The sequence below is a fragment of the Corapipo altera genome, unplaced genomic scaffold, assembly GCF_003945725.1.
Source record: "Corapipo altera isolate COAL_440 unplaced genomic scaffold, ASM394572v1 48b, whole genome shotgun sequence".
Lineage (NCBI taxonomy): Eukaryota > Metazoa > Chordata > Aves > Passeriformes > Pipridae > Corapipo > Corapipo altera.
In genome coordinates, this window is record NW_020884884.1 from 10,661,041 (window position 1) to 10,782,936 (window position 121,896).

The 121,896-nt window shown below is 42.4% G+C and overlaps 2 protein-coding genes across 2 annotated transcripts; both read right to left on the bottom strand.

Moving 5' to 3' along the window:
- Positions 1 to 5,182: 5,182 nt before the first annotated feature.
- PLB1 (phospholipase B1) lies at positions 5,183 to 98,657 on the bottom strand. The gene is made up of 59 exons (XM_027641702.1): positions 98,571 to 98,657; positions 90,921 to 91,095; positions 80,682 to 80,719; positions 79,521 to 79,584; positions 78,969 to 79,027; positions 77,529 to 77,560; positions 76,605 to 76,648; positions 75,550 to 75,634; positions 74,947 to 74,998; positions 73,691 to 73,777; positions 73,157 to 73,219; positions 71,747 to 71,829; positions 69,210 to 69,288; positions 68,457 to 68,561; positions 66,915 to 67,004; positions 61,671 to 61,739; positions 60,777 to 60,857; positions 59,296 to 59,362; positions 58,520 to 58,578; positions 57,211 to 57,284; positions 55,675 to 55,718; positions 54,736 to 54,844; positions 53,774 to 53,825; positions 51,766 to 51,846; positions 50,167 to 50,232; positions 49,342 to 49,442; positions 46,551 to 46,632; positions 45,801 to 45,905; positions 45,079 to 45,174; positions 44,542 to 44,613; positions 43,823 to 43,882; positions 43,346 to 43,406; positions 42,564 to 42,622; positions 40,733 to 40,800; positions 39,664 to 39,707; positions 38,303 to 38,411; positions 34,683 to 34,734; positions 34,459 to 34,539; positions 33,305 to 33,370; positions 32,834 to 32,934; positions 31,891 to 31,972; positions 31,350 to 31,454; positions 29,521 to 29,616; positions 28,348 to 28,419; positions 26,686 to 26,757; positions 24,143 to 24,203; positions 23,421 to 23,479; positions 20,937 to 20,995; positions 20,016 to 20,059; positions 18,680 to 18,779; positions 17,223 to 17,274; positions 15,274 to 15,354; positions 14,208 to 14,273; positions 13,565 to 13,659; positions 12,321 to 12,402; positions 10,887 to 10,991; positions 9,721 to 9,816; positions 6,121 to 6,195; positions 5,183 to 5,645 (listed from the first exon to the last, which is right to left on the bottom strand). Exons 1-59 carry the CDS (start codon positions 98,655 to 98,657, stop codon positions 5,424 to 5,426), a joined length of 4,626 nt encoding a protein of 1,541 aa, XP_027497503.1. The 3' UTR covers positions 5,183 to 5,423.
- Positions 98,658 to 103,686: 5,029 nt separating this feature from the next.
- On the bottom strand, positions 103,687 to 121,533 carry FOSL2 (FOS like 2, AP-1 transcription factor subunit). Its single transcript, XM_027641598.1, has 5 exons — positions 121,373 to 121,533; positions 120,750 to 121,012; positions 114,575 to 114,829; positions 110,872 to 110,979; positions 103,687 to 109,360 (listed from the first exon to the last, which is right to left on the bottom strand). The coding sequence occupies exons 2-5, from the start codon at positions 120,846 to 120,848 to the stop codon at positions 108,851 to 108,853; spliced, it is 972 nt and encodes a 323-aa protein (XP_027497399.1). The 5' UTR covers positions 120,849 to 121,012; positions 121,373 to 121,533; the 3' UTR covers positions 103,687 to 108,850.
- Between the last annotated feature and the right edge of the window lie 363 nt (positions 121,534 to 121,896).

Sequence of the window (121,896 nt, forward strand, 5' to 3'; positions counted from 1 at the left end):
CAGGCCCCTTTTCTTAACAGTCATAATCATTTTACACCAATGAGAAAGCACTCTTAGAGGTTTGGAAATTGGTTTCTCCAGCTGAAATAACTCACTCCAGGATCAGCCCATGGATCAGTGGCAGAAATTCCTGACTGCCTCTCAGTGAGCCTCATCCCTGCAGCACCACTAGTCCAAAGGGACTATTAAATCCTTGTAAGGAAGCAGAAGGCCTGGAAACTATAAACACCCTACCTCAGAAACACATTCACGGATCTCATACTTCATCCGAAGGACATTTGCACATTTCCATACCCAACTTCTAAAAATCTTGCTGAAGGCCTGCAATAAGGGAAACCCCAGACAGTTCAGCAAATGAAATTTTCTCAGTAAAATCCATGTAACTTAATGTAGTTATAAACTTGTCATGAATGACAGTTACAGAGAAATGGAAAGACAGGGAAATTTCCTCCAACTTTTAGCCAGTGAGTAGTTCCAACCACCCCTTAAATAAGCTCATCTGTGTTTTATTTGATTTGTTTTCTAAAACTGCTCAAGCTCTGGGCTTTTTCTGTCTTTTCCCTTGGCCTACTGTTCTCTCCAATAGTGAAACCCAGACAATTTTTGCTTTGTGCTAGGAGTATCATGAAAAGCAGCTAAAGTTAATAATCTCAGTCAGGTGTGTGTTTAAGTGTTGAGTTTCAAAATGCAAAAGGGAAATCTACTGATCTCAGAAAGATGGAGGAACTTCTGGTGTCCACCAAAGAAAAGTGATGGCAAGTACAGTTACAAGGAAGATACTGAGAATATTCTAGGTTAATATGTGCCAGCCTTTTTCCCTTCTTCCACTATCCCTTTTTTTGTTACAAACTCCTAGTGCTAGAGATGCTTCTCAGGTCCCTGGCTCAGCAAACTTAAGACAGAATTAGTTTTAACACAATGGTTCATAGGAGCATCCCTTCCTGTCATGCTCAAAGATCTATAATACCCCAAAAACTTGTTTCATTTAAGTAATTTATGAAGTACTTTATGGATAGATTTTTGTCTTGCTTGTCCCAAAATCCCAGATACCTTCCTTCTAAAAAAAGGGAGGGGAAAGAGCAAACATTGCAAACCTATGATGCTCCAATAGCAAATTTTTTAAATACCTCGGAATATGAATCACACAAATGTAGAACGGTAAAAATCCAGAGCTTTTCCATACCCCTCTTTTCAGGTGGGGTTGTTTCACCTCAATATTTTAGCCAAATACCTCTTAAAGTAACAAAATTCTTGCCCAGATGTCCCAGGAAATTACATACTGTCTAGCTGTTAAAATGACGTCATTTGTCGTTAGCACATCTCACCATCTAGAAGGTGGTTGGAAGAAATATTTAACAATCTCCAAAGCCACACAAAATTCTCACAGATTTCTGAATTTTTCAACTTTTCCTTAAGTTCTCTAAACTGGATTTTGAGGCAAACTGACCCTAGACCTTACAAAGCAAAACGCAGACACTCTACCATGACAAGAGGAAAGTCCATCAGCAGCAAAAAAGGCAGCCAGAACTTAAGCTCCAGAACTGCTGAAGCTGCAGGCAAATGTTTGCCAACACTTGTCAGGCTCTATCACTTCCCTGTTTGAAGAACAGATTATTTCTTAAGACCAGGGAACAGCACAAAATTTACCCGCAGCATCCTTTGTGACAACCTGAGCTGGATAGCAAGGCCAGAACCCCCAAAGGTCCTTTAGACAGTGACCACTCATGCAGGCTGAGCTGTGGCTTTTCTCCAGAGGAAGCATTCACAAAGCTTGTTCTCTCAGAATGTTAGGAAATCTCTTTACACAGAAGAGGTGCTTCTCAGTGATGGCCAAGACCACTACTGGCCAAAGCAAATTCCTAAGATGGCATCTGTTTCATGCATTTTTCCCTACAAACTTGAAGTTCCTTCTAAGCCTCTCTTCTTTTGTGCATCAGTAGGCAATCTGGCCTATGCAGCAGTCCACTGAGGCAAAATGCCATAAGGGCATTTGAAATCAAGGACAAAAAAAGGTGGAATGGACAACTGACAGATAAGATGTAGAGATTACTTCCTGATTTAATGTGATACTGAATGCAGTCAAAGATCCAGACCTAATCATTTGTCATTCACTCCAGGTTAATGTTACCTGTGCTTAATAAGCATGGAGGGAATGCTCAGCAGGAACATCTTCAGGGAAATATTTTTGCTCGTGGAGAAGCTGCAAACTGCGTGATTCTTGATTTTTTTTTTCTTAAGTGTCAGTGCAGTTCATCACATACTTCAGTCTACAGAAGGAAGATGCCAGAAGATACTTCCATAGACTAAATCATAGCCCGTCAGTTCCTGCTCCAGCTCCTGCTGTACCTCTGCATTAAAGCTACCCCACAGCTAGAGAAACTAGGGGAAAAGTATCCTGTTACATTAGTAGAACAGAGTCAATATAATTTAAGTTTGATGGCTTCTCAGTTCCCAAAAGCATCAGTAAAAGCAGCATTCCTTACAGGGCTACATACTACAGGGAACTAAGTATATACAGTCCAAAGCAGAATCACCCAGGCTTCTGCACAAGAATTATTTCCACCCTAGAATCCTTCAGAATAGTGACTAAGCTAAGAGCCATCTTTCCTCTCACTTCTCAACTGACTGCACTTATGTTTTAGCTTTTAGAAGCTCAGAACAAAATTTAGCTTTCTAAGTGAGGAAAGGGTATGTTTAGTTACTCTAGCAGGGGGCACCACCTGAAACCCAGGATGCACTTGTACCCATCTCTGGGCAGGACAAACCTGATGTGAGAGACTGCAGTAGCTCTAACTCATGCTCCAGGACCCCTACCCCACTTCCTGCATACACACATGATTTAAAAGGTCAATCAGCACTGAACTACTGTTTAGAGTTTCCTTTGAAACATCTAGTAGTGGTGAAAGGTTCTGCAGAGAACTATTATCTTTTTACTTCTTCCCAAGCCAAGAGCGGTACAAGCAGTGGCTATCCAAGCTCCTGGTAGGGAAGAGGAGTTACAAGAACAACATTTAAGGATGAGAGGAGATTGTAGCCTTCTTGATCCACTGGATATTTGCTCAGGTTCCTCACTTGTGAGGCTTTTATTTTCCAACGTGTCTGAGGCATAGATGCTGTAGAACGGACTGGAATACAGTAAATCTTGTCTCCTGCAAGTTGGAGGCTGTGTTTGTTTTCATTTACTGAGCAAAATAAATATCATCAGTTGGGAGATCAGGGAGATAGTTAATGACCCACAGTGAAGACAGGGACAGGAAGAGCAGCGTGTGCTGCACTGGAAAAAGATGCAAAGTGGTTCTATTTTGCATTTTTGGCTGCACATAGATCTCCCAGGCACACATCTGTGGATAAGACTTAGGTAAATAAAAGTCCTACTATTAATAGCCCAACCTTTGAGAGCAGATCAAAGAAGAGGTGCATGGAGCTGCAGCTGCTGAAACCTGACTATATAACTTGTACTCTACCCACGTCTTTTTATCTTAGCAAGGACAATGACAGGAGTGAAATGGAAAAAGAGGAGTCTAAATACCTTCTGTATGCAAAATGAGTAGATTTAGGAACCCCAGAACACTTTCTTCTTGGAAACATTTTAAATTTCTGCTCATTTGTATTTTTGGAGTGGAAATGTATTGCACTTCACAAAAAAACTGCATCAGTGCAAACCACACTTTGGCTTCAATAAAAGCAAAAACTAAAGTATTTGACACAGAAAATAAGAAAGATATTGGAAAACAAGATCACATGGAACTTGTGAAGCATCTTTTGTATTAACAGATTATATTAATTGCCCTGCAGATATAAAACAAAGAAAATCTAATTTCCAGGAAAGATGATCTCTGAACTCCTGATCAGAATTTAAAAAACAAAAACAAAAACAAAAAAACCCCCAAAACAAAACAAACAACAACAACAACAACAAAAGCCCAAACAAAAAAACCCAAACAAACAAACCAACCAACTTTGCAAGTTCTTCCTTGGAGAACAGCCATGGAATCTCCCACCTAGGAGACCTGAGCAGAACACAAATGCTAAGCGAGGCTAGCTAAGCAGGTATCTCATTTTTTGCTTAGACCCTGTACTGCATGCCAGTGAAGAAATTCCTTTATCATAGGAAGAGTCATTATGGAACCAGCTGCCATACAGTGGTGGGCAGCAAGGTACAGGACTGCCCCTGGGCTGTTTACCCCAGCGATGGGCATGGCCCAGTTTCACACCCAGTCCCAGACGGATGGAGCCTGGAGTCCAAGGCAGGGGAGAGGGTGCAGTTATTTTATCTGTGCTGCCCAGCACTGCACCAGGGATGCCATGTGGATGATCCAAGTTGCTCAGAAGCTGGCTTAAAGATGTTTCAAAGGCATTACACTTGCCCCTGTAGAATCACCTCAGCATCTTCAGCTCAATGGTCTTTCTGGAATCTAATGTGAAATTGCAGCTGCTATTTATCTCACATCTTGCTGTTGGGGAATATCAGGTTGCAATCATGGAGTTGTATCTAACATGTTAAATATAGTTTCAAAAGACAAAAGGACAGATGCATAATTAAGGTGCCAAGGTGCATTAACAAGTTTTCTTGCTTTGTGCAAGCGATTGACATCCTGAGTAATATTCACAAAACAGAGAATTGCACCCCAGAATGAAAAAGCTTTAAGACTTTGTCCTGGTTTCAGCTGGGGTAGAGTTAATAATCTTTTTAGCAGCTGGTTCAGTGCTGCATCTTGGATTTAGTACAAGAATAATGTTGATAACACACCGATATTTTAGTTGTTGCTAAGTAGTGCTCACTCTAAATCAAGGACTTTCCAATTTCCCATGCTCTGCCAGCACAAGAAGCTGGGAGGGAACCAGGCTAGGACAGCTGACCTGAACTGGCCAAATTAATATTCCATACCATAATTCATCATGCTTATTATCAACCTGGGGAAGAAGGGCAGGAGGAGCCGATGACTGATCGGGGATGGGATGGGCATCGGTCAGCGAGTGATGACAATTGTATTGTGCATCACTTGTTTTTCTTGGGTTTTATTCTCCTCCCTCTTTTTTGTTATTTCCCGTTTCACTACAGTTATTATTATTATATTTCACTTTATTTTGGTTATTAAACTGTTCTTATCTCAACCCGTGTGTTGAGATAACCCTTTTTCCAGTTCTCCTCTTCATCCTGCTGAGAGGGAGTGGAGGGAGTGAGCAAGCAGCTGTGTGGTACTTATTTGCCAGCTGGGGTTAAACCACAATGTACTTAGAACTTCATCCTCCACCTGACTGATCTGCAGAAGCTAACTCTATAGTACATTTCTTACTAAGATTATTTGGCCCGAAAATCCCTGGGCAACCAAGAAGCTTCATTCATATCCAACAGGTTTTTTATTCTGCTACTCTGTGTCACACCAACAAGCAGCCAGAAAAAGACGTTTGTTCGACTTGTGTTATAGAGGGGTTGTTTTAATGTTCTTTTCTATGTCAGTCTTACGTTGGGGCTTCTTGGTTCTTCTTTGTGACACAGTGCAGACGAGTAAAGAACCCAACAGAACTCCGGCTATTGCAGCCACAATGACAGCCCAGTAGGGGACTGAAGGTTCAGATTTCTCCAAGCTGAAGTCTGAATTTCCAAATCCACTATTTCTCCGTGTGGAAAGAAAAGGTTTCTCCTAAAAAGGGAGAGTAAAGGTTTTATTGACCACAGATCACTCAACAGGCAGCATTCCAACAATATGCCACTACCCCTTCCCAGAAAGGAGTTGTTGATCTTTAGACAATCAGCCTTCTCTCTATCTTAGACCAAACTCTTTCCTGCTTTATTGTCTGAAAGTTCCTAGAACTAAAAGATAAGGAGCCATCTCAGAATCAGGAGTGATGGCATCATTTCCTAATTTGCTTGTTGCAGACAACCAAATGGAAATACATAGACTCATTAGAACTGACTTAAATGAGAGGATTTCCACTGCAATGAGGATAATTTTTTGGTCTTAAATCCTAAGTAGATTTCTCTGTCTCTAACAAAATAGGAGTATATTTCAGCTATTTAAAGCCTTCACAAACATACTGTCTAAAGAGCTTTACTAAAGAGAAGAAAGGAGAAAAGTAGAAGTAATTAATGGAGAGGACACCTTGGCCTTTACTTACTGGGTTTGGACACTTGAGTTTTGATCTGTCATAGGTAAAGTTGTTGTAAGTCTGCTTTTCACCAACTGGCTCCAACTGAAGAAGAGAAAAGCAACAGTAAACAACAATGAATTTTTTTCCTTCTCAGACTCTCTTGACTTAGGCAGTTACAACTTCTTATCCAATCTTTTGGTGCTTGCAGTAATGAAAAAATGTGGTAGAAGGTGCATGGGAATGTTCACAAACATTTTAACCCTCATGAACTGGAGACATTGAGAATCTGATGTACTGGCTGCAGAAAAACTCCCTTGGAAGCAAGGAATAGCAGAAACCTTTCCTCCTTTTGCATCACTCTGAATACCACATGAATATTCTGCTAAACAAAGTGGTTTACTATATATCTGGTTCTCTCATGTGCACATCTCAAATGGCAGTATAAACCACAATGAAAAAAACCCACATGATAGATGTTAGACATGTTACTTAGCACATTACTTAAAGAAAGATGCCTAGGTGTCATGGCGACGTGAGTGACTTCAGAAATGACGTAGCGTTGCAGAGACAGAACAAGATGGTGCCAACCTTTGCAGTCTTCACTCAGACAAGAAATTCCCTGGGAGTTATAGCTGAGGCTGGGTTCACAAGATTGCAAGAAGTGAGTTAAATAGAGCCTTTTGTATTATCTGTTGTCAGCTAAGTTGCAATAGCTGACCATAGGCTCACCTCAAGTCCATTTCAAACTCAACATAAAATATGTCCAGGCTAATAGCAGAGCAGTTGTGGTTGGCTAGGAGTGCACATACCACCAGTTGCCATAGTTAAACTAATGAGTACAGGCTTGCTCAGTCATGCTAACTGAAGTGTTTACAATTGTTGTATGGACAGGCCTGAAGTAATGACTTCAAGACTGGCCCATAGGAAACTGCAGAGTTGTCATCCAGCACTTCAGGGAATATAGCACAGAGGACTGCTGTTGGTTCTGCTTTTGTCCATACAGGCATTTACTGTCCTCAAGGGATTAAAGTGTCAGCTGTATGCTGAAAAGAAACAATACTGCAACAAGCCCAACACAACATGGAAAAAACCAATTTCTATCCATAGGATTCCCATATGGAAATACTGGGAATAACTCCTCTCTAGTTCAGTTAAAAAAAAAAAGGGGAAAAGAAAAAGAAAGTAGTACAGACTGAAAAATAAAAAGAGATGAACCATATTAAAATATGACTAGGGAAGGGAAGAAAGCTAACTGGTGAAGAGAAGATGAGAAGCAAAACAGAATGCCAGATTTTGCTGGTGGTTGTGAGTTCCTGCTGGACTCTTACATCACTTGTCTAGTGATGTAAGGGAGTCCTAATCCCTTGGCCAGCCCACCAGCTAAGGTGGTGAAGACTGAAACTGCTAGTTTTGTTGCACCTTAAAGGGAACAGCTCAGATTCTGATGTGGTTGTTGGGAAGATGTGTGGCTCATGTCTTGTAGCATTCTGCCTGCAGTGAGACTGGTTATTTGTAGATAATTGTAACACTTCCCTTGCCAGGGCACTTGGTAAGGATTCTGGCACGGAGCCCAGATGAAAGATGATAAAGTGCAAAATTCTGCAACCATCCATGCTTACTTCATCTCTATGCAATCTGTTCTTAAGGAGCAGTAGCTTCTGAGCTTTGAAGATGACCGTAACCCCAAGTCCACGAGCAGACAGGACAACTTCTAGAAGAAACACACAGCTCCTCAAGAGCACGTGCCAAGCATGGAGGCAGAACACAAGCTAAACACACAGAGTCCATGTGCTCTTCACCTGGGCCAGAGAACTGAAGAGGTGGATGTGGGACCAGTGGAAGCCCCTTAGGACTAGAGAGTTCTCTGACTTCAGAGAGCAGGAGCACGCTTGGTTTTGCACAAAGCAAAAGGGGCAAAGAACATCATGGTGGGGGATAAACTCCTTAAGCCATCCCGATCCCTGTATACCCACACGGTGGCCAGGCACAGTTTGGCCCTTTATGTGTACTAACAAGAATCCATGTCATCTGGCCATAAGGCTACAGCCTGCCAAGCTTTTCAGGGAACAGGGAAACAATACAGCCTTACAGTAAGCTTGCACAGCCTTTCCGTACATGGACTGCAAGTGAAAAGCAGGGATGTGTTACAAGAACCAGATTTAAATAGTAAACAGTAATATCTTCAGTTGGCATACACCAACAGATCCCTGCGGGAGGGAATAGTTATGCTTCACATCAGTAGGACACTGATCCCTCCTGCAGTAGAAAGCCTTCTGTCAATATCCTTACATGCGTAGGAATTGAGTGACAGTCTGGACAGAATAAAACTCCGATGGTATAGAGAAAAAAAGACTGATGGTGATTCAGGAATGAGTAATGGCCAATAGGAATACCACATGGCAACAGAAACCCAATTTAAGGCTACCATATGTCCAGATATCATCTTTTTTCTTCTTGAAACCTTCAGCCATACTCAATTTGAATTTTTTTCTACATTTGCCTGGGGTTTCTGGGCCACCATTTGCCCTGTTTAAGCTATGAAACACAGTGAAGCCTACCACCCTGCTGTCATCTGGAGTCCCGTACAGGGAAGGCTGATGGAAAACAGGCAGATTTGCTGCATGTGCACAAATCAATTATTCCGAGTGCATGTGTGCATTGTATGTCCACTGCTTTCTATAACCCTGAACCTATAGCTCTTATGCCATACTGGGCAACTGCAAGATTTCTGCCCTGTGTTTCCCAGTCCTTATGCTCCAGCTTATTCTGGGGTATCCTGTAAGTTTCTTATCTTGCTAAAACTTTTACTTCAATGGAAAAAAATTCCTCTTCATTTATGGTTGTTTCTTGTACAAACCAGAATACAGGATTTCTGCTTGCACGATGTATTTGGGTACTGGTGTTTATGAGACAAGAGGAGTAAATGTTGCTGTGGCATGAAAACGCTGTAGTCTTCCTTCCAGCATGGGGAAACATCATGTTTCTGAAAGCAACTGTGATCTTGGAGTTATCAAGTCTAGCATGTGCCTCTTACACACTCTTCCAATGCTGTTAAAAAGCTATCATTTTCCCCAAAATGACAGAAAGAGTGTGACTAAGAGCAGAGGCATCATAGTTTTGATGAGCCCCCCGTTAGTTTCAGTGACTCTACTAGAGTTATCTCAGATACTAGAGTGGGTGGTACAACATGTCCACACTATTAATGGCAGCAAAAATTCAGTCACATATATGTTTTCCTGTTAAATGTTACAGAATTCACTGAAGAAGGGCAAGCTCATTGAACAGACATTTTCAGAAAACCTACAGGACCGAATGTTTAACTAGGCTGATTTTTTGCTTTAATGCAAGTTATTTACTAAATCACAAAGGAATTTTTTCTTACTTTAAGACTCTCAGGATTTCTCATTTTGAATGAGCAAAGACCTACACTGTTTCATGCAACATGATCACTTTGGATTGTGTTCCTAAGCAATGCAGACTGAAAAGAGTCTTAAAATTGAGTAGCCCCTCCCTTGTTAGGATATCAGTTTTATGTCTTCCTTGCTCTTTCGTTTCAGACACCTTTAGCATGATCTTTGTAGGGACTGCTACCACAATCACATAGGGAACTGGGTTGTAGCCTCTTACCATATTATTCCAGAGAGCCATGGCCATCTCAGCATAGCCTCTTACGCTGAAATAAAAGCAGTCTGCAGCAAAGAAACTCAGATCTGGCCTGCTGGTCTGTAATAAAAGCAAAAATGTATTTCTCAGCACATTTCCATCTTTGAGATGTGCCACATTATATCTCATATTGTACTGTACTTGGTATGCCCGCTTCACAATTTTGGTTATCTTCCTAAAGGCAGTATGTTCATATTTTGACACTGCAAATCAACTTAGGTAGTCCTAACTGAGGGATGATTACTGCACCTTGAGACCTCCTGTGTAACACAGCTTGCTCAATTTCACACAGCAATTTTCATAACAAAACTAAACTTCTCTTTAAACAATAGTCACAGCTGTTACACTGCCATTGACCCACACTCCACTTTGTACAGAACTGATAGAAAACTGCTTATTATGGCTTTTTAAAGTTCCATAACTCAGACTTACAACCTTTCAGGTGTTGAAATTTCTGCTGAATTTCAGGCAACAATAAAAACGGTGGTCTTATCCAGCTGTGGCAAATGTATGTCTTAGGAGGAATTTGCCTCACCTCATCACTACCTCTATGGTGACCATTGCTCAGACTTGAAGGCTGACAGAAAAAAATGGGGATGGTATGACAAAAAGATCAGTATTATACAAAACTGGGTGGTTTTGACCAGGATTCATGCTGAATATTTTTATCCTTAACTACTCAGCATACATAATACTAAGGCTGGAGAAAAGAAGGAGAATCAGTGTTTGGTTTCAAAGGTTGTTTCCTGTTTCCAGGTTGGAATGAGTCAGGCATTCAAGTGCTGGTCTCAATTTGGAGAAATCCTGAACATATTCCATAACCTAGATGAGAAGAAAATTGAGTGCCAATCAACCCCCTCAATAGGAGAAGCAACATGCAGTTTAGAGGGAGACAGAGTGCCTAGGTTTAATGTGTACACAACTATGAATGTTTCCTAAAGCTATTTTGATTCACAGGCAGCACAGTCTTTCCTTGTCTTCTCCCCGTCACCTCTTATCACAGGTTTCACCCTGTGCTGCTAGACTGTGCAAAAAGAAGAAAACACAGTCCTTGTGGCATGGATCTTACTGACTTAAAAGAAATCAAGACACTGGCCCTTACATAATGGGAAAGAAAAAACAGGACTCACACTATCCAGGGGCAACAAGGTGTTTCGGAAAAACGGCTGTGTGACAACGGCAAAGTCCTCACGGTTTTCATACCGACCACTGTTGATCAGCTGCAAGGCTTCAGCCTGTACAAAGTGTAATTATTGGAAACAGAAAAGTTACTTGCAAGGCTCATCTAGCATTTGTCAGCCATCAAAAACATGCATACTACACTTCTTTCAGTGTAGGAAGCCGTGAATTATTAGTATAAATCCAGTTAAATGTTATAAAGCAGTCGAGAAAATGGCTAAGAAAACAATTTGGTTTATTAAGAGATTTTCATGAGGAAAATGCACAGAAGCTGAGTTAATTCAAATAAATATAAAAATAAAAAAATTAATAAAGCTGCTTAATTAAAAGAAAAAATAAAGGAAAAAAAGCTATTCAATCCTTACTCATAGAAACCAAGGTTATACAATTGCAATGAGATTAAATTTACAAAGTATTATAAAAAAGGAATAAGACCAAAATTTTTAGAAGTGACGAATGAGTTCAGAATGCCAACTTGAGGCTGAAGTGCATTTGATTTTCCAGAAACGTGTGCTTGAATTAAAATAAAACTTAAACATTGAAGAATTACCTGCCACTTTCAAAAACTGTGGTCACAGACATTAAGATGGACAAAAAAACCCATCTCATTATTACTTGCCATCTTATAGGTACAAACTGTAATGCTCCTGATCATATCTCAAAACATTCCTGATCCCACTTCCATAGCTAAGGAAAAAGACCCCTCTAGTAGGCTTATACTAGCACTATCCATTTTTTTGAATTTTTTGAGCTTTGTCAGATTTACTGGACAACATCTGCTGCCAGAGCCAGAATGGAGGACTGGATAACTCAATGTGATCTGATACAGTGATTCCTGTATTCATAGAACATCAATGGAAAAAGCTTCTGCTCCAATAGCTATTTATAGCCTCTTAATTTTGAGTCAATCTTATGCCTGAGGCTGTGAACAGTTACTCTCAGATAGCAAGCTGACCCATGGTTGGTTTAGTTATTTTTTTCTGCTAAAGGTAACCACAAAGCAACTGATGCAGGGTAATTTGTCACTCTTACAATGACATGTTAATTCATGTGAGCTATTCATTGGGTTCATAACAGGCAAACACATATCAGCAAAGCAGCCATCATCACTAACTCCTTCTCAGCTGTTGAATCAGCAGCTGGAAACATAAATGGTCTTGATCTGCATCCAGCTCAGAACCAAGGACAAATCATTAGGAAACGTGGAAAGACTTGGACTGCTACTATCTGGTTATCTGGGTAGAGTTTTGATTAGGCTGTATCCAAGCTATTTCCAGGTTACTCCTCTCTATCCTGCTGAGGATATACATGAGAGGAAGGGTAGTGAGAGAAGCAATATAAAGAGACACAAGTGAAGATGACCAGTTACAGAATCAAAGTATTACCTGAAAATCTCTGTTAACTCTTTTAATTTCTTGTAGTTCAGGAGAATTTTCCTCAGGGTTTAAGAAACATGGACAAATTTTCCTTCAATGAAAGAAATACTTGAATTAAAAGCCAATCTTGAATAACTTATTTGCAGATCTTCAGCGATGTGTGCTTCACATCAAGAAGCTCAGGATGGGTGCTCAAAGCTCACATGCAGAGGGAGAACCACCTCATTGGCTTAGAAATGGACAGATGTTTCAGAAAAAATCCCTACTGACTGTTCAAAATGAACACCTCTCACAACTGGTAAAAGCTGTGAGATCCACAATTCTTGAGTCAAACACAAAAGTGTGTAGTATGCCACATATTAGCAGGAAATCACATGTGTTAGGATATTAAAAAAAACACACCCTACAAATAAGCTTACAGCAGATCTTCAGATGTCAGAGTTTAAAGTTGAAAAAGACAAATTGTTCATGTAGTGTGAGTCCTTGCATCACTGTGTTTTATTTGTTACTCCTATATTAAGAGGTAATAACTTGTGCTTCACTGAAATGCATCCTCTAAGAATGTGCTTGGAATGAATATGAATACATCAAGCAAGACAGTCAACTTGTTATTTTCCCTTCTAGTGTGTTCCAGTAGTTAATCACTTGTATTATTAAAAATCTGTGCCTAACTTCATCTGAATTCATTCGGCATCAGCTTCCAACTACTGGCCTTTGTTATACCTTTCTCTACTAGACTAAAGAGCCTTTTCATGTCCGTTCTGGCTCCTGTAAAGGCACTGCTGCTTTCCAAAATGAGACCCTCAGCCTTCTTTGAGGTAGGATTTTGGTATCCTCCATTAGGTGTGAAAAGCTGTTCCCTGTTGTGCACTCTGCTGTGTGCAGCCCAGCCTGCACCACAGGTAACGCAGCACTGGGTACAAGGAGAGGCACCAGGGATGTCAGCCTATGCTGCTGACCAGAGAATGGCTGGGCAAAAAAGGCTTTGAAATTCAGTGGTACAACAGTTATATGTTGAGTTGTGCTGTGACATGCTGCCTTAGAGCTGAGAAGTGATAACTCCACTATCTACAGGTGCATGCCTTTTAGGTGAGGTATTGGAAAAAGTCATAGAAGTTGATGGGAACTAGTGCATCAGGTAAAGGCTGCAATGCAAGTAGCTTGGAAAGTTCAGTGTGGATACCTACTGTAGAAATTGAGATTGAGCCAAAAAATTATCACTTTAAAGGCAAAGACCTATTTTGCTCACTTACTTTGCTGCCAAAGCACACTCTGAAGAGCTTGCTGTGACCTGACGCAGTCCAGAAAACTCTAGCATCTCCACCATGTTGATAAAGACTCTTGGGAGCTGCAAGGATTATAATAACCAGACATACCAAATAACAGAACATGATACCACTACAAAGAGAGCAAGAAGTGCCATCCGTAGGTCAGGGAGTCAGTGCAAACTGCACCGACTGCAGCCAATGGCATGTGCAAGGATGATGTATAAAGAGAAGGGGAGGGACACATACAGTGGATGTCAGCCAAAAAGAATTCCAGCAGTTAGTACAAACTAGCTGAAATGCTGCTTCACTCCCTGGGACGTTTAAATTTGCTCTAAGGTAGATGAAACTGTGTAAGGATTGGTTTAGTCACCAAAACTGGCAGTAGGATCATGTGCGTTTTGTTCACAGAATAAGTACTGTGAAACACACTTTTCCTGAAACTACAGCCTGCTTTCTCAGGGCATTAGCTAATACAGTTGTTGAAATGCAGCACTGAGGAGCAGTCTGACTCTAGCTATTTGAAAGATGACCTTGTATGAAACATAATCACTGACAGTCTACCAGAGGTGGAAAAAACGTCAGTGTGCTTGCCAGGAACATAGCTTGCTAGGATATCTTAAAAGCTTACCTCCTCATAGAAAATATCCAGAGTGTCCTGAAGGTGCTTTACATACTTTTGCACTGAATTGGCTTCCTATGTTAAAAAGAAAGAAAAAAAAATTGGATCAGTCTTTTTTCAGGAACCAAGGAGGTGGTCCATGAGAAGATATACCAACTGAATGTTCCTTTTTCCTTTTTTGGCAAATGTATTTTCAGATCAGGAAATTTATTGCCACATGTACAGAGGTTATATAGTGCTTGTGTTTCTATGTCACTAATATATTCCCCTAATCCCTGCAGAAAATCTTAAGTTACCTTGGCAGAATCTTTCCCTGATGAATGACTATATAGATCACATCTTTGGATTTTGTGTTGTCTTTTATGTGGCCCAGAACAGATTTGGTTGCCTTATGAATAGAATGATACCTTTTTTCCCAAACTGCCAATCTGGGGAAATTGAGATGAAGGCAGTCAGGCCCCACAAAACCCATAAGCAAAACAACTTTGTAACTATAGTTATAGAGGTGAAGTTGAGGGGACAAAGGCTTCAGGCAGCAGCCTGTAAAGGAAAAAGAGCAAAACAGAGAACAGTGCCTGGTCATTTCAATAACGTGGGGTCCAGACCTCCAGTCTGCCACATAGACTGTTTCAGAGGGGATGACCACAGATGTCTAGAGAAAAGACATCTTTTTCTCTATAAACTGATGTTATTTCTTTTAGTGTCACACTGAAGCATCCTCAGTAATTATTGTGTGGAGATGCTTTCCAGAAAGCTTCATTTGTGTCCCATAAAAACATTCCTAAGACATCACATTGATTGCTTTGTCCAGTTAAGCAGGGAGTTTATTCTTGGTATTTTGTTGGATATAGGGCAGGTTCCTATTTTTAAATAATGCATTTCTCCAGAGCTGCAGTGCCCCAGTACTAAAAGCTGTGCACTTGTTTCTGATACAATACAAATGAAAGGAGCTGGACATTAAGTGCTTTTTAAACAAACAGGAACTTTTACTCCCTGAGAGAGAGAAAGGCTATATTTCCACGGCTGGTCATCTGCCAAATACCTGGATAAGCATGCCTAATTCAGAGATACAAACCTTGTCCAAGCAGTACTGGCACAGGTCGCTGCCTCCAACAAGGACAGTGATCAGCTTCCAGTCTTCCTTGAAGTTAATTTTCTAGTGGCACATAAAACAAACAGATTGTAGCATCCATTGCTTAGGCATACAGAGGTAACATTCACAGATAGGGCTAAATGGGGCGCAGACAGTAGGGTAAAAAAAAAGGAGGTATGCTGAGTTAAGTGGGCAAAAGAAAAGCATCTCTCCAGGGGAAAAGAGTGAACTGTTTGCTAGCCTACTGCAATTCACCTTGGCTTTTCTGAGAAAATTCCCTCCAGCAGACAAGATCTGTCAGTGTAACCAAGCATGGAAATGTGTCTGTGACAGCAAGTGTCGCTAAATGAAAGTTACCTTCAGGACAGGGATGGACAGGAGAGATTTGCCAGCCATGGCTGAACACTGCAGGCAGCGTGGGGATAAAGCAGTGTGGGAGTGGAGGCTGGAGTGACTCATGAAGCTGTGGAACTGGAGCTGCTGGGGATCCCTGCCAGCTGGGCAAGTATTACCCCATGGCCAGGAGGGGCGAGGGGTGCCCCGGGGAATAGACAGCTGTATTAAAATAGAAGAGTCCAGGAGGCTGGTGACTTCACTGAGCTCATATAAGGGCAGCTGCAGCATCCACGTCACTACAAGCTAACAATAGGCACTGCTGAGAGCTGGATCTCATCAAAACATTTTGTAACGTTCAGTACAAAGAAAAGAATCAAAGGCAACTATTTTTAGTGTGGTGCATTTACATAACAAACATCTGCGAAAGGATCCCACAAATAGAGGGAGGGCCTGGGAATCACCCACAGGTCTGAATTCTCTTCTTGAAACAAGCACTTTGCTTGGAAAGCCTTTCGTGAAGAGGCAGTGGGGCAGGGACACGCCCCCTCCCCCCTTTTTTTTAATGCATAAAAAGCTGTGAATAAAACAAAGTTCTAGATCCTCTTCTATTTTATTGAAGACCTACGCCAGCTCCCTTCACTCTGCCAAACAATTGGTAGTGCAGAGTAACTGACAGTGGGGTGAGCATGCAGCATCCATCAAGAATGCTGGCATGGAGAAACACATGCTTTGACAAACCCTGCTTATTCAGTACCTTCCTTTCCCATTCAGTCTGAGCCAAGGAGCACCAGGCACTCCTATTCTCTTAGAAGGAATGCTCTCCCTGAACCAAGAGCTCACACCCAGACAGTCATCCATGCAAATTCAGCCAACACTTGGCGCAGGGCAACCTTGGGTTTTTCACAGATTTCTTCCCCCCACCCCACACTGCAGCAGCAGCCACTGAATTAAAGCAAGTCACTCTTTTGGTGCCCTTTGTAGCCCTCAATGGAGTTGGCACAGGAGAGTGGTCCACAATACTAGATCCCCTACTAATTCCCTAAAAGATTGAGATTGTGATGTCATAGGGATTCATCCAACTCTGAGGTTTCTGGTCACTGATTAATTATTCACCTACTCAAAACCAGAGTTTCAGATGGCTTATTCTCCCGCAAAGACTTCAGTAGTCCCTCTTCCCAGTATTGTGAATAGTGTGATTCATATTGGTCTGCAGGTACCTGCTCCACCAATTTCACATTCAGACTTTATGACCTCCACTTTGAATGTTGCTACTCAACTAAGCAGTCCTGTGATCTCACCAGAACCTTCAGACTTCTCTTCCTCACTACCATCCTTACATCTTCTGGTTGCACTGCACCCTACATTAGTCTCTGCCTTGTGTATTTGCATCTTATCTGCATGGATTTGTATAGGTAAATTATAATCTACTAAAGGCTAATTCATCTGGCACATTCACCTTGGAAAGCACAGCAGAGACAAGGACACTGACTTTTCTTTCATCAGTAAAGCACTCTTCATGACTCAAGCATCCCACCAATTAAAATCATTTCCCAGAGACCACAGAACCACTGAAGGTTTGCCCAAATTCCACTTACCGAGCTGCTTCTCATTAGCTCCACTAATTCACGTGCTTGGGCTGGCATATTGCTAGAGAGAGGACAGAAGATTTTATATCTGTGCTCCAAACCCACATCATCTTCTTGATCTCCCACTCCCCATTTCAGGGAATTTTAGGATCAGTAGAAGTCAGTATGAGGAAAGTGATGCCTCAAAAGGATGAGCAAACATTGAAGGACCAAGCTGCATAAGTGAATAATCTGATCTGAAAGGACTTCAGCTGGGATGGCTGCCAAATGGCAGGCAACTGGTATGAGTTCTTCCCATCTCAGAGTTGGCTTAAGTGCATTTTGTTTGGAAAAAAGCACTAACACTCAGATGCACAGAGACATTTAGTTTAGTCCCTTCAAAACCTGGTAGGGGAGTTTGGTGCTTACACAGAAGCTGGGCATGTAACCAGACTTTCTGATCTGGCCTTAAATTCCTATGTCTTGTTTAATGACTGGAAGATATTGCTTTTATTGTGGGACTGCCAGGCTGGAGAGTCCCAGTCCAGCTCTGGGCAGGATGCAACGTCCACAGGCCAAAGTACAAACCATGCTGAGACACCAGCTGGAAAGGAGCTCCTGATGTACCAGAAGAAGACTATGCTTGAGCCAATAAACCCTGCCTCTCTCCAGCACCCACACAAATGCAGTTACAGTATTGGATTCCCAGAACAAAATTGATCATGCTGAGTCAGCTTTGCTTGGGGCACCCGTGAAATATTTAGTAGCTACACAGGCTTTGCTAGCTATCCTAAAATTCTCTTGTAGCTAATCTAAGGGCTGTTAAAGGCATCACAAAAAGTCCTGGAAACAAATTGCATGAGTATCCATGGAGCAGGCACAGTGTATACAAACCCTTGCACAGCAATACAAACTCTTACACATTTTGGTTCTTAACAGACTAGTAGATTTTTAGTTTGGGAGGACAAAGGAATTAATTCCTAGATGCTCATTCTGTTATTTTCCTTTGCACTGCAAACAGAGGTAGTTTTTAATGCCATTAGTGTAGCAGTGGCCTTCTATTTGTTAGTTTGAGCCACATTTCCCAGAAATCAAGGAATAAATGAGAGATGCACATGAATTTTTTCTCATTACAGATATTGCCTGGGGCAGTGAATCAGGGACTTGCAAACTGAAGACTGGGCAGAAAAAGGTACTGGTAGAATTAGAAGCATAACTAAGGCATTGGCTCAGAAATTATGGCCAGAAATCAAATAAATAAAGAAAGTTTGTCTCTGATTTAGAAAAATAGGCACACAAATCCCCCAAACACTGAATTGAATTTTAAAAAAAAATCAAATCCACAATCAAAAATATGAGATCACAGAAATATGCTCGGTACAAGCAGATCACCAGTATTAACTCAACCTTGACATGTGTCTCAAAGGTAACCTGCCACTACATCAGTTCTCACTCCTTTGCCCTTTCTCATTTGTGATTGTGCTTACCGCGCTGTGGCATTTCTCTCTGCAACGTTGAATCCAGCTGTTTCTTTAGAAATGCCAGTGGAGAAGCCAAAGAGGTTTGGATTGAATTTCTTCAAGATATCTTAAAAAGAAAAAACACATTGTTTAACCATTCACAGCACAAACAGCAGCATTGCCTCCTGCAGAAGGACAAGCCAGTCGAGTGGTGAGAATATGGACCTGAGTTTTCTCCTTATTCACTGTGACTTTACAGAAGCTACAGGCACACCTGCTTTGGAGACTCTAGTTACTGCCTTAATTTCATCACTGCAACTATTTCTCTCCATGGACTTGAGGAACTGGGGTCTGGTGGCCTTAGGGATGCAGAGGTCCCAGGTAACTCACCAGTCTTGAATTAAAATGTATTTGTAATAAAGAGTATCCATGGTTACTTTCTTTCATATACCAGAAGCAAACACTCTGAAAATGGTCATCTACATCTCACTTCTCCCAGATAATAATATTTATGGTAGAGAATGAATTTTATTCACTTCTCTAGATTTCACTGAAACCCTCAGTGGGGAAGCATGATGCCTGAGCACTGTTTTTGATACTGTGCCTGTAGTGATGTCTGAAACCTCTTTATAAAGTCTCATTTATAATGCATAAATGAATTGCGCCTTCTGTTTTTCTTTGAACACAGTGCATGGTACAAGACAAAGCATACCAGATTTTATTACCAGCAGTGTCAGGTATTGTCAAACTGCTTCACAGCATGGATCACACACAAATAGATCAACCATTGTAAACCAAGTCCTTTCCAATTTATTGTCACACTGACCACTTAATGGTTTCTATGGCAACTACAGGGACCAATTACATAGAACACCAGGGCAAGAAATTTATAGTATTTTTAGATTTTTTTTCAGTGCTATGTAGAAACTTGAAATCATCAGGAAGAAGTATAGCCTTATCATCAACCCTGCCTAGATGGACTGCTAATTGTTTCATAACCCTTCATTTGCACACAGCTATTACAGTCAATCACTGGAAAGCACAAAATAAGGGAGGAGTAGGACTGCCATGAACTTCTGTCACCTTCAGCATATTTATTCCTAATAATTTTGGTCAAAAGGATGATACAATCACATGCATGTCCTGTGATGTGAAGGGGCTGAATCAACTCTACAGCTAATCAGGTCAGTCTGGGTTTCAGCTGTGACTCATATGAACTGCTCATATTTACAAAAGATGGATATCCCCACTGTTTGCAAGGAAAGAATGACCATTTCCAGGTGTTTCCTAGTATCCACTTAAAAGACTTGCAGTGTAATACTCAACTTCTGCTTTTCTCACGCTTATTTTCCATGATACTCACTAGGTAAAGTAGCCTGGATCTCCAGGGTCTCGTCACCTCCAATACTACAAAGGGAAAGAACAAGATCACCAAGTAGGGTTAATCCTGCAACCATCTGTCCTATTGTCACCATATGTTGTTACAGCAGCCTAAGAAGGAAGAAACAACCTCCACCAAAAACACTAATTTCAAATAATAAGGAGATAAACCACAAGAATTCAGGGAAAGTAGTGAAAGGATATTTCACATTAAATAAAGCAGGGCATCAGCTAGGATAGAAGCTATGCCTTCAGGCTGGGAAGAGAGCATACTTGGAGAACTGATTTTTCACATGAAAATGCTGGGATGCCCACCATACAAGAGCATATTTCCTCACTAAAGTTGCTCCACAGTACCTTGCTGAAACTACATTTATGTGCAGTTATGCATAGAAGAGATCACATGAAATGCTCATTAACCATCTATCTGCTACTCTGCAATGTTGATTATGAAAAGATCCTCTGCCTCTACTATTTAAAAGCTGTCTGTGTGCGTAGCCACTACACCATTACACCACTTCTGGCAGCCCCTCCCGAAAATAATCTATGCCTACAGATAAATACAAAGAGGGGAAGAAAGAGAGTAGAAAAGAATGTCTACACATGCAAAGGTTTATAAACCATATGCCTACCCATATGAAGCAGGCAGTTTCCTTCCACTTTAGCATGGATATTGAGATTCATACTCTCTGATGTGCATGGTCTTTGTCCACTTTACAATTGCAAAAACAAATACCAAAAAAGCCCACAAGAATCATTCCCTTTCTCTTCCAGTCCTGACTCCTCCAATCCTTACCAAGAAATACTTGCTCTCAGTACCCTACCCCTGCATTTTCACCAGGTGACCCGCACACTTTTAACTGTGTGGACAAAAATAGAGAAAGACAAAAATGAGTATTCTTACCTCCAGGAAAGTCCCCTCCAGTCTGTTTCTAGGTCAGGTGCTTTGGCTCCTACTGCAGTCTGGAAAAAATGGAAAGAACAATTACAAAATGGTAATAGGAAAAAGGTTCTACAAATTTGGGTAAGACACACATCAAATTTTGAAAGTGCTGAACAATTTTGGTAACACTACTCTGCAAGCGGTCAAGCTTTTGCAATATCCCAGTTTTAGAATAAATGCTCTGTGTTCTTATTCGTCACCACACACTGGCCTCTGGGCAGCCCTGCATCTCTCAAGCTTCAATTTTGCAGGCTTCCCCTCATATGCAAAAGCAACTCATCCAGATGGCAGACCAAGGAGCTTCGGAGGAGATCAGAGTGTAAGGTCAAGGACAGAAGGCTTTAAAACTACTATTTTAGCAACCCATTGGGACCCAGATTAACATCAACTGCTTTGTATTTGTCTGGATTTTTCTGATGGAAAATGCTTCGTCCTGGCATTTCTCGAAGAAAGATGATTCTGAGAGACTTAATAACCCAGGAAAAAAAGCCCTAAACACTGATGAAAAATTCCCAGCCAGTTTTAGCTGTAAATAAATCAGAGGAGATGCTTTTTAATCTGCCAAGAAAACAAATCTTTGTGTAAAATCCATTTTTTCTCTCCTGGATCCAGCCTGCTAGTCTAACATACAGACTTGATGAGGGCTTGATGACAGGCCTTTTTTTGCCAATATAGATAAGCATGTTGGCGTATCTGTTGCTTTACTGTGCATTGGTGCTAAGAAGTCAAACAGATGCATTCTAGCCAGTGACATGACTAAATTGCTCAAAGTTTCATTAATCTCCCAAGTGCATCCAGACTGAGAACAGCCTTCCTTCCTGTACTATGAACTTTATTATCTTTCGAAATTAAATAAATACATAAAGCCATCAGAACAAAGACCTTTGTGATGAATTTGAGTAGCTCACAGGACTGGGACAGACCTCCATCAGGGGGTTCTTCTATAGCTTTATCGTTTATTAGTGGTTTCACTTAATTTTGTATTCTTCAAAAAGCCATGCTACCAACTCAGCCATAGACACTGCATTCAGGGATCTTGTGGGAAATACCAGGAGGAAAATCAATGCCTTAGTGGACTTTGCTGCCACAGTCTCTCTGTGCCAGGGATGGTTATGCACTAAAAAGCACACAATGCTGCTGATGTACTTTGTGTGCAAGAAGAGTGTGCATGTGTACACATGTGGGAAATGCTCTGTCATTTTTTCTGGCCTCCCAAATAAGTCACTTAATAAAACCCCTAATCACACCTTGCTGTGGCAATGGCAAATAATAGGAACTGCATGAATAATGGCAATATGAGACTCTGCCTTGCTCAGCTCGAAGCAGAGACCTCCAGCATCATAGTGCAGTCCTTACTGAAAGAATTTAAATTCTTAAAATAAGAGGTATGTGCTAGTGCACATGTCTAGCACTAGATGTGGGGGAGGAAATAAAGCAGTTAAGTTTAAGAGTCGTTGCAATGGATAGGAGGGAGAGTTGTAGGTCTTTACTGAGGTCTTCTAAGGAAAGCTCAAAGCTCAGCAGCAGGGGGGAAATCCAGGATTACATCAGGTCAGACAAAATCAGTTTTGAAGCTAATGAGGAGGTCCATGATGGATAATGAAGACACGCACACCAGCCTGGAAAATAAGCCTGATCATTTAAGGGCTTCAGTCCCTTCAACTCCCTCTGAGCTCAACAGGAGCTGCTAGAATGAGCATCAGTTTAGCTCAGGAGTTAAAATTCATGGGAACTGTTGACACAAATGTTTGCTTTCATCCCATGCCAGGACAATTCTGTAGTGCTGTGTAATTCTGGAACTTTTTCTCAGAAAACTTCAGTGCACATCTGCCATATTCCCTGCTATTCTTTTCTGGGGTTTTTTGTTTTGTTGTTTTGTTTGGTTTTTTTTTTCTTTTGGTGCCTAATTTTTTCTTTTCAGCTTGTATTCCTTGGCACTTGAAATACACCAGAGCTTTAAGTGAAAGATGTCTAATCTCGGAAGCAACATCTGAAAGCAAAATTCTGAAATATAGACGTTTTAGAATTATCTCAAGTGAGAAGCACTTCATTGTGCAATCAATTATTTTCATGGGAATTTTCAGCAAAATCTCTCATTGCACAAAAAATTCCAATTGCTTCCGTCTTTTTTTTTATGTCAGAAAAGACTATTCCTATAAGGCAGCCACTTCCATTTTCAAAAACACTTGAATAAACTGTGTGCAATAGAGAATGGGATCCCATTTCTGTCCTGGCCTGAATTATTCATTACCAGATTACACAATTGCCAGTGTCACTCATATCCCTTCAGGCTATTTCTTTGCAAAGGGAACCAGGTAGCTGAGTTTTGCTTTGCCGAGCCAAAGCAATTTACTTTCTATCTGATGATGCCTGATGTGACAACATCTAAGTAGAAACTGACAATTGCTCTTTTCATTCTAAACATGGGAATGCTGCAGTACTCACAGTCAGGGAATCTCCCAGTGCTCCTATGACTCTGATGTCAGCAGGTCGTAGCTCATGTACTAAAAAACAGTAGGAGAATAAAAGCAGGATAATTGACAACTGACGAGATACTGTTTAACAGAGTAAAGATGCAAGTCTTAGGTTCCAATCTGATGGCATTTTTAGGGAGAATGAGATTCAAGTTCTGTCTGTCAGCTAGGCAAAAGGCTTATGCCTTCTTGTCTTTGCTTGCATCAGTGTACTGAACTAACATGGAAAGCTGGAATTTAAAAGAGCTTAGGAAAAAATGGAAACAGTTTAGATATGTTTGCAGATGCAAATATTTCATCTCTTTTAACTGGCTTACATGTTTGGATCATAGATCAATATATTTTAATTAAAAATCTCCCTGTAAAGCCTTCCAAATACATGCAATATTTGTACAGTTTCCAGCTTGCTGAAACACTAACCTTCCTAGGTAATTTTAATCTGCCACGTTGCTGTATGATAAATGATACATGAGTATGATAAATGTGATCACATTTATCCACAGAGAGCACACCTGCTGTCATGCAGAACTTACTGTGTATGGCAAGACAGACTTTTTTCCTTTGCTGCTAAGTATACCAGCTTTTATTGTTTACTTTCCACCTAGGATGTGCCACTTCAACATCTTACTGTTTTTAAAAACAAAAGATTAAATCCTTCCTATTTTTGATTTTAGCTTAGGAGTTCTTTCTCACCTGATGTTGGGACATGACTAGATGGAGACTGTTCAGGACACGATAGCTCACTGCCCCAATTCTGAAATGGCAAGTTACAAAATTGTTTCACCTTGTGGTTAAAAGATAACACAGAATCCATATATGATTTAGTTGTACAGTGAAGGGCAAAACCGAGTTAAGACACAGATCCCAGTTTGGTACCTATATAGCTCAACATTCCTCCTCTTAGTGGAATACTAGCCAAACAATAATTACTTTTGCTGACATTTTCTAGCCAAAGCATAACATTTTTCCAAAGGCAAAACACTTCATCACCAAATATTGCTTATGACAAAGTTCCATAAGGAGGATTATTTTTTCTTCTCTCTACAGCCTGGAGATTTTGTCCATGACCTAGAAGGTAGGGGCTCCAGGTTTGAAGTCTTGCTTTGTCTTGAAAGATATCAGATGCAAAAAAAAACCCCCAACGAAATACCAAAAAACAAACAAACAATAAAATCCTCTGCAAAGTTATAATGTTATATTAATGTACTATATTATTAATGTATTATTATATTAGCCAGTGAAGGGACTGAAACTTAAGTCCTATGAGGTGTGGCTGAGAGAACTGGGGTTGTTTAGTCTGGAGAAAAGGAGGCTCAGGAGAAACCTTAATGCTCTCTACAACTACCTGAAAGAAGATTGTGATGAGGTGGGAGTTGGCCTCTTCTCCCAGGTAACATGCAAAAGGACAAGGGCAAACGGCCTTAAGTTGCATCAGGTTTAGGTTAGATATTAGGAAAAATTTCTTCACTGAAAGAGTGCTCAAGCACTGGAACAGTCTCCCCAGGGTAGTGGTGGAGTCACTATCCCTGGAAGTGTCCAAAAAACAAAGTAGACCTGGAACTTTGCAATATGGTTTACTGGGCATGGTAAAAGTTTGAACTTGATGATCTTGAATGTCTTTTCCAACCTTAATGATTCTATTACTATATTATCATTCCCCATGTACTTTGCTAGGAACCTATTCTTTTCCCAGAAACTTTCAAAAAGGGCTTGCTTTCCCTGAAAAAACTTTGAAGTTTTAAAAGTTTCAGTAAAGAAAACTGTCAGGCTCTAAATAATTGTACTTTACCATACATTTATATAAGTAATATAATAGTTATTATGTGTATTCCAGCAACCGAAGAAATTGAATCAACCACACATGGCAGAACATCTTGGTTCACCAGCAGAGGTAGCAGAGAAATGTGCCACCCGTGCTTTTGGTAATGAGAACAATACTAGCTAAGAAGGCAGCAAAGGAAAAATTACAATTGTTATAATGGCCAGTCCCTGCCAGAGCAAAGACAGTTGCTTACACTGATCTAAGGGCCAGCCCTGCTTGAAGCAGGAGGTCAGACAAGGGATGTCCTGAGGTCCCTTCCAACCTCAATTATTCTGTGATTGCACAATTCTGCCATTCAGAGTAAAACTACATGGACCAGAAAGCATGGCTTGGGTAAAAAACCATCACAACGAATTCATCTATTCTTGCAAAAAATTGTGTAATAGTCTCCTCTATCAGCCATTGAAGTCTGGTTGCAGAGGCTAGAAAAGACAGCTGGGCTTATTTTTAGATCAGAGAGGAAACTGTTCCTTTACTCCTTCTCTGCTGTTCCTTTCCTTTATCACTTCAAAAGCTGTTGCTGTTGAGATTTCGTGGAAGTGCAAGAATAACCTACTAAAAGTATAACTCTAGCTCTACAGATAAAAATTCCATTGCAATCCTGCAAACTATAGCTTGCTAAAACAGTAACTGTTGCTCTTTGTAATCCTCAAGGCACACACAGATTTTGATAATTGGGCTAGTCATGAGGACACCCAGTAAGCCAAACTATCCCAGCCCATTTTGACTACCAATAAAGAATGACTCCATTTCTTCAAGTCCTACACACAAAGTTTGTTTCTGCAGCTTGTTTAATCTACCTCGTGGTAATTGCTCAGTCATGGTGGAAATTGAGTCCCTTTGAAAATGGGATTCCTATCACCTTTGTATTCAGCCACATTTTCAATATGTAAAGGTGACTGCCCTCTACAGGTTAAGCTTACTTGAGTATATGGAAGTACAGTGGCTCAAGAACAGAATAACAAAACCTTCCTCAGATCACAGAATCACAGAATATGCTGGGTTGGAAGGGATCCACAAAGATCATCGAGTCCAACTCCTGACCCTGCACAGAACCATCCCTAGGATTTAGTTACACCACACACCTGAGAGTATGATCCACACACCTCCTGAACTCTGTTTGGGGTTAGATTCTAGGCTAACTTCTCCATAAGGTGTGTGGAACTTCCTATCTGAATTAATGATGCATTCCAGGTTACTTACCTATACAACTGCACCAATAATATGATTCATTTTGTTTGGTTTTTAGGTAAACATTTGTTTACACAGGAAAAACCACGATGCAAGACAGATTTCCCTTTTCAAAAATTGGTAATAGTTTATGTAATCTATAAATTCAGTATGATGTGTTAACAGCCACCAGATGCAGCTTTGCATAGTTTGCCTAAAATGTAGCAAAAGATGCAACAATCACCTCTATTGGCTCACTAGTGGGCTCCACAGGTGTGTAGTTGCTATTCTTGTATGTTCCCAGGAATGGCTTGTTCTGGGGAAAGAGGAAACAAAAATAAGAGAAATAACAGAAATTAGGCAATAAGCACATAGCACAAACCATAGCAAGTGATATCAAGGCATCATATCACCAAGAAAGTAACTGCCTGAGTTGCAAAATTGGAATCTGGATTTTGAAACCATGCTCTTTCCTTTAAACTTAAAATTTGTGTTTAGAACCTTATGGCAGAAATTACATATGCCAGATGCCAACTGCGGTTTAACATTTTCCTCTCCTAACCTTCCACAATTAGACTTTAAAGGTTGTTTAGTCCTTTCAAGAGACATTGATGTAAAGTCTAGACAAACCTGGGCAGATCTTCTGTGTCAGCAGAAGGGAGATGAAAGATTACTTACTGAAAAGATCATTCTTTCCTCTAAGAGAGGCTGTAGAGATTGCTTAGTTATTTTTTTGCCCTACCAATGCAGCATGCATTGAGGAAGACATGTACATTTTATAAGCTAAAAAATCTCACCTGGATGCTCACTTATCGCAATTAAGAAAAATTCCAGTGTCTGCATAAGGAGGTCTTAAAAATCACTAAAATTACAAGGCAAGCTTTTATTGTACGTGAAGTTGCCTCAAACAAATAAATTTCCATAGCTACTGGCACTTCTATCAATGACTTTTTTAAAGCACTGTGGGCTTACCATTTCTGCAAACAATGGCTTTTCATAGGGATATAGCTCTTCAAGGGATATAAAACTTTTCTTTGCCTACTTCTGAACAGCAACATCTTTGAATAAGAGTGGATGAAGGGAAAGAAGTATAAAATCCACATTATTTGCCATCTGAAGAAGTTGCTTACAATTTAAGATACCTGGAAAGATTACCGGGTAAAGGAAGTGTGATCAATTTGAGTGAATATGAGGACTTCTGAAACATGCTGATTAATAACTCAGTAGATAATCTTTTTCTGACAGGAGGGACCCAATATGGACAAAATCCTTCCATATAACTTGAACAGCTGTCTCCAGAACTGAGAGAGCAACTCAGCTCCCTGGTCTATTCAGTTCTTCAGCCTCCTTGTTGAAACTGCTGAAGAAAGGGAGCCAATTATCACTGCCTGCAGTGGTCATTTCCATGTGCTGATACCTAGCAACTGTACTGTGAGTTCAGCAGCTTGTTTTGTAACTACAGAAGCAGCTTCCAAAGAGTCTGAAGTATCCCTGCTATGGATCAGACCAGGAAAACCAACCTGCTACTAATTCAAGAAATAACAAAATCTGGATTTTTCAAAGCTCCTGTGGTGCCCAAACCCCGTTGATTTGGATAGGAAAGTTAATGCAGCATATTCTCATTTTTGCTGCTTTAGTTGCCTCTGTATTTCACAAACAACAAAACACAACCTCTGCTACAACTGAAAACACACAAATCAGCATGTTGTCAATCAGTATTCATGGCACAGCAAAAGGGCAACAGGACACCAAAGCAGGTACATGAGAGCACCTGCCACTCAGAGGTAAGCAGAGAACAAAGCTTTAAGTAAACTTGTTCCAGATATACCGAACCTCTGCTCTCTGCAGCAAGTACAAGCACGCGCAGCCTCCTGATAGCCAGCTTCCATGATGTGGGTATATTTACCTGAGCTGGACAGCCAAGGACGATGTCAGCCGCGAAATCAAATGAGTCAGCTTTCTGGCCTACAGGCTGTAACTGGAAACAAAGACAAAAGAATCTATTCTATAACTGTGTCAGCTCATCTTAAACTTGTATAACAATTCCAATCCAAACCAAACTAAATATACCTGTCACATCTATATAAAGCTCTCTGTATTCACAGACTTTGATTTACCCAAGGTTGAAATGCAACTACTTCTCAGAAAGAACATGGCAACTGCATAACAAAAGAGCAACTCTAGAAAGAAGCTTAAAATGGGAAGTGGAAAGCTACAGTGGGATCAGTTTAAACTCCTGGAGGATTTTGGCAGGCACATGAAGTACCTTGGAATTTCGCCAGAAAGCAAGGTCATAAACTCTCTTCTCTTGCACAAAAGATGGTTAAGAGTGCCTCTTTTTTTATAGCTAAGCTGCACGATGGCATCTCCAACAAAAGGCTGTTTATGTGCAGAAGATAAAACCAAATCTAATTAGAGGTACTGCTTGATGATTGCAAGCAATCATGTCAGCTGTTAAGATATTACCCCAAAGTATATAGAAATTATATTCAGGATCTAAGATACTGCCTCCAACTGCATGTGTCATCCCCCTGCACTGCAATGCTAAGTAAAATGGGTTTACTTAAGCAACCTTTAATGACTTATTTTTATGGAACTTTACTCATTTCCAAAAGTAGTAAAACTGAACTGAATTAAAGCCACTTCGATTCTTAATGAGACATTCACAACACATAGATTTAAAACAAACTTCTAAGTAACCCATTTTAAACTGACGTATGCAGTTACAATTCTTTATTTGGTGGTTTCACATCCCAGCCCATAGAAACATCATTCTTATTAAATGCTATCCTGCCTTGCATGACAGCGGGTGAAGTAGACTTGAAGTTGCTCAGCTGAAGTCACGAATGACTGCGATCATGCACTTACAGCACCCCTTTCCTCCCCACACACTTTAAGAACCAGGAGATTCTAGGCTGAGAGCAGTGTTGAAATCAGAAGGTATTTGACTAGCTAAGAAGATATAAACACCAGGTCCAGTGCTATCCAGGCCTTAATTGCAATGCTTATTGCAGAGATCATTTTAATGGTAGTCAGGTCTTGGTAAAGACTGCGTTATGTGCAGAGCCTGTCACCTTACCATGGCATTCCAGAGAGCCTTGGCAAGCTGAGAATGGCCCTTCTGGCTTGGATGGAAGCAGTCAGGTGAAAAGTAGGAGACATCTGGATGCCCATCCTACAAATGAAAGCATAAAGGACATTGGAGTGTAGAAAAATCCACATAGTTCCAGCTTGGGATTGCTGAGACCGAATGAGAGTCAGTAATGAGACATTAAAGCTACTTGTTCTCCTTGCTCCATTGCAGAAAGGCCCATGATGATCTGGTGATACAAACTGTACTTCAGCAGATCCATGAGCTACAGAAACACTTAGCTAGAGATAATTATGTGCCTCCATGGGCAGATCCACCCAGAAGCAGCAAACCCACCATTTTCAGTTACGTGTGCAGTTCCTCTTCAGGTTCTGAAATAAGGATGGGTTTCTCTCCTCTGCATGTCATCAGAACTGGTACCACAGGCAACAGGCACCATTATGCTCTGCAGTACCTTTACATGGTAACAAGCATGTTATGAGGCTTTAGCAGAAGGAACAGAGCCCAACTGCTTTTACACAGCTGTGAGTTTTAAAAGGAGTAAGAAGCAAGTAATTGTTCAATGGAAAGCAGCCAGGCTGATGGAGTACACCAGTGCAGTCTCCATTCTGAGCAAAGCTGTACTTTAACACAAATATCTTGGTTTTCACACAAGTACTGAGACTAGGGCCAGAGATGACTGACATAACTTTTTTGGTCAGAGCAGTCCTTCCTCAAAACTTGAGCAGGTCTTGATTTGTGGTGGTTGGATTTGCTTTTTAGAGACCTACTGCCAAAATATACATCTATATCATATCTTTTGCCAAGTTTGGAGACAGAGTTTTCAGTTCAGGAACATCTGAACATTACGTGAGATAAAAAGGAAAAACAGCATCTTGAACTTTCTTAAAACCTGAACTAATGCTTGTGAGACCATAAAAAAGTTCACAAATATTTTGCTTCTTCTGTTTTGATTTCTGTGTTCCCTATGCTCAGTACCAAAATCCCTGGGGATGACTTTTTTCGCAGGCACCAGCTTCACACACACACACAAAAAAAAAAAAAAAAAAGAGGTCTGTTTTTTCCTGTGAAGCTTTCAGTAAGTTTTCCAAATTTGTCTGTAGCAGCATCTGGACTTTTCAGACTTTCACTAGATATTGTGAACATTTTCAGGATTAGCCCTGTTCAATTATACCAGAGTAGTCTCAGCTCAGTATTATGTCCCACCTGCTCTTAGTTCCAGGTGAGATGAGGAAGTGCAGGTGAATATGAAACTTAGCAAATGCAGTTTCAGTTTTAGAGAACGTTTGAGACTTTTACTAGATTTATAGTTTACTGGAACTTGCCATTCAAGGAACTGAAACATACATAAACATATACATATGGACTATATAAAACTACCTTTTTTTTTTTTTTTCCCATCAGATCATAGGCAAACTTCTCTTTCTATCAGACACAGAAGAATGAGTTATGGGACATGAAGGGGAGCTGATGCTGTAGTCTCCACTGAGCAATTCCGCTGTGTTGCTATAAGTACTGTAACTTAATAACTCTGGTTTTTATTATTAAATATATTGCATTTTCAGAAAGAAAAATATTTATGTATCCTTAAGAACATACACAAACAAACCTCTTAAATCAGGTTTTGATTCATTTTCCAAAACAGTAATTGATCTCAACAGCATAATATGGAAAACTAAGAATGATATGAAGAAATCTGTTGTACTATCCCAAAAAGCAACAAGTTCTAATAAGAAAGGCACTATTTTGCATATAGTCTCTACAGGTTAGATACTCACACTCAGTCCTTTAAACAGAGAAGTCACTTTATACCATACCTGACTTAGAGGAATCTCCACATTTTGGAGGAAAGGTTGGATGACCACCGTGAAATTTTCATGAGTGTCATATCTGCCAGACTCTATTAGTCTCTGAATGCCAAGCTGCAAGAAACAAAAAACCACAACCGATACTCCAGAAACATCTCTGCATCATAACTGGTTTGTTTGGTTTGTTTTTTTGAAAGCCTGAGAATAAAAAGGAAGTTTTACTTGTAAACTGAAATAGCCACAGATGTTGGCAAAAGGTGTGCCTTGCAACGTGGCTGAGAAGGGTGGAACAGAATACTGCAACAGTTTGTCAGGGATAGGATTTTGGTGGTTAAACTAGCACCTATTTTTTTCTCTGCTAGGAAACTGAACTTTTCTGCAGAGTTCTGCTGCTAGTTTTGGTCACACGGTGTTTTGGATAGCTTCAAATAACCTCCTGCTTAGTTCATAGGGCTCATTTGTGTAAAATACTGACATGATATGTTGCTTGGTAATCAAGATCTCACCTCAACTGGAAATAAAGTAACTGTATCACTCTTGATAAACATACCTGGTAAGCTCTGGTGGCTTCCCTCACCATCGTTAAATTTTCCGAGTTTTCTTCTCCTGTGAAAACACAGCTACACAGATAACTGTGGGAGAGAAAATGGGAACAGAGAGAGTTAGATATCTGATAATGCAGATGTCTCCCTTTGCCACCCAATGCCCTCATGTCATGGGAGTAATAAGGAAACCCATACAGTCATGTTTCTGTGAAAACATCTTATCGTTCTTGCTATTGTGATTTCAACCCTTAGTCTTATTTTCTGTGTCACATCAATGATACTACTCTAAGTAATTTTTGTTCACACCCAGTTATATCGAAGTAATGCACATGGCACAGAGGATAGTTTGTTGCATTAATTACATCCTGGAATCCAAAGGCCCTGCAGACTGACAGAGCTGCTCATCAGTTCCCCTGGAACTAGAAAACAGGTCTTTGAAATGTACTGTCTGTGTTACCTCTGAGCTGATACATTTCCAATCAACAATTTCTTTTGCATTCCCAAGACAGAGAATTTGTCCCTGTCTAAAAGGTCAGCAAATAATGCAAATTACCCATTGCACTAAAGCCTCTGAAACAGGAGAAACCCGTCTACTCTCAAATACTTCAGGTTCCCACAGAAGGCATGCAAATGCAAATGTTTGTGGACTTCAACCCCATCTTGAAGAACCCTGTATCAGAAAATTTAATCCTAGCTCAGTGAGGTGTACATTATGGACAGTTCTAGATATGAAAAATACACAGGTCTTCCCACAACACTTGGGTCAAAGCCAAGAGAAGGAAATGCCATCAGGCAGGGTCATGATGTAAGCACAGCATGGGAAGTCCATAGGACTGTGCTGCTACCTTTGAACATTAATTCAAATTATGAGAGAAGTATAGAATAAGAACATGATTTATCATCATGAGCAGTAAGCTCAGGAACAAAAGGAAGTTAAATAAGCCTTACTCTGCTAAGTAAGTTGGGCACTGAACTTGAGTATCCACAAATAACTGTCTCAGAGAGAGGACATCTACCACGTCAACCAGACTCACTAGAGCTTTTGGAACCTGAAAGGTAAGTCAGACTTTAGCTTAGAAGAAACTGGTTACAAAGCCCACAGTGCATTTATTTTACCCTGAAGTCCAACCATTTGACACCCCTTCCCTTTCTCCACTGTTGGAAGGAAAAAAAATAATTAAAAAGAATGAAAATCAACGACCTCCGCACCACCACCACCACATTCCCCCAACTCAGCTTTTGATCCTTTTCCTACACCATTGTTCAGTGTTACTGTCATTTCAGATTGCACTCACTACTTGTAGACAGACAAGAAAAAAGAAAATGTTTTAGTAGAAGTCAATGGTGTATGTTTGGTACCAGAATGGAAAAAAGAAAACAAACACAAAATCAAACAAATATCAGTCAGTCAGCACTTGCCTCCTTGTGAAGAATATCAAGAGTTTCTTGGATCCTTTTGATGTAATTCTCAGCTGAGTAGTGTTCCTGATAGAAATAGAAGAGATTACTGCTAAGGCATTTAGGTTGGGAGGCTGGAGAATCACAGTAATTCACTTCCTTTTCTGCCATACAATACTGTGGTTAGTAGAATGTTCTTGCTTCTTTCTAGAGATCAGGGATTTTAGGCATATCAATCTAAAATGTAGAAAGGTTTGGTGAAATTTTGGATTTAAAATAAACTTTCTTGAGCAGCAGTATATTTAACCCAGCTCCACTGGGCCCTTCATGTAAAAATGCAGGAAGGAACCCAATCTGAATGCATGATGAACAGCATAAAACAAGCCCTCATAAGTGTGCTCACAGTCAGCTGATAAGCTTTCATAAAATTAGGTGAAATCATTGCTAGTCAAGGTCATCGCTATAAATAAAGTTATAAAACTTGGCAGCAACAGCAAAGATGCCTAGCAAGACTTGTGCAGAAATAGTAAATTTTGCAAGCAGAAGGGGTTGCAGGAGAATTGAAAATGCTCATGAGAAGTTAGCAGTAAAGGCAAGAAAGTGAGAGCTGGCAGTGAAAGGTGGCCTCTCCCTGCCACCTGCCCACTCAACTCCCAAGATCTCCTTATGGCAGCCCTAAAGGCTTCTCCACAATCCACAGAAGCATAAACTTCAAGTAAGACTGAACACTGCAGCAAGTCCTCTTTACCTGTTCCTAGCACGTCCCTAGCTCTGAGTTATGGGGTGATGACCACTGTAGGACTGTACTGCTTTGAACTACCACTACCATTCTTGGATGTCTAAAGAGGCCATGCTAGCAGCAGAGCAATTTCCGCATCAGAAGAGTGAAGCTTTTCTTCCCTTCCATTTTTTGCTCATGTCAAAAGACAGTAGCAAAGATAGTGGTTCTGACCCTGGAGTAAGCCAGAGAAAACAGAACCATCCTACTCTATTGCTGGTTACATTTTATATCACGGTACTGTCAGCAACAACCCCCATCAAAACATACAGCAGACCATATATAACTCATGTTATCTCTGTGAAGGCCGCTAAGGATCCATAGATTTCCCTTGATGTGATTCTACATTGGCACCACAGTCCCACTACAGTTTCAGTTCACCAGTTCTACTACTCACAGGGTCTTTGCAAGAGTTGCACAAATCATTTGCTCCAATAAACACAGTTATGATCTTCCAGTCAGCACTGAAGTCAATTCTCTGTGCAATAAAGAAGAAAATAATGAGCATGAATTTCTTTGACTTTATGATATGCATGAGGTGTCATTGCAGGTGAATCCTTCATGTGATCAACACCTATTTCTATTCATACTGTAAGATTAAAGGAGTTCCAAACAACTTACATCATCAGTTTTCATAAGTCTCAGGAGATTTCTTGCTTGGGCTGGTAAGTGCCTGTAAAGAAGGACAACTAGTGAGTGAAAGAAACACCCGTATTGAGAGATCAACATTAGCATTCTTCAGACACCTTAAATCAAGTTGCAGGTACCAGAAATGTTGAGTGAGGACACAGTACAATACTTATGTTGCTGTGAACAAATTACTTGATCAAATCACATTTTGGTGAGAAAATCAACACCGAATCGAACTTGAACACTGATTTTACTCAAGTTCAGTAATTAATCTGGAACCATAAGTTTAGCTCCTATTACAGTGCTTAGCACCTAAAACAGCTGAAAACCCAGACATGGTAATGTTTGTAAGCAGATGGCCTGTTTAGAACTAGGCTGCTATCAACCTATTCCTTGTAGACTAAAACAAGGGAATGCCTAGTCCCAATATTTAGCTGACCTCTTCAGCAACATCCCCCCGCAAAGCTTAGGTATTTCGGAGTTCATTGTGCACCCCTCCCTCATTTCTGTAGCCCACACCCAGAGTCAATACTTAATTTTACACTGTGTGTAATGGGCCTGTGCACACAACTTTTCCAGGGTAATTAAAAATCCAAGAAACTTCCAAGATTACTCAGGCAAGCTGACAGGCTCGCTGTTTTTCAATAGCCAGATAGGCAGTCCCAAGTGCAATGAATTTTGGGTTACCTAGGCTGAGTGCTTCAACTTTGACTGCCCTTACACTTCGATCTTCAAATGTGCATAAAGGGAATGTGGTCAGAAAGCTTTGGCCTTCTGGGCAGCTCTGTAGTATGCAATGAGTTGCATCTCCCTCCAGACTTTCACTGATGGTCTTTCATTTCTGGGAGCATATCAGCTGACATCAATAAATGTGGCACTTGTTTTGTATGGTAACCAGAGTCTAGCTCTCCTTTGCAATACTTTGTTTACTGTAGAAAAAACGAGATACCTCTCACCACCCTCCGCCAGCTGAACACTGATCTAACACTGACATAAGGGTATCTACTGGGGAATGAGCCCTGTCATACACCTACTTGTGACACAGGCACTGTATGCATGTAATAGTTCTGATCACAGTTACCCTTGTCCAATGTCATAACCTACTTATTTATATTCCAAACCTATCACAAGCCACAAGTGGTCACAATTTCCTTCTGTTCTTACTGTGTAAACCCCTAATCTAGGGTGTTGACTTCAATATTGATCCAGAGGAAAACACCACTTATTGATCTGACAGTCTACAACATCTTTGATTTCTCATGCAGTCAGTGAGGTGCTGATGTATCCTGGGCCAATGCAGTCAGTAAGATTTAACATCTTGAATGAAACCGTGCCAGCAATCACCCATCTTTGAACTGCAGTTTCAACCAAATTTAGATCTTGATCAATGGAAGCAGTTTTCTAATGGGAAATACAGATATTCACAGTTCCTGTCACTGGTTTTCTCCTTAACTTCTTTTTTTTTCATATGAAATCAGAGGTTTCAGACAGGCTTTGTTTCAGCAACATTCTTCAGATCTATCCTTAACTCTCTCATGTACTTAAACCCTTTAGCAATGAATGCAGATAGACTTCGGAATATTTTGCTGAATGGGACCTGCATTACTATGTTGCCATCAAGTTCACTAAAGAGCTCTTCATAGCAGTCATGGATTTCATTTTAAGAAACCCTTATACCAAAGGGGTTTCCAAAAGCTGGTAAGGTTGCAAAATTATCTGATTTCAGAAAGGTTCCAGCACCTCTGGAAAGCACCTCCCAGATTAGCACCATAAAGCAAGACAGGTCAGCTAAGAACTCTTAAATACCAGCATTAGCTGGTGGACTTTTTTGCCCTATGAATCCTTAGAAAATGGATATTTTTGGCTGATGAAGAATAAATGCTGAATTGCATCATCATCATTCCAGGGCCAAATACCTAAAGCAGGAGAAACATTTCCGTATCTTGCAATACATTTCAATAGTCAACGAGGACACATTCTTCTTCTCAGGTACCTCAAGAGCCAAAATATGATGGAACAGAATCCCCAAAAGAAGCATCTCAGAGCATTCTACAGAGAGTTGTGAGACAGAGAAACAGTAGAAGACAAGCAGAAATCTGCCACAATTGTTGTCTATATCTCCTTGCTGAATGTTTACAAAATACGGTTACAAAACAAGGATAGCTCCAGTTCATCATGTTTATCCAGTCCAGTTGCTTGCATGGGAAGAGAGAAGACTAATTGTTATAGATGAAGTAGGCAATTCTTCATTAGACTAACATCCATCGACTCATTTCATACAGCTAACAAATAACTATTTAATACTAATGCCTCAGTTCCTGCTGATGCAAGTTGCTTTAAGTCATAATGGTGACTTAAGAGGTTGTGTGTCCTGTTTCAAGTCCTCCCACCACTCCAAAAAGCCTGTTTAGGATTTAACTGATACAGAATACAAGACAGGCACCTATCTCATTCTTTCAAGGTAATCTGGATATATGCTGCATACAGAAATATGTTAATAAATTCTCATTAATGGCTGATGCACATCTCACTGACATAGACAAACATGTTTAGTCATCACCAGGAAACAAAATGCCTTCCCTCAGTTATGGGGGCAGTAGGATATAGCAAGGCATCTAGCACACTATTTCTGACAGGAAATCCAAGCATTTACTGAAATTGCTCAAATGAGTCAGAAGTTGCTCAAGGCCTACAAGAGAGCAGCAAAACCCCCTGACAAATCCTAACAGTCTTTGCTTAGATACAGCAAACTCAAACACCTCGTTTGGCTTCTGAACTTCAATTCCAAGACCCCTTCGGGAAGCAAGATGAATTTTTCTTTAAACACACAAATTAAGGTCTGGGTAATATCAATTCACAATGTCAAATCTGGGCATGGTCTGCCAGAACCTGTGCCCAAACTATGACTGAATTCAAGCAGCCATCTGTTTTGTTAATTAAACAGCACTGACTTTCAATAAGTATCCAGGGATTTCTAGGATAAGCAGTGTAGGAAAACAACTATACGGCCTCCCAGGTGTGACTAAAAGCAAAGAGCCAAAATCAAATGACTACAAGACATTACAGTCCCTTTTATACTGGCAGAACTGGCTGCAACTGCACCAGGTCTGCAATGCACCAAAATCCATGTATGACCATTAGCAATTCTCTTAATATTCTAGACTGAGGCTGTTTTTTCATCGCTTCTCTCTTGTTCACTGTTGCTTCCTTATCCAGAAACCTGAAGCCAGAATTATGGAAGATTTAATCTACTTTTACTCCTAGTTTCTCCTTATCAATTCACTACATGCTCAATTTCTGAAAATATTCATGTTGTCAGGGATTTATTGACAGATAAATGGATAAATTAATAGATGTTGAAGAGGAAGAGCAGAAACCACCAAACAGTTTCTCCCAGTTTCTTGTTTGTGGATTTCATAACCAGGACTGTTGGTTTCATTTGAAAGTTCTGCTATGAAATAAACCCATACATTTAACAGGTTTTGAGCCAATTTTCAACTAGACTGGTTTTGCTTGCTCTTCAGAGCAAGTTGTGACAGCACACGAGACAGCTGAAAGGCAATTAGATGAAGCATCCATCACCTACAAATGTAAAACAAAAAGCTACATACTCAGCCTCTGCTCCAGGAACTGCCTGGTTAAGGAATGCGTTGGAATCATTCTCACTCCCGGTGCCAGTTGAATAGCCCGTGATTGTAACATTGAACTCTCGAAAGATGTCTGAAAAACAAAGATGGCAATGAAGGGAAAATGACTACATCTGCTCTCTGCCTACAGGGACTAGCACACAGCAGCACTGCCATAGTTTTGCTCTCTGACAGCACAGCACAGCTGCTGCAGCTGCCAGTCAACTAGATGGATTCACCAAGCAGTGGTGAGAGGGATCACCAGCTGGCAGTGACTCAGACAGCAGCATGCTTGCAGTGCCCTGCACTGTCACCAGCGGACAAGATGAGCAGAATTGAGGACTATTGTCTGCAGTTATCTCTCATGCTGTAGTGGTTAAAGCCTAAAATAAAATTCTCAGTCATACAATGTTGACTTTGTGAAGCAAGCCTGAAGGGTCCTTCAGCCCAACAGGAACTTGTTTTCAGCTAAAAGATCTGGGTCTGCTTCACAGCTGTGCAAAATCTTATACTACTGACAAATGTGAAGAACAAAGCCTCAGATGCATGATTCTGATGAAGTTCTACTACATTCTCCATAGCGGTTTCCAAAAGGAAGTTGGCAGGATAATTCATAGCTGAGAGTGAACATGACCGTGTTGTACATTGTAAAAACTATCTTAATCTCAAGGACTGAATCTAATCATATTTTAATGAAGGTTTTGTCAAATGTAATAAGACCCAGTGAATCAATTAATTGTTTATTCTAATTATATTCTTGTTACATTTTGCTTAAAATAATGGTCAACACATAAAAGGACAGTTTACTGGTCCTCTTCAAATGGGATTTTATTATTACAGCTGATCCAAACTGAAGCTCTAGTGGCTTTACATTAACAATAGACTGAGTTATGAAAAGTTGCATGTTTCAGTGAAGAGAAAGTTACAATTATTCCTTTCAGGTTACATGTATGAGTAGGTAGCTTTATTTACCAAAGAGGCCTACTCTATGCAAACATTTCTTTTGAAAAAAACTGTGATGGAATATTTATTAAAAGCAAATGTTAAGTGCATCACAAGCATGGACATAGCAAGTTTATTTAGAAATTCAAATAACACTCACCAAGCAGTTGAAAAGGGAAAGGGAAAAGAAAGTAAGGGAATTTCTAGCTGCTTCCTCTCAGCTTCACTGATGAAGGCAACGTTTTATTCCTTAGTCCTAGAATATTGTTTCTTTTAAAAGTAGTTCTTGTTAATTACACTAAACCAGTTTTGAGATACTTAAGAGGTCTCTGTAAACATGTCAGAAATCAGTCCATTGTGTTTCTTCAATTTTGCCAATTATATTGAGCAAAGCAATTACTTACTAGGTAGGGTTGTCATGTTCCTTAACGACTCATCTCCTCCAATACTAAAACGAGAAAGAGAAACCTTGGTCATTCATCTCTTATCTGGACACAGACAATAAGCAAAGCGAAAACCTACCACACATTATGGGAAGAAGCAAAGAGTGATTAATTTGGTAACTATCAATATATCAGAATACATGGCGAGGACAAAAGTTGAAATGCTAATGGGTAGAATGGCTGCAGTTTCAGTGGTGAAGATGCTTGTCAGAAGGATTGCATGATCTCGCAGATGTTGAAGGGTATGGTCAATCATTCAACGAGTGGCAGAAAAATACCTGATAGGTGCATACTCAAAAGATCAAGCCCTTAAGTACTGTAAATTAGTAGGCCAGCTTTGAGGCCAACTCCAGCCTCACGAAGGCACTTTAAGGCAACACCAAAACCAGACAGTCCCTGGGTGACAAGAGAGCTTCAACAGCAGCTCCTCACTCTCTTTTCCTTCTTCGTGTAGATGGATATGTTTTCCTATTGCCTGAGGACATACTGAGGCCACACCCTGTTTTACAGAGAAGTATTAATACAGCACAGAGCTGCTTCAGTCAGCATCAACTGACCTACATCACTACAATGAAACAACTTAAGTCTTTTATAACTATATGCAGCATCTGGTAAAAGTCTTCTGGTTAAACAAACTGTTTTCCATGGTACTATAAAATGTTCAGAAACAGAAAACTTGAGAAGTTCCAAAACCTACTATATCTGACTTGTTTCAGTGATTTTTCAGCAGTTTTGTAGATTTCCAACTTGAAATCTTGACATAGAAATACAAACTGTTGCAAACAGCCAAAAACGAAAACATGAGAGAAATCAAAAGGTTAGCTTAAAATCCACTGCTGAAAACATTTTCTGTGAAGCCACCTTTATGACAAATCCTGGATCCTGATGCATGTTGTCAAGAAACTCTAGCCTGAGAAGCAACCTTTTTTTCAACTTTCTAACAGCTGAAAGACCCAAAACGTGCAGAAGAGAATACCAATATTTACAGGAAAGAATACACATCTCTTCATCACCTTGGCTGAAGACTTACCTCCAAGACAGTCCCCGGTATTGAGTGGCTAAATCCTCAAGAGTATCTGAGGCAATTCCTGTACCAGCCTGGACATTATTTTTCATTAACCAAATGAAATTAAAACACAATTATTAATGCAATAGTAATTTGTAATACAAACATGTAACAAATACAATTTACTAATTTAAATAGAATTACATAGTTGTTTTGTTTACTTTTGAAGGCATCCGGCTTTCCCCCAACCTTTCTCCTGAAGAGCACAACAATACCTTTTGTAATTATTTACAAGCATCATATTGTATATATGACGTATGATGGAGCTGTGGAACAAAGACTTTCTTCTCACGGGTCTAGATGAGCTAAATAACTCTTTTATGGTTGCATTACTCAACAATGATGAAGGCATCTTAATCAAACAGATGAAACTTTCCAGCTAATGATAAGAAACACTATATGAACTCACAAGAGAAAACAAACATATGTCAGAAAGAAACACCATAATACCTACACACCACTTTGAAAAGTATTGTGCTAAATGGAAAGACTTAAAGCAAAACTAGAGAAAGGAGGAAGCACTCTCTACACTCATCCTGAAGAAAGAGGTAAGCTAGCAGATGCATCCCTCCTAAAACACCTCAGAATTCAGAAGGAGAGTATTTCCTATCAGTTGTGATTTTGTAGTTTCATTCTAAATTTGGGTACAGGTTAGTACTTCAGTACAGCACAAGACCAGGTAGACTATTTGCTGCTACTTCAGATTAAACCATATTATTACATTTTCTTATATATATATATATAAGCTTTATTGAGTTAAGAGAATATTGGTGATGAGAATAACCACACACAGGCCAAATGCAGCTCTCAGACAGCAATACATCACTGCACATTCTATGAAAGCAGATTTTATTCCCAGTTCCTATAGACTATACTTAGAAGCACAAACACCTGCCGGGTTCTGGATATTATAATATGGCAACCACAACCAAATATGGAATATCTTTTATTTGTTGATATTGCAGGTTTGCATTCAAGTGCTTCTATTTATTCCAGTAGCTTCCTGTGCATAGGAGTTGTGACAATATGTCTGCAAGATTGTTGTAAAGGCTTCATGGTTTATACAAACAATGTCTTTGTTGTTAAGGCTCAGATTCAGAGAAACCTATGTTCCAACTGTATCTTTGGATACAATTGTTTCCTTTAACCTGGCTGTAGAATTTCAGTCTTTGACCAGTATGAAAACATTAGACAGAAAGACATAACTTGAACATAGAACGTCTGGATTTTGAGACATATTCCTTCCTGGTTACCAAAAATAATTATCATCAGTAAGAACTACATCTTGATAAAGAAAATCAGACTAAGTATCTTCTGAAATGCATCAAGTCAGAGGGCTCTCACTCCATACATCCTTAACTCATTAATGCTCAAATAAATAAAATGCTATTATTCAACACCCCTGCATTCTGTTCCTGAAAGAACAGAGGGAGAAGAACAGGTTCATCAGTCCATTCCTATTTACAAAAGTCTTTGAAAAGCACAGTACTCTAAGCCTTGTGTTTTGTCCCATTAGTTTTGACAGCATCTGATCTCTTCTGTCTCCAATTCAGCAAACTACATAGGCACCTCTTCAAAGGATTTGTGTGTGTCTTAGCATAAGTTCAAAAGCATGTGAATATGTGGGGAGGGGAACAGAGTGCTGGAAGAGTGACACCTTCTTTCTTGTTCTAGCTGCTAGATTTATTGAATGAACTGATCTTTGCTTATAGGTATATCAGCTATTTCCTCTCCACCAGAGCAGGCACATGTTTGTAGTTTTAGCAAGGGAGCAGTAAAAACACTATCTTCTTACCGTCAAAGAATCCCCAAGCGCTGCTATAATTTTCACATCAGCTGGCTTTAGGGAATGCACTGCAAAGGAAAGAGATGCAGTTGAACCTGGATAGGAAATAGCTATTCTTTTTAGCTACTTTGTGTTGTGAAATATGCCGTTGTGCCCTGTGATGCTCTGTCATGTTGCTTTTGCAATACCCAAGTGATAAATCAGGAGCTCTTTCCAGCTCATCTCGTGTGATTGTAGCAGCAACATATGCACATTATTCAATATGTCAATGGTTAACATTTCTGCTGAAAAGACAGAAGAGCAAGGAGCAAATAACAATAAGTGGCAAACAACATCCAGCACCAAGGTGACAGTAAAGTAACGCAGAATTACACAAAGCAGGAATAGTATATTAAAGTTGCAAGAAAACATAAGAGGACTAAAGAGAAGACAATATGAAGTTATTTGAAAAACTGAATACTGCACTAACATGCATGAAGTTGGATTTACAGTTTCTTTCCATGAGATTCAGGTGATATCACTTATAGGCTATGTCAGCACTCAAATTTGGGTTTTATCACAAGATACTTTGAGGTTCTCTACTGGCTGTGAGTTCAGTAGAGCTACTTAGTTAGACAGCTACCTTATGTGACAGCATGGCGTTGTATCTGTTAAGTAGCTGCTGAAAAACATAATATCCTTTCTGAGCAGTGTTTTTCACAGTCCAGCAGTCATTTCAGCAAAAATTAACACTCATCTTAAAGAACAGTTGGAAGTAATTCAATCTCTTAATATAAAACAGGCAAGACTACCTGAAGTTGCAGGAGGGGAGGATGGAGACCTGTCCTCACATGGCAGCTGACTTCCATAATTCTAAAGAGAAGAAGAAAGCTGTGAATAGCATTTGGCTAGCAAATACGGTCAGTACTAACTAAGATCTTCCCAGCAGAGGCCAGGTGGATAAACCAGAGCCTCTTTAGCATGTAATTAACTAGACAGGTCTTGGTTGCTCAATTCAATAGTCATATTTGGTGTTGCTCAGAACAGCATAGCATCCTGGACTGATAACTGATAACTGCTGTCTGAGCATGTGTTCTTACAGGAGTTTCTGGATGCATTTTGTCTAACTCAGGGAGTGAGTGTGTCCCTGTTCTGCACCATGCACTCAGTCTCCCAAGCCCCTTCGGCCAAAGACTGATTTCACCTGTGCTGCAGAAAATTACTCATTTGGTTACCATACAGGAACAGATGCAGCAGAGTAACAGTGGGATGGTGACGTTAGCACTTACTGGAGTTTGGTTAGGGTACGTGTAATTACTGTTCTTATACGTCCTCAGGAACGGCACAGCCTACAAAACAAGGCAATCTGAGTCAATGTAAAGCATCAGAGATGCATGGAGATTTCCATTCTCCAAACTTCATTTCTCAGATGTCTGTATATGATTAGTAGCTTGGTGCAAATAAATATCAGGGATTTAAAATTAAAAAGAAAAAAAAAGAGAGAGAAAGAAAATAAATGGTCTTTTAAAAATCCTTGAAACAACAGTACAAACTTAAGGTTATATTTTTATACAGCCAGAAATTAGAGAATTTGCACAGGACCCTTCCGTGTACGGTTAACAAGAAGCTTGTGGTCCCACTGCAAGGCAGCCCCAGTGACATCTACAGAGCTGTGCTGACTGGTGTCATCATTGCTCTATTCCCCCCATTGGAGCTCTGTCAGTCAGTGTGGATACTTAACAATCTTGACTAGGTAGGCCAAACACCATTCCCTTGTGTTTTGGCCAACTGTGACGTGTGACTGTGAGGAAGCTTACCCCTGGGATGAGCTTGCCCTCCAACTCATGGGGGAGTGTTCATACTGCTCTCGGTGGCAGTGGCACAAACTGTGTGGGGAAGAGCAGAGCCCGCTCACAGAGACAGCACTGCAGGCAGTTGGTAAAGGCTCACACTGATTCCCAGCCACCCCTAGCACCCTGATATAAACACAGACACCCTCAGAACTTACCACATTTGGACATTTGAGAACGATCTCATCCTCTATGCGCTGATTATCTATCTTCTCCCCTAAGGGCTCCACCTGTGGGAAAAAGAAGGGTGCACAGAAGAAAAGCAGATGAATATCAGAGAGCAATGGGTAATGCTGTGTTGCCAACCACTGGGAACCACCTCTACAGCACAGCAAGACCATTGCAGTTGCAGTGCACCAATGCTGGCAGCTGCCTCCATGCACTGCTTCTTTGAGTGCTGAAAGGGCTAATTTTCATATACCATGAATGTGACCTGCTGATCAATGTACCTGACAGGTATCTCCCTGAGGGAAGTCCCAACACTCCCAGCCTTAACATACCCTGAGATTTACTGGTTTGATATGACTGGTTTAACAATTCAGGTGACCTTTCTTCATATGATCACTCTTTGCCTTTGTAAACACAATTCAGAAGAGAAATGGCTAGTTACCTAGTAGCTCCCTGGGGGTTGTTTTGCTGCCCAGGGCAGGATGGAGTAAACAGGGTGAGACCAACACAACCTTTAAAAATCTTACCATGTTGTTCCACAAAGCACGTGCAGCCTGGGAATGAGTCTTCTGGCTGAAGTGGAAACAATCTGGGGCAAAATATGAATCATCCGGCCACCCCTCCTAGAGAATAAGATGGGTGCTGTCACAGAGACAGTAAATATGCAACAAGTTGTGCATTATGCCCTCTCTCTTTCAGCGAGATATCAGCTGACTTCTAATCAAAGTAGCCACAAAGGCCTCTGAGGCCAAGAGAATTAAACCAGGCCTAAGAACATTAGTAACTCAGAACTAAGAAGCCTTTTAAAGCTTTTTAATATAGGATTTCCAAAGCAACAAGAAATACAGATCACTGTGGCTCTGAGTACAGAATACCTGGGTACAGATATTGATTGTATTCTTTACTTTCCTTGAGAATCACACATTACAGTGTTTTGAAACATGTGGGTTTTCCTACCAAAAGTCATTTATCAAAGTACTGGAAAGGACTTGTTGATGTATAGGGAATATAGAGCAAGTACTCCCTGATGAAAACTTTGAACTAAATTGCAGTGCCCCAAATTGTGTCTGTAAGGTCTCTATTTCTGTTACCTGTTATCTCCATTATTCCATAAACATTTTCTGCAACTTCAAATGTTAATTGAATGTAATGATTATTATTAGGTAAAAAACCTGCTAAGACAATTTTGACAACTCAGGGGAATTGCACCAGGATTTAATTTTGGGTGTGTATTTTTGGTTGTTTGTACCTGTGTTTTTGGCATGTCCAAATTAGTCATAAATGGCTGCATAACCACTGTGAAATCATCCTTAGTGTCATACCTTCCACTCTCCACTAACTGGCGGGTTCTCTCCTAAAGAGTCAAAGAAAAGTTGTCATCATTCCTTTTTCTATGTTCATCTCATCAAGTCATTCCATCCATTTACATCTCACCCAGGAGTTCCCACTCCCAGATGTGGCCACAGTTTCTGGTTTGCCCCAGGCAGTCAGTGCAGCTGCCTTTTTTTGACATGCACCCTGGGCTTCTTTGCAGAGAGACAGCCCAGGAATGGCTGACTGGCTGACAAGGACTGGCAGCCTGCTCAGTAATTAGGTTTTCTGTCAAAATCTCTTCCAGAACCACCAAAGCATTTTCAGTTTGCCTGACGTGCTGTGTCTGAAAGCTTGTTCCTGAGTTAACATGTTGTTTGACTTCATCTGATCTCCAATAACAGAAATGATAAAAAAACTGCTCACTGTCTGACATACTCTACTTTCTATGGCTCTGTAAAGGCTTTCTATGGCTTTCTTTTCATCTGTTTTGTTGGTTTAGGGTAATAGAGTTGCAAAGATTTTGAGCCTACTCCTATTTCCCACTCTTTTTTTTTTTAATCACAACTACAAATATACCATTAAAATGAGAGGCAACTGTCCTCCACTTCCAAATATTAGTCCATCTGTGGTCCCTTGGCCAACGGGAGGATGACACTGAGCTTGTAACAAGTGCCATGTGCCTTACCTGATACCTTCTGTTAAAGTAGATCAACATCTTTAACTCACTGGAGTTGTCCTCAGGGGTTATGACACAACGGCACAGGATCCTGTGGGATAAGAGCATGGTGCTGAGATCTACTCTTCTTTCCTCCCCCCCCCCGCCTCTTTCCAAGCTGACAAGCTACAGGATTAAAAGCTCTGAGAGGGATTTCTCTGAAAGGCCACTCAATGAGAATATTAGATCTCATTAGAGTTACTGCACAGTCTCAGTTCTTGAGCAGAAACACATTTATTAGGGATAAATTAATGAAGATAAAGAGAGGAAAAGTCTCCAAAGCAAAAACTGTACTGGGTACCCACGGCAAGGTTTCAGCACGAGGAGTGACCTCTGTGAGGAGAGGCCAGCACTGACTGCTGGACACAGCTTCAACAAACCAACCACAGGGCATGGCTGAGCCTCTCAGCCAAGATGGTGGTGCCTCTGTGAAAACCTACTTAAGAAACAACAGAAAACACCAGAGAAGGAGAGGAAGAGAGAACAGCAGGGGTGAGGAAGAGGTGCTCCATGGCAGAGCAGGCACTCCTGGATGGAACCACAACCAGGAGACACACACTTCTGAAGGACTCATTTCAGAGCACAGGACAAGAGTGAGCAGGAAGGAGTGGCAAATACCAGATCCAGACCCCAAGCCCCTGTGCTACCCATGCCTCACTGAAGGGACTGGGGGCACCCTATGGCAGTAACAAGAGTGGAGGGAGAAGTGCTTGTAACAAAGCTGAACCTGAGAAAGAGGGAGGATAGGAGTTTTAACTGTCTAACTCGTTTGTTTATTTCCCAATACCTGAATTGCTAAATAAACATTTATAATCATGGACAATAACTACAATTAAGTTCTCCAAATCAGGTCTGGTTTGCCTCTGATGATACTCGGTAAGTGGCTTACTTGCCTTTAGTGTTACTCATGAATTTTCTAGCTCACAATCCTTGTTTTCTCCCTCATGCTGCTGGAATGGGGTGATTGAGGGGCTGTATTGAGTACTTGGCTGGCATCTGGGGCGAACCCACCACAAAAACTGTTCACAGATATACCTGCACAACATGGTTTGCTTCAGTAGAATTATGCAAGCATCCTTCAAGATTGAATTCTCACGAATCCATTCTAATCAACTGAGACAGTCAGAGATAACAGGATGTTTCATGGGGAGTCACCGAGACTGACACTGGAATCTCCATCCTTACAGAGCTATTCTAACCTGAACAATTTTAAGATTCTACGAACTCTTATTGGCCACCTTTATCCCTCCCTGAAATTTTTAACTTTCTAGCACATAATATTTTTCTTGCTCTTCCTGGGTATGCCGCATTACTACTTGAGAAATTCAATCGAGAAAAAGGACTCCTTTAAAAAATCCTGACATATGACCACAGTAAAGCATCCCTGAGAGAGCTCTTAGAGAAATATCTTCTATAGAGATCTGGTTGATACATGTAAAGTATACACAGATCCCTACTACCTCCAAACTTGTCTTAATGGAGAGCAACTAACAAAAGATTTAACTTCCACAGTACATCCATATGAAAGGCAATACAAATCTAAATTGTGTTTTCAGAAGTTTCAGTAACATAAGCAAGGTAAAATTATCAGAGACATACATAGTTTCTTTTTAGGCTATTTGCTATTCTCAGAGAAAAAGAAACAAGCTTTCAAGATCAAAAGCCTCCTTCAGGTCCTTCTTCAACTTGATAGATTGGCATTTATCATCCCACACAGGGTCTGCTTATTACCCTGTAAATTCAGCTTGCTGCCAGACAAACAAATGTTAAATTCAGCATGGCACCTGAAATGATGGGGAAAGGTTACAATTATCATGAGGTAATCTAATATTAAAGGCTCCACTAACTACCCTTGTCCAATGATTAGGGCCTTCAGATACTTGTGTGCTCTAGCCAGGAGCTTTTGCTAAAAAGCGAAACTACAGATGGTTATCAGGATCACCAGCAGTTTGAGTTTCAAAACTGATTTTCCACTGACAGCCACGAGAGAGCCCTTAAATCAGAGCAAGAGGGTTGCATATATGTTCCTCCTGTAAAACCACCTTCAATGGCTGTCTACATTCACAGGATGAGGTTATTCTCCCTGTCTGTCCAGAAAAGCAGAGATCTGCTTTTCTGAAACCAAGCAAGTCCTGCCAGAAGCAAGTCGGTGGGAACATGCAGGACCCTACCTGAGTGACCTAAAGTCCACTGAGGGTGCAGACCTGCCGCTTCAGTGGTGGACTCACACTGGCCTGGGAGGACTGCTGAGCCATAATGCAACAGGTGGCATGATTAAGCATCCCTGACATCTACTTGAGACTGATTAGCAATAAAACTAATAATCAGCAATGAGATTACAGAGATTGAAAACTACAGAAGCAAGAGGGAGAGTTTTAAGACTGTAGAAAGGTATAAATCTGCAAATAAAACAAGAAAACCTTGTGTCTTAGTGTCTTCTCTATCTTTGCCAAAGAGTGCACAGTTGAGCTCTTTCTGCTCTGGCTTGAACTCACTTGCAGGGTAAGTGGTGAGTCATTAAAATGGCACCTCCACTAAAAGTGGTAACAGCAGGGCTGAGACACAGAGACAGCGTCAGGCAGACAGGTATTTCTGAATGCCGTGTTGAAATAAAAATGTAGGTACACGCACATGCACAGAGGAAGGTATTTGGTGGTCTGAAATACTAGAACCTTTTCCCTTTAAGAAAAAAGTTTCCCAAGAAGACCTTGCAGCCTTCTGTGAGCAAAAATGAGAGCTGCAAGACAAATAGTCTTCAAACCTCATAAGCCGCTTTGGGCAGGTATTGTTTTGCCAGGCGTGCAGCTCCCGGAGGCTTGCAATGGGTAGTATCGTCACCAGGTTCACAAATGCCCGTGGAACCTGCCAAGAGAATAAGCAAACTCAGAGCAAACTCCTGGAGGACAGAGTGCTGCCTTTGCTCCTGCACAGCCACAGCAAACCTCGGGCAGCAGCCTGCTGATTCAAGCAGCTTGCATTATTTATAACAGAGGTGTCCAAAAGTACTTTCTCAATAATTAATCCCCCACACATGCAATACTAAATTACAGCCTCTGCCTGCACTACCTAGTTCTATTTTAAATGTTGATGGCTGGTCACTTGAAAATGATGGCTTCAAAAAGGGCCAAACAAGTTGTTGTAGGTCTCAGCATGACTCAGACACCTGCAAATTCTTCAGGTACTCTCATCATTCTTACCCTTATGTGGAATAGCAAAATCTCTCTCTTAATGACCACAAAACCATATTTATTTGCAGTTTAATGAACAAGCAAAGCATTTTCTAGTCAATGAATAACACGTTTGTTCAACTTTTTTACAACACTTTTTTTTCAATACTTTTTACATTACTTATCCACAGCACATCAGCTAGCACCAAATACTTCTCCAGCCTTTGTAAATATTTTTGGTAAAATACTTCTCCAGCCTTTTTTGCCTTTCATGAAGATTTTCCTACAAGCAAGCACCTCTGCATACAGCAGTGCTCTGCAGATGAAACCAACAAAACAAATTCTTAATCAATAGTCAGTGACTGCTTTGGAAACAGAACTTGACCCCTGCTCCCACATACTAGAAAAGTTTGATTTACCTCTTCGTGCAGTAAGTCCAAAGCTGTTTGTAGATTATAGGTGTAGTTTTCAGGAGAATAGTGAGCCTGTTGAAGCAAGAGGGTTGAATTTTATTACCGGTTTACAAAGATAGGCACAACAGTGACTAGCTAGAGCCTCTCACAGCAGTGTTGATGTTTCTAACTCTTGAGTCAACAGAGTCATAGGCAAAACTGTCCTGCCTCTGCTTTTCTTCCTTCCCATCACAGCTCTCTCACTTGGAAGAAAAGATCTAGCAGTCACCGGATACCAGTGAGGGTGAAAATTCAGGGGATATTATCAGATATCACAACATCCTCAATCCCCAGGCTTGCTTGGGCTGGTCTTAAAAGCATGGCTAACAACTCACTAATAGGGACCACATTTTGGAGAGAACACTTTACGTAAAAGTAAGTTTGCTTCTGCTATATGGAATATAAGAACATGTTTCCCATATGCTCCTTGTCTCCCAGAAATAGCAACTGGCAAAACTTAGGTGTTTATCTGAGAATGAAATGACTTCATATACTTTTACTGCCAAAATTTCCTTGTTCCATTTTAGTGGTTTAAGCTCTCTAATTTTATTGTCTCAGGTAATCCAACATTTATTTTTTCATTTGAGGAACTATTCATCAGTTAAATAAACTTTCTTATGGGAAACACTGGTCTGATTGTCAGCCTTATTTCTCTCTCATTTAATTTCAAGGAGAAGTTCCTTGCTAGCCCCACTTGCCAACTCTACAGAACTAGGCAGCTCAGATCTCTTATTCATTTCCTAAACCACAGCTCACCAAGAGCATTGTGGTTGGCGCTATTTGTACTTGTGCAACATAAAGGTCAGTGTGATCTTTGGATGGAGATATGTTACCTCTTGCCATCCACCCCAGTTATGTGCAACTGCCATTTTGTGCTTGGGTCAGGAGCAGAAGGTAGGAATGTTTAATTTGCTCCCTCCTTGTTTTACAATCATCTTACTGTGCTGCTTTGCTGTTTTTCCTGATTTGAAATTAATCATGCAAAATGAAAAGTATGTGCTCAACTGCTTGTGAGTAGGTAACCTTCATCCCTAAGTGAGGAGTCTGCCACAGCCTTTCACCTCCTCTGTAATCACACGTATCAAAGGCTAGATACAGTATGTATATAATATACATATACAATATATACTATATTATATATAATTACATTAGCATGAGCTGTGGTTAGAACCTTTCCCATAGTACTGCAAATGGTAAGAGAGCATCAAGTAAGACTTAGGAGTGTGACTGTGCACAATGCAGAGAGGAGCGAAAACTCTTAACCTTTTATCCACAGGAAGTAAAGGGGCTATGCAACAAAAAGTTAACCTTAGTTAACAGCAAAGCAAAGTAGCAACAATTATGTAATTTACAGGCATTCTAAAGATACCGCTAACTTGGTCAAAACATTGGGTTGGACAATCTGAAGGTCTCAGTACAATTACATTCCAGAGCTGAATTACATTCCAGAGCTGCATAATCAAGACCTATGTTATTTCGGTCTCACCCACTGAGTTCCTCCCTCTCACCCCTGTAATGCATAAAAATCCTATGCCTAGTTCATGCTGCAGGCAGCAGGGAACTTACTGGATCCTCGCAGAATCCGCATAGGTCATTTCCTCCTATGAAAAGTGTTATGAGCTTCCAGTCAGTCTGAAAATTTATTCTCTGCACACAGAAGGAGATGGAATGAAAGTTATTAATTAAAAAAAAGAAAAGCAGGAAGAGGCAGGCAACACATTAAACACAATTTCCCCATTTCTCAGGGTACCTGACTATCATCCTCTAAGCATCCAGAACAAAAAGAAGTTTGTAGTCATGACTGAAGATGTACAAAGTACTATGATCTAAACCACGTTTACAATATCAGTGGTATCATGTAAAATTATTTCCTTCAGAAAACTGTTGCTCAAAATCTGTTTATATGCTTTTCTTAGTAATATCTTGTGTATACAGAGTGACTCTTCCTGCAGTTCTAGAAATATATCTTCACTGCAAAAATTATGGTATGTGGTTTACTGTGTCATAAATAATGCAGCTATCCTGCCGGAAAACCCTGGAGGGCAATATATTTTAGTCTTGCTGTGAGACAAACTGCAAAGAATAGTGGGGTAATATTAACTCTAACAGTAATGGTAAAAAATTACAGCATTTTTTTCTTCTGGACAGGTTTTGCAAAGGGATAGATAACTAAATCAAGGTAATTATGCTACTGTAAATAAACATCTTCTTAGCTTTGAGGAAAGGTTCAGATATGCTTAGTACCATGTAGTGGTGGTTGTGCTCAGTATCCTAATGCTTTAATTTCACTGCAAAACAATAGTAAGAAAAGCAGCAATAGAACAACAGCCTCAAGTGGTTTAAAAACATCTTTCTTTAAACTCAGGAGGCAACATATCCCAGCTACTAAACATGCTGTTCAGTAGTTTGGTGTCAAAATGTACTTATCCGAATTACAAGAGGGGAAAATTTTCCTCCTTTTAAAAAACAGGTGTTCTAAAAAGAGTGGAAAAAAAGGAGTTCTTAAATCTAAGGTATATGACCTCTACCAGAAAGAAATTTTTAGTTAAATAAAAACGTTTACTATTTAAATAAAAGATATTTGCACTGATTTCTGTTGTATAACATTCTCAGGCCAATAAATACGACAGAATAGTGCTTAGAGGCCATGAATTGTTAGAATGAAAACCATCCAACCCTTCATTGTTAGTTGCTATTCCTTTTAATCTCTTTTCAGATACAGCCATCAGATCGAAATCTTGTTTACAAGAAAGTGAACCGAAAAGAAAGGTACTGCAAATATTTTTGCCAATATGTATGCACCAGAGTATTTACACTAGACATGCACACAGAGTTACCTTGAAGGCTTTTTGGCTGCTTTCCAAATGCACAATTGGAAAGCCAAACTATTATAATGTAACTTAGGTCAGTGATTGCATAGCACATTTGTCAAATTACAAATAGCAAACATTCAAACACGAGCTGAGGTGAAAAATATGCAAGCAATCCTCAGCTTAATGTGTGTTTTACAGACCATTAATCAAATAATTCCTAACAACAAATATGTAAGTCAAAAATCAGCTGATGACTAGATGAAAGAAGGGACTAAAATATTTTTAAAGAAAACAAGTCCCTTCCTCACTTCACATGTTCACTCCACATGATTTGCTACTTGAAAAGCTTGCCCTCAACATCCTAGCATATATCATTATTGCTGGTAAAACCATCTGCTTACGAGATAATTAATAGCAACACAGCAAAATCCTCACAGAGAAAAAGCTCTGTCATCTGACAGTGTGACATAGGTTGGGAGGGGAAGCAACAGCACTGAATTTATAGCCACTTCCAGTAAAAATGATAAGAAGGTTGCAATTATCTGTGTTTGATAGTAACTATCACATGCTGGTACAAATTCATTTAAGAGAAAGTTATAGCTTATTTTGTGCTGACTCACACTCCTTACTGGGAAGGATTACACTGCTGTACCTACAGCTTTAATGTTTGGCATTCACTCTTGGCATCTGCTGTTGATCTGTTAGAAATCACGAAACCATGTAACTTCGTTATAGAGATATTAATGACATGTTAAACTCACAGTATCGTTCTTCATGCGGTCCACCAGTTTTCTAACCTGTTGAGGAACATCCCTAAAAATAAAAGTAAAATCACAAAAGTAAAATAATGAAAATAAAAAAGGAATCCTGCACAGACAGTAGGGCAAGGAGGAAAGCTGATGAATGGACAACCCTCATATAATGGCTAAAAACGCCTGAGAAAGTTGAATTCTCATTGACTGAAATATATGATACTCAAAATAGGCTATATTTTGAGATAGTGATGGGAAAAGAAAAAAAAAAAGATAAAATAATTAGCATCCAACAGGCACTCGACCACTTTGCAAATGCTGCATAGTTACACCTTTACAAGCTATACAGGAAATGCACTTTTCTCCTTCCCAACATCAGACAGTACACATATCACTGAAACATCTGTACATATATCAATGTTATTATAAGACCTCAAGTCACTGAAATTTGTCTTATAAGAAGCATCTCCAGTGGAAAAAAAATAGGATAAAAATTGCACTGAGGACTGAGCATAGTGATCTCTAGTTAATTCCCAGCTCTGCTAGACTAGGAATTAAACAATACACAATTTTCTCTTAGTGTCTCTACACAAACTCTTGGTCCTGTTGACAAGAGCATTTGAATATACTTCCTATAAAATGGGGATATCTTTTCTCTGATTCATAACAGGACAGGGATGTGAAGCTTAATGATCAATGCTTGTAAAGTGCTTTGGCTTTCTTGGTTGAAAATGCTGGAGAAAGTATTGCTTTTGTTGCTAATTTATTTGACATAGATTAGAAACACAGCAAAGTGCTCATCACGTTTCTTGGCCTTCATGCTAGAGTTGGGCTAAAGAAACCTCTTTGGGTTCACCTATCTGACTTATTGTGCTCCTGCCAAAGTCCAGGATTTGGGCCTTTTTTAGTCACAAAGAGTTTTACAGAAAAAAATCAAATTTCTAGTAAAGTTAAAAGAGTTTTCCTCTTACTCTGCACGAGCCCCTGCCACAGCTTGGTTGAGTGCAGCATTTTCTGAATTCTGCGTTCCAGTGCCAGTGGAATACCCTACCAAGGATGGGTTGAACTCACGAAGAATATCTGCAGAAAAAGACAGCACCCTGCAATGTTGCTTCCTGCAGCAGGTAGCAAATGAGGCTATAAAGATTAGACCTTAGCAAAAGACCATTAAAAAGCTTTAGGAGAAACCTTAAAAAAACACCCAGACATCTTTAAGTATAACAAACATGGAGATTCATCACCATACAAGTATTTCCCAGCCTTCAAGATCTCTGAATTTCATGAATTCAGATATCTGATCACCTAACACAATCATCTTGGCTAGCAGTGCCATTTTGCCTGGTAAGCGAGGCTGGGTAACCCTACACTCAAGCAGGAGATTCTCATGCCATCATGCTCTAACTGCAAATGGTTTGGAATCAAATCTCTTAGCCCAATCTCCCCAGATGTATTAACCCCAAAGACCCCAGATTCCCTTCTAGATCTTAGGTTACAAACCAGCCTTACAAACACCTCCGATCTAAAATGTCCTGACCTTTAAAAAGCATGTAAAATCTGATCTTGTAATGTGATTCTGCTCCTGCCTGAAACAACTTTCCCATACAGTTAAAATAGTTTCTTTAGGCTATGCGCTAAGATTTTTGATTCATTGACCCCAAACATATATTAGACAGAAGAATACTGAAGCAACCAAACCCTAGGAATTACAAAATACATAGTTAAGTCATGCACAGCATACTATAGCCTGGTTGTTATGCAACTTTTACTCAGTGTTGGACATTAAACACAAAGGGATTGGTTGTGTCATGCTACAAATTGTAACTCTTTCCTGTGTCTCCTTTTATAATAGCAGGTGTTTTAATAATAAAGAGCTGCAGATATTTATCAAATTTATGGAGAAAGTCACTTACTTGGTAATGTCGTGACCGTGCTTATGTTTTCATTTCCTCCAACACTGTTAAAAAGAACAGGAAAAAAGTGTTCCAAGGTAGAATGGACTCGGTAAGGCAGCGGGCTAGGTAAGAGATCGCCCCCTTTTGGGGGTTCTGCACATGCACACAGCACACTCTCGTGGTTGTGCTAAGCCGAAGCAGCTCCTGGTGTGCGCACCCAGTGAGTCACGACACCAGAGACATCAGAGGCACTGTCATCATCATGACAATCATATTAGCAGCCCTGTACACTAGTTGTCCTCTCAGCTCTTTCATGTATTTTGGCATATGTTCAAACCTAGCTGAAATTATTTTTTTTTTTTTAAACTGCTGTCTTTGCTGTTGTTGTACCTATTAAAATATTTATTACTTCTACTTTCAGTTAACAAAACTTTTGTGCCCACAACAAAAAGTTCTGGCAGCATATATTTCAGAGTGATAAGTATAATCAATACCTTTGCCTCCCCTTGCCCCCTTTTGACTCAGCTGGAAGAATACTACTAGACTGGTAATATTCACCATTAGGTCTTTGTGCTCTTTGCTCTCCTTCATGCTGTAGAATAGAATATACTAGTACACATTTTTTCCCCCAAAATCTCAGTATATTACTATTAAAGACCAAAATATACAATGTTTGACTTAGAACACCTCTATAGTATCCCTTTAATCTGAAACAGAATATTTTGAAGTGCACTAGAACAATCCCTGAAAGTGTTTAAGGCTGGGTTGGATGGGGCTCTGGGCAACCTGGTTTCATGAAAACTGTCCCTGTCCATGGCATGAGGGTTGGAACTAGATGATCTTTAAGGTCACTGTTTAAACTTCTAGAGCTGCAGTGGTTTAGGTTGGTAAGAAATGGTGAACAGAAGACAGCCTGATAGGTTTGATGTTAAATCTTACAGTTGCAGAATAACAAATGAACATGATTGCCTTTCTTCAGAGTGTCTTTTTGACACGTTTAACAACATGCTGCTTATGTAAAAGTCTTTGACTCATAAAAGTATTGACTCATAATTAAACTGTCCCGCATAATGTAAGCAATACTGGGAAAGGGTCAAGGAAATAAATATTGTGTACAAAACAGCAGCAAAAAAAGATCCCATTTGGCTTTTTGTAGACCACTAATTTTAAATGAGACAAATGGGTGCTGTGGGCCACACTGGGCAAGAGCAGACAGGATATAGAAAGAGCAGGGACAGAAACAGAGAATGAGCAAGTGGTGCAATGACATTGGGATCTGAAGTCCCCTTTGCAATAGCTACAATTCTGAGAGGAGAAAAGACCATCTTAACAAAGATCCCAGGTCTACTCCAGCCATGCTACATTGTACTCTAGATAGCCACTAATTTGAATATTTTATTTATCATGACTAACAGCACAGCCCTGTGTCTCCACACAAAATGTGAAGTCAAATTCGTTCTCTGCAAGCCTCCATTTGGTACAAAAATCAACTATACAAATCAAACCATAAGAAAATGGATTCCCTCCCACTGTGGGGAAATTCCTGTGACTCACCTCCAAGAAAGACCTCGGTACTGAACCAGGACATTCAGAACATCATGGGGGTTGGATGCTGCCCCATTAGCTGCCTGGAAGCAGAAGAGGAATTCATCTTCAGAAAATAGACTTTGCTACAGTAACTAGTTCTCTCACTGATCGTAGTGAAAAGATCATCATGGCTGGGCTTCGCGAACGAAGATTTGGGAAAGGTCTCTACCCATGTTTGTCACAAGTGTGCTGCTGGCTAAAAAGGCCAATAGGAGACAGGCATGTCCGATTGCAAAAGGCACAGCAGACTAGTTCTCTCACTGATTGTAGTGAAAAGAATTAAAAAGCATGTTAACCAAGCAAGCTACATCATCCTCCCAAAATAGAACAGATCCTTGTTTTCAAGATCAAGGGCTCAGAGTATTTTATTCACTCTATTTCAGTGAATTACTCTCTTCTATCAACTTTGTGATTAGATCAAGTGGGAAAAAATTGGTAGAGAATGTTCAAAATATTCATATAATTCTAAACTTACATAAGGAAGAAATAAGATAGCAATGGTTCTAAATGAATAATTTATTACATGTTCCTCGCAATAAAAAGCGGTACAGTGATTTTACGTCTTCCCTCTCCCAGTTTCCCCAAGAAAGAAGACTACACAGATTTAATGTGATAATTAGCACAGAACACATAAGAAACATGAATTATAATATGAGCAGAGAAGCAGTCATCACTAATTGGAGAATCCCATCCAGTCTAGGGGTAAAAGGTTTACATAGTTCCAGGAATAATCTTAAAAAAAATCTCAAGGTAAGTTACATTTGACACACCTGATGTTCTAATGCAATTTTACTCAAATATTTAGTTAGGATAAATTACTATGGCTTTATAGGTTTTGATATTGTCACATAAACATTTATCACATCATATAGATACACAGATATACACAAGTAGCTGCAGAACTTTTTCTTTCTGTTCCTGCTGCTTACTAACAGGTTTCAAGGCCAATACCTTGGGAGCCTCCTAGAATCAATAAACGAGAGCAGTCATTGTAAGTGCACTCTAGCAGACTGGTTTTGCCACTAACGCAATCTAATCTTGCGTCTCTTCCTTGTGTGACACTCTTGTGGACTTTAACTGGGAACTGTGCACTCAGATTAGACTCGTAATCTGATTACCTATCAGCCAGCCAAGGCGGAGCATGGAAAAGATGATATGAAAAACGTGTTTGGCTCAATAGAGTGTAACAGAATGTATTCTGTTTCCTGTGTTAAAAATTCAGAAATGTTTTTTCATTACTAGTTTTATTGATGGTTATCCAGTGATCTTTACTTACTGTGAGTGAATCTCCCAGTGCAGCAATCACCTTGATATCTGCCGGTTTCAAATTATGAACTAACAAATAAAAAAATAAAGGATGTAAGAGAAAAAGGAAAGAAAGAAAACTTCAAATTGTGATGGTTATAAGAAGTTCTCCTCAGGATAAGCATAATAAAGCATTGTAAAGACAGTATTTTTAATATTAATGACAGCATTAGCTCGGAATCACAGACACTGATAGGCATCAAACCAGAAATGATTCTTGGTACCACATCTGGGCTGCAGCTACAGTGACAAAGAAGACAGAAGGGTTTCAGTCTTGCATCTGTTGTTACTTAGATTCCTTTTAGCTGGCAAAAATGGCTGAAAAGCAGGTACAGCTCTGGTGCCAGTACAGAAGGGATATCTGGGGACCATTACAGATTTTCATGTAAGACAAAACTGACTCAAGGACAGAACTCCACGTGGCTTTTTCCACCTCAGAGTGCACTAAGAAGAGCCCCTACAGTTTTACCACTCTGCAAATGAAGGACTTGACTGCCTCCTGTCTTTTCCACTGTCATTTCTTTGCTTGTACATGGAAAGTGTAGTTGCATAAGCTTTCACCATCCTTGAGGGAGAACTTGCGTCAATTACTGACATTGTTTTGAAAAGGATCTTAAAAGTCACAGTCAACAGAGACCACTACTCCAAAGAAAAGAGTTCCTCTCCTGACTGGACAGGAAACTAGTTCCTGTTGTCCCTCTATCATCAAATGAAGTAGCCCTATGATAAAAATGCATAGGACTTTACCTGAAATCGGAATCGCATCAGAGGGATCCCAGTCAGTACAGGGAATATTTGTTCCATAACTTCTCTCCTGCAAAGACAGACAGGGCAAGATTTCACATCAGTCTCACTATACTCCGGTCATGATAAACCATTTCTGTGTCAGACCATTAAATTAATGAAATTCCCACGTACTTTGTATACAGCTACCCAGCTCATCCTTTCCTCAGTCTGTGCTTTTTGAAGGCAGGCACAAGCTCAGCCTGCTCAGAACTTGTACGGTCTTACTAACACAGCACAGCCAGTTGTTTCAAATTCTGTGCCGTGCTGTGCTGAGCTATGCAACATTTTGTGCACCCATACTCTGAACATCTTGTTGCAAGAAAGTCTTAGAATATCCCTGTACCTTTGCCGGCAGGTCATGAGCCTGCCTTCTCTGTATGCAACCCTGTACATGCGGCCAGGGATTTGCCTCCTGGCTCTTGGGTTGCAGCCTACTGAGAGAAACACCCCCAGGGTCTACTGTTAGTGAAGGTTGACCATCAGTATACCAGAGGAAACCATCACATGAGACCCAAAGACACATTTTTGCTCCAGATTTCTTAGCAGAACTCCTTACATAGGCTAACTTGCCTAAGGAAAAGATACTCGTGTGTCTTGTCCCATTGTTCAGGTTTGGGGTTTTAATTTTTTATTAACTACCCCTAACCAAATAACCACAAACACAACAATGTTGCTTCTTGCCTCCTTAACACCTCCTACACTACAGCTACTTTCAAAAATCAGAGTGGTAGGTACTGCTGCCCTGTGGAGAGGTCTATACACCCCAAGCAACTAACAAAACAGATGGCATTATGTTAAAATAAGAGAAGAAACGTTTATTACAATTCCAATGATGAACAGGCCATTTTGAGTGCAGATATGGTCTAGACACTGTGTTCTGAGGCATTAAAATGAACATTATCTGTAGCTGCTTGGGAACACCAAGTTCTGCTCAGAATCAGAGTACTACTACTTAAAAAATACAATCATGGCTGTTTTTCTCCACACATCTAATCTGAAACTATCTCAGGGGAAAAAAAAAAAAGAAAAATCCATTACTCTTCAGTTTTACTATAGTGTAAATGAGATTAAATCAGATCCACACACTGGTCAGATCTGATCTAGTTTCCTCCATGGTAGGACTAAACAGCCCCATTTCCACTATCTTCTTATCCCAGGGGAAATAACATTATTATGCAGATGTTTAACATAGGTTCTTAACAGTGAAGGCAAAACTTACTTACTTTAGGGTGGCTGAACACATCTACTCTATAAAACCCACCGAGGAGAAAATGTGCTATTAAGCATCTGACTGTTTAGTAAAGCATGGAAACAAAGAGCTGGAACTTTGTATTTAGTTTTCCCAGGTAGCACTGTTTATTTAGGCTATAACACACTCTCACCCACCTGCCCCATTCCCTGGAATACACTCAGTCCATCAGATGCAAACAGTTCTACTGTACCTGAGATGTTTCTTTGGTGTTTGATGTCTTCAGGGAAGATGAATAGTTACTATTTCTATATGTAAACAAATACGGATTTTCCTGCAGAGTGAAGATAGTATGTTTACCAACACTAGTGGAAACAGAGTCAGCTGACGTTAAAGCATTCTGGCTACATTTTCAAAGAGAAAAAAATAATCTTTACAGTATTAATTTTTGAATGAACATTGCATTAGTGAAGTAAACCAGGTTAGACCTGAAAGTTAAGCCCTGATTGGAAGCCTTGCCCTAGGTATGCTCTAGGCACAGCACCACCTCTTGCCTTAAACCTAATATCAAACAAAACACATAATTCAATTTCCTTGATGTTTTAATTGCTGTTTAGAAGCTTTTGGATGCCATTAATATTTTATCATTATCCAATTATTAAAGTCAGAGCTTAAATGCAAAAACATTCAAGAACCTCTTCTTTGAACCTGATGTGCTCAGATCCTGAAGATATTACTGGACTATTGACAGCTCCAGGAACTAAAATAGGTAAACCTGGCAGCAGAGTCAAATCACAGAAAATCTAGCTTATATAAAATACATGGATTCAATTTCATTGGTGACACATGTTTTAATACTGATAATGCACCTCATACCTGCAATTATTAAATTCAGATTAGCTAGGTATACTTTGAATTAAAAAAACCTGACACAGATGATTGAACTGATTTTTTTCAAATGTTCTTGTTTTCAGTTTCATCTGTATAAAACAATGAGTCTGTGTCAATGAACTTTAAGAACACTCAGTTTTTAACAGCACAATATCTTGGGCATGTGCATATTCCCAAGAACTTCAGAAAACAACAATAATATTTGGAAATTCTGCAGAGTGAATAAAATCTCAAAATAATATGGAAGCCCTTTTACCTGAGATGGACATTGGACCTGAACAATTTTTGTGACACCATAAGGCTGCTTCTGTCCAACTGGTTGCATCTGGAAAGGGAGAGAACAGGGAAATTGTACACATGCTGTGTGTGGGAGAGAAGGAAGAGCAGCAGCAATGTGAAGGCTCTAATGCCTGGAGTCTTCCATCAGGCTCATATATATATGTTTAAACATATATATTGAAAAATTTCTTTTGCTTATGATAAACATTTATCTATGCATAACATATCACATGTATACCTACAAAAGCAAGGAGCTGAAAACAAGGCATCTCATCACATGTGCAGACTGTCCTCCCATCATCATTAAAACTTCCATCCACACATTAACTCTGCTTTTGGGAATGCTGACCCTGTAAGTGCTGCTCCTTTATCCTACTTTCCAGAGCTGTTTCATTATCTACATTTTCATACATGTTAGGCAACATCAAAAGGTGCACTCCAGCTCCACACAGAGGCTTAATAGCATTTACATTTGTTGGCCTTCTTGTAACATGATGGAAAAGAGATTATTGTAATGAAAAATTATGGAGTGATTCAAAACTCAACACTGGCAGCACAAAGGGGCATATACCACAAAGAATCACTTCACCTGCTCAGGCAGCTTGCTGGGTGCTAATTAAATTGCAATCACACACAGAGGAATTGGCTGAGGGTTTAGATCCCTCAGTGTATGTCTGCTCAGTTTGGCACCACAGCAGCTGCCAGAAGCAGCAGACTACGTAATAAACAGGATGGAAAGGACTGGAAAATACAAGAGTAGCAGGCTTGATGTTACCGATACACTCTGGGCAGGAATGTTATATTCTATTTGGGTTGTTCCATCAACAAAAATAATGAGAAAATTCAGAGTTTATATTCTTCTAGAGAAGCATTGAAGAAACAGTCTGTGCTTTACTGTGTATGCGAGAGAGAGAGAGAGAGAGGGGAATAAAGGGAATAAGAGGAATAAAAGCTATTTAATTACATTCTTGAAAGAAAATATATACTTCCAGCACAGAATCATCCCACAGAACATGGGTCAATGGGGTATTTCTTGGCTGGAAATCAATTTCAAACAAGTATTAGACAGGTGCATGTTGTTGGGATTTGGGTGACGAGAACAAATTTCTCCAGAAGGCAGTAAGTTCCAGATGGCTCAGACACACTGTTCTTCCAGCAAAGACTGACAGCTCCTGTGCAGCACAGCTGCAAGGTCCTGACTGGGAAATGGGGTGCCAAGTCTGTACTGTGGGCAGACAAAACCTCCCCTGGATTCCAGCACATCTATTGTGAAGGCCGGTTGGTGTGCCAGTCTGCTCTGGTACTGCAGCAGGTTCTAAGTCAGTGTAAATCCCTGAACACAGAAGAGAGGCAGAGGCAGCCTCCTGGTGCTGTTCTCTCCCATCCAGGTCCTTACCTGGTTTCATTTTCTCTCTTGCTTGCAGGATAGGATTGTTTTGGGGTTTGGTTGTTTGTTACACAAAAGAATGGCAAAAGACATGAAGCTCTTAACACACATGAAAGGAGCTTTGCCCCAGATATACATCCAGAGTTAAAGCGGTAGGCATTCACCAAAATTAATCAATCAGCCTCTCTGTGGTAAACATCAAAGCTGTCCAAGTAGACAGCCAACTTCCCTCAGCTTTTCCAAGCTGCCCAATGTCATTTAGCTGACTGGTCTCTGGAGTGCTTAGTATATGAATTGCACTGCTCCTGGAGAGCTCAAACTGTTTTGGTAAAATATCCAGCCCTGCCTAGGACAAGCCCGTAGCCCTTGCTAGATCAGCTTCTTCTCAGACTGGCTGAAGTGCAGCCCTATGGCCAATTGCCACTAGACTTTCAAGGTTTTGCCCTTTGGCCAATAAGCAGATATTTATTTCAGGAAGGAGGCTGATATCAAGCTGCAAAACAAGGAAGGTAAAGGCAGCCTGGCAGAGAGCAGAAAGAGTTTCATTTTGCTGTTTCCTGCTCCACAAGTCATGATCTTGATTTCCTATCAGTTCCCAAGACTGCATTATGGCTTGGTTTTTCTTTAGTTTTTAAAGAAGTCAGCATCAACTGTTAGCTGGACTTCCCAGTAGAACTGGAGTCTCCTTTATCAGGTGAGGACACCTGCCAGTGCTTTTTATGCTGAAAGCATCTTTTGTATCTGCCTTTACATCCCAGCAGAATACCATCACAGGCAAACAAGAAATCAACCCACAGACATCCCTTTCTGATGACTGCCAGCTGTACTACAAATATTCCACTAAATCAAAGAGGAGTCAGGAAAACAGATGGGAAAATGAGTTGAGGGGAATGCTGCCATTTGTATTGTCTTCCCTCACACTGGTGGCAAGATGTGGTTTTGCCCCATTTTGCTCTTCCTCCAGATCACCTACGCTGTCTCCTCACTAGAAGAATCACCTCACACTGAAGAAAAACTCTGAAATAAAGCAAATTTGGTATTTGTCTCCTTTATGACAGTGCTCTGGTTCTGGTGGCTCCACAGCAGGTTCACTACTTGAGTCTGGATTATTGGCCCTAATGCAACCATCCTTAAAAGCACCGCTTCATTTTGCTTATGGTTTTTCATCTCTGCTGTTTCCACAAAATGCTCCTAACAATTAAAGTGACAAGAATAGAGTAACATGGCAAAGGATGGCTTGCTCAAAGACAGAGTACAGGAGGACAAATAAAGTCTATGCAGAAAAGGTTTAGAGACAGAAAAATTAAGCAGAGGGAAAGAGGAAGGCTCTTCTGCTGGCAGAAGATGCAAATAAAAAGATGTCACTGGAAGGGCCAGAAAGAATTTTTTGCAATCTTAGTATAAGAATTTGAGAGGGCAGAAAAGAGAAATCAGGACTGAGTTGACTGACTATGTCTACACAAGTTATTGAACTTCAGAAGATAAATCCTGGTCCTCTCCCCTTCTACAGAGCCTGGATTTGGCAGAGCTAACACACTTGTTTCAGACGGGTAGGATACTTTCACAATCCCTTATAAAGACTATTCAAGATGCCTAGTATTGGATTCTGCATGAATTGAAATCTAAAAGCTGGACTTGGAAAAAAATGAAAGCAAAGCCCGTTAGAAGCACCTGAGGTCTGCTAATTGCAGTCTGGTAACAGAAAGGGACATGACTCAAAGTCGGAGGTCAGCTTACCACTGATAAGCTCTGGAAAACAAATTAGTTTAGGTTGATCTGTTGTCACATTTAGATGGATCTTAGAATCGAACACATTTGGTTCAACTGGCCCCAAACAATTCCTGCTGGAGAGGCACAAAATGGGCTGGCAAACTGGTGGCACTACGGTTCCTTTCCAGTCAGAATCATTCCTTTTCTGGTCTAGCTGAAAATATATTCAGCGTTTCATTTCAAAAATTTGCTGATGGAAAAACCATGCTAAGCAGATGTAAAGGACCACTTTTCACAGCAAACTGAATGTTCATACTTAGAGTGGATTGCTCCCAACTAGCTTCAATATTTACGATGGTTAGTATCTGAGGATATGCCTTTGCTTTCTAGTGTCCTATAGGTCACGTTTGGGTGACTGTAATTGTGTGATCCAGATAAATATCTCCAATGCTGATGTGGACAGACATAGGCAGGTGAAGTAACTCAGTTTCTTTACAGAGAACTGCCAGAAACAGAGAAAATGTTTAATTGATACCTCAGGAACCTCGCCTTCAGCATTTGCTTTGCTCATTCAACTAGTGAAACTAATTGCCAGTGGGACTAAGGCAGAACAACAATAAAGGTGCCAATATGCATCTCTCATGAATCTATTTTATGATAGAAGAACTGAGGTAAGAACTTTGACATTATCACAAGGAATATCACAGATAACAGCAAAGGAGACAACTGGAGCCAGCGTGGCTGTTCCAAGGCCTCCTACTAACTAACTAAAGTCATTATAACTTTAACTATAAGATAACATCTTTTATTAAAGTGACAGTACCATTCTTCTAGATATATCATCTGGTTGAATAGAAGCCTCTTCCTGCAAATCCTGATTCTTCAATTGATCAGGGCTACAAGAGCATTACTACTGCTAGAATTAGCATAAAAGGAAACAAGAACTTGCCAAACTGCAAGAATTTATTTTTAAATGTGGTTTACTAAAAAGCAGTTGCAGTACAGTCTTTTTCCTTCATGCTTAGGATAATTTAGACAGACACAGGAATAGCAGAGGCTCTCAGAATAAAATCTTATTACACATGGACCGCCAAACAAGCAAAAAGTCTTTTATATTTAATCCATCTTATTTTACCATTATAGATTCTTTTTAATAAAAAAGACATGTGTTATAAATTTATTAAAAAAAAAAGCTTAACATGTTGAACCTTTCAAAGAAGGAATAGTAAAATCAATATCTTATCCAAAACAACTGATATCAGGGCATATGCAAACATAATATACACTAAGCAATGATATCTTTTTGTCTCATTCACATTAAAAAACAATGCACATTTCTTCACTTGCCCCTACCATTAATTTTAAAATGAAACACCTCTAGCTGTATATACACCCACTCAATCACACACACAAATACTGTGTGTCAGCAGCTCAAGTCTGCAGTGGGAAACAGCCTCCCATAGAACTGATCATTGTGTTCAAGGTTGAGTGGGTCAGAAAGTCCGTGTCTCTTTCAGACAACCTCTCCCATCTAGTAGAAGGCACCATTTGTTGGCTTTCCTCAGCTGGACAGGACATCCAACTCCTGAGGAAGTAAAAAGAGCTCCTCAAGGTTGTCTATCACCTTTTTACTATGAGCATCATCAGCAGAAAAGTAATGGCTGAGGAGGAGACAACGATATGAGACTCATTAGTAAAGGGTGCCAGGGGATGCATGATAGAGAGAGGACAGAGTAGAGAGGAGTATAATTGCTATAATCCCAGGTTAGGACGAGCCTCAGTTGTCCTGTGCTGTGCTGTCGCAGAGGTAAGAGTAGCAAAAGAAGGGTCTGTCACAGCTCATTTACTCCATGAGTCTTCCCAAAGGGCTACTTTGAAAACCTTTCTACTTACTTTCATAGTAAGTAGCAGACACTGAAAAGACCGAGATTAATCTTGAGAGTGTAGGGCATTTAGCTTTATTCAAGAGCAGTCTCTCTGCACAGCTGAGGATAGAAGTTATGGTATAATTCTTACATTCTTCCTCCCCCTGCCTCCTTGCTACTCAAAGCCTGTCTGGTGTGGAGCTGCTTCCAGGCATCCATAGTAAGTCCAGCAAAAAACAGTGTCTGTGGTACTGCTTACCATGTTGTTCCAGAGGCCCACAGCCATGAAAATATAGTCTTCCAGCGTTTTCACTTGTGTCTTTGGTGTGGTAGTCAAACTGTCCTTGCCCTGAAAGAGAAAGTATTTTGAGCATGAGAAAAGAATTAAGAGTATGGAAAAATGAAATATTCAGCCACAAACATTTTTAATTTATAAAATAATATTCATATTCACAAGAAAATCAACCTCTTGTATTCTCTTTAAGCCACTTATTAGTGATCTCAGTTACTACTGGTGTGTCAAAACAGAAAGATGTCGTTTTCGTAAACAATTGTTGCACATCAACAGGACAAGAAGACCACGGCAACAGCATGATCACAATAGTGACATACAGTAGAGCAGAAAGACATACAGATGTGATCACTTGAATGATTTGGAATAAGCAACACTTTTCCTAGCTAAAATATGCATTTAAATAGTGCAAATATGCAGAATTTGCCTTAAGAGAACATGCTCAATTTTAAAATAAACGTAATTGTTGGTAGAGTTTGGAAGGTGGCCTGTAGCCATATCACAAATCAGAAGAAATAAAGACTCCTCCTATGACATACAATGGCATTTAAAGAAATAACAGAGCAATTCACTAAGAGAAAAAATAATGCCATGAAAGTTAGAAGTCTGCCATTTGCATATGGATCAGCCACCAACAAAACAAGCCTGGTGAAAGATGACCCAGCAGCAAGAAGACACATGTTTGCAACATAGCAGACTGTACCCTTCCTGGAAGACAAATTTCTTCTTCCAGTTCACTTTGTTCTGATACTGAGTTGAGGGGAGCAATGGAATTACCTCAAATTCAAGGAGCTATTACGATGCTCAGAAACCAGACCATGACTCATCATTAACCTGCTTTAGAAATAACCACCTAATGTGTTCGATTTTGATACATCACTCTAAGTGAACTGTTATCTAGAAAGTAATATTTTCACTCTTCATTGCCAGATCTTAGAAACCCTTTACCTTTGAACTTCCCTTTAAAGATCACTCATGACAAAATCATGCTTGACATCACAGGCAACACTAGCTATACTCATTCCCCACTGGCTATACCAGAAAAAAAAAATCAATTCCCAAGTTCCCAAACTGCATTAATCTCACTACGAGGAAACAACTGTACTTTCTAACACAGCTTACAAATGCCTTTATCTTTTGGCCCTCTAACCCTTTTTAAATAGTTCACCTTACCCACTTTTTGCCTTCATTGCCAAACACATGAGCATGATCAGGGATTAGCAGCACTGACAATTTCCAGACTCCTGTGACCTAGGCTACAGAGGCCCATAACTTGACTTCTCCAGGAACATAGCATTCAAAAAACACAGGAACTCTGGCTGGAGCTGTTTGAAGCAAGTTCCACTCTCAGGACCTCTGTATCTGATCCTGATGTGTGTTTTTCCTGTGCGTGACTACCATTGTCTTCTAGCATTACACACAGTATATAGACAGGAAAATCAGCTAAATATTGCACCTAGTCTCAGGAGACACAAAGCAGAAAGAAAGGAACAACTTGAGTTTACTCACCAGTCTGAGCAGCAGATTTCTTTCTTGGAGAGAAGGCTGAAGAACAACAGTGAAGTCATCCCTCTGATCAAACCTCTCAGATTCCAGTAGTTTTTCCCAAGCATCCTAAATATACAACATTTAATCAGATGAGTACTATCAGATAGAGTCTAATATACGTGCAATTCATCACGGCTTAAAGTAAATTGAAATTATCCCCATCTCTTTACAAAATAAAATTGTGTAATCGAGAACAAAGACAGTAATTTAATGAAATCTACTTACACAACAACTAGAAAATCCTTGTAACAGTGAGAAAGATACATTGGTTTACCATAATTTTCTTTGAAAGGGCAGCAAGCTTAGCAAGGCAATGAAATGTCACGTTTATTACCTCCCTGACATGTTTAAAAGGAACTCCAGCAGAACTGTCTGTCTTAACAGAAAGTTTGCCTCTTCTAAATCGTGTGGCAGGTTACTGGACAAGATGGATCATTTCTCTGATGGGATATGAGAAATCATAGGTTGCCAAAAGCTATAATAGCCATTTAAAACTTCAAGAAATACTAAGATTACACAGGTGTAGAGAGAACCTATCATCAGTATTCCTGATGTAAGAAAAGGGATTAGGATTGTTATGGATATGTGGTAAAAAAGCTGCTACTCAACTTCCTCACTGCTATTCCTCCCTCAACTCTTCATTTTAGTCCAATCTGGAAAATGAATAGATGTGTCTAGCACTTTGAGAGCCAAACAACATAGAAGATACCATACCTGATAGGACCACCTCAATATGTTATCATCTAATGTGGAGCGTTCACCAACACAATTGCACTGATTCTTGTCTGGATTGCTGCAGAAAAGAATGAAAAACATTAAAGACATTATGAAATTTTTATAAACAAGACAGATAGCATGAACTCTTTTAAACCATTGACATGTACATATTGAAGACTCAATTGTTGCATATGTTGAGAAAGCTACATGGAACACATTAATTTTTTTATATAAACATAAAATGATATATTTTTCCATGTCCAAAGCTTTGAATCGCTTCTTGATTTGAAAGCCTAGTCCGATGACAAGTATACCAGACTTTGATTAGCACAGGATCTCACAAGCTAGCAGCATGCTCAAACTTAAAATAGCAGCTACACTAGTTTTCAAACATTTCCCTCTCTATAGTCACACAGTAAAATTGAAAAATAAAATCAAAATACTCCCACAAGAACTTTTTCCTTTGTATTTGGCATTGAGTTTCCTTAGTATTTTGCACCTCGAAATGTGGATGGAAGCTCGATGTCGCTGAAGGTTGTATATGCTAAAGGATTTATGCACTGTCAGACAGCTAACCAATCTCAGTTAGATTTCTGACCTGCAAGGTGAGAATGCATACTGCATATTTTTGCAGCTGGTTGGAGAACTCTTAGAGCTCCCAAGGATGTAGACAGGAACAATATAAGATACATGAGATACATGTAAGATTAGCCAGGTTCCAGCAAAGATATACTCAGTTGAAAATTCCTGAATGGACCGGGATCTGAGAAATTTTTTATAGGGTTTGCAAATATAAGCAATAAGTACGTGCCAGGATCAGATTCTTGTTTTTTCCCAGAACTCTAGCTAAACCCATAAAATGAGAATTTTCTGTTAAAGTGCTATTATCACTACTTGTAAGTGAAAGAATTATCAACTCAGGACTAGAATCTTACCCAAGCCTAACAGAAGGACCTCATAAAATACATGAAGAGAATTATGTGACTAGAAACAGGGTTCATGCATTACTTTTAGTGCAGACACTTCTAGTTAGTAAGAAACTAATAAGGGAAGGAACTTTAAATCATTATTGTGCCCCACACTTCAATGCCTAAAGTTCAGTACTGACATGGGACTGGGAGTGTCAACCACTGATATCCTCTTGGACTCCTGAAATTTCGTATTTTTGTATGGGCTTATGCTTTTTTCTCAAAGCACAGTTCAAAATGAGGACTTAGTGGTCAAAAGCTGAGGATCTTATCTGGGAGAAGTTCTGTGCCAGAGGCTAAGTTTACCAAGCAATAAAGTACAAGACTTGCAAACTGGTGGACCTGTTCAACCAGATAAACACAGCTATGAACACAGCATGCTGACAATGAGAAAGCAAATTGCCTTAAATAAAAAAGGAAATATAAAAATTTCTCAGAGGAAAAAAACAGATTTATTTTATTTTATTTTTAAAACCTTCAGTACATGGCAAGGCCTGTATTCCTAAATCCATCTTTTCCACATTTCTCACATTTTCCCCTCTAATGCCTCTGCAGGAGAAATAAGTAGAGTGTTCCATGTAGTCACTTTTGACAAGGAAAGCTTCTCCTCTGCTTATATTTGTTGTTAAGTACGTGGTTACATGGCAGCCAGACCTCTTCCCCCTTTCCACCAGCAAGTCTCTGAGATTGTACACATGCAAAGCTTGTGAAACACTTCAGGATGACTATATTTGTACACATGGTGTCTTATACCACGAGCACAGGAAAAAAAATTACTGTGGAGTAAGATGGAGTGTAATCTCATCAGCTGTAAACTACTCCACCATAACAGCCCATGTGCACACTCCTACTCCATACTAAATCAGGACAAACTACTCACACACTTGTTACAAAGTACTGAGAAAAGAAGAGAGATGAATGCAGTTATCATAAGGAACTGACAAGTTGTACGTTATCCATCCTACCATATCCTAAGCTCAAGTAGTAGCTTTCCAATAGCCTAACAATGTCCTGTAAGATCAGTTACTCATTGTGTGAACACTGATATCTAGAAACTTAAACTTATGAAGTGCTTACAGTGTTTTTTACTTGAGAATTGCAGAACAGAAATAGTATATATATAGTGAATATATAGTGAATAAAGAACTGAGTGTAGCTAGACTGTGCACCTTCATGACCATAATCTCTGTACTGGATCTGGCTGGGATGGAGATAACTTTCTTTTTGGATTTGTGGCTAAAACTGTTGATAACACACCAATGCTTTAGCTCTTGGTGAACAGAGCTTGTACAGGATCAAGGCTTTATCTTTTTCCAGTCACTTTGACCCACTATTTAAATATTCTATCCAACTTGACAGGATTAAAAGCACCTACCCTTCCTAGTAAAAAAATACCTTTCTGAAAGTGTTTATCAGAAATAAAGTGAAGATTTAAAATCTTTTACATACTTTTGTGTTAAGGGCAGAAAACTGTTCAGAAGACTCTAGATCAGTTATGAAATCAATACATATACATAGCTATATGTTGAACACCAGCAGGAGACAGAATTTAAAGAAACCTGCTACCTGGCATTACTGTAATCTTGGCATGCAGGAGAGGCAGTTGCGAGCTCAGTGGAATCCACTAGATTTACGAAGGCCTTGGGAACCTGCAGTAATAAAGTAAAAATTAATCATGCTATTTTTGCAATTAAAGATCAGTAAGTAGCAATAATGGTAGATCATGTCTACAGCTTCCCAAGCCTGGGATTCTGCCTGCATAAAATCAATGATCTTTGCCAATTCTGCCCTGAATCCTGCTCCTGTGCCTGCCATCTAGGATCATCATTTATGAAGTACTTGTGACCATGACTTCTTGACTGAGACACAGCAATTAATTTTACATAACCAAAATGGCCAACAGCCAACTAATTTAAACTCAAATGAACTAGGAACTATTATTTATGTGGCAACATACCAATGCAAAGCTGGGGATGAAATGCTGTATAATAGCACAAGCACTCATGCAACCCACCTCACCTCTCCCCCAAGCAAAAAGCAGCTTTTTGTTTACATAATGATATTTCACTTTTACAAGTGCACATAAACAAATTCTGGAAATAATAGTGGAGAGAATCTGAAGAGAATACGTGGGTGGAACTTCACCCATGCACAACATTCGTTGAAGTCCGTCGGAGAAAAACAAGTGCTTGTGGCCTGATGCAATCAAACTGTAACAGGTTTAGAATATGCTGTAGGCCTTCAATGCAGTAAAACAAAATTATTGGAAAATACTATTGAAATAATTCAGACAAACAGTTTATAGTCTGCTTTAATAGTGATCTATCCTTGTCTAGTCTACTATTCGTTAGCAGACCAAGACACACCACAGAATGCTTCCTAGAAACCATCCTAGATAAGCAGATAATTCTTTTCTCAGTCATCTAGAAAACCTTTAGAAGGCTGAGATCTTAAAATGAACACATAATAGGAAAAAAAGATCCATTATACTTATTTTAATACATGTTTTCCCTGGTCTGTAAAAGTCATCACCATGTAGTTAGCTGCCTGTACACTGCCTACCTGTTCCACACATCCAGTAATTAGTTATCAGTTATTTTCACCAACAGTCCTGTTAAGCATGACTTTCAGGCCTAGACAGATGTACTCCATTTTTCACAGACATTACTTTAAAATTACTTTAAAAATTACTTAAAAATGTAAGTACTTAAAAATTACTTAAAGAAAGATTGAGTGGTAACGTCAACTTGTGTTGCAAAATAGAGCAGTTACCCACTCCTTCTTTCTGTTTGCATGTATCAGTTTTTCAAAAGCATGAGTAACACACTTAGTGAAAACAAACAAGGCCAGTGAGTTGGAGTCAATGTGACCCGTGTTCTAAGCCGCGTGAAGAGTGCTACCAGCCCTAGTCTAGTAAGGGAGACTGGAAAAATACACAGAGGATTCAGCTATTCAGGGTTGATGAATACATCTTACCTTCTTATACAAGAAATCCAAGACAGCTTTAAGTTGTTCCAGGTTTTCCAATGTGCAGTTCTTCTGTAAATGAGAGGAGAAATGCCATCAAAACTAGTAGAAAAAACAAAGTTATCCATTGCCTACAAGTCACAAACCCTGTGTGTTGAGCTATGTACTGAAGGGTTATTAAGAACCACTACAGTCAGAATTCAGCCTTAGCCAACAACAATAACATGGAACTAATTTAACTGCCTACAAATAGACAACCTGACATACATATAAAAAAAGACAGGGATGTGGAAAAAAAGTAACTTTCTACTTGAAGGTGGAAAACAGTTGTTCTGCTAAGGCATCTCAGACTTGAGATGACAAATTAAGTATAGATGTATATAAATACAAACCACAGTGTGTCAGGAGCTTACATCACCGGATAGAACCATTCCAATATCCCAGACCTATCTACTCCTTTAGTTCACTGTGGTAGACAGCAGAGTATGAGAAAGTATCTTAACCATCTGCCTTGACTGCTAAACCACCCCACTAAACGCTTACCAGTTTTGTGGAAGCACAGGAGGAACATGGATTTTCAGCTCTAAAAAACACTGTGATTAGTTTCCAGTCATTTTGGAAGTCCATCAACTGGAAGGAAAAAAAAATAAAGGAATAGGATGATAGCAGATCTATTTGCTATTTTCTTTTCTCACACATGACATGCTTTAGCTTTAAATCAGCAAGACCAAGCAGTAGCCCACAGTCCATCCCTGGCCATCTCAATCCTTTCCATTTGACAATCCATCCAGCTTTTCCCTAGAGGAGTCAGTAAATGGATGGTTAGGCAGCAAGTGCTGCAATCATCAGATGCTGCTGAATGTACATCTACAAAGATCTCAGGATAGAGCCTGAAATTGCAGTTGCCAGTGGAGACTCTATTGGAAAAATGGGCATGAACAGCTTAGCACAAAGCTTGATGTTGCTTCTTTCCATCACTGTTGCAGCTCACCAATAGGGTTAAGGTTCCTGAACTGCTGAGAATGGATCACATCAGTGGGATACAGACTGGAGTTAAAAATCTGAGAGCTAGAGCCCTGTTTGCTTGTGCTATATTTATTAGTCAATTCTCAACACTCTTGAAGAGCATTGGTTAGAACCACACAGTTCCACAGAAATGTATGCCAAATCCACATACAAACAGTGTGATGGGTTCCCTGTAGAGTGAAGAGCCAGCAGCAGAATTGCCTTGGCAATTACATTTTCCCATTATTTCAAGACCATTTTACAAAATAACATGCCTTGTGGTTATGAATAAAAGAAAAATGAATGCTTAAAACTCCAGGATGGGATTTACAAAGCACTCAGCCATGAGTGATAATTCAAGCTCTCACCAGCATCAGTCAAAGCATATCTAGGCCTTTACTGTCCTTTTTGAAAACATGTTCTTAAAAGACCAAAAAAGAACAGAAGAGACAAATACTAAGAATTATTATTTTGGGTTGGCTTCTCAGAAACACTGGCACAGTTACAGAGTGTAGCTAGCAGAGGTCTCACATCCTTAGCCAACAGAAAATAAACGTATTGGCTTCCCTACCAAGCTCTTCAGCCACTCTTACAAATGTAAACAAGGTAGGATACTTTCAAGAACAAAACTCTTTACTTGAAAGGCACAGAAAGACCGAAGTCTATTAACCTCAAGAAACAGCATTTTCTGTTTTGAAAAGATTTTTGAGTGCTGTTCAAAGTATTAAATCACTTTTCTACCTTTTTCTGCTTCAACACCATGCTTTCTGAATTGTCCTGTGCTTTAAACAAACCTGATTCTCTTTCATGAGCTCCACTATTTCTTTAGCTTGATGCAGGAGGTCTCTGTAAAGCAGAAAGGAAGAGAGAAACTATAAAAACATCAGTAAGGGTAATGCTTAGGTTGATTTTTTACCATTAAATCAAATGACATTTAAGACTTCAGGTTGGATTAATCTTTTCTTTCCTAAATGTGTTAAGATTAGACATCTGTGCTACACAGAGAGCCTGGGGTGATTAGCTCATATTCAAGTATCTCACTTTTAGACATGTGCACTTAGGAGAAAACAGCAGACACAGCTTGGTAGGCACACCTCTAACTCTATTTGAGCCAAAAAATTTGTTTTGCAGTGGTAAAGAGGAGACCTGATGTTAAGGCAGATGATCCAGACCGCAAAGCACACACTGGGCTTTGTTTGTCCTGATTCTGAGAGGTGGAAATTGAGTGACAGTGGCAGGGTCTGTCCCTGGACTGTTTATGCAGCCTCTGCTGGTACTGAACATATTCTGTGTCCATTGAAGTGCTCCAGCATCAAAGGCTTCCATCCTCCACATTTCCAGCTGTAAATCTGTAAATCAGCTGTAAAACTGCCCAGCCAAAAGCCCCTCAGACTTACATGGCTTGACTGTCTGACGTTGCTCCCACTGTGTCAGGCAGAGGGGACAGGTGTAGGACCGTGGGATTAAAACTGCTAATGAGAACTGAATGACACAACACAGGTTAGGTGATTTCTGCATCCAACGGACTGCTACTCTGTTGTTTCATTATAAACCCCACAGAACCAGAACAGCCAGACACGTTAAGTCTGGTGATCTTTTGGTAGACATGAGAGGTATGCCCAAGGCCCTCTGCAGCTGTTCTTCCTGGTTTTGCTCTTCACCTTTAGAAGTGAAGGCTTCATATCTGAGTTTGCCTCCAGACACAGGGCAGAAACCTCCATTCCCATCTCTCAAGTAGTGTAGGTGGACTTAAATACAGGCAGCTGTAGAAATGAAGCTACTGGAAAGGGCTACAGAGACAGCCTCCCGAAGAACTGACGAGTTGCCAGGTTTCAAACCCCTTTCACAGGGAAATAGAGATGATGTTGAAGAGTTAAGACACTAGGAAGATGATTTGGAGAGAAGGATCATGGAAATATATGTTACACTAGCATTTCAGTGGACCTGAAGGTTTTACTTGCACTGCCTTTCAAACAAGTAACGGCTGCCTTCAGAGCCAGCTGGAACCAGCTGATAGGTGATGAATTCAGAGATGTGGTGCATCTTTGGCAGCCCCAGTGTAAATCTTAAACACATGGCAGCACTGGACAGGCAAACCCACACAAGATTTCACTGGGCTAGCATGGGCAGCAAGCACACACCTGAAGAGACTGTATCATGGGTAGTAATACCAGCCCAAAACGCCCAGCTGGGCATTTAAGAATCTTGCAGCAGCCTGTGGCATGCCTTCTTCACTGCTATTTGCCTACCCAGATGGTCTCTCTGAAGCCAGCATGGGTAACCCAGGCTGACTGTACTCATGTCCCTCAGCTACACCATCCCTCAGGTGTCCCTTACTCCCCTGCAGTGTGCTTGTGCTGTACCTGCTCTGCAGCCCAGCAGAGCCTGGAGCTCCTGCTAGTGAGCTGTTAAATCAATTTGCTCAAGTTTTAAGTGTGACAGAAAGACGCACCTGCTAAAGTTTTCACGCTTACTTCAAGGAAGCTCTTTCCTGTGCTATAGAAAGGGGAGAGAAAACAGGAAGTTCCTGTTATTCCATTTCTCAAAGAAAAATTCTATTACAGCACAGCCACAATTTCTTATTACTTATGCTCCATCTCAGAGTGTGTATTCATGGCAGCTGCTGGAAGTAAGAATGGGGCCTTTCTTTCCCGAAAACTGTCATGTCATCAGCTACTGCTGAGTAAGAACACTGTCTTAGAGCTCATTTTTTTGTATCTCTGTAAGCTCTGCATGTTGCAGTACTTGTGCTTATGCATAAGTACAAGTGATGCAGGGACCTCTCTGTGTATACCCAGATACAAGTGGACACAGATGTTTATGTAATCATAAGAAAAATTAGCTTTTTAAAGTTTATCTGGGCATGGCTAAATCCTCATCTGGAATGCTGTGACTCAAGAGCTACACAGACTTTCAACTACAAGGTTTAGCATTATGTTCATTCACTGATTTAGATCTGTTAAGGGGGCATGGAAGAAAACAGGGTAATGCTTGTCCATGAAGCACTGGGAATCAATCAAACAGAGGTCAGGGTATCAGGACCCCTGGGTTCTTTCTTTGCTTTGATAAATCCCTACTTTCTGGTCTCTAACTAGTGAATTATGATGTTTATTACCTAGGATTCATCATGTAGCAGTGATTCTTAATCAAGCTTATTGCAACCCTGAGTTAGTTCTATACCTTGCATAAGTACAAAGAATTTCTGTTACCTAAGGTCAGGGAAAGTTACAGTGTCTCAAAATCCTTTATATTTTAAATAGACTTTATCTTCCTCTCTAGAAAACAATAATAAGAATTGCTTGGGCCTAATTCCTGCACTGTGATACTGTATAGATTAGTGTAATGACACTTGTAAATACTAACAGTTTATTGTTACCTTTGGAGTAAATCCTCAACAGATCCTGGTATCTGTGAACAAAGAAGCAATAAGAATAACATTAAGCAACAAAGTGCAAACTAGACCTACGTATGCTGTTCCCTATCATGTTCCACTCCTGTTATAGATAGTATTGTTTTCTACATATTCTTCTCCATTGTGTTGTAATCAGTCACAGATGTAAATTATTTTCCAAAGCTTTCTTTTTACAGTATTTCATATTCTTGTAATCTTTTCTTAGTCTCTGCTTTCATTAATGTTTTTTTTACATATGGCTTCAAGTAAAGTTTAAATAGCTGAAATCAAATGCCATCAAATGAAATGCTGTTCTAAACCAAATTTCTCTGTACCTAGTTCTACTCTTTTTCAACAGAGGACATGACCTGAAGTCATTTAGATAATTTACATGGATGGCACTCAGCCAGAATGGTGTCTGTTAAAAAAAAGTAACCCTTGACATCAACAGAGGAACTTCACTGATTTCAGAGAGTTTGAAGAGGAGACAATGACATACGTTGCTCTAGGAAAGCGGACATTCCTGAAAAGAAGATCATTTATGCTTTTCTATGGCACCATCCCCTAGCAACAAAGACATTAGCCCTTGCTCTAAAGGGCCATGCATCTGATAGAGATGAAGCACCTTTGCATTCAGAACAATCATTTTCTTCAAAAGCAGTATTCACAAGGAGTCCAGGAGTGCTGATTTTCTAATAGAAAAGTATGATGTCTTGATTAATACCATCTCAAAGCTGAAAGTTGTTTAGTGATAAGGGAGAATCTCCCCTATTTTTCATAGCTGCAGCCCTGCCAATAGCTATCAATTTTTGCTCCACAGGCATTTCTACACTTCCTCAAAGCCTGGGAATTGTGGTTAAATGTTTTTAATTTGGCTTTCAACTATTAAGACAAGTAAAGATCATCCAGTTCTGGCTGCAGATTAGATTAGAACAGCAGGAGAACTTTACCCAGTGATCTATACATCAGAAGCAAATCTTTGTGATCCTTGTAGACCTTCTGCCTTCTAGATAGGAAACCAGTCTCTATAGAAAACACTCAGTGAGATGGAAAATCTACCATGTTTCTCAACAATTTGTACTTTTTCCAGTTTGAATTTTCCAAGCTTTTTCTTCCAGTTATCCAATCTGTTATACTCTTTGTTAGGAACATCCAAGCACTCTAATCAAATATCATGGTTCTCTGCAGGAGTACTGTGATCACATTTCCTCCTGCATGAAGTCAGCTGGCTATTTTTAGACTCAGGGTATACTGGAACACTGAACAGCAGGTATTTCCAGTCATTTTTTCACCAGAACTCTTTGATGCTCGTGGAAAGATTCAAGTCCAGAACGTCCTAACTGAGACCCCAAACTGCATCACCTTGCTTCATCATCACAATGGAGGAAATGGGTCACGTTCAGCACACTTCCTGCTTGTACTTACTCTTTGAAAACTTCCTATTGCAGTGACTGCTTTAATGTCAGCTGGCCTTAGAGCATGAACTGAGGAAAAGAAGACAACTTCAGGTTAAAAAAAACCCACCAAAAATGAACAGTAATCTTGAGAGAAAGTTACATTCACCAGTATACTAAAACATAACAAAATTGGCTAAAATGTAAGAAGTCTATACTCATCATGATCATTTTGATTGCAGGCTTTAAATTCATCAGAGAGGATAAGAAATTTTACTTGGGTATTCAGTAAATGCCTTGGGTATTTAGAGGCACTGAAATGTTCAACCGTCAAGCAAGAGAAGATAAAACAAACACTACTGAATGATTTAAGTAAGTGGCATCCCCAATTACCAGCTGAAGAAAGCGAAGCAGAAAAGAAATCATGAATACAACAAAAAGGTAAAGGACTTTACAGAGCCTGTCTCCACTTTAGTCACATCCCAAACATATGCATCTCCTGAAACAGCTGATTTCTGCCCCAGCCTATTCACAAATAATTTTGAGAGGAAAAGCCTCAGCAAGGACAATATCAAACACAAACCTGAAGATGAAAGAGTCTCAGGGAATGTCTTCTGCTCACATGAAAACTGCAAGCTTCTTAGAGCCTTTGACATAAACAAACAAATACAGTTAACTTCTTCAATCTAACCAGGAAATTTGTGGAAAAAGGGGTCCTATGGCTCCATTCTCACACAAACCCAAGATTTTACTCATGTAAATGATATTAAAGAACAATTACACCTCTGTTAGGGATACATGGGAACACAGATCCAGACAGCTGTGTTTTCAATCCACTGTTCCAAAATAACACTTTCTGCTCTGTTTTCTTACCAACTGCCACAGAACTGGGCCTGAGCAAACAATGAAATGTGCTGAACACATGCTGTTACATGATTGCTGCTAACAAGGAGTGTTTAATCTGGAAGAGGTCATAAGGACAGCTATTGTACACATCTTCATGTGCCAAAGGGCACCTAATTTTGGAAAAAGTTACATCTTCAATATGCAACAGGAAAAGCAGAATGAACCAGTTCTGGGTCCTTAATAACTGGCAACACCTGGCCAGGTGATCAGAGAAGGCAAAGATGCAAGTGATACTACTCAATCAGCATGAGACACAGCTCAGTACCACTAGGAACATTATTCAATGCCATCCTACATCCTTACTGTAGGTATAGCCCAACATCTAGTGCTTTAAAGAGAGATATGAAAGACAACCCCTTGCCCCCAGGTTACTATGGCCATGTCTAGCCAGCTGAGATCATCACCACATAAAGGTGAAATCTGTATTGTGACAGGGGCCACCACAGTCCCCACACACTCCCTACTGCCCAGCTAATGGACTTTAATGGTGCACATACTTTGTGCCATTATAGAGCAGGGAAGAGTTTAGTCTTGTTTGTAGAAGAGCAACAGAGCATCTAGGAAGAAGTGCTAACCACAGTCGACCAACATACAGGAGGTACAACCTAATAACAAACATTGCTCAGAGAAAACCTTATTTCCTGACTATGTACTGTAATCTTGCAGCTGTACTATCACATTGCCAACTCGTTCACTTTGCATTTACTCTTTGCAGAAGCAGTTTAGGGCACCAGGCTGTGTCTTTTCTTCTTCTTCCTGACTCAGAGGAAGGAACAGTCTGAGAAGTAATGATAGGTATTGAAAATAGGAAAAAAAGGAAGCTGTACTCATACTTTACCTCTAGTTTCCCATATTCTTCCAGATCATCTGCATTACCTTAAAAACATTAAAAGAATGAATTATATTATATTTTTTACTGTAGGAAAAAGGTTTCAGAAGACTAAATATACCTAAAACCACAGAATCCTGAGAGGAGGCAACTTTCTCATCTGCCCTACTTTCCCAAGTTGAGGCTCATCCCAACAACCAAACAAATTTTCTTTGTTTTTGCTATGCTAGAATAACCTTTTAGTTATCACAAGCAGATGAAACCTTTTGAAACTAGTGGAATGCAATGAATTCATAGGCACAGGTGATGAACTGCTTGCAGATCTCCTCAACCAACTCTATCCTCCACAGGCCTTCTCTAACTGTTTTCCCCTTCAGCACATTTAATATATTGATGTAGTCTTACGCTGTCCAAATTTAGGGTAATTTGAACATGTGCAAGGTGAAACTCCCTAGAAAGGAGCAATTCACATTAATCTACATCTTCCATAGTCAGGGAGCATCATACCTTTGTGAGCTTGCCACAGTGACACAGAAACAGCTGCGATTTCTTCACTTAGTGGAGAGTGTTAGCAGACAAAACAGCCTGTGGCGCCAAAAGTTGGGCCTATAGCTATTTCAGTAAACATTATTCTCTTCCCTTGAGATTACACTTGGATTTACACACATAGATTTTGGTTTATCCTAAAATTTCCACAAAGGTGGCCACAAGGCCTAGGTCAGCTGAACTTCAAAGCATGCTCATGAAGGGTCTTGCTGTCCTTAGAATAATTTTCCTTTAACATCCAGGAGCTATTTCTGGAATATTTAGCCCTGCTGAGTACTTCTGGCTTGTACATCTTTTTTTTCCATGTCAGTGACAGAGTAGATGCAGAGCCAGCTCAGCCCAGTAGGTATAGTGGAGCCAGCAGTGACCCCACTGCAAGGAGGTGATGTGCCTGGCACAGGCAGAGAGCTCTGGGCAGCCTCTGTGGACATGGGTGCATACAGAGGTCAGTGTGGTGACAGAAGCCATACTGCTCCCCATGACCACCTCAGCCTGTCTCTCCTGTGTCACACTACATGACCATATTCAATAACTGTCAGCATCTTCCATACGGAGGTTATTTTTACCACTTGGGTTCAATCATGAGCTATTTGCAAATTTATATTATTTTTATTGTGATTGGTAGCAGATTGATACAGTTGCTGCCTGACTGCTGTGTGACATTTTATTTAAAATTTCTGCCTGTTCAATCCATGTTTTTTGATGAGACTTTACTCAGGACAATAACCAGAACCCAGCTCTTCTTGAGATACTGGAGGCACGAGCAATGAGGGACTTGCCTGCATCACACAAATATATTGCAGAAGCTCAGTATCTTTGAGAATTTTAACACTAATTTCAACTGTATTTTAAAATACTTCCACAGGTTACATCGAGGGAGAAACAGGGTCCAATTCCAGTTTCCAGGATTCAGGGAGTTGGGGGAACAGTTTTACTATGTAAGACTGAAAGTCCATCTAATCTGGAATTCTGCCTCTGACAACATCCAAATGTAGATACTTAGGCAGAGAATAAGGAAAACAGATATACTTCCATATAACAGCAGTTATATTATATTCTATAACTGTCATCCTAACTATCTGTGCTATTGTGCTCCCTGAGAAAGGAATTACTTAATGTTGAAGAACTCCCTGAGACCCTTCTTCCATGGATCTGCCAATTTGTTTTTCTAACACTTTCACATTTTTGGCAAGGGTGTTTTATCATTTAATTATTGAAAAAAAAGTACTTCTCACTTGTTAATAACATGGCCTGTTTTCTTGTTGTTCTTGTAAAGAGCAGTCATTTCCCTATTTCTGCAAAATTTACCATTTTGCATGTGCTTGTATGTCTTTATCATATACCTATCCATTCTTCCAGGCTGAAGAGTCAGTCTCTGATCTCATGTAGAAGTTGTTTCATAAGCCTGACCACTCTTCCCCTTTATCCTCCTCCTAGGTTTTTCCATATCTTTTTTGAGATGAAAAGTCTAGACAACTGTCAAGATGCAGGTGAACTATGGCCCTGTACAGAGCAGCAGCAACATGAGTTTTATGCTGTTCTCTCCCTGACTCATGAAATTATTTGTCTCTCTGACCATGGCTAGCACTGATGTTTTCAGACAGCTGTGTTCTGGGATCAAGCAGTATCTATCTTTTTGGCCTATTCAGAAGACTGGTTCAGAGGGTACCTTGGGAAACAGCCCTTGAAAACAAAGGAGTTCAGGAGGGATGGACATGCTTCAAGGAAGAAGTTTTGAACGCACAGGAGCAGGCTGTCCCAGTGTGCCAAAAGGCGAGCTGGAGGGGAAGATGGCCTGCCTGGTGGAACAGGGAGATTTTGAAGGAAATTAGGGGAAAAAAGAGAGCTTACTAACTGTGGAAAAAAGGTCTGGCTACTCATGAAGAGTTTAGGAATATAGTTAGGTCATATAGAAAGAAAATTAGAGAGACAAAGGCGCAATCTGAACTCAATCTAGCCACTTCTACTGGGGATAACAAGAAGTGCTTCTACAAACACAGCAATAGCAAAAGGAGGAGCAAGGAAAACCTCTATTCTTTGCTGGACATGGGGGGAACAGAGTCATCAAAGATGAGGAAAAGGCTGAGGTACTTAACACCTTCTTTGCCTCAGTTTTCAACAGTAAGACAGGTTGTCCCCAGGACAGCTGGCTTCTGGAGTTTGTAGAAAGAGACAGGAAGCCGAACAGCCCCCCTGTAATCCAGGAGGAAAAAGTTAGCGACCTGCTGAGCCACTTAGATCCTGACAAGTCTATGGGACCAGATGGGATCTATCCTAGAGTGATGAGGGAGCTGGTGGGAGAGCTCGCCAAGCCTCTCTCCATCATTTACCAACAGTCCTGGCTCACAGGGGAGGTCCCAGATGATTGGAAGTTGGCAAATGTCACGCTGATCCATAAAAAGGGCTGCAAGGAGGACCTGGGAAACTACAGGTGCATCAGCCTGACCTCAGTGCCTGGCAAGGTTATGGAGCAGATCATCCTATGTGCAAACACACAGTACCCATGGACAAGGGATCAGACCCAGCCAGCACGGGTTTAGGAAGGGCAGGTCCTGTTTGACCAACCTGATCTCCTTTTATGGTCAGGTGACCTGCCTGGTGGATGAGGGGAAGGCTGTGGATGTGTCTACCTGGACTTCAGCAAAGCCTTTGACACTGTCTCCCACAGCATACTTCTGAAAAATCTGGCAGCCCACAGCTTGGACAGGTGCACTCTGTGCTGGGTTAAGAACTGGCTGATGGCCAGGCCCGGAGAGTAGTGGTGAATGTTGAACTGGCTGCATCCAGTTGGCAGCCAGTCACTAGTGGTGTCCCCCAGGGATCAGTGTTGGGCCCAGTTCTGTTTAATATCTTTATTGATGATCTGGATGAGGGGACTGAGTCCATCATTAGCAAATTTGCAGATAACACTAAGCTGGGGGGGAGTGTCGATCAGCTGGAAGGCAGGAGGGCTCTTCAGAGGGACCTGGACAAGCTGGAGAGATGGTCTGATTCCAATGGGATGAGGTTCAACAAGGTCAAGTGCCAGGTCCTGCACTTTGGCCACAACAACCCCCTGCAGCACTACAGGCTGGGCACAGAGTGACTGGAGAGAAGCCAGGCAGAAAGGGACCTGGGAGTTTGGATTGACAGGAAGCTGAACATGAGCCAGCAGTGTGCCCAGGTGGCCAAGAAGGCCAATGGCATCCTGGCCTGGATCGGGAACAGCGCGGCCAACAGGTCCAGGGAAGTGATTCTTCCCCTGTACTCAGTGCTGGTGAGGCCACACCTGGAGTACTGTGTCCAGTTCTGGGCCCCTCAGTTCAGGAAGGATATTGAGGTGCTGGAGCAGGTCCAGAGAAGAGCAACGAGGCTGGTGAAGGGACTTGAGCACAAGTCCTATGAGGAGAGGCTGAGGGAGCTGGGGTTGTTTAGCCTGCAGAAAAGGAGACTCAGGGGAGACCTCATCACTCTCTACAACTCCCTGAAAGGAGGTTGTAGCCAGGTGGGGGTTGGTCTCTTCTCCCAGGCAACTATCAGTAAGATGAGAGGGCACGGTCTTAAGCTCTGCCAGGGTAGGTAAAGGTTGGATATTAGGAAGAAATTTTTTACAGAGAGAGTAATCAAGTGTTGGAATGGGCTGCCCAAGGAGGTGGTGGATTCTCCATCCCTGGAGGTTTTTAAGATGAGACTGGATGTAGCACTGAGTGCCATGGTCTAGTAACCATGGCAGTGTTGGATCAAGGGTTGGACTTGATGATCTCGGAGGTCTTTTCCAACCCAGTTGATTCCATGATTCTATTTAGAATTCATCATTGTTTACACATAGATAAAAGTAATGTATAAGGAGAAAGCTTAGTCTAAGCTCTCATTCTGAGCATCCTGAACAGTTTTCCATCAGCAAGCTAGAATGCCCCCTTATCCAGTTCAGTTCTGATATATGTGGAGAGCCTACATTACAATCCAGATCAATATGAGCATCACAGCTACTACAGCGGACATGTTCATATTTCTACTTGGCTCACTCCCTTGAGTAGATACCATCTAATTCTGGTAGTTCTTTTACTATTTTCCATCAGTTTGTTCAAGCATTTAACTGCTACTCCTCTTGCCCCCTTGGAGCTGAAGGGCTCCGAGTGCAAGACCTTTTTTAAGCTGTTATGCAAAGAACATCAAAGAAAAAAGAAATTGTCAGGTTTCAGCCTTTTTTTATAGAACAGTAAGCCCTGCAGACTCCATATTTCAGATGAATTTGAAAAAGGATTTTTTGGTTTTCACTCCTTCAGCAATGATTCATTGTTTCCCCTCAGATTAATTTTTGGCTTGGCTAATTACGCTTTAATTTATTCAGTTTTCTTAGTTTGTTTTGGATTTATGCTTTCCATAGGATGACTTTTTAAACTCCTGCAGCTCCCAATATTATAGTTACTCCCTTACTCTACCGTTCAATATTTCTAGCTTGTACTTTCAATTTTCTCAACAAAACCAAACTGTTTTTCTGAAAATTTCCCCAAAATTTGGGAGAAATGTTCTAATTTCTTCCTCCCTTGCTCTTATAATTAATCTGTTTCAACAAATAATTCTTATAGGCTGCTATCAATCCACATTTTCTCCTGAATCAAGTTTTCAGAGGAACTGCAGCCACCATGCATCTTTTTCCATGAATTAAAAAGCTCAGATGTGATAATTTCTTCTCATTACTTAAGGAACCAAAGCATCCTAACAGTTATTAGAGCACGTGATATCTGAAGATATTTATCATCACAGCCTACTGTTAAGGCTAAGCACTATTACTATTTATCATTATTTTCTTACAGGCAGAGAGCTGAAGCATAAAGCCAATAAAGCCAAAACATACACAATATTTTCAGTCCTAGAGTACCTACAAAACTGGCATCTGGCACCAAACATGGACTTCGGAGACCCAGTATAGGAAAAAAAGGGTCCCCCTACCCTGAAACTTGCAGCAATCTGAACAAGAATGCCTTGAATGACAGAATGCTGCCTAACCATTCAGATAATCTTCTATCACTAAAGAGAAAATTAGCATAGTTACAAATTCAGAGAAAACCTCTGTCCTTTGCTTAGATTTCTGCATCATTTTGGCACAGATCTCACTGTTAGTCTAATTATTTGATGATGTTTTTCTCACCAGAAAGTTTTAGTGCCTGCCTAAGTCACAGTTCATCCCCAGAACAGTGTAAACCAGTGCATGCATCTTTGTCAAAAAAATTATCATAGGCAAAATTACATGCAAAATCACAGTTTCACTCACAGATTTTCTTCATCCTCCTTCTAAAACTCCTGCTATACACCCACCTTGCAATAATTAAAAATAGAGATTCCCAAATACCGCACAACTCAAATTTTCAAAGAGCCTTTAGAAACTTACCTTCTGAGGAGAGCAACCAAAGGAACAATGCACCTAACAATAGCTTCATGGTAAGAACCTGCACAAATTGATAATCCTGTAGTGCTGTTTGTTAGATCTTTAGACTGTGAAGAAAGAAATTGTCTTCTTTTTTCTCCTTTATATCCTAAAAATTGATAACTCAGCAGCCATAAAACCTATTAGCCTCTACCTTTGGAAAGCAAAGCGACAATGACACTTCATTGCCCATCCAAGGGTCAAAGAAGCGGCACAGCTTCTCTCACTTGTTCAGAGGCTGCTGGCCATTTTGCAGGGCAACTCTCAGCAAATCTAAGGACCAAGATCACATGAGTCAGCTTCCAGCAGGGTCAAGGCTCTTCCAGGCAATACATAACACATTAATTTGGCATTAGGCTGCCTCTATCAGGCAGGGAAGGAGCCTCTGCTCCTGAGGCAAAAAGGGCAATTGAACCCTATGTAGCAGCCCACACCTACCCAGAGAGGAAGGTTGTGTTCTTTGTTTTGTTTCCTTCCCTACCTCTGCTCCTTCCTTACCTTCAGCTGGACTCATGTTATGCCTGTCTCTCTTCTGATAACTCCAGAGCTGTCAACTCACCGAAACTCCAAAAGCCTAAATTTGGCTGCCAGAGGGGTATGCTGTGAAACCCTGTTCTAAAGTAGGGCAATGTGAGGGACAGGTCACCTCAGACCATAAAGTCCCTTAAGAGCAAGAGAAGAAGCAGAGAGGCACTGAGGGAAGTAACACAAATCCTTGAGTACCACCGGTCCTGGCAGCAGGTTAAAGAACACCACTCCAGCTTCAGCCCATGGGATGTAGGCAGTTCCCCTTCTGGTGGATTTTCCTTCACTGGGTTATGCCTCACTGGTCAAGACAGAGCACTGGCTGACAAGCAGGATCAGCAAGTCTGCCCTCATTCTGCACAGGTCTCCAAACCCCTGGCTACAAGGCTATCACAGTAGCCCGGTCACTATTGCAGAGTCAAAGAGTGTGCAGAAATGCCAGCTAGACTGTTATACAACGCTCCTCAGTGAGACTCCACTATGCCTCAATTACACTGTCAGGATCAAACCTCTGAAGAGCAGCCTGCTGTCCTCACACAAAACAGCAGCCTGACCTTTGGTCTCTTCTGAGCCCGTTGACACCCAGATAGAGCTCTTACATGAATAATTGGAGTCTGCTTAAGTAAATAGCTTTAAATGCTTAAATAAGCCACTAACACTCCCAACTCAGGGAGTCTAACTCACCCTTCAAAAGGGGTTTTGTTTATTTTGGCTTTCTGTTTTTTCACAATAGAAATTTTACATTCTTTGAAGGTACATATTGGAGGTAAATCTTATGCTTGCTTCACTTTTCAAAAACCAGAAATGTTACATTAATTCTGAACATGAACAATTATTGTGCAGAACAGCATGCAAGGAGGAATCTTTATAGGGGAAAGCATTCCTCCACCCCCCGAGGCTCCAACCTCAACTCGGCAAAAACATACCATAGGCCTCATCAGAACAAGGGGCTGCTCACCTCAGACACGTCAGCATGTTCAAACCTGAGAGGGATGAGCTCATTCTGCTTGGGGCTCTCACAACCTGAAACACAGTTTGACGCCCAGGCTCTTTTGACAGTAAAATAATGAAAATTTAAAAGCTTACTCACGGTCAGGGCACAGCACCACACCAGCCAGCAGCTCCCCTGCCTGGGCTGAGCTGCAGTGGAGCTCCTGGGCACATGGACAGGATGAGAGAGGTCTCAGGTGAAGCTGGTCAGGGCCATTATCACTTCTCAGTCAAGGTGGCATTGCACAGTCTCAGCATGGATGGGAGTTACCTTTGGTGGGTTTTGTCATTCCATACAAGAGTTTGTGGTTGCTTCACTCCTCAAAGGAAAGTTTTTATTATTGAAAGTCTGAGAAACAACCTTCTTGAAGAGCTGGAAGTGTTTAAAATCCCAGTAAGTCTCCTCCTCACTGTACGCAAAGAAAAACAAGGAAAAGAAGATAGCATTAGTTCATACATTTGCCATAAAACACAGCTCCAAAGTAAGAGTTCAGCCTTTAAACACTGTGACATGCTCCAGAAGCAAAATAGCGTTAACTTCAAGGCTTGTAAATCCCCTGTAAACACTCCTTCCCACCACCCAAGCATCAAAATAGCTCCTAGATTGAATAGCAAATAGTAAGTGGTAGAAAAGATCAGAGAAGTTTGCAAACGGAATTTTCTATTAGATACAGAAGGTGTCAGAGACAAATGAAAGCTTTTGCATCACCTCAAGAGCAAAGCTAGAGGCAGCTAAGAAGACATGAAGAGTTCCTGGCCACAAGCCAAACCCCAGCTGATGGTATTTAGGAATAACCTAGGGAACCGCAGCCATGTAGCTGATTACCTAATGATCAACACAGAACATCTTTTGTCTTCCCTAAAGTGTCTGCTGCTGCTCAAGTGGGACAAGGAGATAGCTGGATCTCATAGTAAAGCCTACCTGAATTATGTGAGTCTTCTTGTCACCTGTCCCGGGTGGAGAGGGCTCATAACACAACTGACACAGAAATGCTTTGTGTAGAGTTGGTGATGAGGAGCAGAAGTTTTGTGCCTTACCATGTTCTTGTGAAAAGGACCTGTTACACAGGACTACACCCAACAGTGCAAACCAACAAAAACAGAAGTCCCAGTTAGAGTTTTAAAGTAAACAACACCCAAACGGGTACTCAAACATGTGCTAAAACATATTAGCCAAATACCTTGGCCCCTTGCTAAATTTTTAGGTGGCTTATAATGTATCTAAATCTTCACCTTTTATACCTGGTATGGGAGTTATAGCTTGGAAAGCAATGGAATTTTTCTGTCTTATCTGCTCAGTTAAACAGAGATCTTTCCTGCAGTCCCTTTACTTATACAGAATATGGAAAACCAGAAACTCTTTCAACCGACCTAGGTCCTCACCTGTAGGACTAGTGTTTTAAAATACAAATAATGAAGGTATGGCTGCATATTAAAAGAAAAAAAAAAAACAAAAAACCAAAACAAGCAGACAAAAAAATCCCATAGCACTCAACCACTCCCAATCAAACCCAAGATGTTTGTCACTATAAGCACAACCTTTTATTGAATAAGTTAGGAAAGTAGCTCACTTGGCTTCCAACAAGCAGAGGCTATATATATCAGAGGATAATGCTATTGCATTATCCATCACATTACACTGGCATAGCAGAGGACTTCTTGTGGAAATACAAAGTAGACTGATTTTCTATTTCCTTTGAAGATACAGCCTGTCTGTGACCTGTCACTGCTTCAGCTAATCCTATTGCCTAGACAAGGCCTTAGATCTTGAATTTTGTATTTGGGAAGGATATTCCTGAATTGTTCCACTATGAGACACCCCTCCATAATGTGTAGAACATGATAGTGCTGTGAAAATGGTGGGAGTAAATCATATAAAACAGTGAGACATTTCACGTGTCCTTGTGATATTGTGCCATCACCTCCTGTTGTTGTGATTCACTCTGCTGGTAAATGTAGTGCAGACTCTGGACCTAAACAGCAGAACTTCCTCCATGGGAAAGTTCAGGCCTACAGTGGAGGATGAGGAGATGAAGTGAGGCCAAGGGCAGCCAGGGACAAGGGCAGGAATTCTGCGGCAGCAAGCAGAAGAGCTGCACGGCTTGAAGGAGGCTGCTACCACCTGCTGGAGAGAGCGCAAATCCTCCAAGGAAAAGGAGAACGGGAAAGCACCGCTCTGTGTGTGGTCAGGTTACTGAAAGTGGGCAAACGGCCTTGCTTGCATACTTGGTGCCCTCCTGAAAAAAACCCAAGCTTCTGAAGTTGCAGGTGAAGAGAATATAAATTGTTTCTAGAATGGCTTTAAAAAATGCCTGTAGAAACAAATGCAAACTCAAAGTCTCAAAACCACTAAATTTTTCTGAGCTCAGCACATGACTGGAGCCTTCACCTGGATATTTGAGATAGGCAGAGCTGCTATAGAGACCTGAGCTATGGCGACAAGTAAATAAGCAAGGTCATTGCTGCAGTTACACCCAGGTCTTGGATGAGCTATGAAGCAGCAGTCTTCTGCAAACACCTATGTGCAAACACCCCAATCCAATGTTAATAAGTGAAAAAAAATTCAAAATTTCTTCCTTGGGCCTGCAGGAGGGCACAACCTCCCACAGAGATTGTTTAATTGCTTGGCAAGGGCACAAGCCCTGCAGCCACTGACCTGAGGGAAAGTACAGCACAAAGTCCACCTCCACAGACAGTGCTCGATGCTGCTGAGAGGCTGGTGGTGCCCAGCCTACCTTTGCAGCTTGCATACCTGCCACAGGTCCCTCATTCCCCATTACCTGTCACAAAAACATGGTGTATCCTTTGCAGGAAAAGCTGAAACTGCTCCTCACTGCCTATTCTAGTGGCTTCTAGGCCTCTGACATAGGCAAGCTGCAGATCATGCCATAGGCTGAAATCCTCCCTGCTCCGCGGGGGCAGGAGCTCTGAAGCCTGATGATGGCTGCAAGGCAGCTGAGAAGAGAAGAACAGAAGAACATCCAGAGAACAGAAGAAGCCACGATTTAAAGATCCTCTGCTAAAGACTTTTTACCGACTTTTCTGTAGCGTGAGGATTAGTTTGAGTCTGTAAACAGCAAGAAGCTGGGGACCAGATACTTCCTGAAGCCTCGTCATAAGCTGGCCCCTCGGTTATCAGATCAGGAGATAAAGCTCATTTCTGGGGAGCCCTGTTTACACCCACAGACTTCAGAGAGCTCACCACCACTACCGCAGCCTTGAGAGAGTGGTGCTGGCAGGAAGGCAGATAGCAAAGGGAAGCAGTCTGCCTGCCTCTGATAGACAGTGATGGCATTTGACTGTAGGCACCAGAAAATGCATACTCCCTTTCCATGAGTCTCTGGGTGAGTTCATTGATGTTCACATCCAAAATACCTAATTCTCAAAGATTTGCATGAAAATCGGGCACCTAAATAAATGCCTCTGTGGATTAAAGCCCAAGTCTCAAAGTGTTCTGATTCTCTGTAAAGTGAAAACATGAGTATTCCCTTTCTCCCATTCTTTTCCATTAAGCTGTAAAATTCCAAATGCAGTGCCAAAGCAGTGCCAGCTTTTTGCTGTTTGTGTTCACACCACAAAGGGGCTCTGTTTTCAGCCAGTGTTGTAATTGCAGCAACTGTGTGGAAAGCTCCTGACGCTCCTGTGCTCTCTGAAGCTCTTCCCACATGAAGGTGCAATACACAGACTCTGTGGGATCAGCATGTCTAGGTGCCATGGTGTCCCAGACTTGCTAGTCCACCTATGCACACCCCAAAAATCCTCTGTTTACCAGACTCCCCTGCAGAAGTTTGTTTCTCAGCCTGCCTCTACATGTCAGAAAACACATCCCTTTGACCTCAATGAGCCAGCCTCAGTTGTGCTATATTCCTTTTTCATCATTAATACTTGTGCTGCTCTTGAAAAAGAGAAGACTCTCAAGTGGTAGCATAGTGGTTGAGATGGGGAGAACGGGTAAGGCTGCTTTTCCTCTTAAGGGACGAGGCTGTTTGACTCTTCTGGCTGCTGTTTCACCTAACTCTTATGGACCTTTACGCTTCAAGGCCCTTGAGGTTGCTCAGTTTTCGTCCATTGCCAGCAGAAGCACCTGGAGCTAGGAACATATGGCTCAGCATGCTCCCTTCACATACTTTACACACCACAAACTGTGCCAAACATGTCCTCCCACCATAGTGTTCACCATCTATGCAATGCTCTGAGCTGCTCTCGCCTGTTTTGTGGCTGAAAGAGTCAAACACGGGCTGTTCAGGTGCTCTGTGTCTTCTTGCTCATAAGTTCTGAGTGGAACCGCATTGAGGCAAGCCTGAGGGTATCAGATTCAGCGCTTAGAGGAGTGGGTTAAAAGGCCTTTGGATGCAGACACACTTATTTTACTAAGGGACCAAGCAAGGGTAAGCAGATAAAGTCTTTACTAACTGTGAAGAAATGCTTACAGAAGGCAATTTCCTTTCTTGAGGCAAAGAAATCACAGGGGAATGACAAGCAAATATCATCAAGTCAGTCTTAAACCCCGAGTCACACACAGCTCAGCACTCCAGGAAGGGAAGCAGGTAAACAGGCATAAAATAAATAGGAGTGGTGAGCATACAGAAACTACAGAGGCGAGACTGGAATAGGAATATTTATAGTGCAGGGTGGAAAGGAGTATCAGTGCTCTGCCTGGAGCACGTGGCCAGTTGGCCTGAGCGGCAAACTGCGTGAGGAGGATCACGCCTGCTTTTGCCAGCTGTAACTCTCTCAGTTGCCACCAGAGGACACCAAATTCCTACATTTTCACTCCTGAACACGACGAGTATCCTGACCCTTTGGCTGAGAGTGGGGAAAAAATGGAATGGCAATTGAACTGTACCACCAGTCCTTAGGAGGGAAAGTTCTTGACGTGACCTGTGGTTATCCAGGTGTACCATCACACAACACTAGCTCTGTCTCCTCCTTTACAGTCAGAGGCCAATTTCAAGCTTGCATATTTTCAGCGACTGCATGCTTTGAAGACCGGTAATAATACAGAAAATAACTGATTCAAACCAATGCTAGATGGTCGGAGACCAAAAGCCATTGCCAGTTCAACAGATGCTCTTATTCCCATTGAAAGAGCCTTCCAAAACTCACAGCTCTGCCAGGCTTCATTCTGACATTTCAGCTGAATATTGCAAGAATCCCATCAAGTGCTAGAGGCCTTTGTTTTTAAGATGGAAAGGCTGGGCTCTGGAATCAGCTATGAGTGCAGGCATGGGCCTGTGCATAGGGTTTTCTGAACAATTAATCTGCATGTTATTATTTTAAGTCATCTCAATAAATGGCAAAAGCTGCTCAGAATCAACTGGATAAAATTCAACAAAAACACAGCAACGTACTATGACTGGGAAGGAGAAATTAAGTGCAAAAATGGACAGCTTGGAATAAATGGTTAACCAGCAGTACTACACAAAAGGATCTGGAGGAATTAGAGTGGATCACATAATGAGTCAACAGTATGCTGCAGTTGCAACAAAAACAAACATTTCTTTTGAGATTTGTTAATGGAGTGTCATAAGTATGTCACAGAAGGTCATTAATATGCTTTATTCCAAAAGAGTGCTCACTGATGCTAAACGTTGTGCTAAATTCAGGGTGCTAGTGCTTTCAGAAAGAGAGAGTTCAGAGAAGACCAGCTAGCTCAACAGGAAGATTAAGAAACCCTGGGGAAAGCTGGATAGGCTGGGTGAGCTTTTTCCAGGATAGAAAGAGGAGAGTGAGGACAGCCACTCTGAACGCAGGAGGTTGTTCTAGCCAGCAGCAATTACCATGCATCTGTTTTCCCTGGCAACTCAGAAGAAAGACAGGCAGAGTGGTCCCAGTGTGGAAAAAAGGCAGACACAAGACCTGGAACTAGTTTGGGTTTCATCTCAACAGGCAGCTCTGTTTTTCTTATGTAAGAGGGAAGGTATGCAGGTGGGGGATGGGAGGAGTCATGAGTTTTGATGTGACTGCCTGTGACAACCTGGAAATTTGCTTTCAGGTGAGGAATGGTCCTCTTAACACAACAAAGCAACACACCCAAGAGTGCATACACAGACCACACCTACTGGAGCCAGCTTCCACAGGTTTGTTTGTACAGCAAGCAAAGGAGAAAATAAAGATTGGAGATGGAGCTTCCTTTTTGCCCACTCCTCCCCAGGTCAACCTGACCCTATGAATAGCATAACACAGCTGTTCACGTATTACTGCTGTCTGTTGCTCCTGGGGACCTCTGTGGTCCTGCTAATCTCACAGCAGCTGTCAGATTCCCACCTCTTAGACTTGTTTCCACCAAGCACCTAAGCAAATTTGGTCACGTCCCCAATCAGCAAAGGCCTTAAGCTTATGCTTACATTTAAGCACAAGCTTCAAACTGAGTGTGTTCCAGGACTTTGGCAAACAAGGCCTTTACCTTAGAAAACATAGATGAAACAACTTTTCATTTAGCTAAACTCAAACATTTTCCTCAGACTCCTTGAGTCTACCACCTCTCTGATGCTGAAATAGATGCCTTGCATAAGAAGACTCTCTTGCTTCCTCTCTGCTGTAACTCATCAACTCTTTCCTGCTCCGGGGCACGTACCTCTAGGGACAGATGAAATCTATTCCTGTTTGTTACTATGCAGAGCTAGATCTCAACAGCAGTGATAAAGGCCCTTGCACATCCTAGCTTGCTTTCTGATACTTCCCTTTTCTCTGGAATTCATACTCCTCACCCGCCCTTGCTCCCTTCCCCCTTCCCAGTTTGCTCATACTTCTGGAAAGATGACTGAAGGCTAACCAATGAGTAAGACACTGCTGCACGTCATCGCCTGTCTGCTGCAAGAAGGGGTGAACAAGTTCGTTTGTCCACAGGTTAAAGTGAGGTTGCCATCCAAACAAGGAGCATGTAATTGGGAGACCAAGCAGTGGGAAACCTGCCCTCTCTTCTCTCTCGTCTGGAGCATTTAATTTCTCTTGTTTTCTTCATTGCGTACAGCACTTTATGCCTGTACAGCATCTTTCAAGCAAGGATCTCAAAGGGATTCACAGACCTTAATTAAACCTCATAAATCCCTAATTGATAGATGAAAATTCTGAGTCACAAAAAGGTGATGTGCTCATGGTGCAACAGTGAGTCAGTTGCAGAGCTTGGAGCAGGGTACTGGTGATCCCAATCCAGTACTGAGCATCTCCTCCACTTGACAGTTTTTGGAAGACCTGTATCTGCCTGGAGAGCAAGTTCAACAGCTGCCTGATGCAGCTCCCAATGGCCATTCAGCCTCCAGTGGGAAACAACCATTAATGGTGTTTGGTACTGTGGTACCCAGACCAGCTAAGGGTGGAGCCTGGGTTGCAGGAGTACTGTATTACCTGGGAAGAGCTCAAACTACCCAACTCCCCATTGACTGTGACCCCAAAGCTGCCCTGGGGCCCGTGGCTCAGTTAATGGTTATTTCCAAATCCCTAAGTGGCAACCACAGGACAAGACAAGTCCCTTCGCCCTCCCAAAAGGGTGGCCTGGCAGGGGAGGGCCTTCATGCCCTGAAAAATGCCTGTGGGAGCAATGTTTTTATCCCCACCACGGCCCCACAGAGGCAAAGGGCAGCCTGAACCCAAAGACCCAGGCAGGCACTCAAGCTAGGTCCTTGTTGTTGGGTGGCCTCAGTCAAGTACTTTGCTTCCTCTCTTTCCCTCCCCAGACTTTGGGCAAATCCCTTTCTTCCTCTTTTTCCCTCCCAAGCCTTTGTTTTCACATCCATAGCATGTAGGGCTGGGACCCTCCCGGCTGGGCATTTGCACAGAGCAGCTCTGTTGGAGTCTGGCTGGGCTGGCAGGATGGCACAGCCCTGCCTGCCCGTCCCGCCTCAATGCTGGGGAGCCAGTCCCTCTTGGTGGACATCGTCACAGTCTGCTTTCCAATTATAGCATTGCAGGGCTGCGACAGTGTTTAATTGTCTGCGTTTTATAAACACTAAATGGCCTTGGCTGACGCCCGAGTTAATGATCCCCTGCAGAAGCGACTTTGGCCAGCCAGCTCCCAGCTGGGCCCTAACCACGCCCACCAGAAAGGGTCAATTAAAAAAGATGGGAGAGGATAAAAAACACAGAAACAACTTAAAAGATGATGCTGCACCGGAGGAAATGACATATACCCCCTCCTATCTGCCAGTAAGCTGCGATGCCTCTGCTGAGTTGGGCTTTCCTGAAGGTACCAAACAGCGGCACCTCTAATCCCACCTGCCTTCCACAGGCAGTGCCAGCTGCCCACACGTGAGGACCCTTTCTCAACCATCCCAGTGACCCCCTGGATCAGGGTGCAACAACAGCAGAAGACCTGTAGCAGGACGAGCAGATCAATTCACCTACCATGTCAAACCCACATTTCTTCCCTCCAAGTTTTCCCCTCTCTTAATATCAACAAAGGAAAAAACCCAACACAACTCACCTCAAAAATGCAAACAGAATGAAAACCCCCACAAGAAGAGTAAATAGCCAAGTCTTTTATGCTAATGCAAGAGTAGCTGACAGCATCAAAACAAAGGGAAAATCTCTGGGTCAAATTTGCAACTGATGTAAATAAACCTATTGAGTTTCAGTGAAGAGCACTGACTGACTGCCATACAGTATGTATACAGGTATATATGTTGTCCTCATCCCCCCTCTGTTACATGCATCCAATGGCATGACAGACAGTGGAAGGGGAGCAGTATAATTTTTGCATATGCACCACTAAAGCTCAGCATTTCTATTTAAAAAAAAAAAAGAAAAAATAAAAACAACAAAAACCCAAATGGGGCGAGCACACAGCTGCAAGGCGGGCTGGGTAATTGTGCAATGCTGGGAACTCTTAGGTAGTTAATAATTATACTCAACCTTCGGTCTAGTTCCTAACAACACCCCTAGGCGTGTCGCTCTTACAGAATAAGGGCACACGCCCTGCTGTGTCTCCTTGCTTAACAGGAACACAAAGTACAGTAGTAGGAGGTGTTTCCTTGAACTCTGAACAATTGGACATTTAAGGATTAATTACTGTTAAGGAGCTTTGGACTGGCAAACACACTAACTCAGCTCTTGGCTGCGTCTCCCAGCCAAGTTCTCTCAGTCATCCTAATTAGACATTCTGATACCATCTTTAATTATATGATCTCACATGCTATTTTTTTCTTCTTTTTTTTTTTCTTCTTACACTGAACCCCTGTCTCCTGCAGCACATTGAGCGGGCAGAGCATGGAGGGGTGAACTGGCGGCGAGGAAGGTGCTTGGCTGGGAGTCGCTCCCCTCCAACTTGCTTGGTGTAGCAGCAAGACCATGCACTGTTGGGACCCGAGGCAATTGGGACCTGAGCTCCCCACACTGCTCAAAACACCCCAGGTCTTTCACAAGAGGGAGGAAAGTGTTAGGCCTGCCACAGCTCCCTCTCTGCTGTGGGCAAGACAGGACGTATACTGTATTTGTCAGTATTGACTGCAGCCTGGCTGGAATAATCCTGCGCTGCACGATATCCCATGCCAGCCGCAGCGAGTGCGTGTGTGTGCACATGTATATACACACACACTCTCCTGTACACACCTTGATCTTGTTGAAACAACAGGAGGAGCATAGTGCATGTTATTAATGTTTTTCAACTTTGTAAACATTGCATTGCTGGGGCGATGCTCCTGCGCCCCAACATGCAGCAGCCAGTGGTGCTGTGGGCCTGCCGCCCTCCCATCTCCCTTGACCCAGGGCCTGCCAAAAGCTGCTGAAGCTGCTTCACATTCAAGATGGTCCTGTTGGACTGTAATATCTGTCCTAGGAAGGGATCTGGCAACATCTGAGAGTCAGTAATGAAGATTACCTTTTTTTCCCATGTGCTGTCATTTGCTGCCCACCCTCCTGCAGCCCCCGCTTCCCCCAGATGCAAGGAGGGAAGTTTTGGGCAGCGTGCTTTCAACTGAAATGCTGCTCTGCTGAGCTGGAAACTCAGTATACCCTGAGGTCAACTGAGGTTCACTGAGCTGGGGAACTCCTTAAATGGTATAGTCTGAAAAGCCATTGCTCTTCGTCTTTGCAAGCAGCACAGGGATGGATGGGTGAGTTCTCACTGGGACCCTTTTCTAAATGCTGGACTCCCAGCCTTGTGTGAACTTGGGGGCAAAGGGGCAGCTGCAGCATCCCTGCTTTCCCCAGCACCAGCTTGTTCCCTGAAAATGACTCCAAGATCCACCTCCTCTACCTTCTGGAAGAACTGGTTGGCCTCAGCCAGGAGGGTGTATGGCTCCTGTTCTCACCCCATGATCCTGGGGCTAGTGAACCTGGCATGCATCCCAGCAGGGTCTCTGCCCTGCTTGTATTCCTGTAGGGTCTGGGCTAAGCACCTGTGGGCCTAAGCACCACTGAGTGCTTCACCACCTCTTCCAAAATCATGGGTGAGGAAAGGAGGACCTGACTGCCCCACAGGCAGGCAGTAGTACCCCACACAGGGAGGAGCCCTCTCCTCCCAGCTCCTTGGCATTCCTTGCTGATTCAGAGTCAACATAATGGGGCCGAGATGGCGCCATTGATCCTGCTGGGCAGGCAGAGCTGCTGTATGGTAGGGATTAGTAATGACTTTCTTCCCTATGGCACCGGGTCACAGGATTCAGTCCTTTGTACAGCCCTGTGGTGGAAACTATCTATCTCCCTCCCTGTCACCAGGAACGTGCCTGTGGAGCAGCTGCTGGTCCTGGGGAACAGAGAAATGGCAGCAGCTGTGCAAGGAAATCAAGAGTTGGAGCCATGTGAGTAAAGAAAAACAAAACTGGAACCAGTCACCAAGAGTGGAGGATAGACCTACCCTACCAAGGCAGCCAGCCACACTTAAAGGAGCAATTCCCCAGGAGAATCCTCTAGGACAGGCAGGTGCATGCAATCAGGGACCTGCTACAGTCAGATGTGTCTTTGAGGGCTTCAAGTTGCCAAGACCTTCACTGTACAGCTCCTGCTCTGTGTCACCACAGTACAACTTTGCTCCTTGCAGCCGCCTGGGAACAGCCTGGCCACAGGCGACTGCAGCTTCTGCAAAGCCCCCACCTCCACCAGGACAACAAGAGCAGGGGGGAGGAAAATCACCCCAGGATGAACACCCATCCCAGCTGCAGGTGCTGACAGAAGAGGACACCCAAGGTCAAGAGAAGCACCTGAAGCTGATGTTTTGAAGGCATCACTCTCCTTTCCTATTCCCTCCCTTTTACCACAGGCAGTGTCACAGGCAGTTCTTCATTTCCCCAGCTGCCAGAGGTGAGGAATGTAATTAGATACCAGTATGGCCTCAGAACACTGCTCAGAGTAGAGATTTAATCACAGTCCTTGTGGCTCCCAAACACAGTGTTCAGTTGGAGGCTACAAAAGGCAGCCAACATCTCCCATCACTCCTGTGACCTGTAGCAGCCAGGGAGGAGCAGAGGGTTACAGCCTTCTAAGCCATCACTGGCCTGGAACAAAGGCTACAGCTGCTGACTGCTGCTGCACAAGGCTATGGTGCTGTTTGCTGCTGGTGCTGATGTTCCACCCCAAGCCCTGGCTTTGAGGCATCAGGACAGGGCTGTGCCTGGCTAGACCAGAGGGCAGTCTTAGATGTGGAGGAGTCATGAGCTCACCTTTCCCCTTGGATTAATAGAGACATTCATGGGCCTCTGGCATGTAACTTTTCTTTTAAGCCCACAGGCTGGCATCTGCTGCTGTATCCTCATTAACATGAGACAAACAGTTTCAAAACTAAGTGAAGAACATTTCAGAGCGGTACTTTGACGTAAGCAACTGAGACAGGATTTAGCGAATTAGAGCATCCAGTGCTTGAATAACTTGATCTACCCAAAGGAAAAGAACTGACCTATTTCTTCTCCTTGCCCAAACCCAGCATCTCCTGCTGTGGCTGCTCACATCACTAATCACCAGCAGGAGTGTATGTCATCATGGGGAGCCACTGATGAATTTCCCTGAGTCTGGGAGCCCAATCAGGGTTACAGAAAGGGGGTGAGGAGCCAGGGGGAGGTCTTTGCTCAGCTGATGGATTGTACCTGACCCACGAGCTCACCTGGGATCATCAGCCGCATATCCTTACTTACCTTTCCAGGGAACTTGAAAAACAACTTCTGTCTGAGAGAGGAAAAATGGTAGGAGAGCCTGCAAAAGGCAAGTAGGCAACAGTTTCTGGCACTGCCTGTGAACTTGCAGAGTTGCACAGTCATTTGGGGGATGCAGGATCTAGATTACAGCCATGTAAGGCCTGTCTCCCTCTCTAGTCTGTGGAATGGAGCATAAAAAGGGAAATCTGAGACACACACTGCAGCAGGATGAACAGTTTACATTCTTGTCTGCCATGACATCCTCCTCCCAGCTTAATCCTTATCTGTTTGACCTTGCATAGCCAGCATCAAAAAGGCTGATATTTAGTACAAAGGAATTCTAGAGTTCAAATGAGATAGCAATGCAAGGGAGAAAGAAATATGCTCGCAATATGGTCCTTCAGGACTCTGTGTAATCCAAAGCAGAAATGCAGAATGGTTGAGGTCGGAAGGCACCATGGGAGAGTGTCTAGTCCACCCCTCTGCTCAAGCGGGGTCAGTTAGAGCTGATTGCTGAAAACCATGTCCAGTCATGTTTTGAATGTCTTCAAGAACAAAGACTCCACAAACTTCCCTGGTCAACCTATGCCAGTGTTTAACCACCTTCACAATGAAAAAGTTATTTTCATGTCCCCTATTGTAAATTGTGAGCATTGCCTCTCATCCTGTCACTTGGTACTACTGGGAAGAGACTGATCGCATCTCCTTTGCTCCCTACCCCCATTAGGTATTCACACACTTGAGTAAGATTCTCCCTGAGTCTTCTTTTCTCAAAGCCAAATGATCCCAGCTTTGATGATCCCTGTCTTCATCAAGGCAAACTTTCCTGCAGTGTCCTGGATCTCACTCACTGGAACATGCATGAAAAGCCTTTGTTTAAACCTCACCCTTATAAGAGGGTGCCAGCAGCTTCCACCCAGGCTGATAATCCATCTGCATTGTCCACTGTCCTGACACTGGCCAAGCACTGCCTCACTAATGCCACGTGAGACAGAGCAGAAAACTCTTGTTATGATAACATGAAATTTCAGGAGACGCAGACATAAGTAGGAGTAGGACCATATAGTATGGGTTTAGGGTTTTTTTTTTTTTAAATGCGTCATTTTTTCCACTTTGGAGTATCTGATGCAATAACTATGTCACTGTTTTTCTCTGTCACATCCTTCCCACATGATAGTGGAAACATCACTTTGAACCAGCATTCTGGATGCTCTCCTTTCCCCCACACTCCCACTCCAGCTCTGCTTGCCATTAAGATTTCTTCAGATTTAACACACACTTATTCTTTCCATTGGCTACAGAATTTCTACAGTGTTCCTCCAGGTTCTAGACCAAATTTAAAAAGTGAAAGAAAAAAACACCAAAAGCCTTCATTGGACAACTCACATCTCTAGCATGATATATTCAGGTCACTCCTTTGGGCTTTTTCTTGCCATAAAGAAAGCTTTTTCTTGCTTTTTCTGTCTCAGATGGGGTCTCCCCTCCATGTAAAAAGACCAGGCTACCCACAGATGCTGTCTGGAGAGAGTAGCCAGTTCTTCAATCACCAAGAAATGTGACCATGAGGAAAGTCCAGAGATCAGTCTCACATCCTGGGAAGGGGACAGGCAAAAAAGAATGCGGAGCTCTTTTAATTCTTGTACACACTAAAAACATCATTGGGTTGTATGCTGATCCTGATGGAAGAGGTTTTGGTGCAGATAACCCTCACAACCTTTCTTGCAAAAGGAATGGGTGATCTCTCTTCTAGCAGGACTCTGCATGCCCTGTGGTAACACACAGATCCCTCACTCACATCACCAGGTCAGGGCATTGTAGGGTGGAGGGAGAGTGAGCCTGTTTCAGAAGGAGGGGAAATTCCCTATGTGAAGTGATCTAAAACAAGATGAGGATGTTGGGAAAAACATAATTTCCATGTCAATGTGGTAGAATTTGACCTCCCACATCTAGCAGAATGGTAGAAAACAGTTTGCTCTGCTGTGCAATATTATCCTTCAAAACCAAGTTACAGTAACTGCTGTGGACATTCCACAGTCTGGGAGCTAATGATGATAAAAGGTGGTTGCAATCAGACAGTGCTGGGAGAAAATCAAGTGGGAGGCCCGACCTCTCCACCAGCATTTGCAGACAAGCAATATTAAGCCTTTCCGAAGGGCGCTGTCAGCAAACAGGAGCTTAGGGAGCACTTCAGGTTGGCAGGAGGCAAGCAAGAACATATCCTCCCGTTAGCCTTTTTTTGGGAGGGGGCGGAGGAGGTATATGCTGCCAAAGGAGCTGGTTTGACAAAATCAAGGCTGGATGCCTCTGTACACCAGTGTAATGGGAAAGCCCTTCTAGAGGCAGGAAATCCTGGAGGTACTCCCCTTAGAGAAGACTTGTGTGCAGGAGATCAAACGGGGACTCCTCCATGCCCAAGTCCCAGAGGAGATAGATATTAAGAGATGATGCTCCTGTGTCCTTTGGTATATTTGCTTGTAGTTGCCATGCCCCCCAGAATAACTGCTTTTTCCTTGAGCCATACCAAGGCAAACACATTTAGAAAAAGCCTCCTATAGGCTCTCCCAAATCCCCTCTGTCATCCTTGACCCCTTGGCTCCAGCTCTACAGCCCAAAACCTATGTTGACTTCGTGTCAACTTTCCTACAATATGGATTCCTGGCAGCTGAGCTCATTTCACACAGGCATGTGCATGTGTTCCCAGTTCTGGTGACTGATACCTTCAGTATTCCCCATGACTTCACAAATAGTTTCATACTCCAGCCATGTAACTTAGTCCAACATCTCTCATCTCCTTCCCCATGACACTGTGAGAACACAGGGATTAAAAAAAGAAAAAAAAGTAAAAAAGAAGGGAAAAAAAAAAAAGAAAAAAAAAAAAAAAGAAGAGGGAAAGGGACCAGCAGGAAACCAGAGCAGACATTACTCCTAAGGAAGTCCATGAGTAAGGAGCAGCTTGGTCTGGTGCCAGTTTGCCTAGCCATGACTCACCTATCTCCTCCCCACCACTGTTTCTTTTTTAATTTGAATATGACATCCTCCACTCCCAACCTGATGTATCTGAGTTCCTTCCACTCCAGGGCTGGAGCTTTCCCCAGGTGAGCAAGGGAATTCCATCTTAACTTCCTCCTTACTGACAGTGAAGCAACCCTGCTCTCCATCCCACATTTTAAGAGCAGCTTTTGAGTTCTTCTGGCTGAGGAGATGGATTTTTTTTTTTTTTTTAAAAAAAAAAAAAAGCCACCTCAGCATGAATTTTCTACCTCTATCCCTTTCCTTTTTGAAGCCAAGATGAAAGGATTAGTGCTTTATTTGCCTTTTAGCCCAGGTGGGCTGCTCTGCTAGCCTCTGTCCCATTTACCATTGTTGCAGCTAACAGCTGTCTGGATTGCAGCGGCTTTTATGAAAGAAGCCCTGAAATGTGCTACTACAACCGGGCACCTGGCAATGCTGTACCCATTTGTTCATATTGAAGGAACATGCGAGGTTTTAATTTTTCATGGCAAAGGGAGCTTTTTAATGACTTCAATTAACAGAGAGAAGAACTCCAGTTAGCTCTTGCTATACAAAAGTGTCCACAATGTCATTAAAACGAGATTTACAAGTGTCATAACTCTCAGCAGCATAGTCAACAATATAGCCAATCATTACAACTGAGCACCAAAAGAGAAGAGGGGAATATCATACCAACCAAGGAATTGGATGAAAAGAAAGGAGTATGGGGGAAAGAAGGTGCAGAGGAAAAAAGAAAAGTCATTTTTTCTTTTCAGTCTAAATTGATTTTATTCTACAAAATGCTACTCAGTTAAAATTGTAAAAGCAAAACCATTGTAATATGTTCTTTCTTTCATAGCAGCAAGCTTTCTCTAACAAGCTTTTTGTTTTAGTGCAAATAGTGTAGGCCTGTAATTCAGTAAAATAACATGAACAGAAAAGAGACAACAGCAGAGAGAATGCCTCAGAGCTGAGATTCTTCAGGACTGAAAGAACTATATCAAGATCACCAGGAGCAAAGAAAGGTCCCACTTCAGCAGTCATCTTTAAGAACCTCCTTGGCAGAAACTATTTCATTGCAGACAAACAATAAAAAAGAAAAACCATGATATAAAACTTTTGAAGAAAAAAAAAAAAAAGATAATGGTGCCCCCAAACCTTCAGTAATCCCCATGGTCGCCTATTAATCACTGAGGCTTGATTCCACCTCTGACTCCCACTTTGCAGCAGCAAAATGCTACTGATGCTTTCAATTTGGCCACAGGAGAGTGGAATCAGAATCAGGCCCTTTCTGTATCTGAGGATCTTAAAGTAGACTTTAGTGACACGAGTAACATCGCTCTAATAAAGATGCACTATCCCTTACTGATGTTACTTTGAACTACACAGTATATCAAGATATATACAACAGTTTATCCTCTCACTGAGCAAAAACAATTGGATACCTATTTTCTACACATTTTATTATGGTTTTAACATCAAGTAACCACAAACAAGAAAGTGGAATAACCCTTTAATCATACAGGATAGGAGGGGAACAATTAAGTAAAACAGGATGGGATTTTATTATTATCTTGTATTCTGAGATTTGTCCTGAACTCCACCTACTGTTCACAGAGGAATGATAATGCATCTTTTGAAACATATCTCTTTTTACATTTTATACAGACAACAACAAAACCCAGAATCTTTCATTTAAGGAATCAAAAAAAAAATATTATTAGCCTAAAAAAAGAAGATTGAAGTATTTTTAATGCTTTCTTTATTATATCCAAGTCTTAAACAGAAAAAAAAGATGTAAACATGATAAATAAATAAGAAATAAAATTTAGATTGTTCCCCCCACCTCTTAAAATGTTTGACTTGGCCTTCCTAATGAAAATGAACTTGTGTCATAATAGTAAGATTTCATACATTTCAGAAGTCTGTTTTATAATGGGAAAAAAAAGCAACATGAAAAAGGAAAAAAAAAAAAGGCAACAACCAAACACCAAGAATGTGAGTTGGGAGGATGTTAAATTAGTGGCGGGCAGATCTGCTGGAGCAGGCACAAGACGGCTGCCTGCCAATAAATAGTAAGAGACCAGGGAGAAGGGAGGTGTCTTAAGTTTGTTTTCATTTTTTTTCTTTTCATTTAGGATGAAGGCCAGGTGGATCCTACACACAGTAAGCAGCAAAATTAAAGGTTCAGATGAACTAAACAGATAATTTAAATAATAATTATAAAAAATGCAACAGACAGCTACTGTCCCCAGCATGTTGGTCCCGAATCCCATCACATCACAAGTAGTTTGAGACTTATCCAGTCTCCACATCTATGAGAAAGGAATATATGAAGGCAATGCCACAACTGGGAGGGGGGAAGGAGGAATAAGGGCAAAACTGGAATGGTAAACATCACCCGGAAGCTGAATGTTTCCTTCAGTGCAGCTGCTACTGCTCCTCCTATTTTGGCATTAATTAATTTATGATGTTATGAGAGGGTTTGTTGAGCCAGTCACTAGGGGGTTGACTCAATACCAGCTGAAATTCCCTGGGTCTTTTTCTATTGACTTCAACGACTCTTGGTCAGCATTAGTTATAACAGCTCCCACACTCCCATTACATGCAGAACATGGAGACACCAAATTTAGGAATCGGCAGGGGATTTTAGGGACAGGGAAGACAATCAATTCCCAAAGAGCACACAAAAAAAAAAAAATGCAGGGCCAGACCAAAACTGCAGCAGAGTTCAAGTTGTACCTGGCTGCCAGGAACCAAACAAAAGTAAGGCTGATCCACAAAATACAAAATTCCAAGAACCAATGATCCCATCACAGACATCCTCTGAGAGATTTGAGGGACAAAACTGGCAGGCACAAGGTATTTGGGGCTTTTTTCAAACAGTAGAAAATAATCCTCTTTTTAAGCAGTTTCACACAGTATCAGTATCACAGGACAGGAAAGGGGAGCATCCCATCCTGTGTCTGAGAAGGTCAATGACCAGGCAGGAGGCAGTGGGCAAGGACCAGCTGCAGCTCCTTTTGGCAATGATTCAGTGACCAAAAGCAAAGGTAGGTTTTTGTTATTCCACCAGTTAGGTCTGAGGAGGCACCTGACTTCCTAAAACCCCTAGAAGGGATAGATGTTCCTGATCTCCCTGGAGACAGAAATACTGGTCAGCTAGCCTCAAAAGTAGCTGTATCACTTCAGGATTCACCACTTGTCAGTGTTGCATTCTGCTAAAAAATGAGTGGAAATGACATGCAGAGACATTTTATTGAACAGCTTTAGATTCTCAACCTAGACTGGCCCAAGCAAGCATTTGGCAAAATGGAGACAGAGAAGCAGCAGTTTCACCTAAAGTGATATCATCTACATAAAACCTGAGGAAAAAGAGGATCCTCTGTGCTAACTATGGGAAATTTAAGGTCTACTTTATTAAAAAGGAAGTTCTGATGTACATGTAAGGACAACAGAACTCCTTTATCAATTTTACGTGTTATGAAACCTCTAGCACAGGTATAAGGATGAAAGCGTTTAAGTAATAAAGAAAAGAATCCCAATCAGCTTTATGAAGCAAAAATATCACTCATATATTTATTTCTGGCAGGTTTGGTAAATACTTGGGTTTAAAAATAATAGTATTAATAAAAAACCAAAGTCTACCTTTAGAGCCAAAAGTAGTGTCCCTTTGAAATGACTCGAGGAATGGGCAGTGGCCAGGGTTTGAGTGAAGCCAGCTCTGAGTAAAAGTCTGGTTCCACAAGACTAAGCCCTATTAATTTCCAGTGGAGTTGGTGGCAACTGCAGCAGTTTTGCATCTCATAGGACTGGCCCTATAACTGTATATTGCATTTCTCCAGGTCCAGCCTGACCAAGAAATACTCTGGTTTCGGTTGACTTAAAAAAAAAAAAAAGAAAAAATATATAAAAGAACAAGAAAATATCACACCAAAATAAATAGCTGCCACCACAGCTTCAACAGGCAGGACCAAAGAGCCATCCCCTAAGTGGCTTAGCTGGAAGCTGGGCAATCCTAGTGTGCACAGGGTCATGGTTTGTCAGTGCCTTGACATCAACAGGGATTGAGCTTGGCCCCAAGTAGAAATAGGTTACACATGTTACTGTTTTCAGTAGTGAACATCAGCACTGGAGAGCTTGTGCCCTCTGTGAGCACTTAGTAGTAGCAGCCAAGCCCTAAGGCTGGAGAAGACAAGGACCCAGGGCTACCAGAAGAGCCCTCTGCTTTGTTTTTTCATCTTCAGGCCAATCAACATCAAAAACCCCAGATCAATTAGAATGCAAAAAAAAAAAAAAAAAAGAGGCCAAAGACTGAGGTGCAAATAACACTAATCAATTTTCCTCTGCTGTCAATTTATCATTTGCCAGAGTTTATGGCTAATACAGCTCTCTTCTAGTTCAAAGAGGTCAACACTTCAAACATGCCACTCCTGCCTGGTCAGGAGTGCCTTGTGGCCTGTGCTGTGCTGGAGGTTGGACCCCCTACCTTCCCCGCAACCTCAGAACTGGGAATCTCTGAGCAAACAACACCTACCAGTAAGAGCTGGTGGATGTATGCTGCTTTGTTTCCCAACAAGGAAAAAGTCAGCAAGGGTACAACCAGCTAGTTTCACCCCCTTAGCTGCTGCCTGTCTCCATCCTAGATTTATAGACATGTGGTGCCCCCTCTTTTTCGGTAGCATGTTCTGCAAATATGCCCAAGGGGAGGGGAGAATCTTAGAGCTCTGAGTCAGAAGCTCTGATAGGAAGGAAGATGTAATACTCCCTAGACACTGGGTAGCCCAAGAAAAGTAAACAACAAGCAGCAAACGTGATATCCAGCAAACCAGGGTAAAACCCTGCCAAAGACACTGGTAAGTGCCAGCCCAGAAGCTTTTGATGGTACTTTGGCCCTGAGATGCTAACTTGTTTTTTTTGAGGAGCCCAAGGAGACAAACATATCTACATTTTAAAAGAGAAAGGCTTCCATATGAGCCTCCTGCTGTCTCTGTGCCCCAGCCTAGAGATCACAAACTCTGCCCTTGCTGCTGAGCTCTTGGGCTCCTTTTGACTCCCCTCTCTCCCCATCCTCCCAGCTGTCCCCCTCCTGTCTGGGCAACCTATGTGTTTCCCGCAGCTGCTCCCAGGAGGAAAAATCCTAACAAGCCTTTAGAGTTCAGAGCAACTGGATGAAATGTAATGGGATCGACAACATTGGAAATGATAAGCAGAGAGAGAGAGAGAGAGGGCAAGAGAGAAGCTGTAAGATCAACTAACCAGAATGATTTAAGCACAGAGCACAACTGATCAGATCAATCCACAAAGGAAAGGGATGACTAGCAACTGTCTGCAGCTCGCCTTCAGTCCCAGCCAGGAGTGCTCCCCAAGTCCACTATGGCCACAAAGAGGTTTTCATAGGCAGTTCCTACAGAGGGAACAGCACCCTCTCCAAATAGTCCTGGCATGTCAGTCCCACCCTTGCCGTTGCCTGCCTCCAGGGAGCTGGCGTTGGTCCTCACTCTCCTTCCTGGAGCTGTAGCACTTCCCCATCCTTGTTCTTGCTGCCCTTGTGCTTGAACGATCCTGTGCCTGTCTCTAATCCCATGGAGGGGGACTCCCCCCATGGTATTGTGGGTGGATGTAACACACTGGCAAAATAGGGGACTGCAGGGGGATTACAATGCCAGCAAGGTGGGAGAGTTCAAGGAATCCGAGGACTGGTCCCCGCTGCTGCTGCTCCTCCGGTGAGCTTTGGAGCAGGACTCAGAAGGGGAGAGAGGAGACTCCTGATCTAACACGTTCGGGTAGGTGAACACCAAGTTGGAGGAGCCAGGAGTGATGGCTGGTGTTGAGGTCACCACGATAGGAGTGTTGAGTGCCTCCTCCCCATAAAAACCTCCAGCAATGCTGATGGGCTTAATGACAGACCTCTGGGGTTTGTCAAGGACCAAAGAGGAAGATGGGATCTCTTCTTCCACAGGCTCCTGCTTCACCACCACTGCTCCACTTGTTCCAGTCCTAACGCTCTGAAGGCTGCTCGATGGTGGGCTCCGACGTTCCTCGGGGCTGATTTTGCACACAGGGCTGTGAGCCACCAGCATAAACTCCAGCTTCTCCTTCTCCTTCTGGAGCTCAGCAATCTCCTTTTGCAGCACTGACTTCTCCTCCTCCAGCACTTCAGTTTCCTGCAGATAAAAGGGGAATAAATAAATACCAAAGGCTCTGGAACTACTCCTCACCTGGACCATGGACATCAAGTCCAGGTCCCATCTGGCACAGACAGATACATTCCAGACTCTTCATGAGCCAAGCAGGCACCAGGTCATTGCCAGTTGAGCATCTTGTGTTTCATGTGTCTACTAGTAGGCTATTCCCAAATTCACCAAACTAAGGGTTATAAATAATCTTCTCATAAACTCACCCTAATTTTCTGATGGCCAGCTTCTGCCATTCTGTCTTGGCCCATGACTTCAGTCTTCTCCCTTGCTCTGCCTGACAGATACCTTAGCAGAGAGGACCCATATCTCCTCTCACTGTTTTTTGTGTTGAGCTAATCATATTCTTTTCACTTAGACAAGAGTTAGTGTATAGCAATCTCTAAAATGTTTCTTTCTGTAGTGCGTATTCCAGATTAGGTCCGACACTTGCCTGACTCTTGCCCTAATGACTAACACTTTTGTCTCCACTGGATGTACCCCTTGATGCATCCTATGATTGATACATTTACCTTTCCCATGGTCACATTGCACTGATGGCTTATAGTCAATCTGTGAGCAATTAGTACTTTCCCATATGAGGAACTCATAATTTCACAAAGAACTCACCCTCATTCCTTCAGGATATGACTTCCCACTTTGCACTCCTCTCACTTCTATTACTTTAGTCATGACATTTCTATAGGATGTCCTGCCTCCCCTAACTGAGAACACCTCCTGAATTCTAGTCAGAAGCACATTTCACTGGTGTGCTTTCACTGCTGCTGCTGTGCTTGTTAACAAGATCACTGGATAAAACCAGCCTCAGGTTGGTCCTTGAGCAGAAGCACTGGAGCTTTCCCTTCAGCCTCTTTCAACACAACCCATCCTTGCCTCCTCTTCAACCAGTCCCTTACCCACCCCTCGGTTCCTACGCTCTATCTTACCTATCTCCTACCTTCTCTATCTTAGCTAACTATTACCCCTGCGGCACTAGGGCACACGTCTCTGCAGTGCTTCCTTTTTGAAGGATGGCAGTTACCCCCACCCCATGCCCAAAGAAAGGTTAAGCCTAAAGGATGCAGCTTTGATAGGTACACATAACATCCTTATTTTCTACTACTTTCAGATGAGCCTTCCTCTTCAGTGCTTTTGTCCTTAAGAGCCTGCCTTTGAGGTACACAGCACCTTTATTTTCACTGATGGAAGACCAGAGTCAAGGGGACTCATGTTAGTTGGGAAGCCAGAAGTGAAGAGAGCTCCTAGGACATTCTGGACACTCAGCAAGGAGAATGTAGGGTCCTGAGCTCCAAGTCTAAGTCCTCCTCATCCTCCAACCACTGTTGATGCAGGAGCAATGCTACTGGGCAGCCTTGGAAGGGGAAGGCAGAGTGTGTTGTGAAGCATCTTCCTTGAACATGCTAGTGGAGGAAGAACAATGCCCTTCGAACTGGTCCAAAGGGCAGGAGACAAGGAAGGAGAAATGTATGCAGAGCACGTACCGCCTGGAGTTTCTCTGTTAGCTCTCGACGCCTGTTACGACACTTAGCAGCTGCCAATTTGTTCCTCTCTCTCCGGATCCTTCGCTTCTCTTCTTCCTCAGGCGACAGCTGTGGGCAAGTGCCAAGAAAATCTACAATCAGATCTGATGAAGGCATTCCTTTAAGTTTGTGAGGATTTAACCGCAACGCAAAGGAAAAAGGCCTGATCCAGCAGGATGCTGAGCACTCCCCCTCTTCACTGATGTCAGCAGAAGATGAAAGCACACAGTATCTCTGCCTGCACCAGATCTTAGCAGAAGGGTGAGGAGAAGATGGAGCAGGGTGCAGGGAGAAGATTGTGTAAGAGGACAGTGAATCTGCACCAAGGCCAAACAGATAAAAGATGCTCTGATTGTTTCACAACTTGGGTGGTACGTTAAGCAAAACCAGAGCATGATGTTGTAAGTGCCTCTTTCTTGAAAGAAAGTATCTGCTGTTTCCCACACAATAATAGTTGCTTGCTTGAAGGTCGGGGATGGGGAAGAGGGGGAGACAGGGAAAATAGCAGAGCTCCCATGGAGTCCGTGAAGCAACAATGATTTATATTACCCAAAAATTTGACCTCAAATTTCTGAGCACTCAGCTAGATAACATACTGCTTCTTGCATCAGCAGGCAAGGCTCCAGTGATACCAAGGGCTTCCTGAGGCCAGCTGATATCCTCACTGATGTAAATCAGGAGCAATTCCATAGCAATCCATCCAGCTACACTCTTGCGAAACAGAGGAAGTGAGCAGGAGCCCACAAGATCTGGTCAAGTTATGCCTAGCTTTTGGGGTTTGAGACAAGGTTTTACAAATCCCAGCAGCAGCAGATAGGTTTGTGCCTCTGCCAAGGCCGGGGAGCCAGTAGAGCAGCACATGGACAGGGTGCAACAGACCACCACAGGGATTCAGGGCACATGTTCAGCTGTGCATCCTCCTCCGCTGGGGATCAACCTCATGCCCTGGACTTCAGCCTCACTGAGCTGGTCTGTGCTGCAGGGGCTCTGGGCTAGTGACTGCAAACAAAAGTGAAACCTTGACACCCTGCAAAGCAAGTGTCAGGTCTCACAGCACCTCAAAGCACATGCCAGCAGAGAATGGAAAGAAACCCCTTTTCATAGAAGCTTTTGGTTTTAACATCTTCATGGACTCTACATATTGCAAATGAGACATTCATCCTTTTACCAGCTTTTCTTTTTATTGTTAGTTTTACTCTAACCTCAGTCTGGGTTGTTTTGGCTTCCTCTATCTCCCTAATTTTAATGTTTGGTGTTTCAGTGAATTTACTTCAGCCTCTGGACATTCAGCTTGCTCATTTCTGCTTTTTTCAGGATCTGAATTGTGTCGGTGATTCACCTGTATGTAGTGCGAGCCCCTGGATGCTCACTGAGCAACATAAGAACTTCTAGGACTACAAGACACAGGATTTAGGCCCAAAAACTTTTCCATCAGCAGATCACAGTGCTCCATTTTAGGGTGGAGAGTACCTCCATTCTGCTGGGCAGCATATTTCCCCCAGTAAGGAGCCCCTGCAGGCCCCACTCTCCCCTCTACAGCTCTGGCCACTCCCTTTCCAGCCCAGATGTGTGCAGGGTAAGAAAGTATTTGTACACAAGTATCTACAGTATTGCAAAGCACTAAGTATGCACGCAGAAGCTATGCTGACTTGGGGACTCTGTGCAGTTTTCAAGAGCCCTTTCATGCCTTAGGAGCACACATCTCTCTGAAATATGTTGGGAGCAAAATTTCTCCTCCCAGGGCCTTCAGTCATTTTAAAATTATCTGTTTCAGAGGCTCTGCCTTGTAAAAAAAAAAAAAAAAATATCTCAGACAGGCCTGAAACCCCTAATCTAGACGTTCTTAATATTTTACCAGGTCTAAAAAGGAATATTCCGTCAGTGGTTGCTGGACTTGTTTGAAAGCAGTTGGATTTGGCACTCTTCGTGCCCCTGCTGTACGCGTTATCCATAGCTTGTCCAAGCCCAATACGTGCATTCACTGTCAGGAACATTCATCAAAACAGGCTCTTTTCATAAAGTGTTACACAATGTTTTCCAAAAAGGCACTCCGATGTGGTGTTCAAAGCACCAACAGTGGAAACCTGAGCCAAAGAGCCACGGTAAAGTGCCCGGGTACTGCCTTAGCACGTGTCTAATCAAAAGGACTTGGCTTTGAATGACCCACAATGAACGCCCTGCAAACAAGCCACAGGCCAGGAATTGCTTGGCAGGCATCCTTCAGCAAATAACTCTGAACAACAAATAAAGCAGAGAATATGGTGATCTCTTCACGGCCAATTTGTGAACACAGAGGCAGCATTTGTCAAACAAATTAGTTGTTGCTAATTTTTCCTCCAGTTCTCGTGAGACCTTCCTTGCTTTTGGACACCAGCCTTGCACGCAGGAAACTGGGAAATAGCTCCAGCTGATGGAAAGGGCTGGCACGTACCTGACCCACCACGGCTGCCCCATTCTTCCTCCCAAAAATGGGTCCTCAGTGCACCCATACGAGCTCCCTGTACAGAGGTACTGCTAAACTCTGACTTTAACCTCTTAGGTCTAAACCAGACACCAACTTCACATAAAATAATCGGACAGTGAATCAAAACAGATGACGTGGAAGTAAAAGAAGGGCTGGTGAGACTTATTGGAAACAGCCCTCACGCAATAGTGTGTGCTCTTGTGTGGAGGGTGTGCAGTGCGTCTCATTACACTGCTCTGCAGCAACCCACACAACTGCTGCTTGGGAACAATTTGGGGAGATCTAGTTTATTCAGATATATTTTTTAAAAAAGAAATCAGCCTAGCAGTGTGAATAGTTGTTCACCAGACAGCCCTGGGGAAGGCTGTTTCTTACTAAGAAAGAGATCAACTAAGAAGAGATCGACAGGGCTGAAAGGATCTCCAGAAGATGAGGTGCCTGCACCTGGTCTACCTCCCTGCAGATCCAGAGTGCTGGCTTGATAATCTCATCAGGAGATTGAGCACAGGGCAGCAGTGGTACAAGCCACTCCACCCCAGTTATGAAAATGCCACCAGGTTTGAAGCAGAAAAATATCTTACAGGATCCCCACCTCACTGCTGCAAAAAGATCAAGCAATTGCATATTTGTAGTGGGAATGTTGATTTGGACCCCAGATATTCAGAAGACTCTTGCTGCTAGAGCTGTGGTGCTCTAGAGAGGCTGTTCTCCCTGTATGATGCTGGCTGGTACTGGGGGTATCACACAAATTGAGACTGGAGCAATGCTAGCTGCCACAGAGCAGATAGAAAACCCTAAGTGATGTCATTTGGGTGTCAGACTTGTAAAGGACCTACATGAAAGGTCCTCTGCTTGCTTGGAGGTTTTCTTCTGCCTGGAGCTGCAGAGACACTCAAATTGAAACCCAGGGCTCGACTTCAGAGTTTCACCTGCTTTTGAAACCGAGCCACAATGCGGCCTGGTGGTGCAAAGCGTTTGATGAAGATCGGGTAAATCTCGCCACACAATGAGAAAGCAGCACTAAGAGTCAGTCTTCAGTTTACACTCTACGGCACCCTAAGAAACCCCAGCACCTGTACAGTGCCGGGGACAGACTTCAGTGCTCCCTTCTGGGGCTGGGAGATCCCAAGAGGGGGCAGGGGGGAATCCCTGTACATCTGTTTTCAGGGCACTCTCAGCTGCTCTCCCCACTGTGGTTACCTGTTCGTCTCTTCGTCTCCGTCCTACTGTTGTCCCAATGGTTTTGATGACACCAGGACGCTGAAGGGCTGTGTGTCCGGCCACCGAAGAGAGCGGGGGCAGCGGGTGGCTGTAGGGGTGCGAACGAGAGTAAGGGCTTGACATGGAGGTGATGACGGTGGGCTGGACCATCCACTGAAGGTCTTGGCTGGTTGTGATGGCGTTGATCGTAGGGATAAAAGCACTGCCTGATCCTGGCATATCTACTCGAAATTTCTAGGAGGAAAGGCAGAGGAGAAGAGGGACAGAGAAGAAAAGAAACCGTCAATGAAAGCAGAACATAAGTGGTTATTCCGAAACGAGCTAGGCCCTCAGGAGTGGCACCAGTGAGGATCAAAGCAGCACCTGAAGCACAAACACCAGCAGCTGGTGCCTCTGCAGCATCCCAGGCTGCCCCTGCCTGACACAGCCCCCTGAGGAATCACTGGGCTCAGGCACTTTCCCTCTGGAGCAGCTCTGGCCTCTCCCAGCCTCCTTCCTTTTCCCCTACAACCCCCCCCAGCCTCCCCTCACAGGCAGTGTCCCCACCGCTGCCACCTCCTGCCTGTGCCCACCGCTCCTTCCGGTGGGGAGTAAAAGGGGAATTCAGGAGTTTCTAGAGAAACACTTCTCTGTGAGCCCAAAGAAAAGGAAGAGAAACTTCAGTTTTGAAATGCCCCCACCAAGAAGGATGAAGCTGCCTTCTACCAAAGGACTGCCCTGAAATTTGGGCTTGGTCCACATAGGGTTTGGTATGGCAAGAACAGCAGCTTGCCTCTTCTTCAGTGGTTCTGCACTTGCCACACATGCAGGGCGAGAAACCCGGCCCCAGCATGGTTACGTGCGAGGATATGTATTTTAATAGCAGCCTATAAAATAGGTCTTAGGATTCAGATCGGACAAGTTCCCTGCAGCTCTCTGCACTGTCTAGACAAAACAAGGCAGCAGTAAAACCAAGGCAGCAGGTAATGATCGCCTCCAAAATACATGTACACCTTGTTTCAGACAGAGGTAAATCCATCTGGATAATATGCTGGCACTAAATTGCAAGGAAAACAATCGCTTGTCCCCGGAGGGGGAAGAAGGGGAGAAAGAATGCTTTTGTCTATGCTGAGCTCCTTCGGGAGGCTTTCAATGGTTAGACTGGGATTAACACACAGACATGCCTTGCTCCAGCAATCACTGTGCAAGGGACAGGGCTTGTAGGACCTGCGGCAGTCACCACCACTGATTTGTAAGCCTTGAAATGATTCCGTGAAAAACACACATTCTTGGGTCGACAAACTGGCTTTCCAGAGAAACGAGAGCCCTTGCATCAGCCTGACCTCAGCTCAGGTAAGCGTCCCAGATAAGGTACAGCACTTCAACACAGATTTCCTTTTCAGGGTGTGCCTAGTCAAGCACCTTAAGTACTTTGTTAAACCAAGGCTACTGCAAATAGTATTTCAAATTCTGATAGCTACAGCACTTTGGGCCAGCATTAGCCAGCTGCCAACGCCTGGAGATCAGGAGATCCAGTCTGAATACTGACAACTGCCGACTTACAGCTTTGGACAGCTGAACATCTAGCAAGAAAGGATGAGAGAAGGAAGGAGTGAGTCAAGTTAAGCAGGTGGGGGAATTACACAGAGAAGATGACACTGGCACCAAGACCTTGGCAAAACCTCCCAACAGAACCTCAGAGATTCACTTGGAGCTTAAGTCCAACACAGCCTCATCTCACCCCACATTTCAGAGTGTGTGCCACCTCTCCCAGTTAATTATAGAGGCCCAGAGCTGCAAACTGTCAACACTACATCAGAATTTATGGGTGCAAACCCCCTCCTTTGCTCTGCCACATGGCACAGGGGAGGATGCCCTGGTGCTTCTACAACCAGAACACAAAGGAACCTTACCTTCACAGAAGGAATTAAGTGCAAGACTAATTGAACCACAAGCTCAACTCAAGGGATGTGAGGCCTGCTTCCTGCTCCATGAGTGGTTTCTACCAAAACCTTTACCTACCTGTGTCACCATCCCTTTTGTATCCAAAAAAAACAGAGAGGAAAAGTCCTGTCTTCTTTTCAGGGACACTAGAAAGCTATGGCTGCAAAACATTCAAAGATCTGGTGCTCTGCCATCCAGACGCCATTTGCATTCCAGAGCAAACTTTTGCCTCCAACACCCAGCAACAGGCTAAAAATTCCCAACAGAGGTTGGGAGAGTCAGATCCACCACCAAATCAGCCACATATAATACAAGCATCTGACAAAGATCAGGCTCCAAGTTATTGATAAAGTGAGTACTTCACTTCCAATCACTCCTGTATTCAACCTAGGATCCTTCCCTAACACTAGTAGAATCTCCTGGACTCCAAAGGGGAGCTGCTCAGTTCAGCCACATCCCTCTGCAGCTCCATGATGCTTCCTTGCAGACCTGGGGAAGAGATCAGTTCCTCTCGGTACCATGCCCCATCTGTCACCAGCTTCTTTTCTAATAACACAAAATATCTTAGAAAGAAAAAATCCTCCAAATCTGTATTCTGAAATACTCTCGAAAGGAAGTATTTTTCCAGGATAACTAATTAAGGGTCACACTGCTGTGGCAGGCTGAGTCTTCAGATGCAGAGTGCTCAGTCTACCACCAGGTTTTACAAGCATTACTTCCTGACTGGTCAGGCTTTCCCCACATACCTCGCCTTCCCTGCTAGAACACTGCACTGGATCAGCTTTCCTGTGCCAAAATGCTGCTGGCCCCCTCACTCTGCCCAGTGACCATCAGCTCTGACTCCTGGGATGTTGTTGGTTGCAGTGGCAGGCCCTGAATTCCCTGCCACCTCCCCTACACAGCCCCTTTGAGCACTGGCCTCCTCATATCAGAATGCCAGACCTTTCCCCAAACTGCAGCCCCAGCTTTGCTCTCCTCATGCCTCTCTGTCTCGGAAAGCTTCAGTCCCTCTGCCAGCCTTGCAGCACTGCCTGCCCTCACCCACCTCCCCATTTCTCCTCTTTCCAGAGCCCCTCCTGCCTTTTCATCTCCCAGGACATGCACAACTCTCATCCTCTGACCCATGAGAGGCTCCCGGAGGTACCTCTCTGCCAGCTCTCGGTTCTTCTTATCTGCAAGGAATTCCCAGCACTACAGAGAAGATGTAGTGATAGCCAGATTGCAGGGCTACACACGCAGCACACGCTCAACCACCAAGCCACCGCTCGCCTCCTGACCCAAGCAACACACAGATGAAGGTATCATTAAAAAACCCCAACAACTAAACAGCAAACAGAAAGAGTCCTGTTATTAAGAGTGCCAAGAACTGAGGTCAGTCTCTGCTCTGTCTTAAAAACATGGGGTTGGACGGGAGCCTCCTCAGATCCACAGTCGGGGGAGGCTCCAGCAAGTCCTACCATGGCTAGGGACAGACTACATTAGCAGCTCACAAAGTAGCACAGACAACACAGAAACATTTCAAGCTTTGTCTTCATGGTTCCCTTCTCCATCTTAGGGAGGAGTTTCTATACCACACCCTGTTGTTTCTTCGTTCCTCTCCAGACCTTCACTTACATCTCTAAGTGCTGAGCAGCACCAGAAACCAGTTGAGAAAAGGGTAAAATGGCTAGGCAAAAAACATATAATCAAATCCAACAACGAAGCAACCAAGAAAATACCCAAAGTATCTGTAACAACTACTCAGTTATCAAATATACAGTATATGTGATATAATAAATACAAAGCCCCTGATGGGTCTCCCATGTTGAACATCTCCTTGAAGGAAAACTGGACACAGTGCTATGATATCTCAGGGGAAAGTTGACTGATCTGAAAGAGTACACAAACTCTTCCCATTAAAGTCTATGTTTACCACATGGCAAGTCAGTGATTAGGAAAATAGCATGACATGCAACTTAAAAGAAAAATGTTCCAGTGCTGTGCAGTATGGGAAAAAATAATTAAAAAGCATCAAAGTTTTGGCTCAGAGACACAGTTTCCATTTAAACATGTGACTGATGCATCTTTTCTTGCTTTTGGGGAAAAAAAAAAAGCACACGCTAAAGAAAAAATTTCTGCAATGCATATTTTCTGTAGCGATAAAACTCCGCAGATCTCTCTAGACCAGAATGAGCATAACAGCCCGACTGCTGGGGTAAAGGCAACGCTTACATTTGATCCTAATCTACAACATCTGTAAGGATCAAGGGAAAGACGATCTACAAGGCCTTGAGAAATCTCCCAGATTCTTAAAGAAAACATTTATGTTCTTGCTAAGCCGACGTCCTGCTCAAAGCCCCGTTTCAGATAGTAACCCTAGAAACCGGGCTCTGGTCCCTATATCAAACGCCTCGCACACGAGCCGCCTGGGGAAGATGTGCAGCCCCAGAAAAAGGGGAAAACCCAGTTATAGCTTGAACCACGACAGCTCAACTATTAAGCGGTGACGGAGTTTCACGACCTCCCGCAGCAAGTGCTCGAATCCAGCGCAGCTGTTGAATCACAGGAGGAAAGGGAGAGTGAGGACTTGCAGCTTGCCGGGCGTTTCCAGTTTCTCAGCCCCCCTTCCCGCTCTCCTACCTTGTCCCGGCATTTACTGTAAACCAAGGAATAAGCTTTAGCTGAGCTAGAATCCCGGGAAACCTCAGTCCGCAACCCGCAGAGGGCACCAGCGAGATGCATTTGGAACAGGCGGGGAGCGGCAGCGAGTCATTTCTGGTAAAACTTCTTTAATGTGAGGAATGTCACGGGCTGGTACGGCTGGCAGAGTTTAAAACTGGACCTTTTTCCCTTTTTTTTTTTTTTTAATGATCCTATGACTTCTTGATGCGAAGGCTACAACTCTGCTTATGCTGCCAGTCCTCTCATACAAGCCTCACAAGAAATAATAATATTGTGAGAAGGGGGGGGTGGGGGTGAAGCCCAACTCTGAAAAGGCAAAAAAAAGACTGAGGCTGGGCCAGCTGATGTAAACAAGTTATGAAATAACCCAGGTTTGTATAACTGGCCCGATTGTGTAATGCCTTCCCCAGAAGTGGTGGATTTAGTCTATCTAGGCATATAAGTCATTCCGAGGTGCTTTCTTAGGAAAATGAAAGGGAAAAAACCCCAAACCACCCGACTGGGCTTTTAGGTCCGTGAATTCACGCCGCTTCCACAGGAAATATCTCCCGTTCTCCAAGCGCCGCCCGGCAGCGGGGCTTGCGGGGGGAGCAGGGCCGGACGGCGCGGGGAGCGCTCCTGTGGGCCCCAGGAAACTCCAGCTCGGGAAAAGCCGTCGCCGGCCGCTCCGCGGCCAGCGGCTCCAGGCAGAACCAAGAAGCGGGCGGGCAGCGGGCTGAGGAGAGCGGCACTCCGCTGGCCCCGGGGTCCCACCGCGGGAAAGGCAAAGATAGTGTCAGTGCCCCGGAGCCAAAGTTTAGCGGGGTGAGAAGCGGGAAGACCACTGCGGGCGCTTGAAAGACCCAGAGCCCACTTTCAGCTACCCCTGCGCGTTCCACGGCGGCTGCAGCAGCACCGTGAATAACTTGAGCAGCACCTCCCAAAGTCCCAGGGAAGCCGCCCGAAGTGCTGGAGAGCCGCGGGCACTGCCCGCACAGGAGCGGTGTGCTGGGACACCGAGAAGCTCCTGACGAGAACAAAAGCAGGAAGGAGGAAGAGTTCGGTGCGTCCCTGTATTCGCGCTACCGACCTCGGAGCGGAGTCGACCGGAGGAGCCCTGTGACTTATGAGCTGGTCCCGGCCCGCCGCTGCGGCGGGTTCCCGGGCGACAGGCGGGGGCTCGGCACAGACCCCCGCCGACCCCCCTGCACCTGGGGCCGCGGCGGCGGCTGCCCGCCAGGCGCTCCTCACCGCGCGTCCCCGCTCGGGGCAGGCCGTACTTCCCACGGCACGCCTGGCCCGGCCGGCCGGGAACTCCGGTCAGCGTCCCGCCGGACGCGTCACGGCACCCGCTCCGGGGCGGGCAGGCAGGGAGAGAGAGAGAAGGAAAGCGGCAGCGCCCCGCTCGGGGCAACAGGACGGGCCGCGGCCGTGGGCAGCCCCGCGGCCGGCGCCTCTCCGCCGGGCGCCCGCGCCTCCACCGCCGAGGAAGCGCCGGCCGCTCCCCGGGCGTGGCGGTGAACTCCCGTGCCGGGAGCGCTCGGAGCAGTCTCCGCAGGGACCGCGGGAGAGGGGCAGCGCCCGGCCCTACCTGCTGGGCTGCGCCGCTCGAGTAGGTCTCGGGGTGTCCCGGGGAGCCGCTGCTGCCTCTGGAGGAGGTGTCGAAGTTCCCGGGGTAGTCCTGATACATGGTCCGAGGTCGGGCCGGGGGAGCCGCGTCCCCGCCTTCCCACACCGACACCCGCCGCTCCCTCGCCGTCTCCCCGCCCCCTTCTCCCTCCCGACCTCTTCGGCTCTTGCCTTTCGCCTCCCAACGCTCGCCGCGAAGAGGGGAAAAAAAAATAATAAAAAAGGCTTTGGGAGGTAATAAGGGGGGGGGGGGGGGGGGGATAAAAAAAAAAAGAAAAAAAAAAAAAAAAAAGAACAACAAAAAAGAGATAACAAAATTAATAATAACGATGTGTTTTTAGCTCAGTCGGCAGCTGAGCGCCGGCAGGACGGGACGGAACGGGACGAGAGGTTCCGGCGGCGCGGCGGGAGCAGAGCCGTGCGGGCAGGCAGGCGCTCGCCGATGTCCTCTCTCCGCGCTGCCTGGCGAGACTCGCCCCGCCGGCGGAGCGGCCGCGGCCCCGGGGGCTGCAGGCGGAGCGGTTCTCCTCCGCCCCCCCAACCTCCTCCTCCTCCTCCTCCACTACCACCACCACCACCACACACCGGCCGCCCCTTTTCCCGGCACGGGGGTGACTCAGCCGGGTCCTGCGCCCCGCGGCTCGGAGAGCGGGAGCTCCGCGCGCCCGCGGTGACTCAGAGCAATGGCATCGCCCCGGCCCCGCTCGCTTATTATCCGCCCGCCGCCGCCGCACCATGTGCACTCGCACACGTCAAACCCGCGGCGCACCGGCCCCACCTTGCCAGCGCGGAGCCTCCCACCTGCCGCCCTGGCGGGGGAGGCGGGACGGGCACGGGGGACGGCGCCCGCCTCCGCCGCGCCCGCCGCACCGCCCCCGCGGCTCCGCCCGCCCCGCCGGGGCCTGCAGAGAGCGGCGGAGCGGGCGGTGAGGGCGGAGCGGCGGGGGCGGTGCGGCGACCTGTTCCCGGCAGGCCCCGCCCCCCCCGCCCCGCTTGGTCCCGTCCGCTGTCGCACGTTGCCAAAAATGGTCATTTGCGTCGCACGACGCGAGCGCGGGTTTCCTTGCCGCGGATGACGCGCTCGAGAGGGATTCCCTGGCCCGGCCGCC

Bases quoted from the DNA above. Each gene is read 5' to 3' on its own strand.
- FOSL2 (XM_027641598.1), bottom strand. From the start codon at position 120,848: ATGTATCAGGACTACCCCGGGAACTTCGACACCTCCTCCAGAGGCAGC. The intron at 114,830-120,749 runs GTAGGGCCGGGC...CTTTCCTCCTAG, and splicing joins CGAGCGGCGCAGCCCAGCAG to AAATTTCGAGTAGATATGCC. The intron at 109,361-110,871 runs GTACGTGCTCTG...TTTTATCTGCAG, and splicing joins TAACAGAGAAACTCCAGGCG to GAAACTGAAGTGCTGGAGGA.
- PLB1 (XM_027641702.1), bottom strand. From the start codon at position 98,657: ATGGCGCCATCTCGGCCCCATTATGTTGACTCTGAATCAGCAAGGAAT. The intron at 43,407-43,822 runs GTAAGTGCTAAC...TCTTCTCTTTAG, and splicing joins CGTACCCTAACCAAACTCCA to AATTATGGAAGTCAGCTGCC. The intron at 31,455-31,890 runs GTATGTTTATCA...TGTTTCTTGCAG, and splicing joins AAGCCACCAGAGCTTACCAG to CTTGGCATTCAGAGACTAAT.